The sequence below is a fragment of the Stegostoma tigrinum genome, chromosome 17 (genome assembly GCF_030684315.1).
Source record: "Stegostoma tigrinum isolate sSteTig4 chromosome 17, sSteTig4.hap1, whole genome shotgun sequence".
Lineage (NCBI taxonomy): Eukaryota > Metazoa > Chordata > Chondrichthyes > Orectolobiformes > Stegostomatidae > Stegostoma > Stegostoma tigrinum.
The window spans coordinates 45609760-45753938 of record NC_081370.1 but is presented as its reverse complement, the minus strand read 5'-3'; the positions used below and the strand labels follow the sequence as shown (position 1 = coordinate 45753938).

The 144179-nt window shown below is 40.7% G+C and overlaps 7 protein-coding genes across 16 annotated transcripts in view; 2 read left to right on the top strand and 5 right to left on the bottom strand.

Moving 5' to 3' along the window:
- iftap (intraflagellar transport associated protein) overlaps positions 1–52098 on the bottom strand; it is a 63522-nt gene extending 11424 nt beyond the window's left edge. The window contains exons 1-3 of one of the 4 annotated variants that reach the window (XM_059652136.1): positions 51993–52098; positions 12291–12440; positions 6921–7058 (exon numbers count right to left, since the gene is read on the bottom strand). In XM_059652136.1, the coding sequence (XP_059508119.1) occupies positions 6921–7058; positions 12291–12393 (241 nt within the window). In that variant the 5' untranslated portion in view covers positions 12394–12440; positions 51993–52098. Of the gene's footprint in view, positions 1–3959; positions 4005–6920; positions 7059–12290; positions 12441–28854; positions 28903–29116; positions 29184–51992 lie in introns of those variants that run through there. The other 3 variants (XM_059652137.1, XM_059652138.1, XM_059652140.1) reach the window with 3 other exon arrangements.
- Positions 11637–35314, top strand: rag2 (recombination activating gene 2). Of its 5 annotated transcripts, none has more exons than XM_048545903.1 (4): positions 11637–11743; positions 14148–14205; positions 22213–22410; positions 32085–35314. In XM_048545903.1, the coding sequence occupies exon 4, from the start codon at positions 32110–32112 to the stop codon at positions 33667–33669; it is 1560 nt and encodes a 519-aa protein (XP_048401860.1). In that variant the 5' UTR covers positions 11637–11743; positions 14148–14205; positions 22213–22410; positions 32085–32109; the 3' UTR covers positions 33670–35314. The 5 variants fall into 5 exon arrangements, with proteins under 5 accessions (XP_048401860.1, XP_048401859.1, XP_048401857.1 ...); XM_048545902.1 differs by having other exon boundaries at positions 11646–12148; XM_048545900.1 differs by having other exon boundaries at positions 11646–14205.
- A 6709-nt stretch (positions 52099–58807) lies between the features above and the next one.
- rag1 (recombination activating 1) lies at positions 58808–62136 on the bottom strand. Its single transcript, XM_048545797.2, has one exon. The coding sequence runs from the start codon at positions 62084–62086 to the stop codon at positions 59126–59128; it is 2961 nt and encodes a 986-aa protein (XP_048401754.2). The 5' UTR covers positions 62087–62136; the 3' UTR covers positions 58808–59125.
- An 8724-nt stretch (positions 62137–70860) lies between these two features.
- Positions 70861–86601, bottom strand: ndufs3 (NADH:ubiquinone oxidoreductase core subunit S3). Its single transcript, XM_048545520.2, has 7 exons — positions 86495–86601; positions 79970–80032; positions 78235–78332; positions 77534–77683; positions 73165–73290; positions 71832–71951; positions 70861–71161 (listed from the first exon to the last, which is right to left on the bottom strand). The coding sequence occupies exons 1-7, from the start codon at positions 86553–86555 to the stop codon at positions 70994–70996; spliced, it is 786 nt and encodes a 261-aa protein (XP_048401477.1). The 5' UTR covers positions 86556–86601; the 3' UTR covers positions 70861–70993.
- A 10-nt stretch (positions 86602–86611) lies between these two features.
- Positions 86612–95297, top strand: kbtbd4 (kelch repeat and BTB (POZ) domain containing 4). Its single transcript, XM_048545519.1, has 4 exons — positions 86612–86686; positions 89230–89856; positions 91121–91227; positions 93670–95297. The coding sequence occupies exons 2-4, from the start codon at positions 89253–89255 to the stop codon at positions 94525–94527; spliced, it is 1569 nt and encodes a 522-aa protein (XP_048401476.1). The 5' UTR covers positions 86612–86686; positions 89230–89252; the 3' UTR covers positions 94528–95297.
- Positions 95298–101246: 5949 nt separating this feature from the next.
- On the bottom strand, positions 101247–112235 carry ptpmt1 (protein tyrosine phosphatase mitochondrial 1). 2 transcript variants are annotated; one of them, XM_048545545.2, is made up of 4 exons: positions 112036–112235; positions 107499–107579; positions 105900–106091; positions 101247–102168 (listed from the first exon to the last, which is right to left on the bottom strand). In XM_048545545.2, exons 1-4 carry the CDS (start codon positions 112216–112218, stop codon positions 102001–102003), a joined length of 624 nt encoding a protein of 207 aa, XP_048401502.1. In that variant the 5' UTR covers positions 112219–112235; the 3' UTR covers positions 101247–102000. The 2 variants fall into 2 exon arrangements, with proteins under 2 accessions (XP_048401502.1, XP_048401503.1); XM_048545546.2 differs by having other exon boundaries at positions 101247–102165.
- An 8186-nt stretch (positions 112236–120421) lies between these two features.
- Positions 120422–143253, bottom strand: si:dkey-23n7.10 (SPRY domain-containing SOCS box protein 3). 2 transcript variants are annotated; one of them, XM_048545113.2, is made up of 6 exons: positions 142756–143253; positions 135086–135283; positions 130575–130706; positions 126047–126237; positions 121378–121617; positions 120422–121101 (listed from the first exon to the last, which is right to left on the bottom strand). In XM_048545113.2, exons 2-5 carry the CDS (start codon positions 135261–135263, stop codon positions 121417–121419), a joined length of 702 nt encoding a protein of 233 aa, XP_048401070.2. In that variant the 5' UTR covers positions 135264–135283; positions 142756–143253; the 3' UTR covers positions 120422–121101; positions 121378–121416. The 2 variants fall into 2 exon arrangements, with proteins under 2 accessions (XP_048401070.2, XP_048401069.2); XM_048545112.2 differs by having other exon boundaries at positions 121421–121617.
- Positions 143254–144179: the final 926 nt, after the last annotated feature.

Genomic DNA, 144179 nt, shown 5'->3' with positions numbered 1-144179 from the left:
ACTGAGGGGGAAGAGAGGAGTAGAGAGACTGAAAGAGAGAGAACAGGGGGCGAGCAGGGAAGGGGATGAAAGAGGGGCAGACAGGAAGGGAAACAGAGGGAGAGTTGAGGAGTACAAACAGAGAGATGTTAGGGAGGGGGAAGAGAGAGAGTGTAGAATGACAGGAAGGAAGGGCGAACGAATGAGAGGAAAATAGAGAGAGCGAGAGAAACAGAGAAGACAGAGGGAGAGATGGATGATGTATAGAGGGGGAGACAGTGAAAGTGCACTGGAGACATAGTGTGCATGTTTGTGAACTCTACAACTGAATCAAATACACTCACTCCTTCCATCTCCTCTCTCACCAAAAAACCTACACACAAAGCATGGTGGGAAAAGGAAAAAAGTCAGACTGAAGCGCAACCTTCTCCCAACTCTCATATGAATTCTGCCAACACCAGCTCAGACTGTACATAGTCAGAGATAAAAGCAAGGTTTATGTTATTTCAACCCAATTCCTTAGCTTGGCCCCAGACCTCTCCTCTTCCTTGACAACCAGAAATTAGGGCCTATTTTGTCTTTCTTTAGCTCTGCTTCATACCAAGTTGGAAAAACAATTTGTTAGCTGTGCTGTTTTCACTATTAAGGGCCATTTTTATTAATTACTCATTTAAATTATCAATTTGAATTGCACTTTTTAAAAATGAAATTCATTTTTACTGTTGCTCCCAACCGTTTCTTTCAGATGTTTGCTCACTGTCTCAAGTGACAGTTACAGTCATACAGAACAGAACGAGGGCCTTTGGTCCAATTCATCCACACTGACCAAGGTTACCCAAACTAAACTAGTTCCATTTGCTGGAATGAAAAGATTCAATAGGCCTGACTTGTAACTGAGTCTGAAGTGGTCCAATACAGGATATTACAGGAAATTTCTAACTTACTGCTAGAAGATTTAGTAATTCAACTGGGTCATTTCAAAGCGGAGTGAATGAATTATCCTACATCGCCTGATTTACCAGAGAAACCTACTTGATACAATGGTCTAAACAGCTGGCATGTAATAGACTCAGCTTGTAGGAGCATGCCTACTTTAAATGAACTTAAAGGTGAGTTTTCATCATTAAACCTGAACAAGGACCTCTGCAGCCAGTTTGGCTTGGAATAAAGAAGCTGAGAATGTTAAATAGGCAAGCAACCAACAAAACAGCCCAAGATAATAAAACGTGAGGCTGGATGAACACAGCAGGCCCAGCAGCATCTCAGGAGCACAAAAGCTAGGCTGGATGAACACAGCAGGCCCAGCAGCATCTCAAGAGCATTTCACCAGAAGATTGGAATTCTGACACCCAGCATCCTTTGCAACTTGCAGCAACAAGATACACTTCACCGCATTTTATTTTTGTTTGCTTGAAGTATACAACGTTAAATACTAGCCAAGGGATAAATCACTTGGTGAGCATTACATTTTTTCCTCGAGTCTCCATAAAATATCCAAAATGTTATTTTTCTTTAAGTATCTCATTTTAAGAGTGTTCGGATAAAGTATAGAAATATATTCTTTGTGCAAGACAAAAGAAATCAACTCTGATCACTCTACCATAAACACAATTACTGTTCTGTATGGTTCACGTAAACAGGAAACATTCGTTACAAGGAACACAATGCAGTAACCGACAGAAATCAAAGTGTTATAGGAGAAGAACCTGAGCACAGAAGTAATAGTCTTCATGCTCTTGGAGAAAACTATTTAATTAAGAATGCAATTGGTTATTAAAATCATAGGTTTTAGGAAAAAGCACATTCATTTAACTTCCATCATATTCAAAGCTGTGGCTTCACTTTAAAATTCTACAAAGCACCTGTTATTGTCATCTAAAGAAAAAGAGAGCCCTACTACAGGGCTTATTTTAAATGGAAACCAATGCTTTGCTAATGCTTCAACATTTGCAAGCGTATGTTTATACACTTCAGGCCTTGATGTTGATTCTGGAACTACTAGACACTTGAAAATATTTTAGCTGAACACAATAAATGTCGGGGAAAGTACTATTTTTTCTAGGCAGTGAAAATAAGAGCACATCTCGCTCTACCTTTTAACTAGCTCTGACAAGCAATGAACAAAATTACACAAAACATACACAGTTGAAATATAACATTTTTGTTGTTACTCACTCGAGCACCATTTGTTAAAAGTTGAATTTCACTATTAAATACCAGAGGTTATATGTTGGTATGCCAAAGTGTAGCCATATACCTGTCTAGTCAGTTTCATTTCTACACAAACCAGAACCACAGTGGTTACTTGTTGCTATAAATTCAGCAAAGAGCTTGCCAACTATCCCTTAATTAAGGAGAAGTACATTTCTGTAGATGCTGGAATCTGTACTGAAAACAAGGAATGCTAGAGATCACAGCAGGTCAGGCAGCATCCATGAAAAGAAAGCCAAGGTAACATTTTGAGTCTAGACTTGTTACGTCAGCTTGCTTTCTCTCCATGCATGCTGCCTATTCTTTAGCATAAAATCATCACCTGTTTCCCATTTGGTCTCAGGCATCTCTATCAGACCCTACTAAATTATATCGTTCACCCTACAGCAACTGCTCTATACAATGAATATCTACTCTAAATACTGTTAAGCCCTTAACCACTGTTTGAAGGTGCATTGTTATTTTACTGGTCTGAAATCCAGATTGTTTTACACAATGTCCTTACTATATTAATTGATCTAAATGCAAGACAACAGTAAATCTCAAAGAAACAAAGTCATTATATACAGAAACCTTTTAACAGAGATGGTCATTTGACCAGTTACATGCAAGAATAATCCAAACTAATCTCAAAGGGGGATTCTGCATTTTCCTCTGCTTCCGATTATGTCTATTCTTCCTTGCCTACATACAAAAGTCTCTGCCATAATTAATCACTTTTAGGAAAAAAATCCTTGTTCTAAGAATTCTCTTCATAAATACTTGTATATTCATTTTACCCCATTTCCCAGAGCCATTTTAAAATTATGATTTCCTTATTGACTCTGCAAGTTGAGAAAATATTTCCCATTCACAACCTTTCATAATCTTTAAAACTTTACTTTTGCTTGCTGGCCAGTGTTTACTGCCCATCTCTACTTGCACTGGAAAAAGTGGTCATGAGCCTCTTGGCCATCTCTGCATCAATAGACTTATGTCTGAAGTCTCTCAAAACGTTGAGGGTTTGCGTGAAAATTACTTCCTTCACATTATTTTTAGACCAATATTTTTTGTTAATAAATTATTTTTCAATTACATTGCCAGTTTCTGGTCTTTATGTCAGGCATTGCAGAGTTGCCAGGCAAACTTAAATGGCTGCAGCTATACCAAATGTTGCCCAAGGCAACAGCTTATAGAAAAAGACAAGTACAATTAATCTAGCACTAAAGGCTCTCGTGGTTCAGTGATAGAGTCCTTACCTCTGGGTCAGGAGGAATGGGTTCAAGTCCCACATGCTCCATACTTACATAAAAACAACTCTGGATAGGTTGATTAGACAATATCTACAGTTAATCCAGTTTAGTTAACCACCTTCAAAATAGCAGCTTTGACTGGGTCACAGCAAGATTTATCACTTAAAACAAACATTGGCAACTACTGTATAACAGGAAAATGAATCCGACTTACAGTCATAGAGATATACAGTGCTGGAACAAACCCTTGACCAACTCATCCATGCTGACCAGATATCCTAAATAAATTTAGTCACAATTGCCAGCATTTGGCCCAGAACCCTCTAAACCCTTGTTATTCATATACCTATCCAGATGTCTTCTAAATGTTGTAATTGTCCAGCCTCCATCAATTCCCGTGCCAACTCATTCTATATACATTCTGCGTGAAAATTTTGCTCCTTAGGTGCCATTTAAATCTTTTCCCTCTCACCTTAAAAACTTATGCCCTCTAGTTTTGGACTCTGCCATGCCAGGGAAAGAACATTGTCTACATACCTTATCCATGCCCTTCATGGTTTTATAAACCTCCAGAAGGTCATTCCACAGCCTCCAACACTCCAGGGAAAATAGCTCCAGCCTGTTCAACATCTCCTTATAGTTCAAACCCTCCAACCCAGGCAGCATCCTTGCTAATCTTTTCTGAACCCTTTCAAGTTTCGCAACATTCTTCCTATAGGACGGCAACCAGAATTGCATGCAGTGTTCGAATAGCGGCCTAACCACAGTCCAGTACAGACGCAACATTACCTCCCAAATCCTATACTCAACGCATTGACCAATAAAAGGCAGGAATGCCAAACGTATTCTTCACTGCCCCATCTACCTGAGACTCCACTTTAAAGGAAGTATGAACCTGCACTCCAAGATCTCTTTGTTCAACAATGCTCCCCAGGACCTTAACATTAAGTGTATACGTCATGCTCCGATTTGCCTTTCCAAAATGCAGCACCTCACATTTATCTAAATTGAACTTCATCTACCACTCCTTAGTCCAATCGCCCATCCGATCAAGATCCCGTTGCCCTTTGAGGTAACCTTCTTCATTGTCCACTACACGTCCAATTCTGGTATCATCTGCAAATGTATTAACCATATCTCCCATGCTCACATCTAAATTATTTATATAAATGACAGAAAGGAGTGGACTCAGAACTGATCCAAGTGGCACACTGCTGGTCACAGGCCTTCAATCTGAAAAGCAACTTTCCACCACCACCTTCAAGCCAATTCTGTGTCCAAGTAGGTATTTCTCCCTCCATTCTATGTGATCTAACTTTACTAACCAGTCTACCATGAGGAACCTTGTCAAACCCCTTAAATGAATTCTATATAGATCGAGTCCACGCTCTGCCATCATCAAGAGATACTAAGAACTGAAGAAGAATTTCTAAAGAAGGGTCCTGACTCAAAACATCAACTTTCCTGCTCCTCTAATGCTGCCTGGTCTGCTGTGTTCCTCCAGTTCCACACCGTGTTATCTCTGCCATCTTAAGTCCTCTTTTGTCACTTCTTCAAAAAACTCAATCAAGTTCATGAGACGCGACCTTTCATGCACAAAGCAATGTTGACCATCCCTAATCAGCCTCTGCCTTTCCAAATACATGCAAGTCCTGTTCCTCAGGATTTCCTCCAACAACTTGCCCACCACCGATATCAGGCTCACTAGTCTATAGTTCCCTGGTTTATCTTACCACCTTTCTTAAATAGTGGCACCACATTAGCCAACCTCCAGTCTTCCAGAACCTCATCTGTGGCTATCAATGATACAAATATCTCAGCAAGTGGCCTGGTAATCACTTCCTTAGCATTCCATAGCGTTCTAGCTTACACCTGATCAAGTCCCTGGGATTTATCCACCTTCATGCGTTTTAAGACGTCCAGCACCACCCCCTCTGTAATATGGACAATTTTCGAGATGTTATTACTTATTTCCCTAAATTCCATACTCTACTCTACAAGAAGCACTGATGCAAAATACTCGTTTAGTATTTTCCCCCCATCTCCTGCGGTTCTACACAGAGGCAGCCTTGCTGATCTTTAAGGGGTTTTATTCTCTCCCTAGCTACCCTTTTGTTCTTAATGTATTTGTAGAATCCTTTGGATTCTCCTTAACCCCATTTGCCAAATCTACATCATGTCCCTGTTTTGCCTTCCTGATTTCCCTCTTAAGTATACCCCTGCTGCATTTATACTCTTTTAGAGAATCACTCATCTCTGCTGTCTGTGCCTGCCTTTTGCTTCCTCCTTATTCTTGACCAAAACTTCAATTTCTCTAGTCATCCAGCATTTCCTACACCTACCTGCCTTGTCCTTCAGCCTATCAGGAACATACTGTCTCTGGACTCTTTGTTATCCCATTTTCGAAGCCTTCCCATTTTCCAGCCATCTCTTTACCTGCAAAAGTCCACCCCCAGTCTACTTTTGAAAGTTCTTGCCTAACACGGTCAAAATTGGCTTTCCTCCAATTTAAAGTTTTAACAGTTAGGTCCAGTCTATCCTTTTCCATCACTATTTTAAAATTAATAGATTATGGTTACTGGACCCACGGTGTTCCCCCACTGACACCTCAGTCACCTGCCCTGCCTTATTTTCCAAGAGTTAGGGGACTTTTTTGAATAGACTGGCTGACAGACACTGGTCATATATTTTACAAATGTCACATTAGCTTCAAGTGGCCATTCTGCAAATTGAAAACTTCATTAGCTCTAAAGCAGTTTAGAACATCCTGAGGTCCAGATAAATACAGATCTAACATTTTTTAAAATCTTTCCTGTTCAGGCAAGAAGGAAGTCAAACACTAACCAACCTGTTCCAACAGACTTTTAGGGAACACTTAGGACTTAACACGAAGCCACCTCGTTCAGAGATAGGTCACGACCACCGTGCCACAAACTCCGCTAATATGCTAGCTTTAAGTAATTACTGAGACAGACAATATGATGAAGCTAAATTGTCTGTGGAGATGTAATTGTTAACCCAATTTCAAAATAATTCCACGTTAAAGTGAAATCTGCTATTAGGGTGTCAGTATTCCTCTAAAATCAGTCTTTAAATGCGGTCATCAGCACTGAGTGCTTAATCAATAGTACTCAAACATCTCTTAAAACTACTCTGTCATTTGCCATTATACTGGTATAACTTTGCTAGGCAGAAAAACAAAATGTGAACAGCCCAAAATTGAGGCACTTTGTAAACTTTTCAAATTTCTTTGCATGACTGTAGTCTTGCTTATCTTAAAGTATGCTGAACAATTACGAACTGAACAACTTTTTGGCAAATGTATATCAATTATGAATATCAATATAAAACAGTAAATGCACTTTAAAAAGCCCCCACTTTCAGTTTCAATCTCCTCATGCAGTTCTTGTGTATGCCCCTCTGCATTTAAAAAAGAATTTACCAAGTTACAACTATATTGAATCCAAACATAAATTCAATCTACTTCTAATTTATAACTTGCCTTCTTGCCATCCTTGGGCAGCTCTCCTTCAATCTGGACTGAATTTTCCAACAACACCCTCTGAGTTAGTTTGTATTCATCATCTGCTATGCTGTCACCATCAGGAGATGATGTCTTTTGTTTCTTCAAGTCCTCTGAAAAAGAATGAAAGCTCACTAGATGCAACAAAGGAGCCTTTAATATTACTCATTTTCAAGCTAGTTCCATAAAACTGGGTACTAGTTTACACCTAGCACCACGTAAAGCATGAAGAGAAAAGGACCAGATGTCCCGGGTCTTAGAGGTAAGGCTGATGAACTCGGGGCATGTTTGGGAACATGGGATTAGGACGCCATAGCTATTACAGAAACCTGGCTCACAGATGATGGATAGGATTGGCAACTCAATGTTCCAGGTTTCAGATGCTATAGAAAGGATAGAAGAGAGGGAAAAGAGGAGGTGGAGTGGTGTTTTTGAGGAAGAAATACATTACTGCTGGAACTAGAGAAGATATTTCTGAAAAATTGTCCAGTGAAAATATATGGATTGAAGTTAGAAATTAAAAAAAGGAATGATCACATTGCTGGAATTGTATTATACACACACCAGCAGTCAGAAGGAAATTGAGGAACAAACATGTAGAGACAAGGATCTCAGAAATAGGTAAGAATTATGAAGTTGTGAACAGGAGGTGTTTTAATTTTCCAAACATTGACTGGAACTACCATTGTGTTAAAGGTTTGAAAGGTGAAGAATTTGTTAAATGTGTTCAAGTTAATTCTCTTTATCAGTATGTAATTGATCCCACTAAAGAAGGAGCAAAACTTGACATTCTCTTAGGTAATAAGACAGGGCAAGTGACTGAAGTGATAAGAGCGGAACGCTTTGAGTCTCATGATCATAATTCTATTTGTTTTAAAATAGTTATGGAAAAGGATAAGCCTTCCATAAAAATTAAAGATTTTAATTGGAGTAAGGCAAACTCTAACTGCATAAGACAAGAACTTTCAAAATGTGACTGAAGTCGACTGTTTGCAGGCAAAGGGACATTGGATAAGCCAGAGGATTTCAAAAGTGTGAAATCAAAAGTTCAGAGTCATTATGTCCCAGTTGGAGTGAAAGGTAAGGCTGGTTGGATTAGAGAACAATGGACAAATAAAGATATTGAGGTTCTGGTCAAGAATAAAAGAAGTATTGTATATTAGATACAGACAACTGGGTTCACTTGAATCTCGAACAGCATAAGCAGTGTGAGGACATTCTTAACAGGGAGATCAGGAAAGCGACGACAGCATACAAGATAGCCAGGACAAATAAGGCAAAGGTTAATCTAAACAGATTCTACAAGTACATTACGAGCAACTGGAGACAGAGTAGGGTCCCTTAAAGATCAAAGAGGCATTGGGCCTTAGGACATGGCAGAGAAACTAAATGAATATTTTGCACTTTTTTAAAAAGCTGTGGAGAAAGAAATGGAGGCTCGAGGACTCATGGAAATAAATATTGATGTTTTGAAAACAGTTCACTTGTAGAAGAGCGAGTCCTGGAGGTCTGAGAAATATAAACGTGGGTAAATCTCTAGGACTTGATCTAATGTATCCCAAGACATTGTGGGAAGTTAGGGAGGAAAGTACGGGGCCTCTTGCGGAAATATCTGTATCAATTATAACAATTATATGGTACCAGATGACTGGAAAGAGGCTAATGTTGTCCATTTGTTTAAGAAGGGTTGTAAGGAGAAGCCTGGGAACAACAGGCCTGTAAGTCTGACTTCAGTGGTGGGTAAGGTGTTTGAAGTGATTCTGAAAGATAGGATTTAGATGCATTTGGAGAGGCAAGAAATGATTAAGGATAGTCAGCATGGTTTTGTGAGAGGAAAATCATGTCTCAAACTTGATTTGAGTTTTTTAAGGAAGTAACCAAGAAGACTGATGAGGGTGCAGCAATAGACATTGCTTATTTGGACTTTAGTAAAACATTTGACAAGGTTCCACATGATAGACTAATTAGTAAAGCTAGATCACATGGGATTCAGGATGAGCTTGCTAACTGGTTACAAAATTGGCTTAATGACAAGAGACAGACCGTGATGGTGGAAGGTTGTTTTTCAAACTTCTGGCATATTGTGTCCAGTTCTAGTCATCCTGTTATTATAGGAAAGATATTATTAAGCCGGTGAGCATTCAGAAGAGATTTACCAGGCTGTTGCCAGGAATGAAGCGTTTGAGTTATAAGGAGAGGCTGGATAGGCTGGGACCTTATTCATTGCAGTGTAGGATGTTGAGGAGTGACTTCATAGATGTTTATAAAATCATGGGAGGTATAAATAAGGTGAATGGCAGGTGTCTCCTCCCTAGGATTGAGGATTTCAAGATCATGGGGCATATTTTTAAGGTGAGAGGAGAAAGGTTTAAAGAAAGATGTGAGGGGTGATTTATTTTTTAAAAAACACTGAGTGGTTTATGTGAGGAATGAACTTCCAGAGGTAGTGGTAGACACAGGTACAGATATAACATTTAAAAGACACTTAGATAAGTACATGAATAAGAAATATTTGAAGGGATATGGGCCTAGCGCAGGCAGGTGGGACTAATTTAGTTTGGGATTATGGTCATAGAACATAGAACATAGAACAGTACAGCACAGAACAGGCCCTTCAGCCCACAATGTTGTGCCGACCATTGATCCTCATGGATGCACCCTCAAATTTCTGTGACCATATGCATGTCCAGCAGTCTCTTAAATGACCCCAATGACCTTGCTTCCACAACTGCTGCTGGCAACGCATTCCATGCTCTCACAACTCTCTGCGTAAAGAACCTGCCTCTGACATCCCCTCTATACTTTCCACCAACCAGCTTAAAACTATGACCCCTCGTGCTAGCCATTTCTGCCCTGGGAAATAGTCAGCATAGATTGGTTAGACCTAAGAGCCATACAGCATGGAAACAGACTCTATGACTTTAAATCAAAATCTGCAACGTGAGCTAATATAAAGCAAACACATTTCAAACAGCAGGTGCATTCAAGCTTAAGCTGTAACTGTCAGAAAATACTTGAGGAATGCTGAAAATTGATGTGCAATGTAGGACAAGTACTGTAATCATTTATAAATAGATTCTAGAGGTAACCACAAATACAAAGTCCTTTTATTTTAGCATGAGGCTCTCTCTTACCAATCATAACAGTACAAGGTCACATAAATAAACCACTTGCAGAACTTTAACTTTTTTACAAATTGTCAAGTTATAAACTTCCTAATAATACGTGTGAAATGGGTCCACAGGGGTCAGCACCTTGTCACCAAGTCACCCTTTATTTACATGTGCATTGTACTTGACACTAGTCTGGCTTCCTCAGAGCAACCTGAATATCAAATATAAACAAGAGTGTCAGTCAGCCAGGCCTCCCAGTTGGACCAGGTTAACAGCCCCAATCATATTCTATGAGGTCCCCCTGGCTGACCTCACTACAATCACTAGAACATGATGTTGATGTGATCTAAACAGTTCAATTATCTTAATTTTCACATTAAAGCTCATCACTGTTAATGTAAATTTAAAATCTTACATTTCCATGCACTACCTCTGTACAAAACAATCCTTCCTGCCGTCTCATTTTTGATGCATTTTTCTGCCAACTGAATTTCAAAAATCCCATAATTGAAGGAAACTATATTTATATTTGTCACTTTAATTACATTTCACAGTTTCAATAATGAGTTTCCCAACCACTCATTTGGGTTGCAGGAAGATGCCTATACCCAAACCATTACTTTTCAAGTTGCAGCCATTCTTACTATTTACTATAACGTTACTTCAATATTTTAATAAAATAGGGAATGAATTTACAGCTTTAAACAAAAGGATTAAAGTACGTAATTGAACAAAAGTCTGCAAATTAAAATTCTGTGTTGGGAAACTGAAATAAAAGCACCTTCCTAGTGAAAGGTCATTGAGCACAACTGTATAGATCTCTTAACAGATGTTGCAGTTCCTGAGCATTTCCAGCAATTCCTGTTTTTATTTTTTCCAGTTCGATTATCGCTGCAGCTGAACTACAGTTCACCTGAAGATTATTTTGTTCATGATTCCATGTGTATAATGTCACAGGAAATAGATTTCTTTCTCAAAACAGTACCTAATGTTGCTAGTGGATGGAATTAGCTATTTTATTCAGATGCCTGATGAGCTTTGTCACCTATGAAGTCAAGTTTCCTTCACCTGCAGAAGTTTTTGTTTAATTATCCTTCGATGGGACGAGATTATTGTTGGCAAGGTTTGTTGCTCACCTTGAACTAAGTATCTTGCTGAGTCACTTCAGAGAGTAATTAAGAGTCAATCACATTACTGTGGGTCTGCAGTCATATGTCGACCAAACCAGGCAATGAGAGCAGACTTTCTTTCCCAAAAGGACATTAGCCGTTTGACATATGATAATTGATGATAGTAATGGTGATTATGAAACTTAGACCGGTTTCAATTCAAGATATTTTTCAAGAGTTCAATTTTAAATTCCAGCAGATTTGATCCCATTTCCCCAGTGTTATCCTGGATTTCTGGACTACTAATCCTGTAGTTAGACAAACTACAGAGGTTCTGCTCCATTGTGTTGATTTCTTCACCATAATTCCCCTAGTATCAGTTCAACCAGCACAAAAGATTTTAAGTGCAAAGTCCACACAGTGCAATTTGAATTCAAATAATCTTTTGCCTAGTATTCAAAACATTGTTCTTGAAACAGGTCCAGTTCACAATGTACTCCATCCTCCTGGAGCGAAAAGATCACCGTTGGGAATTTCTGCTAACTTTGCTCACTTTGAGCCCCAAGAGTTCCAAAAGTTAAGTTGAATCTTTCTTACCTTTTGAAAGACTTTGATTTTGTTTTCAGTTTGCAAAAGGATCTGTCTAGTCATCCATCCGTCTACCAGAGATGACAGATCTAACTATTGTAACCCAATTTATTTAGTAAATAACTTGGTATATATTCGACAAGTCTTTTTCAGGTTGTTTAAAATCAGGTTAGTCACAAGTAGGGAATTGATGCTGTGATTTACGTTTGTTTTGTGATGACCTATTTTAAGCAATATTTAAACTTATCAAATCTCAATTTTTGAAAAAAAATCAAAGAATAATTTTTAAAGCGTGTTATTATAAACTTACATTTTAATTTGCTACCTAATTATGCCACTTCATTGCAGAATCTATGCAAGCAATATGCAAATTGATTTGAGCAGAAACTCAGGGTGAGGGACACTTTCTTAATCATGCAAAACTTTGGACATAGTTTGCACTGGAATTGCAACTTGTGTATTGAGCGGACTTGACTCCTCTACACTTTGCTTGTTTTTATCTATTACTTATGACTCATCTTCTGACAAAGCTTACCTTTTCTGAGGTGCATAAATGATTCCAAGAATTCAGCATATGTTTGTTCATGACTGCTGCAAAATCTTTCCAAAGCATCAAAGGCTATTCCTCCTTCCTCCATAATTTGTGATCTCAACACTGCTCACATCTCTAGTGTAGATATTTCATCTAGAATACAAAACAGGCATAGGATAGCTACAATAAAACAAATGGGCCCATTTGGTCAATGGTGAGGTGCACGGGCTCACTCATTATTTACTTCAAAGGAAGTAGTCCACAAAGATCTAGCGACCTCTGTGGTGAATATTTCATGTCTTTCAAAGTTAAATTGGATCTGTCATAAATGAAGGATATCTCCAGTTCTGTCAATCAACAGGCTAAGCAGTGAACCATAATAAAGAATTTTCACTGATGGCACACCAAGAAGTTAAACATTCCAATTGCCCATCATTTGTTAATCATTTTACACGCAGGGAAACAAAGATAGTAACATATACATGGAATTTATTTTTAAAAGACTGAAATATAACAAATAAACTTTAAATCAAAATAAAATAAAAATCTATGGCTCATTATGAATTCTGTCTGCACAGACTTCAAAAGCATGCCCTATGATTGAGTGAGGAAAGAGTGACTACAAAATTGCAAATACATGGAGTTCACAAGTTTTTGTCAGGAAACTGCATATTTCAGACATTCAAGGACAGGTGAAAGAACCAAATTAACCCTTTGAAAACAACTCTCTAAGTAGTCCAGACAGGCCACCAGGTTGTCTGCTAACACTTTAGAGATCCTGGTGAAGGCAGTGAACAAAATGAGGAAGATCCTGTTCCTTGCTTGGCTCTGAAAGTTATACCTTCTCCATCAATGGAAACAGGGCATAGCTCAACCCAGTAACTTAACCTTATAGGACATGACAGTAATGCTGGAGGGGGAGGAAACAATTAAATTACTAGGATTACCAAGGGAAAAAAAAATCTAGATCTCTAACTCCCTGCTGATACCTCCAAACTCACTGATCAAAATACTCCTGTCCCCATTTCCTTTCAGTCTTCTCCAATCACTTGACCACATTTCTTTTCACTTATCTTTTTCGTGCTCTCACCGTGATTGCAATCCACGTTCAACTTTTTACCTGGTCATAGCCAGGGCTGTCTCAGCTAATACAAGTGCCTGATCATTGTCACATATTAGATGCTGAAGTACCCACTTTATGTCTGAATTACAGTGGTGCTATCAAATGTCTTGGGCATTTTCTTTAATTTGAAGTTTGGTTTTGCATTTGTTGTATCAGTTTGCGAGAATGCAACTTATAAAGCGAAGTAGCCAAAAATATTAAACAGGATTGCTGAAATTGATTCCAATTGAACTTACATTGAGAATTACTGGCTCCCAATTCTTTGTTATTTGCTGATATAATTGTGATTTATCGGTAAAGACAATGAAATTGAATTGCTTAAAAAAATCTAGCATTTCAACTGAGAAATTGGTAAAGTAGAACATAAAATACTAAACTGATGTGTTTCTGAAACTTTGAATGCTTTTTAACAACAAAACCAGGATGTTGCATCGCAAAGCATGCTGTCTAGCATTTTAAAAAATAACAGTTCAAATCTGTAACAGAGAAAAACCCCAACTTCTGCAAATCTGACCTCTAGGGAATCTCAAATGAACCAGCAGAAAATGTTTACATAGGCAATGTGAATGGTTTATGCAAAACCTGGTGGTTTTGTAACAGGAAACATTGTTGTTATCAATTGTTTTGACGTCTACCACCAACACCATACAAACTGCTGTAGAGCTTTTTAAAATCTTCCATGAAAAACCACCTCCAGTATCTTTTTCATCGACTGCATGATTTATATATTTGTTAAGGTGACAACTGGCACCCTGGAATGGCAAATAATATCCTCAACAACACATCTGTTACCAGGTAAGTGATCAAGCAACTTCTTTATAGTACCAATGTGTTGTGCAAATAATTATGAGAGAATGTGAGAGCAAATTGAACTGATTAATGATGGTAGTTAGTCCCTCCTTCTGTTGTTTATCAAGTGCCAGAGCTATTTTTCTCTAGACTGATTTTTTTAAGAATGTCCCAAAATGCACTACAAGATAAGAATTTGTAAACTCACTGATAACAATCTCATTAAACTGTTTTGGTACTGTCAGTTGTGGAAATGTGCTGCATGCTAGGAGAATTCACGAAGCATCTTCAAAAAAAAAAGTCACACGATTTCTTAGGTCTCCAACAAGCGGACAGGACCTCAGCTGCCACACAACTCTTCCTATTTCAAACATCTGCAGTAACAGCTCGTAAAAACTAAATTAAGGAAGCATTCATAATACAGTTTTCACTCAGCAAAGTCTCATAGACAAGCACACGTCATGTTTATCTACCACTAAAAGCACAGTCACACTCTCGTCAGTGGGCATGTACAAAATCATCTGCATTCAAAAGTAATACAAGAAAGAATATGCAGATTGTGAAAGGGGCAAAGCTGTGACCCTTCAGTCTTTCTGAAGAAAGGGCCATAGAGAAGCTGGGGAAGGTGGCAAAGGGACAGTTGTATAGCACAGGTAGAAGGCCATTCACAAGCACACAAGGCTGAAATCCCTTGTTTATTTTGTTCCTTATCTTGTTTATAGTTCGGTAGAATTGTCACATCATCAAATATAAAAGTACGTATAGCAGAAAGAGGGTAAAACAGTAAATATGTACCATCAAATTGTCTGATCACCAGTTACCCTCTGTGAACATACGAACACGAGATTGAAGGCTCTTTATTCTGACTTAGTATTTGGTGTTTCTTGGTCACAGTAAATAGCCCAAACAGTCAACATTACATAGCATAGAGCAACACAAATGATGGCATGAATTTAAAAAGGAATTTCATTTGTACAGTGCCTCTTAAAGCCACAAGATATGTCACAGTACTTCACATTTAATTGAGTTCTCTGAATTAGTGGTTACTACTGTAATTGATGGAAAGGTGACAAATATATTGCGCACAGTTAGATTTCACAGATAATCTCCTCTAATGATGATTCCCAAGGGATATATAAATGATAGGACACTCAGAAAACTGCTGGCCATGAAATACATGTGTTCAAATAGTAGATGGGTCTTCAGTTTAATATCTCAATCAAACATCAACTTTAACAAACCAGCATTTCCTGAGTAATACATGGTGGGTATCAGCCTTTTTTTCTGGGATGGATATTGATCCCAAGATCTGCTGATTCAGAAACACAAGTTTTACCAACAGGCAAGACCAAAACCAAGGCTTGGATTTTTGCCCTGAACACAGCACTACCTATTTTTGCAGGACTGGGAATGTAGTCCAATCAGAATCTGTACATACATGACTCATGGATGCAGTTAAGTATTTAAATCATCAATTGCCTCCATTTAATTTGGTTCTTGGCAGCTCAGAGACATGAAACCAGGGTGTGCAGATTAGACCTGGGTAAGAGAAGGTTTAAATTTTAAAGATATCTTTAATTAGCCAGTGTACCCCTTTGGAGGTTTCAAGGTATCCTTTTGTATCATGTTCCACAACACCCTCGAGAGGTAAGATGTCCTTTGGTGGGGGTCAGGTGCCCTTTGGAATGGTTAAATGTAGGCACAAATGTGTGTAAAATATTTATAAAGTAATTACTGTCGAGTTCATTAGAGCTGTCAAAAAATGTCAAAATTTACTGTTATAAGGCTTTATTTAGTTGAAGGAACACAAACGTAATTTTTTTTAAGTGAATAGTTGTTTGTTCCTTCACCCATGCCAATACACTAAGCCTTGGGCTCTTATCATATTAGATAGCCTTATGTACGCCTGGGATTTTGGTGTCAAATTTATTATTTATTCAGAAATGTTACTAAATTTGGTAAATACGATTTGTCTGTAACAAAGATTATTTATGGCTTGAGGGCACATTGTAAAATGAAACCACATATCAATGAATTTACCAAGACAACACTGCAGAGTCTAGTGAGTTTCGTCCTCACTGCTGCTAGGTTTTGGCTTCAAGTAAAATAACATTTACGTATGTTCTATCACTACCACCAATGTTAATGGTGAAATTGCTTTTTATTGCAGGATATTTCTCATCTGCAAAAATAAACCACATTTCCCTGCATTACCTCCAAATGTGGCAGTATTCAACCCTATCTGTTTCCACTTTCACCAACAAGTTATTTTAACATGACTATCGGCCTTTTAGAAACCACTTGTTTTTTTTTTAAGAACTCATCACATGATGACCTTATTGAATATGAACTAAGAGCACTAAGCATTAGTTACAATTTTATAATATAAATTACTATAACTTATAATCAGACGCCCTCAAGCTACAACTTGCAGCCAATGATCCAGCATGCCATTTTCTAGCCCACAAATATGGTACTCAAATACTTAAATATAAAAAGATAATCTCTAAACACACAAATCTAAATCTCTAAATCTTCAAGAAATGTTCAACTATGAATGAATTAAACAAGTCACAGAGCTTTTCTTTCTGTGGTTTGAACTGAAGAAATGTAGGCATCTGTTCAATTCCCTTTCTTAGAAGAGCTCTTCATATAGTCACAACCACAGACAAATGTAACACTTGGCAAAGCTCATTATAAAGAAGATTAAACAATCAGGGAGAGACATTTTGCACTTATTATAATCATAAGATTACAATAGTGAGAATTCTAGTTCTTAAACTAATTTTTGCAAGTGATCGACTCACTACATATTCCAAACTTCGAAATAATCATGTTCAAGTTATACATTTCTTCATGTTCATAAGCTTTTTTGAGATAATTCACTAAAACAAGGTGACAAAAGTGTATTTACTACAGCACAATGGGACTTTGAAAGTGCTTCACAAAGAACTGGACTGGGCACCAACAACTGGATTACAGCCATCAAATCACCCCAATTTAGCGTTAGGTTAAGAATCAAGACATGCCCCATTCTTATAAGTAAGCACAATTTTAAAAGTTTAAATCTCATCTAATCTGAATTAGTCCAAGACATCTTCAGAAGAGAAAAACAGGTAAGCAATAAAATGATAAAATGTGAGGCTGGATGAACACAGCAGGCCAAGCAGCATCTCAGGAGCACAAAAGCTGACGTTTCGGGCCTAGACCCTTCATCAGAGAGGGGGATGGGGGGAGGGAACTGGAATAAATAGGGAGAGAGGGGGAGGCGGACCGAAGATGGAGAGTAAAGAAGATAGGTGGAGAGAGTGTAGGTGGGGAGGTAGGGAGGGGATAGGTCAGTCCAGGGAAGACGGACAGGTCAAGGAGTTGGGATGAGATTAGTAGGTAGCGGGGGGTGCGGCTTGGGGTGGGAGGAAGGGATGGGTGAGAGGAAGAACCGGTTAGGGAGGCAGAGACAGGTTGGACTGGTTTTGGGATGCAGTGGGTGGGGGGGAAGAGCTGGGCTGGTTGTGTGGTGCAGTGGGGGGAGGGGACGAACTGGGCTGGTTGAGGGATGCAGTAGGGGAAGGGGAGATTTAAAACTGGTGAAGTCCACATTGATACCATATGGCTGCAGGGTTCCCAGGCGGAATATGAGTTGCTGTTCCTGCAACCTTCGGGTGGCATCATTGTGGCAGTGCAGGAGGCCCATGATGGACATGTCATCAAGAGAATGGGAGGGGGAGTGGAAATGGTTTGCGACTGGGAGGTGCAGTTGTTTTTTGCGAACTGAGCGGAGGTGTTCTGCAAAGCGGTCCCCAAGCCTCCGCTTTGGGGACCGCTTTGCAGAAGCGGAGGCTTGGGGACCGCTTTGCAGAAGCGGAGGCTTGGGGACCGCTTTGCAGAAGCGGAGGCTTGGGGACCGCTTTGCAGAACACCTCCGCTCAGTTCGCAAAAAACAACTGCACCTCCCAGTCGCAAACCATTTCCACTCCCCCTCCCATTCTCTTGATGACATGTCCATCATGGGCCTCCTGCACTGCCACAATGATGCCACCCGAAGGTTGCAGGAACAGCAACTCATATTCCGCCTGGGAGCCCTGCAGCCATATGGTATCAATGTGGACTTCACCAGTTTCAAAATCTCCCCTTCCCCTACTGCATCCCTCAACCAGCCCAGTTCGTCCCCTCCCCCCACTGCACCACACAACCAGCCCAGCTCTTCCCCCCCACCCACTGCATCCCAAAACCAGTCCAACCTGTCTCTGCCTCCCTAACCGGTTCTTCCTCTCACCCATCCCTTCCTCCCACCCCAAGCCGCACCCCCCGCTACCTACTAATCTCATCCCAACTCCTTGACCTGTCCGTCTTCCCTGGACTGACCTATCCCCTCCCTACCTCCCCACCTACACTCTCTCCACCTATCTTCTTTACTCTCCATCTTCGGTCCGCCTCCCCCTCTCTCCCTATTTATTCCAGTTCCCTCCCCCCATCCCCCTCTCTGATGAAGGGTCTAGGCCCGAAACGTCAGCTTTTGTGCTCCTGAGATGCTGCTTGGCCTGCTGTGTTCATCCAGCCTCACATTTTATCATCTTGGAATCTCCAGCATCTGCAGTTCCCATTATCTCTGAAGCAATAAAATGATTTATTTTTCCTTTAAAACAGAGTGAGACGGTTTAATCTAATTGTTTGCTGTTCTTACTGTCTCTTCACAGTTCCTTATGATTGTCTATTTCAAGTATTTATCAACTTTTTTTAAAGCAACTACTCAAGTCACAACTGTACCCTCTAGCAAAGTATTCCATGTTCTAACACTGTCATAAAACATTTTCTTCTAACCCCTCTCCAACATTCTTAACAGCTGTTTTAAACTGATGACTCCTCATGACTGACTTTCCAAACACAGTAAATGGGGACCACTGTCCTCTATGGAACTCTATGCCAGCATAACAGCCTCAAAACATCTATCATGACAAAAAGGATGAAATGTTGTGCTCTAGGTGCATTTTCAGCCCAAGCTCAACCCAACTTATGGATGATAAATCAAACTCTTAAAAAGAAAAGAATTTGAAGACCTCAGCGGTCTTTTGAGGAAAACATTTAAGGGAATTTTTTTTCACATGCTGCAGCATTTTCATATTTTTCCCAATATATCCAAGAGTCTCAAAAATCTTGCACTCCAGAAGAATTTTGAAGCAATTCCTTGTGTTGGGCTACTCCAAACACCACCCCACAGATGTGACCAATAATCATTGGAAGAAATAACTGAGCCCAAGGAAATGAAAAATTCCCAAATTCAGGAAGTATGAACTTCAGTCATAATCTACCATCAGTGACAGACAGGAAAAAGCCTTGAGAACTGAACATTACATAAACCCTTCCTCGGGGAGGTCACCAGACCCAAAACGTGAACTCTGATTTTCTTTTCCACAGATGCTGCCAAACCTACTGAGCTTTTCCTGCAACTTCTGTTTATGTTTCTCATTTACAGCATCCACCGTTCTTCCGATTTTTATCCAAATGAAAGAAAGTCATTTTTAGTCTCAAGGATCTGCCTAAGAAGAAAGATGACAAGTTCTTTATCTTCCGGATTTGTCTTTAAACAACAGCCATGGAATGTTGCCATTAGAAACCCCAAATTGTGTCTAAAGTCAATGCTATACAATTCATAACCAAGAGTGGTGTCAGCATGTTACATATCAGGCAGGGAGACTGAGCATGTGACAACATGCACTTTGTCATCTGGAGCTCTGGATAGTAAGGGTAGAGATCTTAACTTTCTTTCCGTTACATGACAGACCAGCAATTTCTCCTGTTATTACTGCATGCTGTTGGCATGTGCCAGAAGGATTTGTAGCTTGATCCTCAATTATTCAGCCACATTATGACATACAGAATTCCTTGGTTGTTAAATCCCTGGGTGGGACTCAAATCTGGAGATCTGGCTCAGAGGCAGAGACACTATCCAATGCATCTATCCACATGCCCTCCTTATAATCAAGAGTATGATATTTTCTAGAACTTACTCTGAGCACCATTTACTATCTATTTACCACCTCGCTGAGCTGTCGACCGTATGTCAATTCTGACTGGTTACTGAATAAGCATTATCATGTATTTCCATTAAAATTCAAAAAAAGCTTCATAAAGACATAACCATTGTCCTCCAAAGCATACAACAGAATTGGGCAAATATCTTCATAAAAATTTTTTTGCTAGAAATCACAATAAATTAGAAAAGAGTTTTCAATCCAGGAATAATCAAAGTGTGTGATGGCCATGTATTCAGGAATTGCCCTGGTTAGGTTACAGTTTAAGTTTCTGCCAAAATTAGTTTGCTTAATCACAAATGCAAAAATTTCAATGAACGACGACATTTTGCAGTCATAATGACCACACCCCAAATCATTAAACTCATGGATTGGGGGGGGAGGGGGGATGTTGTGTCCACTTTTTTTATTCACCCATCCTCTCGGTCACAACAGGTCAATTTTAAAATGATCCCTTTCCTTTTGGATGCATTTCCCAGGGCTCAAATGAATTTATGTTCTAAAAGGAGTCAATTTCTCCAGGCTTACATATTATCAAAAGAATGAGTTGACCAATTACCAAACAATAGAAAAATTAGTAACTCAACCCATACAGAGATTAGAAAGAAGAGGCAAGTCCAAAAAAGATACAGTTGAAAAAGAAGCTTTCAGACTCTGAATTGTTTATGACTAGTGATTAGTCGTAAATTGCGGCTGTTGCAGTGAAGGTTATCAGTAGAATTAACGTTGTGAGTTGAAAAGCCAATTTTATGGTCCTTGGTTGCAGATTAGTTGAGATTTTATCAATCTGATTCCTATTGGCTACGACTGTATTCTAGTATTCAGAGCCAGAGAAAGTCCTTTGGTGATCCTATTTCCTTTTGTCTGACTGCTAGCTATCTGACCTCCACGACAAAGAGTGACAGAATCCCTTTTGTCACAACACTGGGGTGACTGAGAGCGGGTTCTTTGACTGTGGTACGGTAATGCTCAAACCCAAGCTGGTACACACAGCAGCATTCAGTCCCATCAGCGCACTGAACTGTCATTGTGTATTCTTCAAAGGGAAGAGAACAAAACATGAATGCAGTTTGCACCATAATGTGCAGGGAATAGCTTGCTGTTGAGTAGGAGTCATCAGCCTCTTGTTATCTTTATAGTCAAATGAGATCACAGTCCAGTCTGTTTTGACATGCCTCTTCTTCACCTTGAAGGGATGTTGTGTAACATTCTCTTTGTATCCAAAGGTGACATTCCATGGGTTTATCTTTCTCCAGAATGTCACTTAATTCATATCCACAGCCATTTTTGAGTGTATTAGTCCTCTTTTAAAAAAAGACATTTTAGAGTTCCAATGTACAAAGATAAAAATGTATACTATACTGACCCACAGTTTCATTTATGTACCCAAGTCAGTTAACATTTTGCTTTTGCTTTAATAATAAACCTAAAAGTTGCCTACATCTAAGAAATTAACTGCAAATTGAAGAGCCCAGAGGCGATGAGCTCCTTCACTTAAAAGGGGCAATACAATGGCGCAGTGGTTAGCACTGCTGCCTCTCAGTGCCAGGGACCTGGGTGCAATTCCACCCTCAGGCAACTGTCTGTGTGGAATTTGTATATTCGCCCCGTGTCTCCATGGGTTTCCTCCAGGTGCTCTGGTTTCCTCCCACAATTCAAAGATGTGCAGGTCAGTTGGATCGGCCATGTTTAATTGCCTGTGGTATTCAGGGATGTGTAGCTTAGGTGAGGTTAGAGGGGAATGGGTCAGGGTGGGATGCTCCTAAGGTCGGTGTGGTCTTGTTGGGCTGAAAGGCCTGTTTCTGCACTGTAGGGATTCTATGATGCTTTCCCAAAAACTACAATCAGTATGATAACTAGCAAAGGGAATTTAATTTGAAGGGTATGATCAAGTTTTGAGAGGGTTAGAGTAATAACAAAGATAAGGTGCTGCAGATGTATTGTAGTGTAATGTTTATATATTGGTTATCTTGCACTTTAGAACATCCAATGTCATCGTTGCATCTGTTGAACTCCAACAATCAGACAGTAACACTCATCACGGTCGTGCTTAGTACCATCTGCACCCAGCTGTAAACTCTCTGAAATATCTTCTACACTGCCTGTATGCTGCATATTTGCCAAGTGTTCAGCACCTTCTAATTCTACAAGCAACTTCAGTCTCCTTTGCACTTGACAGGTAATATTGTTTGAAGAAAGTGATCAGAGGTAAGAATGCAGCAACTGATAGCAATCATTTTTAAAAGATAGTTTGTTTTAAGCTTACTTAAAGTAGTACAGTTGTTTTCAAACAAGATTCTTGTTATTGACTAATTTATCATAGGGTTTTAAACTATACAAAAGTTCTTTTGTGATGTCCCATTATTATCTTTATATCAGTGTCTGCAAAGTTTCCTTGGTCTAGAAAAATATAAATACACTTCGTCAACAAAATTTTATCTACTAACAATGTTAGGGTTAAACAAAAATATATACACTACTAATGCCATCATGTTATTTATTGAGAAGAAACAAGCTTAAAAGTTACAACACTAATGTAATTACCATAATATTTATAGCCACAGTCCAGAAAACCCAGTAGGGCAAAAACTGGCATGTCATTACAGAGGTGACCAAATCTGATTGTTATATTTGTGCTCTACTCACCTTGCTTCTACATTTACAAGGACAATGAAGGTTGCCAAACAAAACTAACATAAAAATGATGTATTAATATTAATCAAGGGCAACTTCTGCAAAGAATAGTATGGCATTAAGCAAAGTGGATCAGAGACAGAAAAAGCTATTGGCTAATGTACTCAAGTATTGTTTACAGAAAATTCAGAATAAGAAAACACAGTAAATACAAACCTACAGTTTCAAAGTTGTTATTTCATCGTGTGAAGCTAAAATAACTTGAAACACATTTTGCTCAAAAGGACTGGAATAAAAGATAAATGTAACATTAACTATAGACAATTGCAAGCAACCACTTCTTAAACCCAAATTGTCATAATCAAATTTAAACAAAGAATCAAATTTAGTTTAAGTTGAATCTTCTGGTAGATTTTTTCTAAATTGTTCACTTTATAAAACAGCATCACGTAATTTAAGTTACCCTTAAAACTGCTGGGTCACCATCTGGGTGCTAACTCTCCAAATAGATCAGTCAGCTCATTTACAATTGCAATTGTTTCAGAATTTAAATCCAAATCCCATTAAAATGGTGACTGTAGTTGTTTGAACCCTGTCAAGTTTGAAATTTGAAGACAGATGTAAGGCGAATGGAACGAAGGCTGGCCTCATGAATGAAAAATGTTCAAACGGGTGAGGCACAATAGGGCAGTTGAAACAGTCGCAATCTCGGAGAAGGAGAAAACAGTGAACAACGATGAGGATCAGGGAAGGACAAACTACAGGCTATATTCTGTTTATATTATGTGAAGGATGCAATTTTAAAAATAGAGTGCGGCAGTTAGCAGTTTTGAGGGGGGCAAATGGAATGTTGTTGTTTATTGCAAGGGAATGGGAATATTAAAAAGTTTAAAAATTTTATTGCAACTATATAAAGTAGCTGATGAAACTTGATCTGGTTTACTGTGTTCAATTTTAGTCTCTTTATATGAACAAAAAATGAAACTGTGTAAGAAACAATGTGAAAAAGGTTCACCTGGCTTATTTATTGTTTTACTTTCATTTCATTAAAAAAGGGAATGTTTTTATTAAGAGGAGGAAAAATATTCTCATTCATAGGGTTGTTAGTATGTCAAATTCTCTTTTCCAGATAGCAGTGGAGGCTGTGCCATTGAATGTATTCAATGTTGAGTAACAGATTTTTTGATAGAGGGGAGTCAAATATTATGCATGGCAGAAAGGAAGCTCTGGAGAGGAGACCACAAACAGGTCAAACATGATCTTATTGAATGGCAGAGTAGGCCCTAAGGGCCAAATGGCTGGTCAATGTCTCATGTTCCAAGATATTGGTTAGTTTTCTATTTCAGAAAAGATGCAAAATTTGAAATGATTTCCATTCTTAGAATGACCAAAGGGTACCCTACACGCAAAAACCAAACTATTGTAAATGTCGGGCAAAGACAACTATGAGCATAAATTATGCCAAAAACATTAAATTTGTGTAAAGGAAATATTACTCAATATCAGAACTGCTTTGGTGATCAGTGACCAAGGGGAAAAGGGGAGAAAAATAAAGTTATTTTTCCACACACTGTCCCTACATTGCAGTCTATTCAGTCTGAGCCAACAGTAGGTGTACTATTGGATAGTACTGTTGAAATTCAAAAGAAAAGTTTTCAGTTTTCTCGGTTTTTTTAATAACATCACTGTCAAATATCATTTAGTACAATTATATTACAGCAGTTGCATTAAATCAACTTTGCTAAAAGCCAAAATACATGAATTATACAGAACCAAGCCTTCCTGCATTAGATCTTCCAAAATGCATCCCATTGCATTTGTCTGGATTAAGCTTCATCTGCCACTTCTTTGCCCAACTCTCTGATCTATTTATATCCAGCTGTATCCTCTGACAATGCTCACTATCTGCAGCTCCCCCAAACATTGTGTCATCCAGAAATTTAATAATTAGGCCACCTAGATTCCCCTCCAAATCATTTGTGTACAACATACAAGTTTAGCAGCTAGTAGGAAGGCAAATGCAATGCTAACCTTCATTTCTAAGGGGATGGAGCATACAAATAGTGAAAAATCTTGCTAAAACTAATTAGACCACATGTAAAATACTGTGTTTCAGGAAAGATATACTGGCGATGCAGGAAGTCCAGAAAAGGTTCATCAGGCTGATTCCATTTGTGAAAAGATTTTCTCATGAGGGAAGCTTTTGTACATTAGGCCTTCACTGAAGTTTAGAAGAATGAGAGGTGACCTTATTGGGAAAATAAAAGATTTGTAGGGGACTTGACAGGGTAGACGTGGAGAGACATTTTTCTCCTTGTGGGATAGTCTAGAGTCAAACATCATAATCTCACAGTACGAAGTCAACCTTATAAGACAAAAGTGAGGAGTATTTTATTCTCTCAGTGGGCAGTGAATCTCTGAAGGACTGTAAAGGCTACGTCACAAACAATATTCAAGGCTGAGGCACAGCAAATTTTTAATCAGTAAGGGAATCAAGGATCATGGAGAAAACGCAGGAAAGTGGAGTTGACATTAGCCACGTGAGCCGAAGGGCCTGTACTGTGCTGTACTTTTCTATGTTCTATATATGTTCTATGACATCACTGAATGGCAGACAAGGTTGATGGCCTACTTCTGCTTCTACATTTTATGGTTTTGTGAGCTGTCCCTCTTCAAATGACAGCACTAATTGTTCACATTCACTTTACCCTCGAAAATATCATCCGAAAGACAGAAATTCCAACAAAAAAGTATTCCCTCTGTTCTACACTAGAGTGCCACCCTAGATTATGCACTGAAGTCTTTGGAATGAGAGCCAAACCTACAACTTTGTTTCAAAGAATTGTGAGAAAATTGGAGAGACATCACAAACAAGAGCTCTCCCTTTAAGAGGAAGAGAAGGCAAATGTCTTTTCCCTTCTCTCAGAAGGTGTGTGGAATTTTTTTCTCTAAAAAGCAGTGGAGCCTGGGTCACTGAATTTAGTTCAGGTTATGGGGTCAGACATGAAAGTAGAGATGAGACCACAGTCGCAATTTCATTAAAAGTCTGTGCAGGTTCAGATGTTTGAATGGCTTGATCCTGCTCCTACATTCCTAGGAATACAGCTTGGCTGAGCCAAGAGAGACAATCTGATGAAGGTGTGACAAATAAAAATAAGTGCCAAAGTACCTTTTTTTGCCCTGTAGGTTTGTACAAAAGCCATCCTGTAGACTACCTCATCAATTGCTTTTCATATTAATACCAAAGAACAAGTACAACAAAGGTTCAAACTAATTCTGGAAGTGGAGGCATTGTCTTATAAGGAAAAATTAAATATTCTCAGACTTTATTTTCTGGAAATTAGAGGAATCACAGGTGATCTCATTCAAACATACGTTTTATGGAGATCGATAAGATAGGTGAGGTAGGATGTTTCTCTTGCTAGCGAGTCTAGATTTGGGCATACAGCCAGGAACAGATCATTCAGGACTGAAATGAGGAAGAATTTCTTCACTCATGGAGCAATCTTTGGAATTCTCAGTACCGGAAGGCTGTGGATGGTCAGATATTAAGTATATTCAAGATGAAAATCAATTGATTTCTACATAGAAAGTATATGAAACAATGCAGGAAAGTAGTATTGGAATAGAAGATCTTATCAAATGGCCAAGCAGGCTTGAAGAGCTGAATAGCCCACTTCAGCTCCTACTTCTTGTGCGCTCTTAAGAATTGGCAATTTTTTTTTGCTACTGTTGAAAAAGGCTACTTTTGTCAAAGCTTTTGCACTGTACTCATCAGGACGTTTTGCAAAAATGCCAATTCAATGGCAAAACCAACATTTATGCTGCAGAAAACAAAATTGCTGATTGGTTGGCCAGTGTATTCTGATTGATAGAGATGTTGCCAATGATAATATACCCAATAATGCTAATTGATAGTTAACAGATAGGTTTGATTAAGTTTCAAACTATGCAAGTTGGCTATGATTGGTCAGGACACTGCTCTTAGAAATTAATCAACAAATGGCTGAAACAGATACGGTGCATATACATGTTTTTCCTAGCTACAAAGAATAGGCCTCCACGTGATAAGCTTCCAGTACACACAAGCGGGCCATGCTGAACTATCATACATTGGCTGTCAGCATAATCTGTTGCACATTCAGGATTATCCAATAAGTAATAATGGGAAATGCAGAATCCAAGATAATAAAATGTGGGGCTGGATGAACACAGCAGGCCCTGAGATGCTGCTGGGCCTGCTGTGTTCATTCAGCCTCACATTTTATTATCCAATAAGTATCCAATTTTAGAATCGCATCTAATCTTAGACACTGCTGTGGGTTTTCCAAGGACAGGCTGGCTGTGGATAGTGAGTACCTTGCTTGTTGTGAGCAGCCAAAGAGACGTGTTACTTGATTTGACCCACTAGTCTTTGGGATGCACCACCTATATACCTGGCATCACAGCTAAACCAAAATGCATGTACATTATCCAATTGTGACAGACAAATCATCTTTTTGGTTTGATGACACCATAATTTTAGTGGCAAACGGCACTCATGTTATTACTGTATTGTAGCTGCAGGGTAATCTGAAGTGAACTGGACACTGTTCAGGGCTGAGGGTGACCACCTTAACAGTGATTACAAAAGGTTAAATTCCAATTATTTAATATGCTGATTATAGTTCAGTAGAAATACTTATGTGAAATTGGAGAATTTCAATCAAAATTTCATACTAAAAAAATCAATTTTCAGATCAATTTTGGAAATGATAGCACAGTATTGTCAGATTTATTGCACAAGCTATTAACAACACGTGCCACAATGTTGGTTTCTTATAGCAAACCAGATTCTTTAACAGAATGGTTTCACAACACTAACAAAAAAGGTAAAAACTAGATTATTTAGCTGTCCAGGTGGCATAGTGGTTAACACCATTTCTTTTTGCAACAAGTACCTCTCAGGCCATGTTGCAATGAACTGCTATTCAGGAGAAAACTAACATTCACTTCACAAGCTTTTGCAAAGCATTTCTTTCCAAGACCTCCACGTGAACCAAACTGAAAAATAGCAGCATTAGAATTCAAAGAGAAAATGAAATGCTCACAACAAAACTTATTTGTAAAATGTTGTAAAAGTACAAATTGGATAAATGTAAATCCTTCTTTCCTTTTGCAATATAATTCACATTTAGATGGGGTAGATTTCTACCAGCCATGAAACCAAGTCAACTGAATATCATCATAGAGTGAGACATCTATAAAAGGCAAGTCATAGCTGACAAATTGCATCAAGTGCTTGAGGAAATAATGCAGTGTATAGTGACAGGGATTGCAGTACAAGTGGATTCTCAAAAGCAATTTGATAAACCATTACACAAAATTAAGGTACATGGCATTAAAATTATATTAATGGTCAAGAATCTTAGAGCACTTTGCACTAGTCTATATATGTATCACAGCCATATATTATTTAACAACACAATATCAACTTACAGATATTAAGATAGAAAGCCTGGTTAGCTTTGGAATGATTTGTATGACTTTAGGAGATAAAGATGGATTAGCAAACAGAATGAATTGATCCCAGATGAAATTTAACCCAGAAAAATGGACAGTCTGACAGAACAATAAAGAGGTAATGGTGCCAACGGTTAAAGGGAAATAAATCAGTAATTGAAAGAAATAAAATCTTACAGTAAACAGCCAAGAGCTGAAACTGAATGGAATACTCTTTCAAAAAGGCGCAACTGACAGAATTCTCCATATGGCATCCTTCTGTTCAGTATAAATCAAAACTCCACAGTGGTATCTAGATGAGAGCAACCACTTAAAGCTCACAAGTGGACTGATAAACTCCCACCCCAGCACTCAGCCAAATATAATGTGTGGGCACCCCAACACATACACACACAGTGTAGAGACACCACCAGCCCCCTCCAGCCATGGTATAGAACGATCACCCCCTCTCCCACAACCACAGTGTAGAAAGCCCACACCAACCTACCACCCAGAGCAGAGAGGCCATCGAAACTATCCCGCCCCCAAAACACACGGACACGTAGTGTGGACAGACCACCCCACCTCCCCCAGTGTAGAGATTCCCCGCCCCCTCAGACTCAGAACCCTCACAGTGGATGATCTTTAACTCTTCCCCACCACCATTTGTACTGTGCATTATTTATTGATGACGAGGACGCAGGCGGTTGTTAGACGCAGCTTGTTGTTATAACCTTAAAGAGTTTTGCAGCAATCTCCAAAGGCCCTACCTGCCTACTCCTGTCGCCAGGCAACGCCGACGGAGCGGTGAATGCTGGGACATGTAGTCTAGGTGGGCGCAGTCTGAGAACTACAGATCCCACAAAGCCTGCGGGCGGGTCCACCTGGAATCGAATTCCAAAAGCAATATAGCTACTGATTATTTGTTCCGGAATCAAGAGGAAGGTGTTTTGAAGAGATTATACTGAATAATGAATAATCAGATGATGCAGTCTATAATATGTTGATTATTTTACTCTTAGCAGCGCTCCCGAAAATTAGTCTATTGCTCTTTATTCTTTCTGCTGCAATAAAATATTATGATGTTAAAATTACATTGGCAATCCTGTGTGATTGTGTTCAGTGAATGGCGGCCACAAGTCAGATTTCCTTTCTGAATTGTCTAATATAACCGTCAGCTAGGATCATAACAGGTGTTAGTGTGGAAAAGGTTAGATCAATTGTATTCGGGCCACATCATTCAGAATCCTGGTTGCATTGTCATAGATTCAGACCTATAAATTGACCGATGGAGACAAGCCAGTGGAAAATGGCTGCAGGAAAGAATCACCCTGGTAGACAAGGTTGGGAGACTGGAGATCCTTTGCCAGATTTGCCCACACACTATTGAACCCTGGGGAATTCCATAGCAATATGAAAACACAGCTTTTCACTGCATCACTCTGCATTTGTAAACATGATGCTACTGCCTTGTTTGTCCCGGCTGGGGTTCAATTTTGCTACTGTGTCATCTTCTATCATACACCTTTTGGAAACCCATATACACATCGACAAACTTTTTTCATCCAGTTTGTCTCCACTACTTCATCAAGACCTCAGTCCAATTAGTCAAACAGGATTTCTACTTTATGACTCTCTGCCAGCTCTCCCTTAATTGGTCTTCACTTGTCTAAGATGCTGTTAATTTTACTCGTGGATTTTGTTTTTAAATGCTTCTCTGTTTCTGACAATACACTGACTGCCGGGTTAATGCTTCCTCTAATTTTGGAAAGAGGGTTGTGATGCTTGGAGTTCTCCATCCTTTGGTAACAGTATTTATTAAAGGAGGATCTGGTTTTCCTTAACCACATTGCTTGTATCATCCTCAAAAAAAATCATCAGGTTTTTCTCATTTTGCTGTAGTTATTCAATGCTACTTATCAAATTGTTTTCATTTCCCTTTCAGGCCATTGATTCCAAATTACCTCCCTACATAAAGAAAGATTTCTCATATTATCACCAAATTTGCTGATTACCATAAATCTGTACTTTCTGGCCCTTATGATTTTTTTGCATCAATAATGGCATGTATTCTGCAATGAATATTTAGGCTGATGCGTAGGAGCCGTATGTTCATATTAAATATATAGAATATAGTATGTATTAGAGACATGAATTACCCTGTGCTAATAGTCTACTTCTGCTCCTAAATCTTATGTAGTGGAAGCTGGGTCTTTGTTCAAGTCTGATTTGGATAGACTTTTGATAGACAAGGGACTCAAAGGTATTGGATGCAGATAAAAAGTGGACCTGAGACCACAACCAGATCAGCCATGGTATTATTGAAAGATGGAACAGGCCTGCAGGGTGAAATTACCGAAAGAAAAATCTAGTAATACTTGCAAATGGCACACACCAGTCCAACTTGTCTTGTACATTTCAGAACAACACTCCAGTAGGATTAGTATGATCATTTCCAAGTGTTAAACTGTTTCTTCCTTCTGGACTGCTACCATTTCCAATTACTACATCATATTCAAAGCTATTTTGCTGCGAATGCATTAATTCGCAGTGATATTTGTGTGATTAACAATTTTTAAAGACTTTATCACAAACGACAAAAATAAAGATTCATTCTTTTTCTCCCAGAAATATCCTTTACAGCTACTCAACATTAGTGACGCCTCGCTCCTAATTTCACTCTCTGATTTCTCATTCAACTGACAAGGTCACATACATTTCCCTTTGGCAGCATTTTGCACATTCACCAAATGTGATTCTCTTTATTTCCCTTCAAGATACACAAAAAGGTTAACACACTGACTTTAGTCAGGCTTTGACTATTCCGCGACTGCATTTCTTCTGAACAATCCTGCTTCAGGCTTTTTAGATTCGAAAACCCGAATTCAATAATCACCTCAGCAATTATCTCACCAGATATAGCTTATCTAGTTAAAAACCAAAAGAACTGAGGATGCTGTAAATAAGGAACAAAAACAAAGTTGCTGGTAAAGCTCAGCAGGTCTGGCATCATCTGTGGAGGAGAAAACATAGTTAACGTTTCGGGTCCGGTGACCCTTCCTGAGAACTCAGTTTTGAGTTCTCAGGAAGGGTCACCTGACCTGAAACATTAGCTTATGTAGGTGTTTAGCTTATGTCTTAGGAGTTATTAGAAAATCTATTTGATCCACCTCAAAAACTATGGGTTTCTAATCCTTACAGATCTAGAAATCAAAAACCTATTTACATCTACTTTAGAACCCAAGTCCCCAAATAATAATATAAATCTTAATCACACTGTTCCACTTCTGGACTCCACCCTCTTATGTTCCTAAGATAGATGAATGATAAAAAGACTTTATTATTTGAAGATTGCATGTCCTGAACTGGAATTGGAATGAAACTAAGTTTGCTGAATGAAAATTTATTGAAACTGAATTGCAGTAATACGGTTGGAAGCAATTACACTTTGTGCTTGACAAATAGTTGATTTATTTAAACAAAAAAAAATCAATGCAGTACAATATTTTCCTCATTTAATAATGTTAAAGAATTTTATACCCTACAGTAGTTGAATTTTGAACTATAAAGTGACAGTTTTTAATTGTTGATTTATCACACAGATTGCAGCCAAAACCAGCATTTCTGCACTTAATAAAAGCTGCCAAGTGGTTAGTTCTGCACCATCAGAATCCATAATAATTAATTTTGATATAAATATTAATTCTAACATCATTTTATGCTTCTTTTCTTCCACAGATACTGTCAGCTTTTCACCACTACAATGACTCTGCAAATGGTCTCAGAGAATATCAAAACTGGACTCATCTACCCAGGCTTTTCTTTATTCAATTTTAACGGTGAGGTCTTCTTTTTTGGTCAGAAAGGGTGGCCAAAAAGATCGTGCAGCACTGGAGTTTTTCTTCTTCATCTCAAAGGCCATAGTTTCAGACTGAAAGCGGTTTCATTTTCACCTGACTCCTGTTACCTTCCCCCATTGCGTTGTCCTGCAATAACACATTACTCAGATCCCTCAGAGCCTAAGAGCCCTTTATATTTAATCCATGGCGGGAGAGATCCAAATAATGACTTGTCTAATTCACTTTATTTAATGATGGTTTACAGCAGCACTGGCAACAAGAGAACATCACTTCGTTGCATTGAAAAAAATCTTGAAGGAGACGTTCCCCAAGGAAGATATGGTCACAGCATCAATGTGGTTCAGTGCAAGGGGCAAATGTTATGTGTCTTGTTTGGGGGTAGACGTTTTCGGCCCCCAGGGCAAAGAACCACGGAAAACTGGAACAGTGTAGTTGATTGTTTGCCGGAAGCTTTTCTGATTGATATAAACACCGGCCACTGCACGTCCCACATACTTCCCGAAGTAGAGGATGGGTTTTCATTTCATATCGCCATTGCAAAAATTGACAGAGTGTACATATTAGGTGGTCATTCAATTGAAACTAATCGTCGCCCTACAAGGTTGCTTTGTCTGAAGGTTGATTTATTAGGGACTTCTCCAAGTGTACAGTGCACAGTACTGCAAGGCGGCATTTCTGTGTCCAGTGCAATTGTGACCCCAGCTGGAAAAGATGAATTCATAATTGTGGGTGGCTACGAGTCCGAGATCAAGAAGCGAATGATTTGCAATACCATCACTGTGGAGAACGACAACATTCAGATTTTGGAAAAGGAGCCCCCAGCATGGACCACTGATATTAAAGCAAGCAAAACCTGGTTTGGTAGCAGCATGGAAAGTAATGCAGTGTTAATTGGCATTCCCGGAGAAAGCAAACAAGATGCAGCCGAGGCAAACTTCTTCTACATAGCAAAATTTGGGCAATTAGACGAAGAAAGTCAAATTCCTTGTAGTCAAGAATCCTTTACTGATCCAGAAGAATGCAGCACCTTTGAAGATTCAGAAGAATTTAACTTTGAAGTAGAGGGCGAGGGTTCTGATGATGCAGAGAACCGAGATAATGCTGATGAGGAAGGTTATTGGATTAAATGCAGCTCCACATGTAATGTGAACGTCAACATCTGGGAACCTTATTACTCCACAGAATTAAATAAACCTGCAATGATTTTCTGCTCGAGTGGAGGTGATGATGGACACTGGGTACATGCCCAGTGCATGAATCTTGCAGAGTCGCAGCTGATTCAGTTTTCTCAAGAAAACACACAGTATTTTTGCAATGAGCATTACATCGATAGAGGAATTCAAACGCCTCAAAAGAAGAAACAGATAAAGCGAACACCAATTAAATCTCCGCGTAAGAAATCACCAGCCACTCTGAAAAGGACACCAATGAAGAAAAGCTTTCTGAAGAGACTATTTGATTGAAACTGTATGGAAATGACTGACAATTAAATCATTTGCAATTTAACATCTGGGGTCGTAGCAATATTCGTGCTTTCTGATGTCTAGCTTACGCTAAACTTGTCTTCAGATAACAAAATCTTTTTATCATTCCTCAATCTTGGGAACATAAGTGAGTGGAGTCCAGAAGTGGAACAGTGTATGATTAAGATTTATATTATTATTTGGGGACTTGGGTTCTAAAGTAGATGTAAATGGGTTTTTAATTTTTAGATCTGTAAGGATTAGAAACCCATAGTTTTTGAGGTGGATCAAATTGATTTTCTAATAAATCCTAAGACATAAACTAAATTACTCAAAATTGAGTTCTGAGGAAGGGTCACCGGACCCAAAACGTTAACTCTGCTTTCTCCTCCACAGATGCTGCCAGACCTGCTGAGCTTCTCCAGCAACTTTGTTTTTGTTCCAAGATAAGTGTACAGACTATATATACAACACACAACAAATGATGAGCTACTAGTCAAACCCCTGTCAGCATTACATAGTCTACATGGTATGGATTCTTTCTTGTTAACTGAAACAATGTACTTTTTCTTATTTAACAAAAAGTCTAATAGACTTGTCATGTGATCCAACGATACCATCATACTATGCAATGTCGATATACTGCAGATGCTGGAATCCTGAAATAAAAAGTAAACTGGAAATGCTCAACAGGAAAGACAGTCTCTGTACAGAGAGGTCAAAGGCGTCTCATTCAGAACAAAAGTTCAAAAAGATATAAACAAAATGTTCTGACAATAAGTCATCGGCCCAGACTGTTTTCCTGTCCCAAACTGTTAGATTTTCCCAATATTAGAATCACAGGATCCCAGCAATACAGAAAAAGGCCATTTAGCCCATCGAGTCTGCACCAACCCACCAAAAAGCATCCGATCCAAACCCCTATCCAATCCCTGGAACCCTGCATTTCCCATGGCTAATCCACTTACCTGCTTATCCCTGGACACCACAGGGCAACATAGGATGGCAAATCCACTGACCTGCACATCTCTGGCCTGTGGGAGGAAACCAGAGCACTCAGCAGAAATGAGGAGAACATGCACACAAACAGTCAACCCAGGCTGGAATCAAACTCAGGCCCTGATGCTGTGCCACCATGCCACACATATTCTAAGAGTAGATGAGATAGGAAGGCAGATTCCATTCGCTCAACCTGTAGTACACCCTAGGGGATTTGGGTAGGCACGGCTGGGAGACCCCAGTGTAGTGGGGAACAGAATTGAAGCAGAGAGACTGGGGAGGCTACGGAGTGCCATCCCAAAGAAGGCGCCTCTTTCCTAGTTGATAGCAAATCTAACTGACAAATATGCAGACCTTCAACACTAGCTTGGGGCTGTAAAGCTCACCACTGCCTGTTTATATTTCTCTCCTGGGTTATAAATTACGTAAGACTCTCAGCACACAATAAGGGCCGGTGGGACACATTTAAATGCAATAAATGGTGTAAACAAGAACTAATATTCAAATGATGCTGAGATTGAACATGAGATTTGTTGCATAATCTTTTGCTATTTTGTAATGTTACCTCTAATGGTTTTTGGCTTTACTGTTCTGGATGTAACATTTGATGCAGTTTTAAAGATTGTTTTGCAAACTTACTTTTGGTGCTGTGCTTAACAATTATTATTAATTTCATTCTTGTGGTGCTAATTCTTTACAGAAATAAAAATAATAATTACAATCTGGAAGGTTTTCTTTGATTTCTGTGCAATAATTAGCATTTGATGAAAGATATCATGTCATATAAACTTTCAAGAAATGCAAAGAAACCATGATCTGTCAAAACTGAGCACTAGTAACCATTTCCAAATTCCCAAACTATTTTGGTTAGTCTTAGATAGTTCCTGAAGGTATTATTCTGAGTGAAACAGTGGATTCTTTCATAAGTTTCATATACAATTGTTGTTCCAGTTTTCTGTTCTTTGCACTAGATACAGAATCATAGAATCATGCAGCATGGAAACAGGCCAACTTTGCCATGCCTCCCAGGCATCCTAAACTGAACTGGCCGCATTTGCCTGTGTTTGGCCCATATTCGTCTAAACCTTTCCTTTTCATGTATATGTACAAATGTCTTATGTATGTTATAATTGTCTTCGGCTCTATCACTTCCTCTGGCAGCTCACTCCATACACACATCACTCTCTGTGGGATAAAGTTGCCCTTTTAAATTTTCCCCTTTCTCTTTAAATCAATGCCCTCTAGTTTTGGATTCCCCTACACTTGGAAAAATACCTTGGTTATTCATTTTATCAACTCCCCTCATTATTTTATAAACCTCTATTATGTCACCCCTCAGCCTCTGATGCTCCAGGGAGAAAAGTCCCAGCCTATCCAGCCTCTCCTTATTGCTTAACCTTCTAATCCTCTCTTTTCAGCCTATATATAATGCTGAGATTGTAAACCAACATAAGAACAAAGTATTTGGCTGTGTTGCTTTTGTCAGATAGCAGTTTAGAACATAGAACATAGAACATAACAGCACAGTACAGGCCCTTCAGCCCTCGATATTGTGCCGACCTGTCATACCGATCTGAAGCCCATCTCACCTACACTATTCCATGTACGTCCATATGCTTGTCCAATGATGACTTAAATGTACTTAAAATTGCCGAATCTACTACCATTGCAGGCAAAGCATTCCATTCCCTTACTATTCTCTGAGTAAAGAAACTGTCCGATATCTTTCACCCCTCTATTTAAAGCTATGCCCCCTCGTGCTCGCCGTCACCATCCTAGGAAAAAGGCGCTCCCTATCCACCCTATCTAACCCTCTGATGATCTTACATGTCTCAATTAAGTCACTTCTCAACCTTCTTCTCTCTAACGAAAACAGCCTCAAGTCCCTCAGCCTTTCCTCATAAGACCTTCCCTCCTTACCAGGCAACATCCTAGTAAATCTCCTCTGCACCCTTTCCAAAGCTTCCACATCCTTCTTATAATGCAGTGACCAGAACTGTACGCAATACTCCAAGTGCGGGAATTGAAGCATGGTTTCAGTATTGGAAGGATTATAATTTTCTGTTCAGCAATGCAAGTCATGGTTGCAGACAGGATTCAGATTCCCCACAGTCTAAAACCACTCAGGCATTCTAAGAGACTCCATATGTAAACAGACACCTACTTCCATTCACTATTCATCCCATGATTCCCATCCAGCTACACCTCAGTTTTAACTTTATTACCATTATCTTCAAATCCTTCCACTGCTTTCCCCCTGTCAATTTCTGCAACTTTTCACAGCCTCTATTCTATCCAAAAACCTATGTGCACTTCAAATTCTGATCTCCTAACATGCCTGAAACATCAGCTTGTGTCTGCACCCTAGCTGCATCCTGATCTGCTGAATTTCTCTGCGACTTTTTATTTTAATTTCTGGTCGTAATTACCCCGGCCCGCTGGCTCTGCTTATTTCCCCAGACCCTTGGCTCTGAAATTCTCTTCCGAAACTCTTTGGCCAAGGTTTTTGTCATGGTTTTGACTTTTCCTGAGAGGTTGTGACTATGCGCTTAGAACTCAGTCAGAACTTCCCAGTGTCCTTTGGCACAGGGGAAGTCAAGGGCATGAATGAAAGGCTCTAAAAAGCAACGGTTCCCTTAGCAAGAGAAGCAGCTCTACACTAAGAAATGATAGAGGAGGTCATCATCACCTGCATAGAAAGCCTGCCAGTCATGCCAGAACTGGGTGAAGAATGCACAGTGGGGGAGCTTAGCAAAGCTATTAATTCATTAGGTATGGGCGGAGAACTAGCAGCTGATATTATACTGCCTGAACTCATCAAGGATGGGAAACTTGTACTCCTGCAGCATTCCCTGAATGTCCCTGTCTCTGCTGGGGAGAGGGTGCAGTTTCTCAGCCTATACAATGCTGAGATTGTAACCCTACACAAGAACAAAGACAGCTGCGGTGATTGGAACAACTATTGCAAGCATCACAGGAAAAGTATTTGTCTGTGCTGCCTTTGTCAGGTTTCAGATTCTGACTGAATGCATCTCTCCTGAATGGAAGTGTGCTTTCAGAACCAGAAGGTTTATAATTGGCATGATCTTCTCAGCCTGGAACTGCAAAAGAATTGTCATGAAGGAAGAGGACCACTATGTGTTGCCTTCAGGTGTTCATTCAAGTGAAGAGAGATGGACTACTTCAACTGCTGGAGAAAATTGGCTCCCGGCTAAAGCTGCTCAACATGATCTTCATTCCTCATTGCATTAAGGTCAGCTTTGTCAGATCAAATGTCACTTTGGGAGTCAAACAGGTTTGTGTCCTGGCACTGACATATTTTGGCATATTTTGGCAAATGTTAGAAAAAAAAAGCTTGTAAAGGCAAGTCCTGCAATTATAGATTAGTAAATTTAATCTCACTGGTGAGGGAGGTTTTAGAAACAAATTCTGGATAAAATTAATAATCATCTGAGCAAATGCAAATTCAATAAGGAAAGCCGCTACGGATTTTCGTGATTGTAACAAAGTCAACCAGGCAGATCTCACAGAAAGCGAGTTCCCTAAAAGTGAGTTCCCTAATTCAGGCTGTTAACTTGGTCCAATCAGGGAGCCCTGACTGACAGATACAAACAGGAGTGCCAGGGATTTTGTTCACTCTAGATGCTGGCTCTAAATTGGCTGAGCTAATGTCATATATAATGTATTTGTAAGTAAAGGATGACTTGGTGACAGGATTTCGGCCTTCATTGAGTTATTTCAGACTTGTTTACTGCAAATAATGTTTAACTAACTGGCTGGAGGTTTTAAAGAGATAACAAGAAGAATTGGCAGTGGTAATGTTATTGATGTGATGTATAGACATTTGGTAAAGTGCTGCACCATGGACTTGTGTAAAAAATGGAGCACATGGAATAAATTCTTTGAATTAATCACTTGACGATATCAACTTTAATTTATGCAGCAATTTTAAAACCATAAAACATTCCAAGAAGGTTCATGTGAGCGTTTTACATTGTTACGTCACGTAAGGAAATAGATTGGATGACTAAGAAATGGTCAAAGAAGTCTGCTTTTAATAGAGTCCCAGATGGGAGAGGTTTAGGGAGCCCCAGAGTTCGGGGTCTAAGCATCTGATGCTACAGCATAGAAGAGATTAAAAGCAGTGATTATCAAGATATCAGAATTCGTAAGGTGTAGAAATCTTGGAGTGTTCAAAGAATGTTCTGGCGATAGCAGGAACTGCAGGTGCTGGAGAATCTTGAGATAACAAGGTGTAGAGCTGGATGAACACAGCAGGCCAAGCAGCATCAGATGAGCAGGAAGGCTAGAACGTCAGCTTTGCTGCTCCTCTGATGCTGCTTGGCCTGCTGTGTTCATCCAGCTCTACACCTTGTTATCTCAATGTTCTGGAGACCTCAGTTTGAATTCCATCATGTCAGATTTTTGAATTCATTAAGAATCTGGAACGAAGAGTCTAACAGTGACTGTGAAACTGTTGCTCATTGTTGGTGAAAAGCCAAATGGTACAGAACACCTTATAGGGAAGGTAGCTGCCATCTGTACTTGCTGGCCTGCATGTGACTTCAGACCCACATCAAAGTAGTTGACTCTTAACTGCCCTCTGGGCAGTTAGAGATAGGCAATAAACACTGGTCTATCCAGCAATGCCCATATCCAGTGAATGAACAAAAAAAGAGATGCCATCTTGTTATTCCAAATTTACTTTGGGAAGATGCACTGGAAAGGATATGTTGGAGATACCATCAAACAACAAGAATCAACAACATTGCAAAATGTTCAGAAGGAAAGTGAAAAGGCAAATAGGAGAAGTAAAGAAGGAGCATGTAAGGAGATTGGTGTTGATCTAATATGAAGGCGAATCCCAAAGTCTTTTACCTACACATAAATAGTAAGAGTAGCAGAAGGAAGAGTAAGATCATTTAGGAAGCAGAATGGAGATTTAGACATGGAGGCAGGCATCATGGCTGAGATACTGAATGAACATTTTGCATCTGCTTTTACCAATGAAACTGATTTTACACAAGCCCTGATGACAGAGGGGGAAACTGTCAGGAGAATGGTTAAAAATGATGAAGAGGGAGTCTTGGATAAGCTTTGGTACTGATTGGGGTTGGATGAAATGCATGAAAGGATAGTGAAAGAAGTGGGAATGTAAACTGCAGATGCACTGGGCATAATCTTTCAATTCTGCCAGGACAGAGGGGTGGTGCCAAGGGACTTGGAAATTGCAAACGTTATTCCTTTATTCAGAAAGATTGTAAGGAAATGCCTGGCATTAACAGAACAGTTAGTTTAATTCGGTAACGGGCTAACTCATAGAAATAATAATGCTGGGTAGAATTAATAGTCACGGGGACAAGTATAGGTGAAGCAGGGTGCACCAATGAGAATTTCTTAACAGAAAATTATGGCTTGATTAGTTTGTTGGAGTTTTTTGAAGATGTAACAGAGAGGATTGATGAGGACAATGCTGCTGATGTGGGCTACACATTGGACTTCCAAAATACATTCAATTCAGTGCTGAAAAGCAGACATAAAAGTTATAGGTCATGGAATAAAAGGGACAGTAGTAATGTGGATGCTATATTGGCTTAAAGATAAGAAACAAAAAGTAAGTTTCAGACTGAAAGAAGGTTTATTTTCCCAGCGGCCAGGATTGTGACCTTTCCTTTTCCAGTTACATATTAATGATTTGATATTGGAGTGGAAGGGACAATTTCCAAGTCTGCGGATGATATAATTTAGATACATTATAAACAGTGAGGACGTCAACAAAGAATTTCAATAGAATGTTCACATTCTATTTGTAAAGTGGACAAATAGGTGGCAGATGAAGTTCAAAACAAAGAAGTGTGAAATAATATAATTTGGTAGAAAACACATGGAGAAACAGCATTAAAAAAGGGTGTTATTGTAAAGATAACACAGTGTGGAGCTGGAAGAGCACAGTGAGCCAGGCAGCATCAGAGGCACAGGAAAGTTAACGTTTGGGGTCGGGATCTTTCTTCAGAAATTCTTCTTCAGTTCTTACTATCGCTTGATGATGACAGAGCCTATTTATCTCGCATGCTATTGAATCTTCTGTATAATTTGAGTCATTATAATAAGCTTAATAAGTAGTTTTAGCCTGAATTATATGGCTTGACCTCAGTGTTTTTGCCACTTTAGGATAATGGCAGTAAATTTGCAAATGGTTAGGTCCTACACACAGTAATGAGATAATACCCAGCTCATATGTTTTCTGAGTGATGCTTAGATATTTCCAGGATCCTGCAAAGAACTAGGTTGCTCTTTTTTCAAATCGTGCCAAGGCAGATGAACTTTCAGTTTAACATCTCATTAATAAAAAGGCACCTCTGTCAGCACCTCACTGAATAATGTGTTGACATTGTAGACTAGTGAGACAAAGCTGACATCATTAAATTAAAATACTAGTGACCTTGGCCCATGAGCAGTGTGTCAAATAGCAAAGTCAGTCACTGTATCCGATAGCGATTATGAATTGTCACAGTGAACAATAACAGTAACTAAAAGAGGGGGATACTTGCAGTAAAGTTAATTCACTAAGTCTCTGACAAAAGCAATATCATCCCACTAAATTATGTATGGTGATACTGGTCTGAAGTCCCAATTCGGAAAACTATGGAATTCCATCAGTTCTGAAGATTATTTTGAGACTAGAGGAAGAAATTTGGATTAAGGGTGCCATGTATACCAAAGAGGTCAGCTCTAAGAAAGAAAGGTTTAACGCAACTGCACAGTCTCACCGATCCCACTGCATCAGTGCCAAATTTCCATTTCCCACATGCTATTCTTGATTCTAAAGGTAAATTCTGGAGAATATTGACCAGCGTATTAGCATTCATGAAGCACTAGCTTGAAGGAAGCAGAAGGAATAGAAGAAAGCCATGCTTTTTAAATGGAGAGAGATTGCAAAAATCTGGGATACAGAAAGGTCTGATGAAGGGTCTAGGCCCGAAACATCAGCTTTTGTGCTCCTGAGATGCTGCTTGGCCAGCTGTGTTCATCCAGCTTCACACTTTGTAACTGTACATAATTCATTAAAGATGATAGGACAAGTAAAGAGAGCACTTAATGAAACATACTGTGTCCTAGGAGTTACTATTAGTGTTGCAAGAATATAGATTACAATGTCATTCTGAACTTATATAATACACTAATTGGACCTCAGCTGGAGTACTGAGTGCAGCTGTGGACACCACACTTTAAAAAGGCTGTGAATGGGTTGAAGATAATACAGAAGACGTTTACAAGAATGGTTCCTGGGATGAGAAACTTCAGTTGTAAAGACAGATTCATGAAGTTGGAATTACTTTCCTTGGAGTTGAGAAACTAAGAGGATATTTGTTTGAGGGTTTTCAAAATCAGGAGAGTTCTAGGCACAGCAGACAAGGAGAAACCAGTCCTGCTCATAAACAGTTAATAAAAGAGAGTAGAGACTTAAAGTGATTTGCAAAATGAATAAATGAAATATGAGAAAAAGCTTTTCTCTGCAGCAAGAGGTTCAGATCTGGAAAGCTCTGTCTGGAAGACTGGTAGAAGCAGGTTCAAATGAAGCATTCAAAGGAGCATCGGGATAATTATTTAAATCGGAACAGTGTGCAGGGTTACAGGGATGGGAGAATGGCACTAAGTCATAATACTCCTCTGGAAAACTGGTGCAATCAAGATGGGCTGAATGACCTACTCCACCATAATAATTCTGTGATTCAGATGATTCAACTAATCAGTTGTTATATTCAGCAAGAATAGTATCCTCTTGTGAAGGATATTTGCTAGATAAACGGTCCTCCAGTTTAAAGGGACTTTACTGACTTCACACTTCAAGAACAGAATCAGTCCGTAGCTTTCACCGAGCAACTTTCCATTTTGAAGGGAAAATCTTATAGAATAATGAAACCAGCAGATGGCCTAGATTTGTGAGGTCGGAGACTGGAGGCAGGTAAGGTACTGGTAAGTGTAATTATGTGCGTGAGTATATAAATATTAATAATGGAAAATAGGCTTTGGTAGAAGATATTTTCAAGGTGTTTGGCTTTGAAAAGGTTAGTATTGAAAATTGTATTAAGCACTTGCTGATGATGTCTTATGGCCTTATCTATGGGAGAACAACTCTGGGTCTAAAAGGCCCACTGCCCAGGTTTTCCTCATAATCTTAGCATCAATGTTCATCAAATCAATGTGAAGCAGCCTCCTAGCTGCTAAAGCACAGATAGATTGCTAACTTGGTCAAGCAGCAAGGGAAGCTGTGTACATTGGCCAAGTAAAATTTTGAAATCACAAAACTCATACACCAGGCACAGTGTAAACACAGCAGACAGGTGCTAATGACATTAGCTTAGTGTAAAAGGCAACAGTTATCTGACTCAGACATACCCTAACAACTTATCCACTAAAGAAAGGAGAGCCCAGACAAATAGGTTCAGGGTCCTGCTACATAGAAAACTAACAGTAGCATGCCATCTAAATGATTGACTCTTGTTTCAAACTATTAAGTGTATCTCCCTGATAGACCAGAACTATAGAAAACCATAAAAAACAGGGTTCATCTGCAGAACTTGCTCTTGCATTGTCTGAGGCTGCCTGAGGAAACCAGCATGAGAACAGGCAGAGATAGCTAACTATCCAGAGAGATGGGAAGAAATCTGCTTCACCGACCCAGAATCAGAGCCAGACAGAGAGCAACTGCATAAATCTACAGAAGGCTCAGGAAGTATTGTAACCTTAAGGGGCTAAATAGTGTTAAAGATTAGTTTGTATTAAAGATTATTGTAATTTCATTCCTAATAAAGTTGCGGCTGTTTTGTATTAATGCCTAGACAACAAAGATGACTTGCACTTGATTGCTATCATACAATCAACTATAATCACTTGTTTAGGACAAATGCTTCTTCTCCTTAGATACCAGGTAGTTTTATTTTTCTCTGCACAGGAGAGGAGGATAAGCGCTAGCAAATCCTTGATGTGTCTTTCACCAAAGTGACTTTCGTGAGGATCCATCATCCACACTTTGCAAATCCTGGGGGAGGAGTGTGCAGTTCATTGGAAGCCAGACAGTCAATCAATCACACACTTGCAACCATCAATTCAGTGACTGTGTTCACTGGCCCTTATCTCTCCTGCTTCTGCTCCATTTTCTTCTGACGGTGCAAATTAAAGGAGATGCGAACTGGGATTAAATGGCCTGACCAGAACCCCTGAAGCAGCTTTGCATCACTTCCTGTCAACCCCACCAAATTTAAACAACTGTAGAAGCCAGCAGCACATCTACGTACACAAAAGAAGCCAATAGAAATTAATCCCTGTGATTGATGAACCCATCAAGTAAAGTACTATAGAAGGAGGGGGGAGTGTTGATGAAAGGTCCTTCCTGCCAGTAATCACATACTTAGCTGCACATGTTTAACAATAGATGTTAGCAAGAGGGTGTTCTGTGACGATAGAAATGCAGCACAATCATTGTTGTTCACCATTCTCCCAGAGCACACTCTCAATGCTCACTCTAAAATCTTCACCAAGACAGCATTCAACTTGAGTGATGATGGAATTGTGCACAAATGGTGCAGAAGCCATTGCAATGTCAAAATGGCACTTGTTACACCAAAACTACCAGTCCTGGCAAATCCAATTTTGAGGACCAATTGTTTTTTAACCTCTTTCATGACCTTCAGATGCCCTAGAAAGCCTCCCAGCCAATGAAGTGCCCTCAAAGTGTGGGAAAGTTATTTGCAACATCACTGCCTGAATAAGCAGGCTACCCACTGGTGCCAAATCCATCTGATCCTATTTGTCAGGTCAACACCTGTGCTAAAAAGTTGAAAGTTCCCCCAATATCTTGTTCATTGTGTAGGCAAACATCATGGGCAATTTTCAGACAGCAAATACCTACAAATATCAATGAGATAACTGAGCAGTGGGTTGTATGAGGTGAACATCATGCTCCTCTCTGAATATTAACGCAGGATCCATATATCCAACTGGGAGGTCAAGCAGGGCCTCAGTTTCACATCTCATCTGAAAGACAAGGCCTCCAACATTGCTGCATTCAGTTGAAGTGTGAGATTATATAATACTCTGAAGTCTCTCGGCATGGGACTATCGGTGATAATGATAACATTATCTGGCTTGCAAGGAAGTCAAGATGGCAGACTTTCCAGTTAAAATGAGCTATAAAACTGAACAGTCCTTCCATTGTCCAAAACTTCCCTATATTTAGAGAGAAAATCAATCTCTAGCAATGAATGAAGTCTTCATCTCTGCTCTCGATGTTTGGCATTATGAGGAGTGGAAAGGCAAATGATGAGGAATTCATGCTACATTATGTTATGTGAGATGGTTCCGTTTCAGCATTTAGCCTGCTCAAACCAAGATCATTCTGAATACCAACCATATGTTCACTGGCTCTGTGGTTTGGCCATGAACTCTGGTACAGGGCAAGCCGTTGTTTCTGTTGAAAGTTATAAGAAAGGCGTGGCAGAAATTCCATTTAGTTGTGGCTGCTTGCTATCATTGTCACTCAGTCCTCAATCAGATAAAAACTCCATGTTGTAGACATCAAAAAATATATCCCAGACTAACACACAGCCCCTCCATACACAACCTCTACCCAAATACACTGAGTTTGTGGTTCTCAGCCACATAGAAGTATCATAGTAACGACAAGCTGCCAGCTGCAGCTTAGGTTAAACATTGAATGCAATCGTGTCGTTTAAGAACTATTCCCTGAACCTCTGAGAATTCAGTTACATCTGAAAAGTAAATTTTTTTTGCTCATTTCTTTATGAAACTGTCAGAGTATGCACCTTACCCTCAGTAATTGAGGAGAACGTCACTTGGATTCAAGCATTTACATTTGTCCATAAGTATATAAATTATGTATCAAATTTGCTATGGACAAATGAAAAATAACAAAATAAGTAATTGTTCTTACAGGAGTGATAAATCTGACTCGCTACAACTTGATGTTCTTTATGAAATTAGACCTTATCTCTGTCTGAACATTGTTTTCTTTTTTTGAAGCCATCTGACCATCTTCTGGATAGAGAATAAGTTGCCATTTCCAAGAATGATGCCAGGGTCATTCAGCCAGTTGGTGGGAATGAAAATTCCTCAGCTAGATACTCTGCACCATCTGTAAAAAGTGTTCCAGTTTCCTCTTGGTGTCTTGCTCTGGTGTTCTGTAGAAATCAAGAAGGAGTTGTATCCAAATCCAGTCAGAAAGGAATTCATTTTACACAGTGACACAAAATAAACATTAATGGATTGGCAGACCAGACTTACAAGCTAAACGACAAATGGTTCAAATGTAAAAGGGAAATTGGTGAAATGTGGAGCAGTCTGTTACGTCATTGTTTTGCACTTCCCTTCACCACAAATTACATACAATGAGATATAACAGTAGCATATTTTTCTAGGCAGTGTTTCACTGGTCAGGAAGTTAGAACACAGATTAATACAACACAGTAAGAAACCATACCATCCATCGAATCGGTACTAGCTCTTTTAGTCCAGGTAATCGCACACCCCCAGTCTTCCTCTATAACTCCTCAAACTTCTCTCCTTCCTGTGTTTAAACACTATTTTTGGACAATACTATTAAATCATTCCAAATCACGGCCACACATTATGGATAGTCATAACTTAATTGGAAAACACCAATATTCCACAAGTTATCATAAATATATGACTACCCATTAAACTACCAAGATGATGTATTTGTCTGACTAACTGCTATTCAGGAAAAGGTAATTCACACCATATATCGCAATTAACAGAAAAATGGCCATATATCTTGTAAACAAATTTGTTCCTTAACAATTGGCAAGCAACAATAAATTACTCATTACTACTATTCAAGTTAAGTTACATCCCTTTGAAACCCTAAACACACACATTCATTCACAAGTTAGACAAATGAAAACAGCAGGTATGACACAAATGTTACAGGTGGAAGAAGAAACAAGAGAAACAAATGCTGCAGTTCAAGAGTTTAAACTATAGGGTGGGATAAGTTGTTTCTCATAGTTCTTTTGATTTATTTTAGTGATGCTGACAATAACTGATCAAATAGACCTAGGTCTTACCTTGTAAAGCCGAATTTCCTCATTCCTGAAAGAATTCTCTTTAATGTTTTCTTAATTATATCATAATCTGTCACATCCTTTCTTAAGTGTGGCACCCAGAACTGGATGCAAAGCTCCATTTGAAGGAAACTAATGTTTTATTTAATATACAGGTTTAAGATAACCTTCTTGTTTTTTTAACTATCTGACTTAACTCCTATTGATAAAGCCTTGAATTCTGCATGAAGTCCTAGCAAAACTAGAGTTCATGGGGCTGTGGAGAAAAATTCTCTGCTGGTTTGATTCATACCCGACACATGGGAAAATGGTTGTAGTTGTTGAAAATCAGTCATATCAGCTCCAGGACATCACTGCAGGAGTTTCTCAGGTAGTGTCCTAGGCCCAACCATCTTCAGCTGCTTCATCAATGGCCTTCCCTCCAATATGTGGGGACTTTATTCTTGATCGTACAATATTCAACGCCATTCCTAGCTGCTCAGATACTGAAATGGTTGGCGCCGTTGCAACAAAATCTGGGTGACATTCAGACTAAGGCTGATAAGTGGTAAGTAACATTCATGCCACACAAGTGCCAGAGAATGGCCAATCCAATACAGAGCATCAAAACATCTCTCCTTGACATTCAACAGTGTTCAATCACTGAATTCTCCACTATTAACATCCTGTAGGTCACCATTGACCAGAAACTGAACTGGGCCATTCATTAAAATACGGTGACCATAATGATACAGCAAGTAACTCATCTCTTGACTCTCCAAAGCCTGTCCAAAATCCTCAAGACATAAATTAGGAGTATGCTGGAGTAGTTTCCCTTTGCTTCGATGGGTGTGACTCTAACAACACTCATGGAGATCAACGCCATCCAACACAAAACATTCTGCTTGAGAGGTACCCCAGCCACCACAATATGCATGTCCCCCATGGACTGCAGTGACTCAAGATGGTGATTCACCACCATTTCTCAAGGGCATGGCGGTGGGGGGGTGTTGCTGGTGTGGTGCTGGTGGGGAATGGTGGTCTGTTTGGGATGTTCTTTGAAGGATTGTTGTGGACTCAACAGACTGAATGGCCTGCTTCTACTCTGTAGGGATACTTTGATTCTATATCCCACCAATCAAGTAAGTCCAAATCTTCATTCCGCTTCAACTCTCATGTTAGCTCCACTGTCAGTACCATGTCTTGCACAAAACTTCCAACAACTAACCCTGATGCCTTCCCTCCCTTGTTTCTTGCAGATGGCAGTGGGAAGGCCATTATCTCACACAGTAACAGGCTACTCCTTGACCTCTGAGCATGAGAGTATTGAAGCACCCCGTTCAAAACCAGCAGCTCAGGTACAGACACTTCAGTGGGAGTGTCAGGTTCAGAACATCAAGTAGCACAAGTTGGTGAACACCTCACTGTAACATCTCTGGAGGTGGACAATGAATAAATCCCCCACTCGTAGCGTTGCTGGTTCCTACAGCTATGGATGGGGGGATTTACCCAAAGGCTCCTTTGAAGTCTCCTCCCTGCACACTCCAGAGATGGGTGAGCCCTACACCTGCATCCTGCCTTTCCTACTCTGGGCCTTGAAAGTTCAAGCCAAGGACGGCCCAATTGTCTCCTGCAAGGCATGGGTCGGCAAGCTAGACATAAAGGTCTCCAGGATCACCTGAGCAAACATCCAAAGTCGGGGGGGTCCACTTCAGAGCAATCTTCTCCCATCCCAGCTGCAGAGAATGGACTACACTGAGAAATAGTGGGAGGGAAAGACTGAAGGTAACATTTGAAGGCACTTTGTGGACAAAAGTGACATTGCCCTGTACACCAATGCTCACATTTCCATAAATGCTAATGGTTTGATTGAGGCTCTGTCTAGCACCAAATGAAACTGTGCCACCACTATGTTCGACCAGTATGCGGCATGGATCAACAACTATGTTGAGCGCCTGGTTCAGCATCTGGAAGCAAGAGCAAGGCTCGGTCAGTATGGGGTTCTGTTGCCTTTCTTGGTCCTTGTACTTATCCTTTCCTGGTCTCTGTGTACAAAAGTGTTGGTGCTGAATGAAGTGATCAGCAATGTCTGTAGAAGGGGGATAGGCAGCAGACAGGGAGCCAGTGCATTAGAATTGCCAGGGATAGGGGAGAACACAGGTCTAGGTCCTGTGCAGTGCATGCATAGGTGCCTAGTGTTCTAGCCTCTAAACAGCCTCACATCGAGTGGTCTTGCAATCCTGTCCCTCACAGCTCGAGATGTTTACTCCTCACACTCAGAGTGTGGTCATGAGTGTTTCATTCTCACTGCGTAGTTTTGATTTCCAGCTTAATGGAAGTCGACAGCGAAGGGGCTAGTTGGGGCTGTGGTGGCCAGCTTCCACCGGTAGGTGTTAGTCAGGCTGCTGGGTAAAACCCATCCCGTGTAACTGGGCTCTCATCCATGCTTTACCAAATCCCCACTTTATGAATACATTTCCCCTAACCCTACCCCAAAAGTAGTTTCCTGAGTCTCCCACAGCTCCCTAGAATACACCTCCTCCCACCCACCCTCCTGCAAAAATTCCATCCCCTATTCCCAATTCCTCCGCCTCCGCCGCATCTGCTCCCACGATAAGACATTCCACTCCCGCACATCCCAGATGTCCACATTCTTCAAGGACTGCAACTTTCCCCCCACAGTGATCGAGAACGCCCTTCACCGCGTCTCCCGTATTTCCCGCAACACATCCCTCACACCCCGCCCCCGCCACAACCGCCCAAAGAGGATCCCCCTCGTTCTCACACACCACCCCACCAACCTCCGGATACAATGCATCATCCTCCGACACTTCCGCCATCTACAATCTGACCCCACCACCCAAGACATTTTTCCATCCCCACCCCTGTCTGCTTTCCGGAGAGACCACTCTCTCCGTGACTCCCTTGTTTGCTCCACACTGCCCTCCAACCCCACCACACCCGACACCTTCCCCTGCAACCGCAGGAAATGCTACACTTGCCCCCACACCTCCTCCCTCACCCCTATCCCAGGCCCCAAGATGACATTCCACATTAAGCAGAGGTTCACCTGCACATCTGCCAATGTGGTATATTGCATCCACTGTACCCGGTGTGGCTTCCTCTACATTGGGGAAACCAAGCAGAGGCTTGGGGACCGCTTTGCAGAACACCTCCGCTCGGTTCACAATAAACAACTGCACCTCCCAGTTACACCCCCTCCCATTCTTTAGATGACATGTCCATCATGGGCCTCCTGCAGTGCCACAATGATGCCACCCGAAGGTTGCAGGAACAGCAACTCATGTTCAGCTTGGGAACCTTGCAGCCTAATGGTATCAATGTGGACTTCTCGAGCTTCAAAATCTCCCCTTCCCCCACCGCATCCCAAAACCAGCCCAGTTCGTCCCCTCCCCCCACTGCACCACACAACCAGCCCAGCTCTTCCCCTCCACCCACTGCATCCCAAAACCAGTCCAACCTGTCTCTGCCTCCCTAACCTGTTCTTCCTCCCACCCATCCCTTCCTCCCACCACAAGCCGCACCCCCATCTCCTACCTACTAACCTCATCCCACCTCCTTGACCTGTCCGTCTTCCCTGGACTGACCTATCCCCTCCCTACCTCCCCACCTATACTCTCTCCACCTATCTTCTTTTCTCTCCATCTTCAGTCCGCCTCCCCCTCTCTCCCTATTTATTCCAGAACCCTCACCCCATCCCCCTCTCTGATGAAGGGTCTAGGCCCGAAATGTCAGCTTTTGTGCTCCTGAGATTCTGCTTGGCCTGCTGTGTTCATCCAGCCTCACATTTTATTATCCTGAGTCTCCTGCCCACAGCAGTGTACCCCTCCCCCCAATCAGACTGACAGACTGGCTGTAGCCTATCAGTGTGAGTCGAACAGAGACTGGTGGATGAGAAGTGTCCAGATCCCAACTGATGCCGATACATCCACCCAGCTGCATGAGTCTTACCTCTCCCCCAGACTGGCCACTCAGGAACCTCAGGGCTGTCTGTGGCCCATTTGTCAGATCATGCTCAATTGCCTGAGCCAGTACCAGATTGTGCTCCACTCTGACCCATTGGCTGTGACGCCTCCTCTCCCTTATGCCGTGTAGATACCAGCAGGATGGCCACAGACCCTGTGGAAAAGAAGCTACTCTGCCAGAGGGCACCTCCTCCACCCCTAAGGGAGAGTGCTGCAAGGCCCCAGAGGAAGCATCGACAAAGCTTAGTCCTGCAAACCTCTCCCCCCTCACCAGATCAGGTACTTACACCTCAGTGGGAGTGTCAGCTCTTGATTTAGTACGACGGCATTCCCCGACTGACAAGTAGCTCCATGGACTGTGGTGATGGCTACTCCCCTAAGGCTTTGAGCCATGACCACTTATTTGCTGCACATGCTGTATGTTTTCTGTGTAAGCTTCTGGCACATGGTGTGATATATACCACCTAACCATACAGCAAGACATGTTCCCCAACCTACCCACCGCGACCACCCCCCCACACCGGCTCTTGACTAATGACTAACTGACTAACAAGGCAAGCTACCTGAACTAATAGGCAAAGCAGGGCTGCTGTAACCATCCTCTAAGAGAGTTTTTGAGAAGCCCTCAGATGCAGCCTGATCCAATCTGTGAGGGGGGTGTATGTCCCTGAGCGCATAGTGTGCTTATAGTAGCATTGCAATGAGAGTTGCCTACACAGCCTGAGGTGCAGCATTGAAGTACAGAAACATCTCACAGGTGGGTTGGCCAGATGTCAGAATGTTGGGGTGTGGCACTAATCAGATGCCAATGTCTGTGGATGAAGGGTGCCCACATTCTGCCTCATGTTTGTATTGTTTCTTCTAACTCTAGCTAACTCTATGTGTAAGTCTGATATGCAACACATTATCAAGTGCTTTTGGAAGTTTATGATATGCCCTGAACAGATTGGTGCTGGATTTCCATAAATAAACCACATTCGTCAAAGTGAAAGATTAATCTTGTCCTGAATTATTCTTTCTAAAGGTTTCCCCACCATTGAAATTAAACTGACTCGCTGCAGCTTCTGTGCTTCTCTTTTTAGAACAAGGTACAGCATTTGCAAGTCTCTAGTCCTCTACTAACCCCCAAGTCTAGGGAAAACTTGAAATTTATGGCCTGTGCCTGTGCATTTTCCACTCACATCTCCCTCAGAATATTGTTGAATACCTCTTATCTGGCCCTGATGTCTTATCAAGTTAACCACAGGCTGCTTACCTTCTGAGGAAGGGTCACCAGACCCAAAACGTTAACTCTGTTTTTTCCTTCACAGATGCTGCCAGACCTGCTGAGCTTCTCCAGCAACTTTGTTTTTGTTCCTGATTTACAGCATCTGCAGTTCTTTCGGTTTTTATTTATTATACTGTTGCTAGGACACCAGCTACAAATTCAGCAGCAAACAAGTGGATCATATTACTTTATCTTGTGCTTAAGGCAATACTACTATCAGCACAGTGTGATACCAGCCTGAAGTGTCTCAGGCTATGGGTGCCTGAGTATACACAATCATAGAGCCTACTTGGTTCTTATTTCTGAGGTTTGTCAACTCTTTATGAACCATAACACTTTTTTTATATCCATCTGTAAATAGTAGGTTAGCAATATTGCTGTCCAGTGTAATGTCTAAGACCTCTCTCCTCACATCCTCATTCTAGACTGGTATCTTTTCTCTTACTGATATCAGGATCGTGTGCTCAATTACAGCGTGATTTAAATGTATCTTATTATACCACATTTGTGCCATACATAAACCAGTTAGTTACACCAGGCCCAGTCACACCAAATACCGAACATTATACAACTCTTTAAAGAAGCTAATTTCTTGTCTCGTCAGTGTTTCTTGTTCCCATGTGAGCCATGTTAACCTGATGAAAGCCTCCAATTGCTAGTTCTTTTCTAGTTACATAGAGAAATCCTCATACTTGGCTCCAGGCAAACAACACAATATCCTGGTTGCCTGCATGTGGGAACTATTTGCAATTTTGGCTACATTCCATTTGGATGTCCTTGTTTTTTGGTTGAATGCATGACACGTAGTTAACCAAGTCTAACGAAAATTTGCATATCAAGATTCATTGACAAAGACTATTTGGTATTACTTGAAATCATATGATAAACAGAACAGATCTTTGTGTCCTGATGACCTTAAGACATTTGGAATGCTGTTGCAATCATGGGGAAAAATTCCTCATCTGACCAATGAATAATTTCACTGCATGTCTGTTTGCAAGAAGTGCCTGTTCAGACACCACGCCAATTCAAGTATTCCACTTTACTGAACTCACTGTACACACAAACTTAAACAGAACGCTGCCATTTAAGTTATTTGTATAGTTTAATTACCTACCAAGAAATGTAAATTCTTCTCTATCAGGCTGAACAATGCACCAATCCAAGGATTTACTAACGATGTTGGTAACAAAACCACTATAAGAATGAGCTATCCAGAAGGAGCACCAAAATCTCAGCGTGAATATGATCATTATATGCTGTTTGTTGCTGTAATGTATAAGGGAGTAGATTTCAGCTGGTTGAAGGCCATGATTAAAAAAGAAAGAGTGGTGAGTAGATTCTATAAAATATATTTCATATTGATGCTGTACATTTGCAAGCACACCACAACTGATTTCTGTAATGATCCATATGGAATAATGGTTGGCCCCTGTGGTAGTACAGTGGGATGTAGTAAACCTCTTTGCCACTGTAAATGGCCACCTATGCAAAATTTCAAGGATGTTGGCAAACCTTAGTCATCAGGCTATATTGCTGTACCTCAGTATGCTGAGATGCTTGACTTCTATGCAATATGCTTATTCTGCAGCTTGCACATTTTGTGTATGCCTGCATGCTTTGACTATCAGGATGCATTGACAAATCCAATTTGGTATTGATTGAGATCATATGGTATAACCTCTGTCCATGCTAATATATTACATGTAACTCCATGCAACTTTATTTCATGCAGCAGCCTTTTATGTGACACCTTGTTGAATGCCTTATGAAAATCTAGATGAACCACATACAATAGATCCCTGTTGTCTACTGTACTCCATGTCCTCAAAGAATTCCAGTAAATTAATTAAACGTGACCCACCTTTCATGAGCCCATGCAGCATTTGCCCAGAAGAACGGTTTCTATCCAGACGTCGTGCTATTTCTTCATTTATAGTAGATTCAAGCATTTTTCCCCACTACAGAAGTTAACAGGCCTATAGTTATCTGCCTTTTGTCGACCTCCTCTATTTTATAAACAATTGTGTCACATCTCCTGTTTTCCAATCTGTCGGAACTGCCTCAGAGTGCAGCCGAATTTGATAAATTGCCATGAGTGCATTTGCTTTTTCTCTGCCACCTCTTTTAGTACCCTGTGATACATTCCATCAGTGCCAGGAGACTTGTCTACCTTTAGTCACACTAGCTTCCTAACATTACCGCTTTAGTGATAATCCTTTCTTCACCAGCCTCCTGGTGAAGGCCTCCTTTGTCAACAATCATTGACATGCTATTTGTATCTTCCACTGTGACGGCCAACACAAAATACCTGTGAAACACCTCAATCATGCCCTCATTTTCCATTATTAAATCCCCTTCTCATCCTCTAAAGGACCAATATTTACCTTAGCCACTCTTCTTCTGGTTTTTGTATATCTTTAGAAACTTTTGCTACCTGTTTTTATATTCCCAGCTAGTTTACTCTCATAATCTATCTCATCTTTATAGCTTCTCTCATGACTTTCTGTTGACCTTTTAAAGGTTTCCCACTAATCGTTGCCACTTTATATATGTTGGCTTTCAATTTGATACCCTCCTTCATTTCCTTACTTATCCATGGCTGATTATTTCACTTCCTACTGTCCTTCCTTTTCACTGGTATATACTTTTGCTGAGCACTGTTAAAAGTTGATTTGAACGTACTCCACTGTTCCTCAGTTGCATTGCTGTAAGTCTTTGTTCCCCGTCTATCTTATCCAGCTCCTGCCTCATCCCATTCTTTGCTTAAGCATCAAAAACTAGCATTGGATTTTACCTTCTCGCCCTCCATCCGCATTGTAAATTCAACCATACTCTGATTGCTCCTTCTGAGAGGATCCCTACCTACGAGATCATTAATTATCCCTGTCTCATCACACAGGATCAGATCTAGGATAGTTTGCTCCCTTGTAGGTTCCATCGCAAACTATTATGGATACATTCTATGAACTCCTCCTTAAGGGTGCCTCAATTGACTTGGTTTGTCCGATCAATATGTAGATTGAAATCCCCCATGATAATTGCTGTACCATTTTCACATGTATCAGTTATTTCTATTTTATTATTGCCTGCCCCACCATGATGTAATTTGGTAGCGTATAGACTATGCCTATCAGTGACATCTCTGCCCTTACAATTTTTAATTTTCACCCAGGTTGATTCAACCTTTTTCTCCATAAAACCTATATCTCACTACTGTCCTAATGTTATCTTGAAGTGTCAGAGCTACACCACCTCTCCCTTTCCTTCCTGTCCTTCCAAATACAGGTAGATCTCCTATTACGCAGTAGTTGCTTTCCTGTGTGACATTGTGCTTTAGAAATTGCATTATAGGGAAATTGCAGTAGATAAGCATATGGATGATGACGATGGGATAGTGTAGGGGAATGGGCTTGGATTAGTTCACAGGCCGGCGCAACACTGAGGGCCGAAGGGCCTGTTCTGCGCTGTATTGTTCTATGTTCTATTATAACTCAGTTTAGAATGATAGAGAAACACTGGAACATTCAAGACCCTTCAACCCCCTCCCTTATCATTGCCTCATTTCCCAAACTCAAACTGTGTAGCATCCAGCTGGTCTCTGTCCCTCGCAGATCCAGTGATCTGCAGTGGGACACCTGGGAGGTGCCCGCAATTCACCAACATACTTAAATGAGGCCTAAACCTGAAGTTAGTCTGGGTATCGACTTGAACCAACATGCAGAATGATCACCCATAGACTTCACACCAGTTTTATGTTGAAGCCAAATTTCTCAACAAGAAAAATCAAATGCTGATCATCGCCTGACAATTTAGTCAAGGGGTTAATAAAGGTGAATGAACATAACCAGAAAACATTGTAAATTACAAATAATACACAACAAAACTCTTCAAAGCTGTAAATCTTTATTTCTTCGATTATTGCACTGAGCATCATCATCACAGTATATACTAATGAATTTGGCAGCTTAACATTTAGCCTTTAAACATACATTAAAAATAGCAATTAAGTGTGGATCTCAACAATGAATAATTCATTCTTCTGGCTCATTGAAAGAACAAAGATCTTTTAATGTCAAAATTTGCAGCATACAGATAAAAACTTTCTGGAAATGTTACAGATTACAGTAAATTTCAAAATTAGAACACAATAGGCATCCAAACCCTGTGATACATGGTAAGTGCTATTAAACAGAATTGGAAGATAAACAATTTTGCACACATGACTTGAGTTCCATGACTAATAAAAAAAAACACAACAAACCAGTTATTGAAATAAATTTAAAGAATAAATCTATTATAGAATGTAAAGCATTCGGTATCTATTAAAATAATTCAAGCATTTGACGCAAGCCTATACTAATATATATAGCTGAGTTAACCAGTTAAAATTTGCGTTGTTATAAATTTAATGCATCATTAATTATATTTCCCTTCACCTGACAACAAATATAGCAACTTTAACTTGCATCGCATTGGTTTAAAACTCTCCATCCTAGCTCAGTGTTGTCAATATCCATCTAATGGTGAACACAACATGGCAGCAGCAGTTGTAAATTTCAATTTGGAAAGCATATATGTCCTCAGTCCATTTTGCAACAAGTGATTAACAGTAGGTTTGGTAATGGATAAGGTGGTGTCCATTCACTCGGACCTTGTATATTAACATTTGGCTTTGGACAGAATACACTTAGGTACTTTAGGAAAATAAATGTACAGAAAGCAAATTATGCATTTTGGTTTGTGTTCCCAGTGTTCTGAGCCGTAATCAGATCTTTATCCAGTAACATTTTAATTTTTTTTATAGATTTTATGTTACACCTTAAAGTTGGAAAATAAACAATCGCCTGCCAAAGATTTAAAGACTGTTTACTCCTTGAACCAAGTGGTATATTTAGCAAAGCCCTTATTGTGCCTCTGCAGAAAACTATTAATAAGAAGTTAATTCAGCTTTCAATAACAAGAGATTTGCAACCAAAGCAAAAGATATCCTTTGTCATTTGTCAAAAATACAATTTGGCTCCAAGATGACTGCAAACTAACATCTCAATATAATAAAAACCAAGAGAACTGCGGATGCTGAAAATCAGGAACAAAAACAGAAGTTGCTGGAAAAGCTCAGCGGATCTGGCAGCGTCTGTGAAGAGAAATCAGAATTAATGTTTCGGGTCTGGACCTGTTCAGCTTTTCCAGCAACTTCTGTTTTTGATCTCAATATAATAGACATGTGACATATGATAAAGTGTTAAAACTAAATGCATATCCATATCCAACATCTTTTCTAACAATCAATAATACTAGCAGACCTCCTCTAAGGTTGCTTACACAGTGAATGGACTGGCAAACTGTGACTAGTATGACAAGTGACGCGTGAATGATGAAAGCAATAAAATTAATGTTTGATAAAACAGCTTATTTTGGGGTCCAAACTCAGCAATACCTAAAGCAACAAAAAAAAATTAGTCCTCAGGCCTCATCTAAATAATGACAATAAATGGTCAGTATTAGTCATATCCATTTGCAACTGACATGATGAGCGAGATCAATCGCATGACATTTGTACTAGCAGTGACCCTCAGGTAAATTCCAGGAAAACAACTGGATCAGGCTACAGGGAGGGGAATGGCCTCCTGTAGAATCAGGATGCATTCTGCTGAATTCACTAGATGTCTTTTTAAAAACAAAATTTTGACTGCGTATCTTCGGTTGGATTATACACTGCCTGTGGAAAAGTCTTGAATGAAGCAGAGACTAATCACTAATTTTGCAAACAGATCCTTTATCAGACTTTAGGTCCATATTTTACACAAGCAGGAATCCTAAAAGAATGTCCTGTGCCAAACAAAGTTAGCAATGGCACCAGTGCCTGAACAAATACACACTTTATGCCTGATTTACACCATTATAACTAGTACAATGCAGCAATTTCTGATTTTCTCCTATGTAGTTCACACTCCCTCAAAGTGTAACACTTGCTTCAATTAAAACTTTCCAAATGTGTTGTGAATGCTTGCATTATTGCAGAGCGGAATATCTAACCCATGGGAGATCTGCTAATGTTGGACATTGAGAAAATAAAATTTGAAAGGTGTGTTAGGTGTCATAAAAGTCATTGATGTAAATTCTCATGGCATTTGTAAATTCCTAATGAGAAGAAAATGTATATAAAAAGAAAACAAACTCACAATTCCCAACTTACAGAGAAAGATACTCTAGTTAAAAGCACAACTGAAGACGTTCTAATGAATAGTTGATCTGTTTAAGGACAATTAACTTCAAATTGACTAATGATGGTCCAGCAATTACACCTTAGTTTAGTAGATATTCATGGCTATTCTATTCCACCGACTATGGTGAGTTACTTGTACTTACCTTACAAAGTGCAGGATCACACTCCAGACTTATAACTGAGTCAATTTCTGGCCCAGTCTAATTAGCACCTCTCTAGTAAGCCAGACCAGATGAATTGTTGGTGTACAAGAGCAGTAACTTTTTCAAAATCTCTATTAAGGAACAAGATTGCTGTAAAGTAGCACAGTAATCATTCTCTATTTTCTAAACTAATTTTCAAAATAACTGTAAGTTTGATAACGCACACAACTAAATTATTTGCCACAACAAATCAGTAAATGGCTGGAAATGAATGTAGAAAAACACAGCAGTCATTGAACAGAGCCAATGGGAACTGACGGTCATCAACATTTCCTCTCCAAAATTAAATCTGCCATTTTTAATTTTGAAAACTGAATTCTATATTCAGCAAAAAAATACGCACTCCTTTACCTTAAAAACAGCATGTTACCTAACATCTTGCCCATTTTTCCTTCACATCTAAGCACTAGTAACCAACATTACTGCTTTCTGTGAATATCTCTTGGGTTTCAAATATAGAAGCATTCACTCACGTGTGGCTTCAGTTGTCACACAGATTTACCAGTGAGACTGTCTAACACTGCATCCACCACAACTTTTCCATAATACTGCTAGAGCTTCTCCCATCAATGCCAATATTGCGTTCAAGGCTTGGCCATGGTAAGCCTAACTGTCCACATTACATAGACTGTTCACAGTCTGCTGTGGGTTAAAGATACTGAGAACCAACATCAGCACCAATAATTCAGCTAAAAATCAAGGGAATTATTCTGAAGTACTGTATCTTCTTCATTGACCAGCTCAGGTGGTAGAGTATCACACTTTACATTCTTTAATGTGTTGTGTACATCCATGAACTTCTGTAAATATCTTGAAGTATACAGCCAGTGGTGTTTCAAAATGTCTTCCAATTCATAACTTTTGGACTGCCTGGCATTCATTTTCCTGAAACGGCGAAAAAGTTTGTTACCTGACTCATTGCCTTCACTCGCCCAAGCACCTATGGAGCCATCTCTTTCAATGATCTCAGGGACGTGAGCCAGAGTCTTGTGCAGGTAGTTGGTGATCTTCCCCTCATATCTGTGCTTAAACTCCGTACGAAGCAGTTGTGCGAATCTCTGGGAATTGTAGCTGTACTGGCAAAGAAGCTCAGGGCATTCCCTGGCTGGAAACGTGGAACGCCACACTGGTTTCATCCGAAGATAAAGGTGCATGAGCTCCCTGAGGATTTCCCGCCTTCGTTCAGATGGAATTAGCTCACACACAGCCTCAACTGTCTCTTTGGTCATCAGCTTTCTGGCAAAATTCCCGTTCAACCTCATGACAGGCTTCAGGTTCATCTTCATTCTCAGGTGCTTGTCGAGCATCGCCTGCCACCGTTTTCTCTCCTCTTTGGATGTGCTTTGATTTTTGTACAGCTCTCCGATCTCATCCTGGAAGAGTCTGTAGAATTCCGTGGCGTTCCCAATGTCACAGTGCAAGGCATCGATGGATGGCTGGGTTTCAATGAACGGCTTTGCTGAAACCCCCTTAACCCGGTCACGCAACTCATCAGTGGTTTCGTGGTATGGGTTTGAGCGCCAAATTTCATAGCGCTCCAAGTTCTCCTTGTGGCTTCTCGTTATGGAATGGAGAACCAAGTTCTGGGAAGCCTCGTTTCGCGTGGCATCACACAATGTGCAGACGTACATGGAGCCCGAAGCTTCAAGACCCTCCATTTCCCGAACGAGCTTCTCATCGTATCCCGTGCCTCGAAAGATGAACTGGAAGGATCTGTGCAAGTCCCCGATCTCAAGAATCAAATCGCTGCTCTTCATAGCTTCTCGCTCAGCGATGACTGGGCCCAGGATCGCGGTCAACGTTTCGTGGTCGGATTCGTCCGCCAACATCAGGGAAAGTGGGCGGCAGCACAACTCAGAATTGGGCTTCAGCTCTTCAAAAATGACCACTTTCTCGTCATTCTCGTTCATCACACTTATACTCATGATCGTAAAGGAAAACCTCACTGCCTTTTCTGGAACAGGTGGGCCACAACCGTGCTTCTCACTGACATCGCCCATTCCATCGCAAGACTCCTTGATCACGACAGTAAATGGTCCACTCACAAACTCGTCCACGTTATGTTGTTTCAGACCTTCTAGAATATCATCTTCGAGCTCCTTCACGGCCGAAGCAAGGGCCACATCATACCTGAACCTTCTAGAAATGGTTTCCATTGGGTAATCATCAACACATTGTGTCCAGCCGCTCAGGCCGTCTATAATTCCCACCTCAGTGTTTGTTGAGACATTTGCCAGAGGCGGCTGCCATTCAAATGGATAATAACCTGGCAACAGTATTTTTTCTGCATTTCGAAGTGCATGCAACGGCTGGAAGATCTGCTTCCCAGTTGTTGCTTTGACTGTCCTATACATTTTATGATACTGACTACAACTCAGGAATGTGTTAACTCTAATGGCAAGGCAGACTGCTGGTTTCAGTTCGGATCCTCTGCCCTGCATTACAGCTTCCAGCTCATCTGCTTGCCTGTGCTCATTTCCAGCTCTGAGTGCCAGAAGTAACAGAGTCAGACAAACAGACTTTACATCGCCATCTTCCTCTTTGTCTGCAAAAGCCTTCACCTGAAGCTTCAGATTTCGCAGACGATGCTTTTGAGCCCTTCGGGTTAGAGAAAGCAAATGTAGTCTTGGGCGGCCCCCCTTGTTGACTGGTGAGTAAGCATGCTTCATTCTCGTTTCTTTGTGGTTTTGGGCATGTTTCGAATATTCACCGAGTCTCACCTCCATTTCACAGTCTGTCACTGGACACTTTAGCATAAGTGAATTGAGAACATTTATGAACGATTTAACAGGGCTTAAGAAGTCTTTGGGACCACAAGGAAATCTACAAACTGGACAATACTTTCCCAGGACTGCAATGCATTTGAGAATACACGTTCTGCAGAAAAGATGCTTGCAAGGTGATTGCACAGGGTCAGCAAGTAAGTGCTCACAAACCTGACAGGATACAGACTGGATAAAATTATTGGGATAATCAAGCACAAGGAGTTTTGAAGTTAGATGGAACTTCTTGCAGTTGACAATCTTTTTAGCCAATAACAGACTTGTGCTATTTACATGATCTTTTCTTTTAATGACCCTTGGTCTCATTAGAGCATCAGTTGCTACTCTGGGTTTCTTTGTAACAGGTGGACTTTGTTTGAGACCTTTTCGTTTGCGGGCCCCACCCGAAAAGCTGCAAACGCTACAAAGATTGGAATGTGGTTTCCATTCAACGACTGTATTGATCGGAAAGAATGCATCTTCATTCGTTGTATTGTTAATTGCCTGAATCACAATACACCAGCATTTATAGCAGAAGTGAGTGGGATATCCGGCTTCTGTATCAGTCTTGACATCTATCCTAAATGTGTTACGGATGAGTTCTGGCCAAAAACAATCATCATATCCCATTTTCCTGAGCACCTCTTGGGTGACATCATCAACAGGACCATTAACCAGAAATTTCATATCATAACTGTTGGTGTTAAAGGAAACTCCACAAATACGACATAGATTTTGCAATTGTAATATATGCTCTTCCAAAGATTTCGCTTCCGTTTGGCTAACGTCACAGGACTTGTTTTTTGATGGGGTGAGTTCTAAATGCATTTGTTCCAGGGCCTTGTCTTCAATAGTCTTCTTGTCCAAAGGCAGTGTTTCCAATGGCATAGATCCCACTGGTTTGGTGTGTGGCAATGAGGAACGCTGAAGTAGGCCATGAGCTGGTGTAACCACCTCTGTCTCATAAAGCTTTTCCATTGAAACCATGACTTCCGTCTGGGCATTTTTGAAAGGCCTGGTTTCTGCATAAAGAAAGTCATCAGGTAACAGTTGCAGAGGCATCTTCATTTCCACAACCACCTGCACCTGACAGAAATAAAGAAAAATGAGTCTTGATTAAAATAGGATTAGAGTTCACCCTCAGAAGCAAAACAGCTTGATGTTCAATGCTAATTCAAAGCACTCACATTTTAATTATGTATCATTCATAAAGCTGCACTTTACAATGTTAGGGCGGTTTCTGATTCAGTTCAATAAAAGACCATTGTATCTAATATCAGGGGATTAATATTAATCTAAGCGAGTAGGAATTACAGAATGGAGAAAGCTGCTCATTTGAATGGATAGTGTACTCGAGCGGGTGTAAGAATGGTGATCAGCTTCTTTTCCCATTGGGTGGGTTAGCTTAAATTGCACCTGTGACGATGAAAAACATATCCTTAGCCAAGAAAAAAATAACTTAGAAAACTATTACCATGTGATTTTTATTTTATTCATTTAAGAACCCACTACAGATTGTATAGGCAGCGTGAAAATGCAACTTAGAAAAACCATTGTTCAACCAGACATGAAGGTTATCTTTAAGCTTCATCAAGCCTGAGTAAACAGGACAACAGCTGAACAATTGGCACTTTTCACTGTCATAACTCAAGGACTTTTAAAAAAATGCTAAACTGCAGCGTGCCTGACAACCTTCCTCTGCTGCCTTCTCTTCACATCTTTCTCACCTGTCTTTGTATATATCTGTTTGTTAGTGTGTTCCATCATTATTTTTCTCAGTTTTATTAGGTAATAACTCCACTCTCTTCTACTCAAGAAAACTCTGGAATTGACTCTCCTTCAATTTTAATCTGGTTAATTAAATTTATTTAAAGTGTGATTTAGGCCACGTGCTTAAAACAAGCAATAAAAATATTTACGGTAAGGGAATTCAAAGAGGGGCGTTAATCGCCCCTCCTTATCCATCCATAAAAATGCGTAGAAATACATAAAAGTGACAACAAGATAGCATATCTAACCAGTCTGCACACAACTAAATAGTTTCAATCAATGTCCTCAGCAGTCTTGCCTGAAAGTAATCACTTTATCTCTGTTGCTTTATATTTGCGATCAATGATTAATCAGCTTAGTTGGATGACACCTTTGCAGTACAGAGTGATTCCAAATATACAGGTTCAATTCCTGTCCTGGTTGAGGTTGTCATGAAGACTTTTCCTTCTCAACCACTCCCCCCACCTGAGGCATGATGACCCTCAGATTAAAACACCACTACTTTGTCTCTGTCTAATGAGACACCATTCTCTGGGGCTGTGGCTACTTTACTTTAAAGACTTCCTTCAGATGGCACCTGCAGTCAATATCAATGATCCATTACATAATAGAGGCTGCTGCTAACATGCATATTAAACAAAAAACAGAAAACCACATTTTGTCAAAATGAGCCTTAAATTTTTACAAAATTGATAACTACAACTGTCAGAGTTTTGTAAAACAATCTTTAGGTTAGTTGACTCAAGTATCTAATTCTGAAGATTCACCTTTCTTTTTCATGATAATTCATGCAAAGTATAATTTTGAGCAAGGAGAATTATACATCATTGGTTATTTGTACAGTCTTCGGGGTAATATTTTGATATCTAATCTAATGCTGTATACAAACAAGCTTTATGTTATCTGGAATATATGAATTTTTACTGTGAATTTATATCTCTTAAACTAGAGATAAGATTACACTTAAGGAAATACTTCCTAACTTTAATAACAGCCCACGGTACAACATCATAGCCTCCACAGATCCCAGCTTAGGTTTTAATCAATTTACAGAATGAGGAAGGCTATGAGGTAATACTGCTGCACCACCTAGCCCACAAAACTAGCACAGCCCAGTTTAAGTTTCTAAAACATTTTTCATCTTATTTTATATACATAACCAAATAACACATTTTGCAAAGTCATTATTGATAATGTTTGCAAGTTGTATAACATATTTTGTTATAATTTAACTCACTTCCCTGAGGTGTTTCCCACCATCTCTTCGTACTTTCCTTAGCGTTCTTTCTAATATAATGAAACTTTAATATGCTCCGATATCCAGTGAAATGTTGGGGAAAGCAGCTGTCAATTATGAAACTGAAAAACATTCTCTTTGATATATATTTGTTTTCACCACATCCTAATTTGAAATACTATTATAAGATATATCTAAATATAAAATAATAAATTGACCAAGCGATGTTTCTTGGTCCTTACTTTTTTGCCACCTAGCATAATTTATTCCACATAATAAATACAAGATAGATATGACGTGACAAGAATCTTGTGTAACATTAAGGTATACATCCTAACACAGATAAACTTGCAGAAACTTGACTTACAATGCTCAGAATCCCTTTCCAAACGGAATTAAATTAGTAATTGTACAAGTATGGACAGTAGTGACAATCTCTCCCTTACCTTTCTCTCACAGAATATGTTTTTCACAGAGGGCTCCCATCTGTTTCATACCATGAAGTAAACTCTGAAATAACAGGAACTCTCTCCACCTCTTCTACCTCTGTGACAGCTGGCGTGGTGACCTGCCTCTTCACCATTTCACTCCTAAACCAACAGTCGCACTTAAACACACTTCGAAACCATCTTTGTTTTATTGCAGGTGAGTAATTTTCATCATCATTAAATTAATTGATACTTTATGTAGCAATTTTGACTGTTACTTTATGTTATATATTATTGAGGCTGTTTAGTTTCTATTTCTACCTTGTTGTGTCATATAAATAATGTATATATATAAAATCTCAATTGTTAACTTCTCTCTATTGCTAGAATTTGATGCTTCTGTTATTTAATGCTCATAGGTATTTTTGAATTAGTTTCCATCCTATCACCATTCAACTTTAGTCTCATTTACTCAAATTCTCAATCGCTTACTGTTGCAGGTACGCAGAATGCTGCCATCTTGTGGAATAGTTCAGTTTTGCAATGTATGCAACGATTCTCAATTCAGTGCTCTATTTACAGCAAATCCCATTTAAACAAAAAATATCCTTCTCAACCAAGCAAAACAATGTGAATAATTTCAAACTTAGTGTTCTTTCTGCATTCATCATTTCTCCTGATCTAGTTATGCAATTGCCTTAAATGTGTTTTCAAATTGGTCTCTCTTTTAATTTTCATGGCAATAGCTACGCAGCACAAGATTTGATCTAGATTGGTTAAATAATGAGAAAATACAGGCAGTTGAAGATAGTTTGAACATTCCATTCATTCAAAAAAATATGGGGAGGAACTAAGTACCATCATCTTCAGTGGGGAAGTAGTATTAGACAAAGTAATGGGGCTAAAGACAGATAAGTTCCCTGGTCCTGATGGCTTGCATCAAAAGTTACCCCACTAAAAGTTTTGTCATAAGTTAAGAACCCACAGTGTTGGAACTCATATTGACATGGATAGAGAACGGCTATTGTCAATTAATAGCAAGTGGGGATAAGGGATTCTTTTTCAGGCTGGCGACATTTGGCCTGTAGGGTTCCACGGGAATCAATGCTGGAGCCATAACTGTTCACATTATTTATTAATCGTTGGGAGGGAGGAAGAGAATGTGCTGCCGCCAAACTTGCAGATGACACAAAAATCAATGGAAAAGTTGTGAAGGGGATAAAAATAGTTTACAGAGAGATAAGGATAGGTCAAGTAAGTGGGCAAGAACTTGGCAAGCGGAGTATAAACTGGGAAAATGTTAAGTTGTTCATTTTGGAAAGGAGAATTTTTTTAAAATGCTTATATTTAAATGGAGAAAAACTGCAGGAAGTAGCAACACAATGGAACTTGGAGGTACTTGTACATGAAACACAGAAAGCTAGCACACTGGTGCAGTAGGTAATCAGGAAGGCTAATGGAACGCTAGCCCTTATTTCAGGTGAATTGGAGATTAACTGTGAGGAAGTCTCACTACAACTGTACGTAGTGTCATTGAGACCACATCTGCAGTCCTGTGAGCAGTTTTAGTCCCATTATTTGGGAAAAGTTTTCATTGTGGTTGGTTTGCTAACCAAGCTGATTCGTTAGTTCACAGACTTCTCAAGCCCTGCTGGGTAACATCATCAGTGCAGCCTCCGATGAAGCCCTGCTGTGTTTTCCCAAAAGGTATTTAAACTCTGGGGTCTGTTGAAGTTGATTACCTCATTCACAGTATTTTTCACAGTATATATAGGGTCTAATTCTACGTGTTTATAGATGGCCTTCTTGGTGGAGAACCAGGCTTGTAGAAATTCTTGTGCTCATCTCTGTTTGGCCTGTCCTAGGATCCTGATGTTGTCCCAGTCAAATTAGTGGTTCTCTTTATCCATGTGAATGGAGATGAGTGAGTGTTGGTCATGTCTTTTTGTTGCTGGTTGGTGTACATATATTCTTGTGGCTAGTTTCCTTCCTGTCTGTCCAATGTAATGTTTGTCACAGTCCTTGCATGAGAAAGAATGAGATCTAAGTGACACCATCTCCTCAGACAACATGCTGAAACTACTCAGCCTGTGCCTTATAACCCACACGACCCTTAATGGCCATAACAAATGAACAAATATATAATTTGTAAACAAAGAATACTTGAACACCAACTAGCAACAAAAAGACACAACCAATACTCACTCAATACTCAATTAACAAAACGTGTTAGTGCATTTCACTTCACACTGATACTGTATTTTCTGTATAAATGCAGTGAGCTGAACCAGATTCACCTGAAACCACAGTGAAGCAGATTTTCCATCAGGCAGGTTCAATAGATTTTATTCAACCTCAATTCAGCCCTTCGTTGCTCATTTAAAATTCTGTCACACATTCATTAATGTTTTCTTTGACCACACAGTTTTTGCCAGAGATTCAGACTTTTCAACTTTGAAAATATTTTCATTTCTGTCTTTCTGTTCCAAAACATCATTGCTTTCTTCAGGAGATAGTAGAAAATCTTGAGAGATAATGACTTTGTAAACTTTAGAGAGAAAGAAAGAATAAGAATCTTGATGAACAGAATCAAAAACAAAGTTGCTGGAAAAGCTCAGCAGGTCTGGCAGCATCTGTGAAGGTAAAGACATGAGTTAACGTTTCGAGTCCGGTCACCCATCCTTAGAACAGCTCATTTTCTTCCAAACATCGTCATGCTTGTTCAGAATGTCGGTCCCAGTCCCTTTGTGAGGTTAACTGATTCCTCTATCCAGGTTGACGTTGTGGCCTCACAATACTGCAAAATTGGGGTGGGGAGTGGAGGACGGACAGACCTGAACCCAAGGCTATCCTCAACCTGCCATTGACAAAAGCACACTTTTCAGCTGGCTAAGATAACACAGTATGGAGCTGGAAGAACACAGCAGGCCAGGCAGCATCAAAGGTGCAGGGAAAACATTTCACATCAGGACTCTTATCTCTTTCCAGCAGGCTAACTGCTTGTCAGTCCAAATCAGGAAGCTAGAACAAATTAGTTTCCTGACATGCAGAAGTCTTTAAGATGGAGTTCCACCACCATCATCATCATGGTTTGATGCCAGCCAAATAGATCAACCTAATAGATCAACCTGAAGCTATTTTTCCAGTCTGTATATCATATATCACATCATTTGCACACTGAATTATTGAAACTAAGCTTTTTGCCTAATTGTCAGTTTTATATTTTTGGAACATGTGGGTGGAAGGAGCAGTGGGGACATCTGGAGGAGACAGGGAGAGGCAATGCAGGGGAGATCAGGACCTGGTAGAATTGCATCATGCCCAGAGAACTGGAGGGAGGTGGGAGGGGCAAGAGAGCCATGGGGCGAATGAAAGACTGGAGACAGAGGCGGTAAAGGGGCTCCCAGCTCCCAGGCCCAATTTGTGGCCCTCCCCATAATTCCTCTGCAAAAAGAGTTGAAAACACTCAGCAGTCAGCATTCCACAAAAAAAAACCTGATTTCGAGTACCTTCGATTACAATGCCTCTCAATTATTTTAATGTGAGACTATGTCAAATATTTGTTTTAAAAAAAACTTTGTGATTGTTAAATGTTTAAAACTTTGACTAATTGATCCCTGTTTCCCCCTAGATTCTACCTGACCAATTTCAGTTTCTGTCTTCACAGGAATAATGTGTTTCTGATGGAGTTGGGAGGAAGATGAAGTGCGGTACAAAAGGTTCAGAGATAGATTGAAAAGGTTAGACCAGTCATATATCAAGTTTTACTGACATAAATATTTAATTACAACCTAGTTCTCAATCATTTATATTTAATTTCCTGTCACTACAGATCAGAAAGGTTACATTAGATTTCTGCAGTTCTGCACATTCCTAGCTTCTCTTATTAATCCATGTAGAACAGTACAATAACAAATCACTCCAGATGCTGGAATTCTGGACTATAAATGGAAAATGTTGAAAATACTCAGCAGGGCAAGGAGCAATTGTGGAGGAAAGCTGATGCAGGTTGGTAAGTGGAAAATCCCAGCAATGTTGTTTGTAATTATCAATGCCTTCCTTGCCTACAGATGATGCAACTCTGACTCTTCACTTCTAACTGAAATTTCTATTTCTAGGGATAGGCTGTCTCCCAATTATCACCAGTTCTCATGGCTGACACGGTTACATTTCCTGCCACCAAGCTTTCTGTAAAGACTGTATTCCCATCTCTGCCGTATCCACCTGCTGATGCTGCTTCCACATCAGTACTTCTGATGTCATTAATTTTCTTCAGCCAAGGATTTCTCTCTGCCCTGGTTTACAGGTCCTTGAACCTAGCCATTCCACTTTCAAGGGGTACCCTGGTCCCTCCCAGAAATACAATTCCCCCTTTGCCTCACCAACCCCAACTATTTCTACTGCTTTCAGCATGATGCCATTACCAAATAAATAGAGTGGCCCATTTGGCACTCAATCACAAAGCCTTATTCCCTCTTTCTTCCCACAGCCCTTGATGCCCTTAAAATCTACAAATATGTATTCCTTAATATATTTAGTGACCTGACTTCCACAGCCTTATGTAGTAGAAAACCCCACTGATTCACTGCCCTGAGTAAAGAATTTCTTTCTCAATCTTATTTGGTCTACTCCATATCTTGAGATTTTCTCCAGGACTCCCCTGTCAAGGGGAAAACATCCTCTCTACACTTAGTCTGCTCAGCCTTGTCAGAATTTTAGATCCTCTCTCGTCATTCTAAACTCTACAGAATACTGGTCCAGCCAAACTAATCTCTCCGCATTGAACAGTCCTACCATCTCTGGTATCAAACTAGTGAACATCTTCTGCGATAAATATATTCTGTCAAGTAGGGAGACTATAATTGCATGTAATACTCCATGTGTGGTCTCACTAAGGCCCAGTATAACTGCAATAAGATATCACTAGTTCTGAACTCAAATCCTTTTGCAATGAAGGCCAATATACAACTTGCCTTTTGAAAATTTAAAGTCCCCCAACCAATCTGGTGGGATTTAAGCCTGGACATAAGCCTGGCATTCTGGATTAGGAGTCTAGTGATATTAGCAGTGCATCACCGTCCTTCATGTCTTCTTTCTCTCTCCCCTTTCATGAAGGAACTATTCTCCTCCTAACATCCTGGTCTACTCTTCCACCCTTGCCAACATTCACTCCCTGTCCACAGACCATTTTTCACCCAAGCATACCAGAGCCACCTTATCTTTCACCCACTTCTAACTCAGCCCAAGAATCCTCTTTAAGGTTAATATTTGTTTTTAATGACTATTCCACAGTTTTGGGTAGTGATTATTCCTAGCATTAGGTTAACATTAAGATCACATCTCAATTTTCATAGCAAATCCTCACACACCATTTTAAAAAAAACACCTTCTCAAAATCTTTAATCATTCATTCTTTCCCGTCATCTAAGGGGATGCAATGGCCTAGTGGTGTTATCAGTGGACCATTAATCCAAAAACTCAGCTAGCGCTCTGGGGACAATTTCAAATCCTACCATGGTAGATGGTAGAATTTGAATTCAATAAAAATCACCTAAAATTATAGATCTAATGATGACCACGAAATCTCTTGAGACAAGGTGACCAAAACTGCTCTTAGTACGCCAACTATGGTAAACTGGTGCATTACATAGTTCCAGCAAGACTTCCCTATTTTTATATCCATTTGCTTTCCCTATTACTTGAACCTGTATGTGAGCTTCTTACATCTACACAGGATCCCAAATCCCTCTGTGCTGTAGTTTTCTGCAGTGTTTTTCCATTTTAATAACATTCAGCTCCTCTATTATTCCCCTCTAAACAAAATGACCAAGAGCCAGAACACGTATAGGGAATAGAAACAAGGATGAGCAGGATTCACTTCACGATCAGCAAGATAAGGGACTGCTTGAATGGGCAGGAACAACGCCTGATGTATGTTTTGAGGGAAATAAGTAACAGCTGATTATCATATGGTTGGAAATTGATCAGATTAAAAATTAGAAATTGTATGCATGATAAGGTTATATAAGAGAAAAGAACATTTTACCAAAGTTCAATCTTTGACAACAATTATGACTGGCACTCCTTGAGTACACAAATAAGTAACTGGAATCGTTCAGTGGCTTGTCAAGTTGAATCCAACACCAACTCACTGTCAGACAAATGCCCAGGTTAAACATGTTCTTTCTTTGGATACAAGCAGTTATTACAGTTAAGACTGCTACAAATTATAAAGTTATACAAGTAGTTTATTTACATACGTTCCACACAAATTATTTAGGTGATACAGAAAAGTCATTCCAGGCCCACTTTAGATTTGACATCAGTTAGGATTTTCCCTAAAGATTCAGGTGTTCCTATTCATTTTGTCTCAGGTTTTTTCTCTCCAGCTTCAAGTTTGGGTAATTCAGCTGGTTCTCGGTACGCTGGGAAAGTTTCCCATGGACTGTTGAGGTCAAATTTGCGGAATTCCTGGGCAAGTTCAATAGGCTCAGCTACAATACGTTTTACCTCATCATCATATCGTACCTAAAAAGAAAAGCAACAGTTAGGCCAAGACAAAAACACAAGAACCGGGATGTAACGACAGGGCAGTATACGATATTGGTTAAACCACGGCTGAAGTATTATGCAGATTTATGATCAACACACAATACGAAGGATGTGATTGTACTCAAAGCAGACTCATCAAGATGTTGCCTGGGTTGAAGCATTTCAGAGCTATGAATAGAGACTAGACAGGATAGGGATGACATCCCTGGAGCAGAGAAGACTGAGAGGGGATCTGATGTGAGACTACAAAAGTATGAGTGCTATAGTTAGAATTAACCTTTCTCCTTACAGAGGCTAATTACCATTAAGTAAACATTTAAGCTAAGGAGCAAGAGCTTTAGAGGGGACTTAAAGGAGAGTATTTTTACCCCGAAGGTGGTAGAGACTGGAAGTAGCACAACATTTTAGGAATATGCAGATGAGCACCTGAAATGCCACAGCATATAACACTACAGACCAAGTGCTGGGAAATGGGTTTTGAGTAGATGGGTGCTAAGAGACTTTCACTCCAACTTACAAAGTTGACTCAAGTAGCTTTTAGGAGGGGTGGGGTATTGCCAAGATGTTTGCCGAGTGGGAGCGCAGAACAAGGAAGAAAAGGAAAAAGCTGCACAGATGTATAGCTTTAAAAAACATTATTTTATACCTCTATGTAGCCAGAGAGTGGGAAGTCTTTGCGAAAAGGATGGCCTTCAAATCCATAGTCTGTGAGGATTCGTCTTAGATCCGGATGGTCAGCAAAAAATACACCAAACATATCCCAAATCTGGAACAAATAGACAAGTAACAATCTAGCTTCCTGAAGAATTTGAAATTTTAAACTTTAGAACTGTCAAATTTTAAGCAAAGAGTACAATATTACTCGTATTTTGTCTATTCTAAATGTGTGTGTTAAATTTGGAACAACTTCTTAAAAAGAGCAATTAAGCCGAGACTGAAGCGTGTTAGGCAACTTATAAAATACTCAATTATATTTAAACACCCTACTTTTCATGTGATTACAGGCTATAAGCACAGTATAATAGCTTTAAATCACATTATTGATCATTGCATAATTAATTTTGTGAATTACAATACAGTACGCAATGATCAGTGTTTGCCGGCTCCACAAGAGTCCAAAGTTCTTGATTTCAGCAAAAGATCATGAAACATGAATGGAGAAATGGTGATCTAACTGATGAAACCTGCTCCCACCACAGACAACACGATTCAATCTTAAACTCCACTAGTTATCCACAAACCTCAAAACGAAATATCAAAACAAAAACAGAGGTTGCTGGAAAAGCTTAACAGGTCTGGCAACATCTGTGAAGAAAAATCAGAGTTAATGTTTCAGGTCCGGTAACCTTTCCTCAGAATAGGAAGGGTTACTGGACCCATAACGTTAACACTGATTTTTCCTCAGCTGCGACCAGACCTGCTGAGCTTTACCAGAAACTTCTGTTTTCATTTCCGATTTACAGCACCTTCAGTTCTTTCGGTTTTTAAGCAAAGAAACATTCAGCCATCTCCACAATTCAACAGTGGCCTGATCGAATATACAGATCATTATTTGCCCACCCCCACAACAATCATCCAAGTTGCTACATAAAGTTCACTGAGCATCAGAAACAGCAGGTTGACATTCTGGCTAGAATTCTGTCTACTGAGTTCCAAGTATAACGTAGCATATATCTTTGCCTTTCAAATGTTTCCTGGCAAAAGTGCAGATTTTACCTTCATCTCAAATCCTGCTCACAACCAGACAACGCCTATTCTTAAAATTGAGTTAATTTACAGAAGATAAATGTCTTCTGCTAAGAATGTGTAAGATGGTGTAATTTCTTGTTCCCTGTCCATCTCACTCTGTCTGCAATGCTGAATACACCCTTACCCCTGATTCAATTATTTTCTGTTCTCTGACTCAGTCTTGATTTGCTTAGAAACTGACTAGTGATAAAAGTCTTCTCGTAACATTTCATCCAATTTATTCAACTCACCTCTCTCTCATACCAGTTTGCAGCCTGGAACACGGGTACCAGGGAATCCAGTGGCGTCAACTCATCAGTGTAAGTCTTCACACGGATACGAGAGTTAAACTGCAGTGAAAGCAGGTTATATACAATCTGGTGGAAAGGGAACAGAAGAGATCTCAAAATTAAATCTCAACAATATCAGTACAGAAGGAACCTAAACCCACAATCAAGTTGAGGTTCCAAAGCTAAACTCCAAGTCAATGCCTACTTTATAGCAATCTTATTGTAACAAAGGCGATCTAACAAGCAATTTGGCATTGTAGGTTATTATTTTAAGGGATTCTAAAATGTTTAACCTTATACTTTTATGTTTTCATTTTAGAAAGGAGTTTTTCTGGGACCAATTGTTATGGGAAAGGACCGACTCAAAATTTAGTTCTGAGATTACCTTAATAAGAGAGTCACAGCAAGTTTTCGGTTCGACAGTGATGTACAGTCTAACATAGGGTATATACTTCTCATAAAATTCCGAACAAGAAACACTCAATGACTTCTCATTTGCAGGTTTTAGACTCCAATCTTCTCAATTTTGTCTCTTTTGTATTCTCTACACTAGATTTCTTGGCTGTACAAACCTGATTGGGAAGACTTCTTTTATCTTGATTTTATAGAATTAACCTCTTCCTCTCTCCACTCATCTTCAGCCCATAGTTGAGCATGCTTTTCTTAATCAACCAGATATCATTTGCATGAGCTTCACACCATTCCATAATGCTTTTTAAATCATTTTTTTTTATTTGACTTCCTTATCTCAAGCTTAGGGTCTTATCTCTTGAAGGGACGCAACTTTTCCAATTTTCTACTTTCTCATGTACATCAAGTTCTCAGTCTGCAAGGTCTTCCTACATGAGAACATAGGAATAGGGTTAGGTCACTTAGCCCATCAAGCCTGCTCTACCATTTAGTACGATCATGGCTGCTTAAACAATTCAATGTCTTTTACCCACACTGTCCTCATAACCCTTTATACCATTGATAATTAAAAATTCAACAACCTCTACTTTAACCATACTCAAAAATTGACCATCCTCAAAGAATAGGCGAAAAGATTTTCAAAGATTCACTAAATCTGAGTGAAACATAAATTCTCAACAGTTCTAAATGGTATTTCCCTTATTTTTAAAAATTGTATCCCCTGGTTTCAGACTGTCCAACCAGGGGAAACATCTTATCTGCGTCTACCTTGTATTCAGTATTCCGGAAGTTTCAATGAAATCATCTGTCATTCTTCAAAACTTAACAGAGAACAAGGCATATTAGCCCAATCTCTCATCATAGAACAGTCTCACCATCTCAGAAATAAGTTTGGTGAATCTTCACTTCACTCCCTATCTGGCAAAACTTCTTTCTGGATAAGAAGATCAAAAATTGCACAGTTCTTCTGGTGCAGTCTAACTAAGCTCCTGTATGACTGAAGCACAACTTGACTACTCCTTTAATCAAATCCTCGTGCAATGAAGGCTGCTGTTTCATTACCCATTCACCTGCACTTTAGCCTTCAGTGACTTAATGGGAAGGACAACCAAGTCCCTTTGCACAACTATACTTTCCAATCTCACCATTTAAGAAATATTCTGTATATCTGTTCCTCCAAAGTGGATAGCCTCATTTTTCCTTTTTATATTCCATCTGCCTTATTCTTAACCAATCACTAAACATGTCTAAATCCTCCGTTTTAAAAAAAACTCAAAGAATTGAGTGAGCTGGAAATCAAAAGTGAAATCAGAAATTGTGGAAAACCTAGGTCTGGCAGCATTTGTGAGCAGAAAGCAGAGTTGATGTTTCAGGTCTAGTGATCTTTCTGACTCACAGAAGCTTCAGTGGAGCCAAAACATTAACTCTGCTTTCTCTCCACAAATGCTTCTCAAAGTGTTGTCCAGCGTCTTCACAACACACATTTCTGCTTACCTTTCTATCGTCTGCAAACTTTAACATATTACATTTGGTCCCCACATCCAAGTCATTGAGCAGCTGGGGCCCCAAGTTCTAATTCATGCACACTTCACTAGTCACACTCCACCTACATGAGAATAATCTCTATATTACTAATCTATTTTGCCTTTATTGGTCAATCCTTAATCCATGCCAATGCATTACTCCCAATCCAATGTGGTATAATTTTGTTTGCCAAACTCCTGTGGGCAACCTTATCAAAATCCAAATATACTACATACATCAACTCCCCTTCAATTTTGTTAGTAACATCCTCAAAAACTAGACTATCAAGTCCCAGGGACTTCTCAATTTTCCAACCCACTAATTTCTCTAATATTGCCTTTTTATTAATCGTAATTTTCTACAGCTCCTCATGGTCCTTACTCGCTTGGATCTCTGATTCTGGAAGATTTCTTATATTTTCATCAGTGAAAATAGACAAAAATTATAATTTAGGTTCTCTGTCTTTTCTTTATTCCCCTTTGCAGATTCTCCTGACTTTGATTTTCATAGACCCACATTTGTCTTATTCAAACGTCTCTTTTTACAAACCTATAGAAACTTGTACAGTTTGTCTTTTATGTAGTTTGCTAGGTTGTATTCCTATTTGATTTTTCCTTATCAGTCTTCTTTGCCTGTCTTTGGTGTATTGCAAAATCTTCCCAATCCTCAGATTTATTACTATTACTCACCACATTATAAGCATTTTCATTTAATCTTACATAATCTTTAACTTTCTTTGTCACTGACCTATTTTGTGTCATGAGCATAGGAAAGATATCAAGGCATAGCCAGGATTAGATAAAGTGAAAAAGGGAGACTTATGGTAGATACTGAAGCACAAATCAGCAGAAGCCCTACAGGAGTACAGAACGTGCAAGGGGAAACTTAAAGGAAATTCAGAGAACAAGTACGGGGCGTGAAAGAATAGTGGCCAGTAAAACAAAGGCAAGTCCTAAATTTTTTTTTTTAGTACATTAAGGGTAAAAGGATAACTAGGTAAAGCCTATTAAGGACCACAGTGCTAACTTGCATGAAGCTGGAGGATGTAGGTGGCAAAATAAATCAATACTGTGTCAGTGTTCACAAGCAAGCGGGACAAAATCAGGAAGGAGAACTGTTATATACTTAAAGTAAGCAGCATTGACAGTGAGATTCAGTGTGGTCTGGCAGATTTAAAATTGGATAAATCTTTAATGCCAGATGAAACATATCCCAGGCTGTGTGAGGCAAATCAATAGCAGGAACACTAGTAATAATTTTAAATTCCTCTCTGGAGACAGGAGCGGTGCCATAGGATTGGAAGACAGCTAATGTGATACAATTAATCAAGAAAGGAGCAAGAAGTGGAACACGATTGAGGGGCATGGACAGAGTAGACAAGAGGGAACTTTTCCACTTGCTGGAGGACCAATTACAAGGACATACATACATTTAATGTAAGGGGCAGAAGATTTAGAGGAGATAAGAGGAAATTATTTTTCAGATGGTGACGGGCATCTGGAACACACCATCTTTAAGTGCAGTAAAGGCAGAAACCCACATAACATTTAAATAAGTATTTAGATGCACACTTATGATGACAAAGCATGAAAGGTTAAGGGCCAGGTGCTGGGAAATGGAATTAGAACAGTTAGGTGGGTATTTTTGACTGGCATAGACATGATGGGGCGAATGGCATTATTTTTAATGCTTTAATACTATAAACCTCCGACTCCATATTTTAACACTTCATCTTCCAGCTGCTAACATATTAATTTTACTGCTTCTGCTGGAAAACAAAACGTAAGAGATCTTGTGTGGATCAATCATCCCACCAAGTAAGATATGTATTATTAGATGTGAAGGAGCTTAAAACTTTAACAAAAGGAGTGCTGGACCCACTGTAATGTAGTTGACACTTAATTGCCTTCTGGGCGACTGGGGATGGCAGTAATTGCTGGCCTGGCCTGTGATGGCCACATCCTGAGAATGAATTAAAGAAAGCACATCAGGTCCGTCCCAATCTCTAGGGAGAAAAGAGAGTTCTGATGAAGGGTCACTGGACTTGCAATGTAAATTGTTTTCTCACTACAGGTGCTGCCAGACCTGCTGTGTTTCCCCAGAACTCTGTTTTTGCCTCAGATTTCCAGCATCAGCAGCTTTTGTATTTAGTTCAGAGCTTAAGACTAGAATATTGATGTGTTTGCCATCATCTTTTAATATGTTATTGCTGCAGTAAAGTTGTTCTCCAAATCAAGAAAGAAGTCTTCTTTGTGAGATCTAATATTTAATATCTGCAAAGCATTTAGAAATTGCGACTAAAGATACGCAAACTTTCAAAGGTGCAACAAATGTGCTATTCTGTAGCAGAATTGTAAAGTTACATTTCACCCTTCCCAACCAATTCTTCAATTACCTCAAACCTAAATGGACGAGAAGGGACATCGACTGCAGTTTCATCTACAAGAGATTTAAACTGGGCATTGGTGTGATCCCGAAGGAATGTCAACACTGGTATAATGCCCTCTGGATGGATAAAAACCTCCAACTCATTGAAACATGTCACCTGTTTAACAAAGACAAAGCAAACAGATATCATGTTTTCACATACAGGGTTGATCTAAATAATAACAGTATAACATATAACAGGATATAATAATGAACAAGTGAAACAAATTAATGGCCAAAATCATTTTTCCCTTTCAGTCCATCACCATTATTTTCACCATTGGATATATTCAGGGGTTAAGTAAGACAAATTGAAGGAATTAAGAAAGGGTGTTTTTTTTAATAGCTTTCTATACCTAACATTTACACAATAAGAGTGACAGTGAGATATCTTCAAAACATTGGTTGGGTGAGAAACCCTGCTTGTTATTTTAGGTGATGATTGCCTCCGACTTACTTCCACGATGGCACAGGACTGGATTCCAAAACAGGTTTCAGAAAACCATTTAATAGGCCAAAACACACAAGGGAAGAGATTTCCCAATGAAAAATCTAATTTCAGAGATGCCAATCCAGTATTTGGCCATACAACACAGATATTTCATTGATTTATAAAACTCAATAACCTGATTCATGTTTAGGTATCAGTCTAACTGCTGACACACTGACCTGAACTTGTTGGACGTATTTGGGAAGAATTTCAGCAACATATTCACCAAATGCAGAGAGCTGGTTGCGTTGTAGTTCATTCCTTGGTCGGACAGTAGCTGTGAATTAAAGTGCAGCACTGCTAAGTTAAATTTCACTGCTCAAATTCCTGTCATATTATCTACTATTACGAAATCTCAAACTTCTTGGTTTATTCTGCAGGATTTGCTAATATAGACAGATTATAAAGTTTTATAAAAAAACGAAGACAGCAATAAATGGTGTAGCTACTCAAACAAGTTATAGGCAGAGTATTCTGCAGAGAGTGATCCACCTCCTGACTCTCAAAAGCTTTTCCTTTAATTATAAGGCACAGATAAGGAGACTGAAGGAGTATTCTCTACGTCAGAACGGTTGCACTCTATTCAAAAGTTACCACATAATCTGGGTCAAAACACTTCCCTTGTTTGGCACCCTCTGTAGTTTTAAACATTCACTTTCTCTATCAGAGTAACCTGCCTGCAGTTCTATCTAAAGGATGCAAAGCAGCAAGTATTAATCTACAGTACAAAGTAAATTTACAAACCGACTAGAAAAACAAGAAGGGATCACCATCACCTTTAGGTTCTGCTCCACGGTACACAGCCCCCTAATGCAGTCACATAATTGTATCGTTATTGTCACTGTGTCAAAATACTGGAAACACTCTGTCTAAGAAAGTATAGCAGGAGTACCCAGAACATTGACTGCAGAATTCAAGGTAGCATCTTCTCAAAGACAACTAAGGATAAGCAACTGAGGCAGCCTTGCCAGGGATATATTCATGCTGAACAATGATGGAGGAAATTCCCAAATTAGGTACTTCAAAGGTCAAATAATTACCACCAACTCTGCACCAAGAACTATCAGTTCAAAAAGTGAATAACAGCTATCTTTGTGACTTCTCTGATCCTGAACACATGCCCACATGGTGTTTTTCTGATCTCTCGGTAGTCATCCTTCATACAAAATGACAGGTTGTATTTTGTTGAATAGTGCTGCGTACAATTATAGTGAATTAACCTCTCCTAAGCATTAGCCTGAGCAAAATTAACAAAGGTCCTCAGCTCACTGAATGTCCTTGCCCCCTTCGCCATCTCCCTGTTTGGGTTCAAAACAATCCACACCACAACTTCTGGCATTGGCTTGTTGGTCAGAGCTGCCAGGAAGTTGACAAGAATTAAGACAGTCTATCTCTGGGCTCCACTCCAAACTTTTAGTCAGGGCTTACGCTTCAACTGTCTCTCTCACAAGGTAACCATAAGGCAGTAGAGCTATCTGCCCATAGCTGGGAGATGGCTTCACAAGTGCCAGGTGTGGCCATGACAGCAGGCCTTACTGTATGTTTTTTGTTTTTTTTGGAGGGGGGGGCAGGTTTCTCTGACGTTTAGACTGGTTCTGTGAGGGACCCCGTTTGCCCACATTACCATAAGGAGGCACAGCCAAGAACAAGCTGGAGGACCAGCTGTATACACGGACAAGGAAGAACTTAAATATTTGGCTCTTGTTTTCATTCTTCTGTCCAGTGGTACAGCCCAAATATGAGAAGCGTGATAATTCTCTTCCACACACTACTAGCTGTTTTATTCTCTTTCAAATACAGAAGTATGATCCTTACCATCAATTTGAAAGTGCATATATAGGAGGAAATTTGCGTTATAAATGGGGTCGTTATTCAATCAGTGTACAACTGAAAATTAGCTTGGCATTTACTTACGCCGCGTCTCAGAAACGGATCCCTCAAACCTGATCTGAGAGGCCACAGCACCACAGCCAGGACCTATAATGAAAGCACAATGGCAAGATTTTTACATCACAAATGTACAAATAAAACAAAACATTTCAACGCAATGAGCCATTTTTTTCCTTAGCTCTAAATACAATAACTAAGTATAATAAATATTAAAAAGTTAATGGAATCTGCATTACAGGATGAAATGCCATGAAAACTTACAGAAATAACAACTTTATCAACAGAGACATAGCAAAATTTTGAGGAAGCACCCTTTTACACAAAGTGAAAAATGAAAAATTAGAACTTCCCAACAAGAGAGTTGGCATTGGTATAGTGCCAAAGTCATATATTGAAGCTACATTATAAAAATATTATGCCCATTCCAGGCTGAAACAGAAGTGCAATGCTGAGGGGAGTGCTTCATCAGAGGTTTTGCCTGTCAGATATCAAAGCAACGCCTAGTTGGGCCTGTATATTTGGATGCTCAAAAATTCAACAGCATTGGACCAAGATACAAGGAGTCATTGAGATGAATCCAGAAAAATGCAACCTAACATGGTGGGGAAAATTGAGGGGACACAGATGACAGTTTGGAGAAGTGACCAAAATGTGAAATTTCTGCCAGAAGTATGGTGCACAGTAAGAGGGCTCGTAAAACATATCTCAATTGCATTAGTTCATATGAAAGTGTCCTTTCAATTTAGTTTGATGTACAGTATTAGTACCTCCTAAGTGATGTTTCTTCTATGTTGAATTAGTTTGCTACACTAATATTCTCAAAATTTAAATCTAGTCCCTTTGTCATTTCCATTAGTTGCCAGGAAATTAATTTCTTTTAAGGAGTTAGTGGTCTATTTGGGGATCACATAGACAGATGACAACATATAGGTGACAGCCGAGGGGGCCATACAGTTGGCTGTGTCTCCACACCTCGACATCCAGTCTCAAAGTTCCAATCTATCCTTGCAGCACTGCAGTTTTCTTCTCTTTAGGTACTTATCCAATGCTCTTTTGAAAGTCATGATTGACTGGCCTCCACCATACAAGCTGTCCATTCCAGAACCTACTCAATCAGTCACCAAGTAGAAAAATTAACGCTCATGTCACCATAAGGAAATGAACCAACCAGTCACTTTAAATTGGCATCTTCTCCTTCTCAATTCTAGCATTAATGGAACAATTTCTCTATCTATTCTGTCCAGACCCTTCATAACAGTATCCAATATATTAAACCTCCACTCAACCTTCCATTCTGTAAAGAGAATATGCCCGGTTTCTCCAACCTCTAATTGAAACATCTTATACCAGAACCATCCAAGTAAATTTTTGGCATCCTCATAAAGCAATCATATCTTTCCTGAAGTGAAAATTTCCTGCACTTCCTACTTTTATTTCAGATTTCCAATCCCTGCACTATTTTGCTTTTATTAACTTGGTATCCATGTCAGCACTTTCCTTTACTCTGTGGACTTCAATTTTGCCAGCAGGTCAAACATATGGTTCTTTATCAAATCCCTTTTAAAACCCAGATAGACATCTCCATTACCTTCATGAAACCATTACCTCATCAAAAAACAATTAACCCATCCACAGTCAGCCAAGAGAAAATATGAAAATAGAATAATGAGAGGCATAGATAGAGTTGAGAGCCAGAGACTATCTCCCAGGGCAGAAATGGCTAACACGAGGGGTCATAGTTTTAAGCTGGTTGGAGGTAAGTGTAGAGGGGATGTCAGAGGCGGGTTCTTTACACAGAGTTGAGAGAGCATGGAATGTGTTGCCAGCAGCAGTTGTGGAAGCAAGATCACTGGGGACATTTAAGAGACTGCTGGACATGCATATGGTCACAGAAATTTGAGGGGGCATACATGAGGATCAATGGTCGGCACAACATTGTGGGCTGAAGGGCCTGTTCTGTGCTGTTTTGCTCTATGTTCTGTGTTCTAATAACATGAAAGGGAACAAAAATAGTTGGAGTGCAAGACTTGTGAGTCAGATTGGAAACAAAGAGGGTGATATGTGTTTATAGGCACAGGACAAGGTTAGAGTACTTGATGAAAACTTTGTATCAGTGTCTACTGAAGAAGAGGATGCTGACAAAATATAGGTAGAAGCAGTGTATGACAGAATAACGGAAAGGCTGTCTGCGCTTCAGACATTTAAGTCACTTGGTTCTTGTGGTTAGCACCCAAGATTGTTAAAGAAAATGGGGAAATAGTTGATGGGTTTGCCACAATCTTTCACTCTTCTCCAGATCAGGGAGAATGGAGGTGGCAGAAGACAAAGGGCAGATGTGACAACCTTATTCAAGGAAGGGTGAAAAGGACATTTCTAACTGATACTAACTGGTGAGACATTAGTGATGGATAAGTTTTGAAAATCAAAAAATTAGCAAGCATTGGAGATGCCTGAGTTAATTAAGAACAGCCATTTACAGGTTTATGGAAAGTGAATTGTGCATGTCTAATCTAACTGAATTATGTGATGACATAAAACAGAAGGTCCAAGGGAATGTGGTTTTTCTTGTCTACATTGATTTTAAGAATGTTTGACAAACTACTACAGAGCTGGTTAGCAAAAATCAGGCTCAGGAAGAGGAAGGCCAGTGTCATCTTAGATCAAAAGAAATAAAATTACTTACAGATAGAAAACAAACAGTGAGCCATAGTAAATAGTAGTGATTCAGACTGGAGGGTGGCTAGTAGTATTTCCTAAAGTTCTTTATTAAGGCTTTTTTACATATTTACCAATTTTGCCCATGATATATTCAGAGAAGAGGCAAACAGTGAGGTAATATAAACTGCCTCAAATACAACAAAGATCGTCTCACAGAATGGGCAGAACCTGGAATTGAATGGTCTTGTTGCCAGTTTTGCAGGGTATTTATCAATAACTTAGATCAATAGGGTATTCCAAATCTAAGTTTGATGATTATGTTAGGTGGCACAGTAAGCACTGGAGACAGAAGTGGGATATTGCAAGGAGACTTTGATAGTTTTACCCATAAAACCATGACAAATACAGTTTTACGTGGGAAAGTGACAGGTCACCCAGAGTAATTACAATGGAAGAATCACTACTTTCCAAGTGAGTAGTGGCAGAGCATGGAGATTCAAGTTCTCATGAATGAAAATCACAAACTGCTGGAGAGGGTTGAAAACTCATTTCAGAACCTAATGGAATATTAAACTTTATCTTAAGAAATACGGAATGCAAATGAATGGTGATTACGTTAATGTTACATAAAGCTCTTTACAAAGATACCATTGTAAAATGGATACATTCACAATGGAGGTGGGTGCACAATAGATTTCTCAGGATAATACCAGCGTTGAGAGGACTGAATGCTTTGCCCAGGGTTCAATTTCAATGAGTACAGAAGATCTACAGATGATTTAAATGAAACATGCAAAATGATTAAAGGCTTTAATAATGGGGAAAGTTCATCAAAACATGGAATAATTAGAGCTGAAAGGAATGGGGAAATCTAAAAACTCACTGAAATGAACATTAACACTAGGTCAAGTAAAATTACAATAATCAACAGGCATCAGATACAAAGCAGCCAAGAATCAGTTGAACAAGCAGGACAATACTTCATAATTTTTACTCAAAGTCTGACATACATCAACGAGATGGGTACCATCAGCAAATCAGATGCAGTTAAGCACTAAGACTTCATTTTACTAAGCTTCACCAGGAAAACATAGCAGGGGGCAACACATTGCCAAAAACTGCAATTACCAGCTATTCTGTAGTTCTAATATTATAGTAATAATTCATTAAATAAAATGAAGTATAACATTTAGCAACCACATGACATCCTAAATTACTTCACAATTAAACACTTAGAAAGCATTGTATTATAGGCAAATACAGAAGGCAATTTTGCAGGGTCTCACAACCAGCAATTATATTAACTCAGATCCTCCACTTTAGCAAAGTTGATTGCATGAGAAATAATTCAGCCATTTGAACTTTTCGGAACCATATTACACTGAAACTGAACCGGATCAGCTATAATCATACTTTGGTGACAATAGCAGGTTGGAGGCTGGGAATTCTGCAGCAAATAAATCACATCTCAACCACCCTAATGTCTGTTCAAAATCTACAAGGAACAACTTAAGAGTATGAGGGAATACTATCCATTGCCTGGACAAGTGCAGCTCCAACATGCTCAACAGCAAAACAGCATCCCAGTTGATCAGCACCCGATCTACCATCTTCAATTATCACGCCCTACATCATAGATGCACAGCTGGCAGAATTGTGCACTAACTGCAAGATTCACTGCTGCACCTCACCAAGCCTCTTTTATCAGTGCTTTTCAAGCCCAGAAACTTATACATAAAGTGCGGGACAGAATATATATGGGAACCTCACTACCTGCAAGTTCCTCTTCCCTCCCACCATCCTAACTTGGGAATTATATCACCATTCCTTCCCTCTGCTGGGTCATAATCTGGAAATTCCCTTCCTAACAGCATTGTGGATACACCTGTTATTTCACAACTAGAACAGCCCAAAATAGCTCACCATCATATTCTCAAGGGCAATTTTGGATTGGGCACAGGTGCTGGCCTAGCTAACGATGCCTCACATTCCATGTACAAATAAATTTTTAAAATCCCTGCTCTCACACAGTAGAAAATCCAGATATTGCAATGTAGACAAGAACATTCTGAACAGCTGAACAATGAAAATAACAAACTATTACTGCTAACATTTCTATCAGTTCAATCATGTCTGACATACACTTTCAACACCACTTTCTCACCCATGTTGCACGCTCATTATTCTGAAAGATTTAATCACTCCAAGATTCACAGCTTTTTGGGAAGATGCAGAAACAGTGACTCCCACTAGTAGATGCAATTTATTTTACAAAGTGTCAGTTTAATCTAACAAAGTATTTTGCCACATATCAATGTTCCCCTTTAGTTTTCAGAAGGTATTACAATTCTCCAGGATCAAGTCCCTGTTATTCTTGAGGCTTTGAATAGTTGAGTCAAACCCTCACCTTCAGCCCTGATGTTTCTCATTGCAGTGATTCTGAAATGTTAAGGGTTAATATCTGTTCTGCTCTCCAAGTGAAACATCTGTAAGCAACTTGATGCCTCATAAGCACCCCTGTTTCGCAGACAAATTACGGTAATCTAATTATGCTCTGTTCTCTGTAAAGATTGAACTAAGGCTAAAAAGACAAGCAAGTGTCCAGTCTCATACATTGTTTTTGGGCAGCTGACCTCTGGTTTACTGTCAGATGATTAAGTTACATACTATCGCTGTTGCTAGGCATGTAACTACGAGGGAGGAGAAAAAAACTGTATCTTGCATGCATGTCTGACTGTGCTAAAAAAGCCTGTATAAAGGGAGGAAAGTTCCCTTAATAGACAGCATCGCTTGACACGACTATGGAAGCCCTGCAAAGTTTGTTAAGAAATCCTCCAAAAGCTTGTACTTGCTTAAATAAACTGTGGCTGTGCACAGAAGTCGGCGCATTGCATTTGTATCAAGTGTGTAGGAATCTCCTAAAAGGGAACCCAACAATCCAAAGAAAACTCCAGACTCTTCATTCTCCCTACCTCACCCCCACACCCTCTGCACAGAAGCAACTCTACTCCAGCAAGAAAGTCCACAACCAGCACACTAGCAGCACCCACAAGCCTCCTAGCAATGCCATAACCCCACACACACTCAGGGATCTCACAGACCAAACTGCTACAGCAGCTCACTGCCTCCTAAACAGCTGCAGTACCCTCTTCTTCACATCCCTTTCCTCAGCTGCAGTGCACACTTTCGCCACCAGCACCCAAAACCCCCAACAGCTGCAGCACCCTCTTGTGCACCCCATCAACACCCTCTATGCTCCCCCTCTCCACCAGCTTCAACACCCTCTTCTGCTACACCCATTGCACCCTCCTCTCTGCTTGCCCCTGCCTGCATCTCCACCCTCTTACCCACACTAGTTGTATGATGCACCCACTTCTGTCTCCCCTCCCACCAGCTGCAGTATCCTGCCCTCTCTCCACCACCACCCCCACCCCGACACTGGCTGCAGCACCTGACCCAACCAGCAACACACTGCTCCCCACCAGCTGCAGCACATTCCCTATTTCGCCCCAAGCTGCATTTCCCCTACCTCCCCCCCTCAACTACTTGCAACACCCTTTGCCCTCTTTCCCCCATTCACTGGCTACAGCATCCTGTTCTCCTCGTCTCACACTTTTCCTTTACACCCCATATCCACAGTGCCCTGTCTCAACAGCCCACTTCCAGTCTCTAGGCCTGCACCCGGTTTATCGGCAGTGGCCACCTCCAGGTGCCGGCTGCGCACGAAGGTCAAACAGCGGGGACACGGATTCTCCTTCCTCCCCGAATCCTTCATCAGTCGTCGTCGTCGTCGTCGTCGTCGTCGTCGTCGCCGCCTCCTCCTCCTCCTCCTCCTCCTCTCCCGGGGACCCTACACCGCCTGCTGCGCCCTCAGTCGTCGCCGCCACTCACCCACATTCCGGAAGGTTCTCAACCATCCGGCCCGAGCCAGACCCACCAGCCTGGCCGCCATACCAACGGAACCGGAACTACCGGTCCGCCCCCCCCAATCCTTTCCTTCCTCGCCGCCGTGTTCACCTTCACTCTTCCCCCCTACCCCCATCCCCTTTCGGACGTTGTGGCCGCTGCTCCTGATAATTAAAGGTAAAAACAAAACACAAAGAGAGCTTTGGACGCGTTTGGAAATGCGATTCCGCTCGGTTAATAAATAGAGGTGAATTCGAGGGAATTTCCTATTCCTGAGGCCTGGTTGTTGATCTTCTTTCTCCCGGAGCCGCAGGGCCTGAATAATACACTTTCCTGTTGAATAATTTCACCCTTTTCAGAATAAATTTCTTCATTTAATAATTCCATCTTCCTGTTTCATAACATTCTTTTCTGCTTAATAACTTCAACTTTCTGTGTAATAGTACTATTTTCTGTCTAATTTCCACTTTAATAATTTCTCCCTTTGTTCCATTTTTTTAACTCAGTGAATCATTTCCCTTTCCTATTTAATAGTTCATTTCTGCTTAACAAGTTCACCTTTCTATTTAATAATACAACCTTCTGTTTCACAATTTCCATTTCATTTAATTGTTCACATTTCTGCTTATAATTGCACCCTTACTTTTTTTGGCAATCTTATTTTATAAAATTTGTTCATGTGACATGGACGTTACTGCCGAGGCCAGAATTTATTGCTCATCACTAATTTATTTCAAAATGCGGTGTTGGGTCACCTTCTTGAATCACTGCAGTCTGTGTGTTGTAGGCATATCCACTGTCCTATTAGGAAGGGTGTTCCAGGATTTTGATCCTGTAAGCGAAGGAAAGTTTCAAATCAGAATCGTGTACAGCTTGGAAGGGAAATTTCAACTGATTTTGCCCTCCTAGGTGGTAGAGGCCATAGCTATGGAGTTTGCTGTTGAATGAGCCTTGACGAATTACTGCAGTGCATTTTACAGATGGTACGCAGTGCTGTCACTGTACATTGATGAGGAAGTGAGTGAATGTCATTGTGGTCAATAGGGTACAGTCGGTTGGCTACTTTGCCTTGAATGGTGTTGAGCCTGGGAATACCACTTATCCATTTTACTCCTCCACACTCGTGACTTGTACCTCATTAGTTATGAACAGGCATTTGGGAATCGTGACAAGAGATATTGTGGAACTCCTAACCTCTGACCAGTTTTTGTAGCCACAGTTTATGTATCTAGGTTCAGCTTCTGATCAATTTTAACTTCCAGTATGTTGATAATGCAGTTTGCCATATTTCTGCTTAATAGAGTCATAGAGATATACATCACAGAAACAGACCCTTTGGCCCAATATATCCATACCAACCAGATATCCCAGATAAATCTTCTCCCATTTGCCAGCATTTGGCCCAGATCCATCTAAAGCCCTCCCATTCCCGTACCCATCCAGATGCCTTTTAAATGTTGTAATTGTACCAGCCTCCTCCGTTTGCACTGGCAGTGCATTCCATACACACACCACTCTCTGTGAAAAAGTTGTCCACTAGTTTTGGACTCCCCACCCTGAGGTGAAGACCTTGTCTATTTACCCTCTCTGTACCCTTCATGATTTTATAAAGCTCTATAAGGTAACCCTTCAGCCTCTGACGCTCCAGGGAAAATAGCCCCAGCTTCTTCAGCCTCTCCCTATAACTCAAACCCTCCAAATCTGGCAACATCCTTGTAAATCTTTTTTGAACCCTTTCAGGTTTCACAACGTCCTTCCTATAGCAAGGAGACCACAAGTGAATGCAGTATTCCAAAAGTGGCCTAACCAATGTCCTGTACAACAATGTCATGTTGTAGCTGTACAACATGACCTAACTCCTATAGTCATTGCACTGACCATAAAGGCAAGCATACTAAATGCCTTCTTCACTATCCTATCTACCTGCAACTCCACTTTCAAGGAACTATGAGCCTGCATTCCAAGGTCTGTTTGTTCAACAACACTCCCCAGGACCTTACCATTAGTGCATAAGTCCTGCCCTGATTTGCCTTTCCAAAATGCAACACCTCACATTTAACTAAGTTAAACTCCATTTGCCACACCTCAGCCCATTGACCCATCTGATCAAGGTCCCGTTGCACTCTGAGGAAATTCTCCACTATCCACAACACATCCAATTTTGGTGTCATCTGCAAACTTACTAACCATGTATTATCTATGTCTTGTTAAATATTGAATTTTTTTGCTGTATTTTTCCCAACGATACTGCCTCAGGAAATACGGATAATTGTTAAAAGATACTCATTGCCATCCCAGGCTTCGGGTAAGGTTCCCACATAATCAGTTAAAATCCCATTCAGTGGTTTTTCAGAAGCTTGAATCAAGTTGTTTTAAGTTCTGGTTGGGCTTTGCCCATTACCTTACACGTTGCAGTTAAAATCGGATCATCCATGATCTTACTGAAAGGTGCAGCTGCTGAAAAGACCAAGTGGCTTATTCTTGTTCCTCTATTGCATGTTCATGTATTCAAGCAAAATATTGCTGCTTTATATTATTGTTGATGTACAATATTCACATTTGTGCTTTGTTAAAGTGGAGATCAGCAAAAGGAATGACTGCCTTTAAGTTTCTATTGTTGTAATAACATAGAGAAGTTTATGGATACAAAATACTTAAAAAAAAATTTTTACATTTTGAAAATTTAAACAGTTTATTTTTTAATGTAATTATTCCTATAGGTCCTGTTTTACCACTTGCTAAAATGGAGCCAAATAGTGATGCAGGAGGTGCAGCCATCGCTGGAACAACAGATGAAAGTTATTTCATGAGCTATACCTTCACAGATAGATTCCATTCTGTGCGAGTTGCCCAGAGTATTATGGATCTGTGCCTTGAAGACCGGCTCTTTGCAGATGTCACCATCTCTGTGGAAGGCAAAGAATTCCAGCTCCACCGACTCGTGCTTTCAGCTCAGAGCTGCTTCTTCCGTTCCATGTTCACCTCTAATTTAAAAGAAGCTCATAATGATGTTATAGAACTCAAAGATGTGAATGCAAGTGTTTTCCAGCTTCTTGTGGACTATATTTACCGGGGCACTGTAAAACTGAGAGTGGAGGACCTCCAGGAGACATATGAGGTGGCAGATATGTACCAGTTAACATCACTTTTTGAAGAATGCTCTCGGTTTTTGGCTCGGACTGTTGACATCAGGAATTGTTTACAGGTCATGTGGTTAGCAGATCAGCACAGTGACCTGAAACTGTACACTGCAGCAAAACAATGTGCAAAAACACATTTGTCACAGCTCCACAAGACAGAAGATTTTGTGAAACTACCTGTGAGATTGTTTACAGATATCATTAAAGGTACGTGTTTTCGGTCTTGATTTTTATAATGAGTCTTTCTTGAGTCCAGAAGGCTGTAACTTACCTAAGCAGAAGTTCAGGTGCTGTTCTCCAAGTTTGCATGGCTTCACTGAGACACTGCAGCAGGTCGAAGATGGAACTACGAGCATGCAGACAAGGTGGTGAATTAAGTTGGAAGCATTGGATGCTCAGGATCATGCTTGTGGTCTAAGTGGAGGTGTTCTGCAAAGCGGTCACCCATCTGCAGCGTTCTGCTTTTCATTTGTAACTAATGATCTTCCCAGAAGTTCCCTTATTGGAAAAAATTGGAAACGTTTATACTCTGCTGTAGAAAAACTATCATTAAGGAGCCAGATTAAGGAGGCTACAATAGAATCTGATTGATTTGTGAATCACATTGCATTAAGTATAAATTGAAATACGCACATGTACTGGAATTGACACATCTCCATTGAAAGTTGTTGGGATGTTTTACAAAAGTAAAACACAGTGGTGTGATTGGCAGTGCCACTGCTTCTGAGCAAGAAGTTAATGTTCCGTACTGTGACTTCCAGAAACTCCAAGTTCATGTTCCATGTCATGCCTTGGTGACAATGAATGTGCACTTATAATATGGCCAAATACCTTGATTTTCAATTCTCCAACAAAGCCCAATGGGAGGCAGTAAGAAAGGAAAAACTTCCTGGTTAGCCATGTGATGAAAAGTACATTAGTGCCTCTACCATCACTATCCATGTCTCCAGGCTGAAATATGGGTGTAAAAGTGTAAGTTCCACAATAAGGTGAGGTAGAGGTGAGTAGTAATGTCACTGAGCTGGTAATCCACAATCGAGGGCTAATGTTCTGGGGACATGGGTTCAAATCCCACTGTAGCAGATGTTGAAATTTGAATTCAACAAAACTCGCCAATAACATGCTGATATAATGACAACAATTGTTGTAAGTACCCATCAGAATCACCTATGTCCTTTAGGGAAGTGAAATCTACCTCCTTATCTGGTTTTGCCTACATGCCATTCCAGATCTAAAGCAATGTGCTGACTCTTAACTGCCCTTTAGGCAATTAGGCGTGGCCAATAAATGCTGGCCTAGCCAGTGACACCCATATCCCATGAACAGATCTTAAAAACTCAGACTCTGAGTAAACTGCAGCATACCACCATCAAGCTTGGTGGTTGCCAGAAGAAAAAAATCAGCCGAGTGTAGATTATATGAAAACATGCTGGCAAACTAATAAATATGCTTCTCTTTCCTGTTACTGTAGATGGTGTTCCTAGTTCTCAGAAACCTGCCAAAGCCATAGAAACATGGATAGATCACAACAAGGAAGAGCGAGCACAGTACTCTGAGAACCTGACATCCAGTTTAAAGGTATGTTACCTCAAAACTAGGCTATCCTTCCCCAATACGAATTGAAACTAATATTTCCTGTGAGTGTGAAACGGAAGAATTCATGCAGAATAATGCTAATTGTAGAGTTTGGGGCTTGGCTTTTATCTTTTCTGGAAACACATTATTCCAAACTTTTCCAAATAGTGAGAAGTATTATCAAATAAGTGACGAATGTTGGTTTAGTGGTAGAGTTCTAGATAATGCAACACCCCTAACATGGAAAAGTCCCTTTTGAGCTTCAGGACATCATGACAGGACTCTTCAAAGAAGCATCCTCAGCTCAACCATCTGCAACTCATCCATCAGAAAGATTGGGACTGTCTACTAAAGTTTCAGTGTTCAGTCTCGATGGTATCTTCAATAGTGGAACTGTCCATGTTAGATTCCAGTAAGAACAGATAATATCCAAGTTTGAGCAGTCAAGTGACAGGTTACATGAATGCCAGATAAAAGTAGTCCACGACTATCTTGAACAAGTGTGCCCAATCATCTCCCCTTGTCTTTCAAGATCCACAACCATTGACAGATTTCCCTCTATCTTATGAGGGCAGTCGCCATTGACCAGAAGTTAACTAGTCCTGCATACCAGCACAATGGCCATAAGGGCAAATCAGAGTTTGAATACCCTCAACAACTCTCAATATGCAACCTTCCCAGAAGGACAAAGGAAATGTTCAAGGATACACTGGAAGTTTCCTTGAAGCATGGCTGAATGGCTATTAATGATGCAAAGAAGCTGGCTACCAATCGTTCAAACTAGCAACTTGTTCATCTAGCTGCAATTTGCTTTGAGACAAAAGACAACAGTAGCAGAGAAGTTAAAAGGAAGCCACTCCTCCACTCTGGATCTCACTACCTCCTGAGACACCTTAGTCCATGTGCTTAAAGATCTCTGGGTCATGAATCAGCCTGTTTAGTCATATTTAGTCAGGCAGAAATTTGGAGACCCATGGTAGAACATGACATGAATGGACATCATTTTGAATCAATGGACAGCTGACAGCTCTATAATGAGTAGCTCATCACCTTGTTTCTCAAAATCTCTCCATTGAAAGATTGAATTAGAAATATGATGGAATACTTACAGTAGCTTAGATAGGCACAACTAAGCAACGCTTAATCCAGAACACCTCTAAAAGATTGATACTCGTATTGAACTTCATGCTCTTTTTTCACCAGTAGTTTACATCATTATTGTGACAAAAATCAGCACTCCCTAATCACCTCTACAATTCAGGGCGTGAAAGCAATGTAACGAGAAAATTCTTACCTACAAATGTCCCTGCATGCAGTAGACCAGCTTGATTTTGACGTTTGTTTGCTATCCCTGTTGTTTCTGATTGGGTATCTTAGAAGTTTCCATCTTGAACCCTTTTAGGAGCTGCATCATCACAACAGTGGGACGGGTGAGAAATTCAATCTTACCAATGCTGGCTGTGTCTTGAGTACCAGTTTTAAAAATTGCAGTTTAACATTTGCAAGCAACATCATTGAATGTTATTTTTCCACTCAGAGTACATCTATTTTTATGAAGTTCACTTATCAAAAGCTAATTAAAGATCATGATCTGAGTTAAATGTGGACCAATGAAGCAGGATTTAATATATTTAAAGTAAAACCTAGGCAGGAGGCCCCTTAACCATCGATTACAGTACAAGTTCATTGAGTGGGATGTATTGTTTGGTAAATGGTGATACCAGTAGAAACTGCCAAAGTAGGAGTTTAGCTGATAGTCCTCTAAAAGTTAAGAATCAAATGTAATTTGAAACTTGACAATGATTTAACGAGAGGCCATTTTTGTTAGGGATCACTGCAATAATCACCAAATGCATTGTTCTGATTATTCCAAGTTTAATATCTAATCCTTCCTTTATTTTCCTGGCAAGACCAGAAAAGATGATCTTGCCACAGTTTGAAAATGCAGATCAATTTAGCCAGTATTCATCCTTTCTAGGATTAAGTTTAATTTTGTAATACATTTTAATTACTAACCAAAACTGGTCTTAGCAAAAATTGTAGGTAATTCATGACAGATTTTCAAATACATTATCACTTGATATTTTAAAGTGGATTGTACAACTGTTTTGCTGTAAGAGGAGACACAGCACAGCACAGGAACAAGCCCTTCCACCCATCAAATTACTGGTTTGCCAGTATGTATTCTCCACAGAAACTGATCGAAAGAAGACCTTTTTGATTTACTCTAAACTCAGAACAAAGGTATTTTGTGTGATTACAAGGAAATGATTCAACAAGTCATAGTGAGCACTTAAGTCATCCTAGCAAAAGAAGATAGTCTTTTGGAATCCTCCCATGAATTAAATATCTGTTTAGCTTGTATTAATTTTGAGATTATTATCTAAAGATTAAACTGTACCATATTGTTGTTTATCGGCTTTGGAATTTTTTTGTCTCATACAGGAAATTGGCGAAATTGTTCATATTTATCTGATTGGAAAAGAAGACACTCGGACTCACTCACTTGCAGTTTCTTTACATTGTGATGATGATGCCATCAGTGTCAGTGGACAAAATAGATTGCGTCAGCAGATTACGGCTGCGTGCAAGCATGGCAGTGACTTATATGTTGTGGGTGGCCCCATTCCACGCCGAATGTGGAAGTGTAATATGGAGACAATGGACTGGGAACAGTGTGCATCACTGCCAAGAGATCGGCTTCAGCACACACTGGTATCTGTGCCAAGTGAGGATGCCATTTATTCACTCGGTGGAAAAACTCTACAGGATACGCTATCCAGTGCTGTCATTTATTATGTGGTCCGTGATAATGTGTGGATTGAAACCAATCAGCTGGACACTGCAGTATCTTGTGCTGCTGGTGTTAACCTGAATGGAACTATTTATCTTCTGGGTGGGGAGGAGAATGACCTGGATTTCTTTACCAAACCATCGCGTCTCATCCAATGTTTTGACACGCACTCTAGAACGTGCCAATTAAAATCATACCTTCTCCCCTTTGCAGGCCGTATGCATGCTGCTATTCACAAGGACCTAATTTTTATTGTAGCTGAGGGGGATTCTTTGGTTTGTTACAATCCTTTGCTCGACAGCTTCACCAGACTGCGTTTCCCAGAGGTATGGAGTCGTGTACCTTCCCTCTGGAAGATTGCAAGTTGCAATGGATGTATCTATGTTTTCAGAGATAAGTGCAAAAAGGGTGATGCCAATACATTAAAACTGAACCCAGCCACATCTGTGGTGTCAGTAATTAGTGGAATTGAGATACTGCTGACGAATTGGCAATTTGTTTTGGCATGATTTCAAGTCAAAACTGCAATTCACCTTTGCAGGACTGTTTTGCATTGTGAATGTTTGTCAAAGTTTGGTGTTATGACTTAATTCAGTATCAATCCATAATTGTACATCTTGTTTTCCCATATCCATTAGTGATCAGATGTTTGTTACATTTAACAGGAGATTTAACTGCAGATTTTAGCTCTTTAGTATATTGGCCACAACATTTTTGTTTCTAAATACAGCAGTTGTGAACAACATTTGATTTTTTACATATACTGCTTCACAAACTATATTGATCCCATTTGAAATTAGAATAGTAGTGTAAGGATAAGAAGAGGGAAGCCTCATAATTCTACATAAGTGTTATGGCCAAAAATATTTCTCACTAAAGCAAGCAGCAATATTATTTTCAACATTACTTTTTTCTTAAAATTATGCTATCAATTCCTTTTATAACAGAAATAATGTAGTTCTGCAATACATGCTTGATGTTTCAAGTCTGATCAGGGAACATTTCCTTTATGTCCCTACATATGTGTAATAAACTTGCTCTTTATAAATAGGCTTCTGATTTTATTGCTTATTGCATACAGAGGAATCGAATGACTATACTTTGTTAAAGTGTGTTGCACTGTCGAACAGTGGGCTGCTGTAAGAGTACGTTATAGCACTGAATAATCATCTCTACTGTACATCTGCAAGACCCACGCTCGAAGTATTAAATTTAACAGGCACCATGGTCCCCAACCTTCAACTGAAAAGTCAGGAGATTGTGGTCCACCCAGCAGAAGAATAGCTAAGATAACAAAGTGTGGAGCTGGATGAACACAGCAGGCCGAGCAGCATCTGTTCATCCAGCTCCACACTTTGTTGTCTCAGATTCTCCAGCATCTGCAGTTCCCATTATCTCAGAAGAATAGCTGCCCTGAATTTTTTTTTTGTTAATATACTGGAGGCAGGATATTCAGTACTTGGGGGAACTGGAGAAGGCATGCAACATGGAATTGAAAATGATGAGTGTTTGGTGTCTCACCAGGCCTATGTTTGCAGGCCCTAGCTAAGGCAGAATGGGTACCACGGTTTGGGAGGTCAGTGTGGGTAGACAGTTTAAGGGAGTTGGTAAAATCTTGGGTGCACAGATAGACTCAGAAAACCTGATTAGGAGGAACCCACCACCAGACCAAGTAAGAAATTTTGCCTACATGCTTAGCATGGGCCTTTCCCACAAATGAAACCCTCAAATGGGTATAATTGTTAATTTGAGAGTTTATTTGACAGGCTGATTGGACCTTCCACCTGATCTAATGTGCCCTTCAAACTCTCTTGTGGGTCCAAACCCTAATTTCTCATTTCTATCAAGGACTCCTCAAGAAGGAAAAAAATTTCTGAGGACTGTATCAGGCTTCATGTGTTTAGCAAACCTAAAGGCAGGTAACCCAATCACCTTCTGACCAACAGGAGCAGATAGTAAGACAAAGAAGGCAAGTTGCTAAAACGATTTCGATGGACATAGAGAGGCTAAACTAATTACCAACTCAATACTGGCATAAGTTTGATAAGTAGGGCAGATAGCCCAATAATCAACATTGCAGAAGCAGATTATCTGGTTATTGATGTTTCTGGCAATTTCTTTACTAATTGGTTGCTGCACTCCTACAATAGTGACAACACTCCAAAACTACACGAGCCTGTAAAATGCTTTGGGATATCATGAGGTCAAAGAAAATGCTACGTTTCCTGCGCCCCCCATCGCGCTTTATTTATTAACAGGATGAAGGCATTACTGCTAGGCAGCATTTATTTGCCCAAAGACAGTTCAGAGTCAGCCACGGTGCTGTGGGTCTGGATTCACGTGAAGGCCAGACAAGGTAAGGATGACAGTTTCCTTCCCCAAAGGGCACCAGATAGGTTTTTCCCCAACTATCAGCAATGGATTCATGGCCATCATTAGATTCTTAACTCCAGATTTGGTTATTTTTGAATTCAAATTCGCCATCTGCTGTGGTGACATACAAACCCAGGTCCCCAGAATGTTATCTGGGTTTCTGGATTAACAGATCAGCGATAATACCACTAGCCCATCGCCTCCCCTTCAATTGTTTTTAAAACAAAACCCTTGTCAAGTCCAATCAATCTGTCAGAATTTTGGATTCTATGAGAAATGCGTTTATGATCAAATTATGTCTTGATACTGTTGTTTGGTAGTACTAAACTTGAATATTGCTTTAAAAAAGTATTTTGTCAAAGATAGTAGGAACTGCAGATGCTGGACAATCTGAGATAACAAGGTGTAGAGCTGGATGAACACAGCAGGCCTGAAATGTCAGCCTTCCTGCTCTTCGGATGCTGCTTCGCCTGCTGTGTTCATTCAGCTCGACAACTAGTTATCTCATTTTGTCAAAGATTTTCATTTGCACTTAATAACAATTTTCAAGAAATACCAATGTGAAGGAAAACAGTTATATGTATGAGAGGAGAGTGTTGATTGGTGGGAAAATAGTCTCTTGTTGGTAGATACATTGTCACAGAATATATTATTTACTGAGGACTGACAGTTAACTTATAAGCTTTGTTTAAATTTTAAACCAGACAGGTTGACTTTGGTTAAGGCATCAGAGGCATCAGAGAATGCCTATCATCTATTTCACTGAGTTGAAACAAGCACAGTGTATGTTCTTTCTGTATGCAGATAATATGGCCCTGTGTATTAATATATATAACTTCCAATACATAGAACTGTGCCAATCTGTGAGCTTGACTGGCAATTTGTTGTCAGTGTAATTCTTTGCACATTTGGGATTATTTAACAAATGTTGTCCAAGCACAGAAATAGAACTAAGTTTCACAAGTGCAGGCTGTTTAGGTAGTCGGTTTCTTGCTTGTTGCGAACAGCCAGAGTAATGTATTGTTTGATACAATCTGTAAGGCTTTGGCTTACATTGCACTGACATTAAGTTTCACTTGCCAACCAATTAGCAGTCTCCTCTTACACAGTAAACATGTTATTTTCCCTATACATGAATAGTTTTTGAGAATTGTCATGATGTGTGAAAGATAAAAAGCTGTGACAGCACGTATCTTTTATTCAGCAATCTTCATACTGTATGGTGTGGCATTACTGTCATACTAAATGGGGTAGATTTGAGAACAGATCTTTCATTCAAACTGGATATCCATGAGGCACACTGAGGCAGCAAAATTGTATTCAACTACTACCTGTAACCTCATGGTCCAGAATATTACACAACCTACAATTTCCATCAAGCCAGAAGATCAACCTCAGTTCATTGAAAAGTGCAGAAGAGCATGCCAAGATCAGCACCTGGCCTATACCGGCAGGACCTGTAGCAAAGCTCTTCCAGTAGAACCACAAGATTACAATCCACCTGACAATAATACAGAATTACCCAGGTTCACCCTGTTCACAAGAGTAAGCTGTATTCATTAATTATTACGCTATCAGTCTGCTCTTGATCATTAGCACGCTGTGGAAAGTGCTGTCAGTAGTTCATTAGAGCTGTCAATAGAGCAGTAACCACGTCAATAATTATTCCTCAATGTTCAAATTGGATTCAACACTGACCACACTAATGTAGCTTTTGTTCAAACAGGAAAAAAGCAGAATTCCAGAGGAAGACTGACTCTCCTTGACATAACGGAGCTGAGCAAAAGTGAAGTCAATGGGAATCAGAAGAAAAACTCTCCAATAGTTGGAGTCATACCTAACTCAGTGAAAGATGGTTGTGGTTGTTTGAGGCCAATTATCTCAATCCAAGAACATCACTGCTCTGATTTATCAGCATAGTGTCTGAAGTCCAACCATCTTCAATTCTTATTGATTTTTCTCCTATCATTAGATCATAAGTGAAATAGTTAACAGCTTTTTCATGCATTGCTGAAATTTTCAGGCTTGGGGACGTGACTGGCAATGGGAGGGAGTGGGTGTGAAGCTTGGTGATTTAGTTGGATCAGACCTTTGGCTGGATTAAACACCTTCCTGCCACCCCAGCCTTTGGAATTCAGCCCTCGTCAAATTCAACCAGCAACTCTCAGCACCACCTGCACTGACCCTGCTGAAAGACCCCCAGTATAGGAGCAGCATGGTGGCTCATTGGTTAGCACTGATGCCTCAGAGCGCCAGGGACCATTGTTTGATTCTACTCTCGGGTGACTTTCTCTGTAAAGTTTGCATATTCTCCCTGTGTCTGTGTGGGTTTCCTCTGGGTGCTCTGGTTTCCTCCCACAATCCAAAGGTGTGCAGGTTAGGTGGATTTGCCATGCTAAATTGCCATAGTGTGCGGAAACGTGTAGGTTAGATGGATTAGCCATGGGAAAAGTAGAGTTACAGGGATAAGGTAGGGGGCACGGTCTGGGTGGGATGCTGTTCGGAGGGTTGGTGTGGATTCAATGGGCTGAATGGCCTGCTTCCACACTTGTAGGGATTCTATGATTCTGTTTATATTTCCATCCAGATTTTGGCTCTATCCTTAATGGTATTAGATGCAGTCTTCCAGCGGCACTGTTGGGTCCAGAGAGCTGCCTGACAATCAGATTGACTGATTACTCTGAGGCATGTAGACTGCAGCAATTCAAAGTGCTAGCTGACAGTAATTTCAAGGTCAATTAAGAATGGGCAATAAATACAACAGTGATGCTGCATCCTTTGAGCTAATATTTAAAAAACTATTATGGAATAATAGAGTACTTCATGAAAATTATCATACCCTCAAAATAGGAAATACAGACAGTGAAATAAAAACAAACTGCTGATACTTGAGAGGCCTGGTAGTATCTATTGGAAAAGACAGTCACCATTTTAATTGGAATGACTCTTTCAGTTCTAACTGGATTTCTGAATGTGTTACAATTGTACTGGACTTTGATTTCTTCTATTTTACTTGAAGAAAACAATTAACCTTCAGAGTTTCAATGTTCAGGATTTGTTGAACTAGTTCAGCTATATTCTCATCTACATATTGCCCAATTCGTAAGTGCTCTGCCTGAAGGCAGATCCTTGATTCTTTGCCTGTTGATGCTTCATGCTGAACCATTTTCTTGGCAGTTTTTCACAGTAATGCTTTTCAATTGCATTCTTCTGTTGGATAGAGTAAAGAGGCTGGTTCCAAGTCTACCTCAGCTGGAAACTCAATTGAACCCATTTTGTCAGCACAAGTGAACCACCGATGAGCCAATTAGCCATCTAAGCTAACAAGTTCCTCTCCCCTACATGTCTAGTAAAAGCTTTGTGAAAAACAGTTCTTTTTCCCCCCAAAAGACTTCCGCTGACTGACATTTATCTCTCAACTAATTACATTCAAAAAAGATTAAGCATTAATTATAATATCCCACAGTTATCAGGTTTATTTTTTTAAATCTGGACAAGATGATTTATTTGTTCCCATGAAGTTTTCATGAATGTAGAACTAAACATAGATCAGGAAATCATTGTAAAGACATAAAATTAATCCCACTTCTGTAGCCAGTTACATCTACTTCAAATGTTTTGCGAAGCCACCTGATAATCTCTGCTTTAATTCCATACTGCTCAAAGAAACTTCTCCAATCTCCAATTACCTTGAAGATTTCAAATTGTTACCCCTCTATTCAGAAATAATTTAGTTGATGAGCCACAAGTAATACAAAATTGAGGGGCAGATCATGAGAATTGTTTCCCCATGGCAGATGTGTCTAAGACCAGTTAAAGAGGAGGAGTAAGAGATTTAAAGGAGATCTACGAGAAACAAATCACCAACAGGGTGGTAGAAATATGAAATATGCTACCTGAAAGGTGGTAGAAGCAGGTACTCTTGCAAAATTTGCAAAGTATCTGGAAGAGCACTTAAAATGCCAGGACATAATAGACCATGGACCAAGTCAGATAAATTGGATTACTGTAGTTTGGTGTTTACTTGTGAGCAGCATACATATAGTGAGCCAAAGGCCTGTTTTTATACTGTATGACTGACTATGCCTCAAAGATGCTATATGAGCCGCTTATTAACTTTACATTTCAGGTGCATCTTGCTTACATGTTTGTTAAAACATTTACAAGATATTAATAAATTTTGAAAACTGCAGGTTGGCCCAATGCACGTTTGGGATTCTCATTACGTAGTTGTTTCATTTTGCCTTCACAACATTTCATTTATATTAATAATCATCAATTAGATTCTTGACACGATTTGCATAATCTTACAAATCTTCACAGTTGCACGTGTTAAAGTAATTCATTTGACATCTTTTTAAAATTGTAACATCTACAGCTTTTAGGTACAATTACAATTCAGATTAATGTGATGAAGGACCGCCCGGTATTGTCGGCAAGGGCTCTATATAAAATGTAACTGGAACATAATCCAACACACACAATCAGCCCAACTGTGGAACTGAGGTGATATAAGATTAGTTAATTAAGTTGTCATTGGCCAGAACACACAGCTCCCATTTTTCCTAACAGGCCATGACAACTTCAACCAACTGATAGCCAAATGCAGTAGGTAGACTCTTAAAATTTAGCGTCAAAACTCTATCCAAGTTGTTTGTTCAGTGTCATTCCACGTGATCATTCACAAACTTGTATGGCTTCTCCTTGATGGAAAATAGCTGAATTATTTTGAGTAATTACATAGAAGTTAAATATTACCAATTACTCTCCCATACAGACCGTCAGATACTAAGAAAAGTCAAAATTGGTGTTTTCTAAATGTACAATATAATAAATAGCTAATTTCACAATTCAATGAAATGATTCACAAACATTAATTTTTAATTGCATCACAGTGAAATACATTTTTACATATTACAGGTCGTAACAACATGTTGCTTATGGGTACACTTTTGAAGTAATACTTCAATCCCAAACCCTTTGTAGGAGTCACATTAAAGCTCTCTGCAAGAATAAAAACTCATTGCTGACAGCATGGAATTATGGTATTAATAGAACTCAGCCAACACTTATAAATCACATAAATGACAAAAATGTTGTTTTACTGTTCTTTTCCAGGTGACAATTAGTTCATACAATAAATGATTTCAAAAACATAAAAGATACTTTACTGACACAAGCTATCTCCTTGAAAACATTGCAATACAGCATTTAATGTACAAATGACACCCAGCTCAATAAAATGATGTTACATTAAATTTCAGTGGAAATTAATAAAGGGCATTAAGTACCCAGTATTTATATTCAAAAGTATGAACTATCCTGTTCAGTCTTTAAGTTACTTTGAAACAGTCCATAAATAGCAAAGATCTCAACAAAAGCTCAAAACAGATTAATATTTACATCAGTACAACTGTTCTACATTGCATTTAATTCTACAGAAACAAAAACAAACATCAACTGGGTGACTCTGAAAGCCGCTCTTCGCAGAAGATGGATAATTTAATCATATTCTCTCCAGTTATCATTCTCCATTCTAAACCTTTTGAGTCAACCTTTTGAGTCACTTAAGGGTTTTAGCATTTATGTCCACAAAATATTGTGCCACACTACTTGAAAGCTGCAGAGCGTTTTGCATCACACAGGATGTCTGGTTCTTCTGAGAACAGATCACAATAATAGCTCTTCAAAATTTTAAACTGTCCACTACGAATAAGAATGTGAGGTCTGATCGAAGCAATATAATCACATGCCTTCTTTGGAGTCCAGTGATGCTGCTGAAGAAAGAATTCAGAGGTAAACTGTTAAAAGATATTTTCTAAATAATTATATTTAATTCAGAATAAGATTAATATGCACAAAATGAGCTGCAATATTTTATAGTTCATTTATTCAATCACACGACTATAAAACAAAAATTAATTACCAGCAAATACGAAACATAGTACAAGAAAAACAGAGCTACTTACCCTCTTGCTCCTTATGTATGAATACAAGGCTTTAGGATTTTCCTTAACCCTGTTGGCTAAAAAGATATTTCATGACCCCTTTCAGCCTCTTGATTCCTCATTTCAGATTGGTCCTACTTTCCCGAAATTCTTCCAAAGCTTCGTTTATTTTCAGTCACCTGGACCTTACGTATGCTTCCTTTTTCCTCTTTGCTCGTCTCAAAATTTCACGTCATCCATGGTTGCCCTTTCTATCTCTCGTTTTCACAGGAACTTGTCTGTCCTGCACTCTAATCAACCTCTCTTCAAAGGCCTCCCACATATCAAATATGGATTTACCCTCATAACAGCAGCTCCCAATCCACATTCCCCAGCTCCTGCTGAATTTTGCTATCATTGGCCTTCCCCCAATTTAGCACTTTCCTTGAGGACCACTCTCGTCTTTGTCCATGAGTATTCCAAAAGTTATGGAATTGTGATCACTATTCCCAAAGTAACCCCCCTACTGAAACTACAACCACCTGGCTGTGCTCATTCCCCAACACCAGATCCAGTATGACCCTTTCTCGAGTTGGACTATTTATGTACTGCTCTATGAAACCATCCTGGATGCTCCTTACAAATTCTGCTCCTTCTAAACCCCTAACACTAAGTGAATCCCAGTCAATGTTGGGAAAATTAAAATCTCCCATCACCACCACCCTGTTGCTCCTACATGTTTCCATAATCTGTCTACATATTTGTATCTCTATCTCACGCTCGCTGTTGGGCGGTCTGTAGTACAGCCCCAACACTGTTACCGCACCCTTCCTATTTCTGAGCTCAGTCCATATTGCCTCACTGCTCGAGTCCTCCATAGTGCCGTCCTTCAGCACAGCTGTGATATCCTCTTTGAACAGTAATGCAACTCCTCCACCCCGTTACCTCCATCTCTATCCCGGGATATCTAGTTGCCAATCTTGTCTTTCCCTCAGCCAAGTCTTAGTAATAGCCATAGCATCACACTCCCAGGTACTAATCCAAGCTCTAAGTTCATCTGCCTTGTCTACTACACTTCTCACATTAAAAACAAATGCACCTCAGACCACCTGTCCCTTTGCGTTCATCGTCTGCTCTCTGCCTACTCTTCCCCTTCGTCATACTGACTTCATTATCTAGTTCCTTACAGGTTTTTGTTACTACCTCCTTACTGTCTACTAACCATCTCATTTGGTTCCCATCGCCCTGCTACATTAGTTTAAACCGTCCCCAACAGCATTAGCAAAAGCACCCCCAGGACATTGGCTCCAGTCCTGCCAGGTGTATTCCGTCTGATTTAATAGCCCCACCTCCCCCAGAACTGGTCCCAATGTCCCAAAAACCTGAACCCCTCCCTCCTGCACCATCTCTCAAGCCACTCATTTATCCTGCCCACCCCTCCCTCCTGCACCATCTCTCAAGCCACTCATTTATCCTGCCCATTCTTTCATTTCTACTCTGACTCACACGTGGCACTGGTAGCAATCCTGAGATTACTACCACTGAGGTCCTACTTTTTAAACTTGGCTTCTAACTCCCTACATTTTGCTTGTAGGACTCATCCCATTTTTACCTGTATCATTGGTGCCTATATGTACCACGACAGCTGGCTATTGACCCTTCCCCCTTTAGAATGTCCTCCAGTCGATCTGAAACATCCCTGACCCGTGGAGACAACATACCATTCGGGAATGTCGTTTTCAACCACAGAGCCACCTATCTACTCCCCTTACAATCGAATCCCCAATGACTATCGCCCTTCCAATCTTTTTCCCACCTTCTGTACAGCTGAGCTAGCCACGGTGCCATGAACCTGGCTACTGCTGCCTTCCCCTGGTGAGCGATCACCCCCAACAGTGTCCAAAACAATACACCTGTTTTGGAGGGAGATGACCACAGGGGACGCTTGCGCCACCTTCCTGTTTTTTCTCTGCCTTTTGGTCACCCATTCCCTTTCTCCCTCAGCAATCCTAATCAGCGGTGTGACCAATTTGCTAAACGTACTATCCACAACTTCCTCAGCATCACGGATGCTTCAAAGTGAGTCCATCTGCAGATCCAGAGCCGTCATGCGATCTAACAAGAGCTGCAGCTAAACACACTTCCTGCACATGTAGGAGTCAGGGACATCAGCCGCAGCCCTAGCTCCCACACTGAGCAAGAGGAGCATAACACGGGTCTGGGCTCTCCTGCCATTTTTAATCTTAAGCTTAGCTTAGTCCTACCATAATATCAAATGAACAGATAAATGAAATGAAAAAAGTTTTACCAATCATTGTACTTACCAGCACATGATTAAAAAGAAAAACCTTTATCATCACACTGCAGAGTCTTTTTATTGGGTTAAAGGAGGGGAGCAGGTGAGAGGCACTACACATGTAGTGTCTCAGGTTTAGCCACTGCCCAGATAGATCAGTGATAACAAGGTGAAAGAGCTGGATGAACACAGCAGGCCAAGCAGCATCAGAGGAGCAGGAAGGCTGACGTTTCTGGCCTAGACACTTCAGAAAACTAGCCCAAATGTATCAGTTCACTCACCTTCCAAGACTGCAGTTCAATCACTTCCACTCAGCTCTGCTGCTGAAATGAAGAACTTTCCCTCCAGCAGCCCCCTGGTCCTTGCTCTCACCACTCCCACTGCTGCTGCAAAAATTTCCTCAAATCCCATCTGAACTTCCAACAACTTACTTTAAAACTGTGCTCCCTGCTTATTGACTCTTCTTTAATGGGAAATGTTTCTCCCTAACCAACCTGTCTATGCCCCTCAGATGGGTGTTCAGCCTAATCGGATACCCCCTCAGCCATCTCTGCTCTAGGGAAAATAATCGAGTCTATCTAGTCTCTCTTCAGTCTACCATAGTTGAATCATATCAGACCAGGCAACATTCCCTCCACCCTCACATACAACCACAATCCTCCTATAGTGTCAGGACCAAAATTATACATAGTACTCTAGCCACGGCCCAACACTATATACAGCTCCACCATGATCTGAAACAGTAATTCTATTTCTCCCTTCACAGATATCGTTGAACCTACTATTTCCAGCATTTTGTTTCCACTTCACATTTCCAGCATCTGTTTTTGTTCTGAACAGCAGGGCTCCATACGCAATTGAAAATAAATTTTACTGGTGTATTTCTGAATGAAGACTGGGGCCACTGCTATTGCTTTATTTTCAAGACCAGCCTCAAAATCACAATCCCTTCTTGCAAGATGCAGCAGACAGAATAATGAAGGATGTCAGAATTGAAGGTATATTTCCACTCGTCATCTTGCAATTAAAAGGAAGATTTTAGGAGGTAAACGTCCTGTGGTAAAAATTAACTTACCTTTCTATAACTTATGCAAAATATACGGATAATAAATTCAGTACTTTACATGTAAAATTACATATCAGATATATAATTTTACAACTGTGATTGTGTAATTTGAAGTTTCTTAAAGTTTCAAAAACAAAATACCTACTCAACATTTACCCAGAACAGCCTTTCGCTAATGAAATAAGTACTGCTTATTATAAAGAGGTTTAGTCAACATACGTGAATTAAATATGCTGCCACCATAGTGGCACTGCGTGATCGTCCAGCCTTACAGTGCACATAAACACTGGTTCCATTTTTACGATGCTTAGTAAGAAAATCAACGCCTTTTCTCAGGTCTTCTAATTTTGGCACTCCAAGTATATCCACTGTGCTGAGACGCAACTGCTCCACACCAAAGGACTCCCATTCCTGAAAACACAACTTCAGTTAGGAATCAACTTGAAAGCATTCTAATGAAGTGCAATACCTCAAATAATGTTGCATTTCTCAACAAAAATCAACATGTCAAATAATGCTTTTGGTCACAAGGCACAGCCAAGTAACTGCACTGCCAAAGACAGATATGAACATGTTTTGTAAAATCTGAATGATAATGCTCATAACTGGCTGACAACCTACATTTATAAAAGAACTAGTTTCCAATGGTAGCATGTGCAGAATAAATCTTGAAAGGACTGATCACTTGATAATTTCTATACATTCTTGATTTAATTAATAAGTGGCACAACTTCTGTGAAATTACAGACTGAAGAAATAAAAACTCAATGGCAAAGAAGCATTCCATACTTTTATTGGGGCTTTTCTCTCACAAAAAGACCAATATACTTTAGCAAAATAAATGTATTCACATAAGAAAATCTTCCAAGGCTACAATTGTGGGACGACATGCAAAGTGAAACTTCCACTTGCAACACATTTTCATCCAGAGTAATAATACTAATTGTGAGGTCCTTCAACAAAACACAGTCCAGTTTCAATAACAAACCCAATAACAAAAAACCTATAAGCCTTCACATTCTGCATGATCAAATACTTTTTGTGTACATTGCTTTCCATTTTGTCAGCTTGCAAATCACAAAAAGCAAAAAAGCAGCTGCTAAGGAGATTGAAATCATAATAACATGAAATCAACACATAGCAGTCAACCTAAAGAAGGCACGTAAACATCAGCATTCAGTTTGATGATGCTACAGAGTGGCTCATGACGAAAATGTGAAAGTTTGAACATCTTGTAAAGAAAGAGTTAGCTTGTATCTGATATCCATTGTACTGAAATAACCTTCAAGACACATGGTCCAAAATAACACATAGCATAACCACTGGGATAAAATACCAGACATCAGAGTTGAACTGTAGCCTGGAGGACAGAAAATAGAGACAGCAGCAACCATGGCTCTGAGTCACACAAAGAGCTCAGCTGCAAAGCTTGAAGATGTTTCTGGTAAAATCAGTAACTTGCAATTCTCCTCTCTCATTTGGTACAATATTGTTCCGTGATCAGCCATGATCATGAAGAATGGCCTCCTCTTGCTCCCAACTTCTATGTTTCTATATTTCTAAGTGCTACATGAAATGGCAGGATGTAGGGGTGAAGGATGAACAAGGTTGGTGATATTTGATGGTAATTACAAATTACAATGCTATTAAAAGACTACTGTCTCATCTCAAAACTCAAACTTATTTTCGATTATTCATCTGCTGTCAATTCTTTCTGCAAAGGGATCCCACACAAAAGGAATATGCTCCACTTAAGTCTAAGTAGTACGTTATCAATTGGGATATCTCCTCATTTATGAAGTTGATTTTTCTACTTACCTTTGTTGTATTCACAAAAAATTTGGTTTCATAGTCTTCAGTCATGGTTATCACTCCTCGAACATTCTCTTTCTTTATTAACTGTAAATCAGAATAAAAGAATCATCGGAGAAGATAGAGCAGACATAAATGTCAACCTCAGACAGACATACAAATAATGTGAACTTTTGTGCAGAAAGATCAAAATTTTTCAATAACACTAATTGACTATGAGTGAATACATGTTAGATATGGGCTAAGGGACTGTGCAGTAATGTAGCATGTATAATTGATAAAACACAAATATGAAGTACAATTAAAATCAAAATCAAAGAAATTAAAATTTGAAATGGAGTAGAGAAGCATAGATCTCCAAGAGGAGAAGTCACTTAAAGCAAGATTGGAAGTAGAAAACTCTCTCAGGCAAGTGGGAGGATGTATTTCATGTAACCATTGCTGTTCCAGCCACAATTAGAGACTGGTGAAAACTCAAGTTCACAGGTTTCTGCCATGGTTCCACCTATGACTGAACAGACTCATTTTCAACCCTCAGATACGTGGGACAATGCATCTCACATGTTATGGGAATCTAGACTGCAGGATTTGCTTCCATTTCTTTCCTTCTCTGTCACCACTCTGCCTCATTAAGGCACCTGGACTCAAAAGCATGATACAGTTTGATGGACAAGTCACAGAATGCAGAAGAGACCCTTCACCCCATTAAGTCTGCACTAATAACTCCCACTAAAGGTGTGTTAATCCCAATTTTCTGCACTTGTCTCATATCCTTGAATGTTATGATATTGCAAATGCTCATCCAAACATTTTTTAAAATGTTGTAAGGCTTCCGTCCTCCACTACCTACCCAGATTCCCACTACACCGAGTGAAAAAAATTGCTTCAAATTCCCTCTGAATCTCCTGTCCCTTACCGCAAGACCATGCCCCTCATAAGTGACCCCTTAACCAAGGGGAAGAACTGCTCCCTGCTCACCTTATCTATGCCCTTCAGTCTTGTACACCTCAATCATGTCAGCCCTCAGCCTTGTCTGTTTCAAAAAAACAATCCAAGCTTATTTAAAAAGCAAAAGAACTGCAGAAGCTGTAAGTTAGGAACAAAAAAACAGAAGTTGCTGGAAAAGCTCAGCAGGCCTGGCAGCATCTGTGAATCAAAAATCAGAGTGAACGTTTTGGGTCCAGTGACGCTTCCTCAGAACTGGCTTATCTAGTCTCTCCTTATAGCTCAATTGCTCCATCTCAGGCAACATCCCGGTGAACCTTTCTGTACACCAGAGTCAAGTCCTGTCCAGTCTGAGCGAATGAGTAGCAAGCTCCTTCCAATCACTAATGTCAATATGTCAAGGAGGATGCATTACAATAAAAATAAAAGGACATAATAAGTTGGAGTTAAAAGTTGCAGTGTTGAAGTGACAGTGACAGACTGTCTTGCCACCTTAAAATGATTTTGGAAGCAAAATCAATATTAATGTTCAAAAATAAGTAAGTGAATCACAAAGAAAAATATTAGAAAAGTACAGGGATGGTATGGCAGAATTGAGAACTCCATGGAAGCTAAAATTAGCCTACCGTTGAGAAATCCTTGCACATTTTGACAAAAATTTCACAACCAGAATTTGCTGAACCAAGCACTAAATGGCACAATTCCTGTCCGATTGTAAAAGATTGTACACAAATGAGCCCATGTAAAATAGGAGCTTCAGCACTCGTTCTGCTCGATCTTGAAGCAAATTCAGTCCAAAAAAGTTGCAGAACATAAAGCCCCAATTACATTCGGCACAACTCGAGCTTCTCTCACTTTTGCACCGGTTTAATTTTTTTTAAACGATTTCCCAATCAGCCTGGTCAGAGACAGTATCAGTCACATCGCTGAATCCAGGTTGGACTTAACTCTAGGCTCTCCCGGAAACACAGGTAGGGATGCTACCACTGCGCCACAAGAACACGGTGTGAAGCTGGATGAACACAGCAGGGCAAGCAGCATCAGAGGAGGAAGGCTGATGTTTCAGGTCTGGGTTTGTGATAATGGGAACTGTAGATGCTGGAGAATCAAAGATAACAAAGTGTGAAGCTGGATGAACACAGCAGGCCAAGCAGCATCTCAGGAGCACAAAAGCTGACGTTTCGGGCCTAGAACCTTCATCAGAGAGGGGGATGGGGAGAGGGAACTGGAATAAATAGGGAGAGAGGGGGAGGCGGACCGAAGATGGAGAGAAAAGAAGATAGGTAGAGAGGAGAGTATAGGTGAGGAGGAGGGGAGGGGATAGGTCGGTCCAGGGAAGACGGACAGGTCAAGGAGGCAGGATCAGGTGGTAGGTAGGAAATGGAGGTGCGGCTTGAGGTGGGAGGAAGGGATGGGTGAGAGGAAGAACAGTCTAGAGAAGCGGAGACAGGCTGGGCTGGTTTCGGGATGCAGTGGGGAGAGGGGAGATTTTGAAGCGGAAGTCCACATTGATACCATTGGGGGCTGCAGGGCTCCCAAGCGGAATAGGAGTTGCTGTTCCTGCAACCTTTGGGTGGCATCATTGTGGTACTGCAGGAGGCCCATGATGGGCATTCCTCATCTGAGGAATGGGAGGAGGAGTTAAAATGGTTCGCGACTGGGAGGTGCAGTTGTTTGTTGCGAACCGAGCAGAGGTGTTCTGCAAAGCAGTCCCCAAGCCTCCGCTTGGTTTCCCCAATGTAGAGGTAGCCACACCGGGTACAATGGATACAATATACCACATTGGCAGATGTGCAGGTGAACATCTGCTTAATATGGAAGGTCATCTTGGGGCCTGGGATGGGGGTGAGGGAAGAGGTGTGAGGGCAAGTGTAGCACTTCCTGCGGTTGCAGGGGAAGGTGCCGGGTGTGGTGGGGTTGGAGGGGAATGTACAGCGAACAAGGGAGTCGTGGAGAGAGCGGTCTCTCCGGAAGGCAGACAAGGGTGGGGATGGAAAAATAGCTTGGGTGGTGGGGTCAGATTGTAGATGGTGGAAGTGTCGGAGGATGATACGTTGTATCCAGAGGTTGGTGGGGTGGTATGTGAGAACAAGGGGGATCCTCTGGGGGCAGTTGTGGCGGGGGCGGGGTGTGAGGGATGTGTTGCACGAAATGTGGGAGACGCGGTCAAGGGCATTCTCGACCACTGCGGGGGGAAAGTTGCGGTCCTTGAAGAACGTTGACATCTGGGATGTGCGGGAGTGGAATGCCTCATCCTGGGAGCAGATGCGGCGGAGGCAGAGGAATTGGGAATAGAGGATGGAATTTTTGCAGGAGGGTGGGTGGGAGGATGTGTATTCTAGGTAGCTGTGGGAGTCAGTGGGCTTGAAGTGGACATCAGTTTCTAGCTGGTACCCTCAGATGGAGACTGAGAGGTCCAGGAAGGTGAGGGATGTGCTGGAGATGGCCAAGGTGAACTTGAGGTTGGGGTGGAAGGTGTTGGTGAAGTGGATGAACTGTTAGAGTTCCTCTGGGGAGCAAGAGGCGGCGCCGATACAGTCATCAATGTAACGGAGGAAGAGGTGGGGTTTGGGGGCCTGTATAGGTGTGGAAGAGGGACTGTTCCACGTAACCTACAAAGAGGCAGGCATAGCTTGGGCCCATGCGGGTACCCATGGCCACCCCCTTTGTCTGTAGGAAGTGGGAGGAATCAAAAGAGAAGTTGTTGAGGGTGAGGACAAGTTCGGCTTGGCGGATGAGGGTGTCGGTGGAGGGGGATTGGTCGGACCTGCGGGACAGGAAGAAGCTGAGGGCCTTGAGACCATCTGCATGAGGAATACAGGTGTATAGGGACTGGACGTCCATGGTGAAAATGAGGTGTTGGGGGCCAGGGATTTGGAAATCTTGGAGGTGGCGGAGGGCATGGGTGGTATCACAGACGTAGGTAGGGAGTTCCTGGACCAAAGGGGAGAAAATGGAGTCCAGATAGGCGGAGATGAGCTCAGTGGGGCAGGAGCAGGCTGAGACAATGGGTCGACCAGGGCAGGCAGGTTTGTGGATTTTGGGAAGGAGATAGAAACGGGCCGTGCGGGGTTGGGGAACAATGAGGTTGGAGGCTGTGGGTGGGAGGTCCCCTGAGGTGATGAGGTCCTGGATGGTGTTGGAGATGATGGTTTGGTGCTCGGGGGTGGGGGTCATGTTGAAGGGGGCGGTAGGAGGTGGTGTCGGAGAGTTGGCGTCTGGCCTCGGCGATGTAGAGGTCAGTGCGCCATACTACCACTGCGCCACCCTTGTCTGCGGGTTTGATGGTGAGGTTGGGGTTGGAGCGGAGGGGGTGGAGGGCTGCCCGTTCTGTGGGGGAGAGGTTGGAGCGGGTGAGAGGGGACGGTCCATTGTGGCCCCTCGGTGAACGGAGTGAACCTCCAGCACACAGTCCCACCTTGTTCCCTAAACCCCGCCCATGCACGCTAGACCCCGCCCCCCGCGATGGCGTACGAGTTCCGATGCCGGACCCCGCCCAATCGTACAGACCACACCCCCACTATAAAGCCGCGCCCTTCGCCACCTATTTACCACAACAGACCCCCTCCTGTCCCCGAACCGCCCCCCGTCCCCCTACCTCATTGGTGAGCGAGCGGAAGGGTAGCGCCCCGATGATGACGGTCTGGTCGATGCGGTCATACCAATGGCGGCCCCACACCTTCGACATGAAGATGTTGTAACCCAGACTCGGGTAGAAAACCGCCCGCGCCAATAGCGCCTCCATCATCAACGGCCACTTCCTATCCTTCACCTCCCCCATACGCGCTGGCTGCTACTTCCGGTCCGCCCCCGAGCCGCGCTCCCCCCACTCCTCCCGTCCCCTCACTGCGGTTCCCCCGGTTGCTGGGACGTCCTTTATTTATTTCTCCAGAGGCAGGGACCACCTAAAATTTGAAACAAACGGCTGGTTAATGTACAACCCACATGTCAAATGAAAATGAAACGGTTTCGAGTGCGGAAGGAAGCCGTTTGACCCATCGTACCCGCACTAGCCCTATTATTCAGTTCGACTCTCTTATCTAGTGCCATCCTCTGCCTTTTCCCCATATCCTTGCACATCATTCCGATCCAAACAATCATCAAATGCCTCAACTGAACCTCCGACCCACACATATCTGTGCGATCCGTGTCATAACTTAGTACGAATGAATCCCGACAGTGCAGAAAGAGACCATTCGATCCACCGAGTGTAGTCACTGACCCCCCCCCCCCCCCCCCAGACATCATCCCACCATATCCCCGTAACCCGGCATTTACCACAGCTAATTCACCCAGCCTGCACAACCGTAAAACGTAGGGGCAGAAATTAAGGCCATTCAGCCCATCAAGTCTGCTCTGTCATTCAATCATGGCTGATAACTGTGGGCTGTATGGGGCAATTTAGCATAGCCGACCTGCCTACCCTGCACATGTTCAGACTGTGGGAGGAAACTGGCCCCGGAGAAAAGCCATGCAGACACAGGGAGAACATGCAAACTCCGCACAGTCACCCAAGGCTGGACTTCACCCTGGGTCCTTGGTGTTATGAGTTAACAGTGCTAGCCAATGTGCCACCTAATGTGCTGTGTGAAAATGGTTTTGGGCACATAACCCTTGCATCATTTACAGATCACTCATACTTGTTTCTTTTACAAGTGGAAACAGCTTCATCCGATCAACTCTTGTCCACTTTGCTCATGATTGAAGATGTAAATCAGATCTCTTTTCAGACATCTTTCCTGAGAGAAAAGCACCAACTTCTTCATCCATCCTCATAGATGGAACCATTGTAATAAATCGCTTCTGCACGCTCTACAAGGCCTTTAAATCTTTCCTTTAATAAATCACTTCTGCACTCTCTGCAATGCCTTTAAGTCTTTCCTGTAATGTGATATGGGCTATATACAAATATATACAATACTCCAGCTGAGGTCTTAATAATCATCTTGTACGACTTCAACATCACTTCCCTACCTTTGGACTTTATTAATAAAGCTGAGAACTCCACGTGCTTCATTTATTGTCCTGTCTACCCATCCTGCCACTTTCAGTGATCTGTGTATGCTCCTGCACATCTTTTAAAATTATACCCCTTATTTATATTGTTTTTTGGTCTTCTGAACAAATTCTCTGCCTTGAATTTCACCTGCCATCTATCAGACCATTCCACCAACTTGTTCTGCAAACTTGAAAATTGCACCCTACACACCAAAATCCAGGACATTAATATTAATCATGAAAAGCAAGGGTCCCAATAATAACCCTTTGGGAACTCCACTACAAACTTCCTTCCAACCAGAAAAATATTCATTTATCATTTCCATTTCCTCTGATTCTTGTACTGGAAATGCAGCTTACTGCACTAAATGAGCTGCTGCTTATGATGAAGGTTACTGTCACCATAAGAAGTTCTGAAGAAGGGTCACTCGACCCAAAATGTTAACTTTGATTTCTCTCCACAGATGCTCCCAGAGCTGCTGAGCTTTCCCAGCAATTTCTATTTTTGTCTCCAATTTTCCAAATTGCTGGGTAGATGCCACTGTTGCAGCTGAATAGGAACAGCTTGGCTGGGGGCATGGCAAATTCTGGGGGACAAATCTTCAGTATCATTGCCAGAGCATTGTCAGGGTCTATAGCCTTTGCATGATCCAGTGTCTTCTGTTGTTTCTTGATAATACTTAAAGTGAAGTGAATTGGCTGAAGTCTGGCAAATGTGATGCTGGAGGTGATCAAGATGGATCATCCACATGACACTCTGGCTGAAGATGGATGGCTGCAAATGCTTTAACCATGCCTTTTGCACTGATGTGCCGGGCTCCCCCATCATTTAGGATGGAGGGGTTCTTGTAGAGCCTCCTCTTCTGAATTTTTAAATAACCGCCTTCATTCATGACCGGAAGTGGCAGGATTGCAGAGTTTAGATCTGATCTTTAAGCTGTGGCATCACTTATCTCTTTGCAGTCATAATATTATTTTTAAACTCTGTTGGATAGCCTGGAGAGTGTATCCTGTATCAGATGTTCTCCAGCTCTCGCTTGTTGTAGTCAAGATATTTTCTACAAGACTGCTGTTTTGAATTGAAAATTGAGACAAACTAAATTGAGATGTGAACTACTGAAGTGTGTTGCACATGGAGAGAACTGACTAGTTGCTTTGTCATGTAGGCCTATTGTAGTTTCATATTCCGTAGAGTGCTTCAGTTTCAAAATAAAGTGCAAACACAAAAACAAAATTTCTTTTGTTCAGTATTACTTTGAATACCTTTCCATAAAGATACCATTTAAATTTACAAGAGAAATAGGCTTCCATTAGGTTAAAATTATACCTTTGAAGAACAAGATGATCCAATTGTAGCCACTAGCAGGTTTAATGTTAAGTTTCAAATCATTTATACATTTGAGGAACAATTTTTTACATTAATAAACACCTGCAATTTGAAACATTATATTCCTCTGTCCAGCATTAACCCTCATAAACACTCAAATGTATTTCAGAATGTCCTCTTGAAATGCTCATTTAAAATGACCTGTTGCCTGTTTTTGCTAAGATTTTGCACATTCCACTGACTTTATCTATATTTGTATATATAAACATATCTAAATAATGGTGTATTTTAAGAAAATGAGGGAACACTGCATGTCAGCTTTCAGGTGAGACCTGTAAATTGTTTGAACCGCCTGACTGAAATGTTACGACTCAATCTGAATACTCTTCATTAAAACAGTGCAATTCCAATTCATTTAATCTTTGTCTTTTTCCATTTTGTTTAGCTTCACTGTCTTATAAAACTGCCTTCAGCCCAACTCCATTCAGATTCACTCAAGTCCTTTGTGCTTGGGGAAATTACAGCACTAAGTCTGATGGCACTCACACGGAAACCACAACAAAATAGAAATTCTTCAGCAACAAAGGCATTTTCCTTGCAAATGAGGTTATTTATAAAACAACAGGTGACAGTCATTACCATTTTTCCATGAGCAAAGATTTCCCTGTGAGGCACAGACTGCCAACAAATGTAGGTATCTAACTTTGCAAATTAAAACGCAAAAGACTGCAGATGCTGAAAATCCAAACCAAAATTTGGAAAGTCAGCACGTCTGGCAGTCTGTGTGCAGAGAAAGAGCTGATGGCTTGGCAGGGTGTAGCAGAAGCTGGAAGCTTGCACTGTGGCTGCAGTGAGAGTGACCGCGGTAGGAATGGGTGCCGGAAAAATAAAGTGAGCTAAGTAGGAGCCAGGAGGCTTTATCAACCCCCTACTCTCTGCCAGTGGGAGCAGGTTCCATATGAAAGGGGATATATGGTTCACAGATGACACCAAACAAGCCCTGCGTTACCTCACCTCCTGGGAGCTGGTGAACCATGCACATAGTGAGGGTCCTCGGCATCTCAGTGACAAGTGGAACTGGATGAGAAAATCCATCTTAATTGACTCAGAACCACAGAATGTAGTCACTGCACATAAGGGACTCATTTGGGCCACCTTGTCTGCGCACATTGCTGCTACTGACTAGACAACTGGTACTTCTGCAAGTCCACCTCTGGGAAAAGCACACAGAAGAACAAGATGGCAAGTGCATTGGGCCAATGACCCTCATTTGAAATTTGCCCAACCCTCCCCCGGCAGCAATCTCCTTGGGCTTTGATTCAAGTTTCTGTTCTACAGCCTGAATTAGATTGAGAACATACCATGAGGTGAATTTTACACATCTATTCACTACCCTTCACATCAGGCAAAGTGGATATAATTTTGAAATTACATCGGTAAAGTGACTATTTATTTAGTTTCTGTTTCCATCATATGAATGCTGCACAACTCTTACACAATACAAATACACATACATTTTCCTGAAAACTTAACTGGTATTATCTTTTGTGTATTTATACTCTTAAACATTGTGGGTAGAAAATATATATGAGAATGAAATAGGTAACACACAAAAGTGAGCATCAGAATTCATTGAGAAATAGACAACTTTGTGTAATTTCAAGTATTTCTACTTGATAAGACTAATAAGTGTTCATGTTTCATTCACATTGACAGAATTGAGCATTCCCATGTTGTTAATGACGTTAAATTATGCTATACCAAGATAAATTTAGAATTAAGAATTCCAAGACAGAATTACTTTAACTTTACTATGGATACTGTAAAAGTATATACATAAAGTGTACAATGTTACATCATAACCTTAAAAATTGATCCCAGCTAAGTTTACTCCTTCAGTTAAAATTTCTGTTGTATCTTGAATAATCTTAATAGTGCTCAAGCTAGATTGATTTCCAGTCTCCACTTAGACCCTTCCATCCCTGTGCTTAGTCACAGACTCACAAATCATGGAAACACACCCTTTGGTCCAACCAGCCCATGTTGAACGTAATCCAAAACTAAACTAGTCCCAGCTGCCTGCTCCTGTCCCATATCCCTCCAAACCCTTCCTATTCATGTATTTATCACAACCTTTATTGCACTTGCAAAAGTTTACAAAAAGTGTAGGATAAACACAGCTTATCACTCTCAGGTTGGCTTATAAATGTTGTAACTGTGTCCGCATCCTTAAGAAGCTTATTCCTTACGAGAACTGCCCTCTGTGTAAAAAAAATCGTCCCTCATGTATCATTTTAAATCTCTCTCCTCTCTATTACTTTGAACGGAGTATTTCAAAGCATCCCAGTGCCCTCTAGTGGTGATTTTTAAACATTAACCAGTTGTTACTCTGTCAATCAATGCAAATTGTAAACTTCTCAGACAATAGAATGTGAAGCTGGATGAACACAGCAGGCCAAGCAGCATCTCAGGAGCACAAAAGCTGACGTTTCGGGCCTAGACCCTTCATCAGAGAGGGGGATGGGGTGAGGGAACTGGAATAAATAGGGAGAGAGGGGGAGACGGACCGAAGATGGAGAGTAAAGAAGATAGGTGGAGAGGGTGTAGGTGGAGAGGTAGGGAGGGGATAGGTCAGTCCAGGGAAGACGGACAGGTCAAGGAGGTGGGATGAGGTTAGGAGGTAGGAGATGGAGGTGCGGCTTGGGGTGGGAGGAAGGGATGGGTGAGAGGAAGAACAGGTTAGGGAGGCAGAGACAGGCTGAACTGGTTTTGGGATGCAGTGGGTGGAGGGGAAGAGCTGGGCTGGTTGTGTGGTGCAGTGGGGGGAGGGGACGAACTGGGCTGGTTTTGGGATGCGGTGGGGGAAGGGGAGATTTTGAAGCTGGTGAAGTCCACATTGATACCATTGGGCTGCAGGGTTCCCAAGCGGAATATGAGTTGCCACCCACAGCCGACGCCGACGGAACCCCGCGCACGGCCGGCGACCTCATCGCTCCGCCCACAACCTCCACAGCCAGCAACCCCAGAGAAGACAGCCACACTGAACCCTGCCGCATCTTCACCTTCCCCCCAGACCTCCCACTAACTGAGGACGAACGGTCAGTCCTTAGTAAGGGGCTCACCTTTGTCCCCCTACAACCACACATCAACGAATACCTGTCACGATTGGACATAGAACAGTTTTTCCGCCGTCTTCACCTCCACGCCTACTTCTTCAACCGGGAACCTAACCCTCCCTCCACTGACCCCTTCACCCGCTTCCAACACAAGTCCTCCTCCTGGACACCACCCCCAGGCCTCCAAACCTCCCTCGACTTCTTCATCTCCAACTGCCGTCGAGACATTAACCGCCTCAACCTCTCCACCCCTCCAACCTCTCCCCCGCAGAACGGGCAGCCCTCCGCTCCAACCCCAACCACACCATCAAACCCGCAGACAAGGGTGGCGCAGTGGTAGTATGGCGGACTGACCTCTACATCGCCGAGGCCAGACGCCAACTCTCCGACACCACCTCCTACTGCCCCCTCGACCCCACACCCGAGCACCAAACCATCATCTCCAACACCATTCATGATCTCATCACCTCAGGGGACCTCCCACCCACGGCCTCCAACCTCATTGTTCCCCAACCGCGCACGGCCCGTTTCTATCTCCTTCCCAAAATCCACAAACCTGCCTGCCCTGGTCGACCCATCGTCTCAGCCTGCTCCTGCCCCACTGAACTCATCCCCACCTATCTGGACTCCATTTTCTCCCCTTTGGTCCAGGAACTCCCCACCTATGTCCGTGACACCGCCCACGCCCTCCACCTCCTCCAGGACTTCCAATTCCCTGGCCCACAACACCTCATTTTCACCATGGACATCCAGTCCCTATACACCTGTATTCCGCATGCAGATGGTCTCAAGGCCCTCCGCTTCTTCCTGTCCCGCAGGCCCGACCAGTCCCCCTCCACCAACACCCTCAACCGCCTAGCCGAACTCGTCCTCATCCTCAACAACTTCTCTTTCGATTCCTCCCACTTCCTACAGACTAAGGGGGTGGCCATGGGCACCCGCATGGACCCCAGCTATGCCTGCCTCTTTGTAGGTTACGTGGAACAGTCCCTCTTCCGCACCTACACAGGCCCCAAACCCCACCTCTTCCTCCGATACATTGATGACTGTATCGGCGCCGCCTCTTGCTTCCCAGAGGAGCTCAAACAGTTCATCCACTTCACCAACACCTTCCACCCCAACCTTCAGTTCACCTGGGCCATCTCCAGCACATCCCTCACCTTCCTGGATCTCTCAGTCTCCTTCTCAGGCAACCAGCTTGTAACTGATGTCCATTTCAAGCCCACCGACTCCCACAGCTACCTAGAATACACCTCCTCCCACCCACCCTCCTGCAAAAATTCCATCCCCTATTCCCAATTCCTCCGCCTCCGCCGCATCTGCTCCCACGATGAGGCATTCCACTCTCGCACATCCCAGATGTCCAAGTTCTTCAAGGACCGCAACTTTCCCCCCACAGTGGTCGAGAACGCCCTTGACCGCGTCTCCTGCATTTCCCGCAACACATCCCTCACACCCCGCCCCCGCCACAACCGCCCAAAGAGGATCCCCCTCGTTCTCACACACCACCCCACCAACCTCCGGATACAACACATCATCCTCCGACACTTCCGCCATCTACAATCCGACCCCACCACCCAAGACATTTTTCCGTCCCCACCCCTGTCTGCTTTCCGGAGAGACCACTCTCTCCGTGACTCCCTTGTTCGCTCCACACTGCCCTCCAACCCCACCACACCCAGCATCTTCCCCTGCAACCGCAGGAAATGCTACACTTGCCCCCACACCTCCTCCCTCACCCCTATCCCAGGCCCCAAGATGACATTCCACATTAAGCAGAGGTTCACCTGCACATCTGCCAATGTGGTATACTGCATCCACTGTACCCGGGGTGGCTTCCTCTATGTTGGGGAAACCAAGCGGAGGCTTGGGGACCGCTTTGCAGAACACCTCCGCTCGGTTCGCAATAAACAACTGCACCTCCCAGTCGCAAACCATTTCCACTCCCTCTCCCATTCTTTAGATGACATGTCCATCGTGGGCCTCCTGCAGTGCCACAATGATGCCACCCGAAGGTTGCAGGAACAGCAACTCATATTCCGCTTGGGAACCCTGCAGCCCAATGGTATCAATGTGGACTTCACCAGCTTCAAAATCTCCCCTTCCCCCACTGCATCCCAAAACCAGCCCAGTTCGTCCCCTCACTCCACTGCACCACACAACCAGCCCAGCTCTTCCCCTCCACCCACTGCATCCCAAAACCAGTCCAACCTGTCTCCGACTCCCTAACCTGTTCTTCCTCTCACCCATCCCTTCCTCCCACCCCAAGCCACACCTCCACCTCCTACCTACTAACCTCATCCCACCTACTTGACCTGTCCGTCTTCCCTGGACTGACCTATCCCCTCTCTACCTCCCCACCTATACTCTCCTCTCCACCTATCTTCTTTTCTCTCCATCTTCGGTCCGCCTCCCCCTCTCTCCCTATTTATTCCAGAACCCTCACCCCATCCCCCTCTCTGATGAAGGGTCTAGGCCTGAAACATCAGCTTTTGTGCTCCTGAGATGCTGCTTGGCCTGCTGTGTTCATCCAGCCTCACATTTTATTGTCTTGGATTCTCCAGCATCTGCAGTTCCCATTATCATTGTAAACTTCTTAGTTCTCTTTGTTTTGACTTGAAAACATCACCACACTCAGGTCCATTGATCATAACTATCCATTTCAGCCTGGATTTTCCAATCAGCTGAAAAGTGATAACATTCATTGACCTAGAAAAAAGTTACACACAAAGATTGAACAATCTGAAACAAAAAATGGATTTCACATTTCTCAGAGTCAATTCAAAGAGATCTCCAGGCATCTAGCAGCACTGATGTCAGCAGTCAATCACATCGAGAAATTCTCACCGCGATAGCCAACCTGAAAGTGCTGAACTCTGATTAACCTTCGCTGTTTATAAACTTTAGAGCAAGGTTGGGATATACATACTAGAAGTTGAAATGTTGAACAAAAGTTTTAAAAATATTATATCTGAAAGCAACAGAATTTTTATCATAATGAAACATTTGATACTACGCCATTCTAAAATTAATTTGCCTGGGCCATAGAGGTTGTTCAATAACAGTTATGACTTACAATGCCATTAAAAAAATAAGTTAAATTTCCTTTCTAAGGTGTAACTTATTGCCGAGTTAACAATGATATCGTGGCATAAAAGAGGAAGTTCTTATCAATTCAGTAATTTTGAATGACTTCAGTCTGGCAGGACATCAAAGGCACTTCCTGTGGAAGAGCAAGAAATCACAGTTTTTAACAGTGTGTGTGCAGAATGTGAACACCAGCACTGCTGCCGTTAATATAATAGCAACACTTGGTTTTGCATCTCCTTTTCATGCAAAGACACTCTCTAAATCTAAACTCAAGGATTAAAAAAAATTTACTTTTTTTTAAGAATGCCTGTTGATAAAATCCACAATTGTTGACGCAATACTTAATTTTGTTTCCTGATTGAAAAATATTCAGATCTAGGAAAACATTAAGCAGTCTTCATGAAGTTACCTTCAATCTTCCTAAAATAATTACATCCCATCTCAGTGATTACTTTGAAAATTCTTTAAGTTGTCCTCTGATGTAGGCAGGGAGTGGCAGTGTGTCAATGTGAACTTTGTCTATTAGGTGCTCGTCGACTGTGTACAGACACTGCTCCTGTAGTGACATGAGCCGACAGCTTCTTATCCCAAGCTGAAGTTCTGTTTCTGCAGTTGTGGAACTGACAATGGGATACAGGGGTACTCCAACCTGTAGGGCTCAAGCAAGACTAAAATCAGTGGCACAAACTGTAAAAATAAATTAAGACATGATCAAGACAGGTACAATAACTGCATTTCTACATCTCAGGACAGATTTATGAGATTATGGATTTATGAAGGGGAAATCATGCTTGACAAATTTGTTGTAATTGTATGAAGACGTAACTAGTAGAGTTGACAAGGGGAAGCCAGTCAATGTAGTGTATTTGGACTTTCAGAAAGTGTTTGACAAAGTCCCACATAACAGATTAATGTGCAAGATTAAAGTGTGTGGGTTTGGTAAGTGCATTGAGACGGATAGAAAGCTGGTTTGCAGAGAGGAAACAAAGAGCAGGAAATAATGGGTCCTTTTCAAATTGGCAGGTAGTAAGTAGTGGGATGCCACAGGAATCGATGTTGGGACCCCAGCTATTCACATTATATAATAATGATTTGGATGGGCACTGCAATGACACATCCCTGCTCCTGTACTCGAAACCTCTGGCAATGAAGGCCAACGTATAATTTGCCTTCTTTACCGCCTGCTGCACCTGCATGCTCACCTTCAGTGACTGGTGCACAAGGTCACCCAGGTCCCACTGAAAACTCCCCTCTCCCAATTTATAGCCATTCAGGTAGCAATCGTCCTTCTTGATTTTGCTTCTGAAGTGAATAACCTCACATTTATCCAAATTATACTACATCTGCCATTGATTCGCCCACACACCCGACCTGTCAAGATTGTGCTCTCTGCATCCTCGTCACAGTTCACCCTCCCACCTAACTTGGTCTCATCTGAAAACTTTGAGGTGTCACATTTTGTTTTGTATGGGGCTTTGGTGAGACCACACCTGGAATATTGTGCGCAGTTTTGGTATCCTTTTCCGAGGGACAATCAAGGGAGTGCAGCGAAGATTTACCGGTCTGATTCCAAAGGTGGTGGGACTGACATATGAGGAGAGATTGACTAGGTTAGGTTTACTGACATTTCCCCACCACCATCAGTTCTGAGGATGGGTCACCAGACCCGAAACATTAATTCTGTTTTTGCCTTCACAGATGCTGCCAGACCTGCTGAGCTTTTCCAACAACTTTTTTTTTGTTTCGACTAGGTTGGGATTGTTTTCACTAGAGTTCAGGTGAATGAGGGGCTATCTCATAGAGACTTATAAAATTCTACCAGAATCGGACAGAGTGGATACAGGGAAGATGTTCCTGATGGTCTGTGTGTCCAGAACCAGGGGTCAATGTGTGAGGATTTGGGGTAGATGATTTAGGATGGAGATGAGGAGACATTTCTTCACCCAAAGAGTGGCGAACCAGTGGAATTCATTACCACAGGAAGTAGTTGATGCCGAAATACTGAATGTTTTCAAGAGGCAACTAGACATAGCACTTTGGGTGAATGGGATCAAAGGTTATGGGGAGAAAGCAGGATTAGGCTGTTAAGTTGGACGATCAACCATGATCATGAAGAATGATGGCGCAGGCTCGAAGGGCTGAATGGCCTCCTCCTGCTCCTATTTTCTATGCTTCTTTGTAAAACATTCTAGTAATTAATGAAGTTTCAGCATTATAACATATACTTTCAAAATAAAACAAAGGAATAACATTGCACCCTTGTACTTAAACTGTAGTGAAGGTTTTAAGTTAAACAGAAATGGGGTATTTTTGCTAATCTGAAACTCGAGTGGTTTATTGTATTAGATTGTTATCTTCAGCTTGATAGATGTACTTGATGTGCATTTTACTCCAGAAAGCTATTTTTCCTCATATGGTAATGCTCATATTATCCCTCAAAATAAAGAATTGATAATGGGTAACATGGTGTTAAAATATCCAACAGAACATTTACTGCAGCTCACTGATGATGCGTAAATTATAGGGAGACAATGGTCTAATGATATTGTCGCTGAACTAATAATCCATGAGACCCAGGTAATGCTCTTGTTAATCAGTATTCAAATCCTATCAAGCCAGATGGTAGAATTTAAATTAAAAGAAAATCTGGGAATTAAAAGTTTAATGATGACCATGAAACTATTGTTGAGTGTCCAAAAAACCCATGTGTTCGCAAATGCGCTTCAGGGAAGGAAATCTGCCATCCTTACCTGATCTGGCGCACAATATGACTGTAGAATCAGACCCACAGCAATGTGGTTGACTATTAATTATCCACTGAAAATTGCCCAGACAACCACTCAGTTGTATCAACACAGTTTGGAGCTGGAGGAACACAGCAGGCCAGGCAGCATCAGAGGAGCAGGAAAGGTGACATTTCAGGTCAGGATCCTTCTTCAGATTTGTAGCTCGGGTTGTAGATGAGATTGTAGACTTGCTCGCCAAGCCAGTGTGTTTGGTTGCAGACGTTTCATCACCCTGCTCAATAACATCATAGTGCACCTCCAGTGAAGAGTTGGTGTTCTGTCCCATTTGTTACATACAAGCCTCGGTTTGCTGGGATGGTTGGCATCACTTCCGGTTCTGTTTTTCAGTGATTTGTATATCGGGTCCAGTTCAATGTGTTTGTTGACGGAGTTCCGTTTGGAATGCCAGACTTCCAAGAATTCCCGGGCATGTCCCTGTTTGTCTTGTGATATTCTGGATGTGTTGGCCCAGTTGAATTCGAATCCCTCTTTGTCCGTGTGTATTGAGACCAGTGAGAATTGGCTGTGTCAGCTGGTGGCTAGTTGCTGTTTGTGTATCCTTATTGACAGTTTTGTTCCAGTTTGGTCTATGTAATGTTGCTCACTGTCCTTGCATAGTATTTTGTATATTACGTTAGTTTTTTGGTTGTAGGAATGGAATCCTTTACGTTCATCAGTGGCTGTCGCGGGGTGGTTATTGGTTTGTGGGCTACCCTAATACCTAGGGGACTGAGTAGTCCTGTGGTCATCTCTGACATGCCTCTGATGTGTTATAGCGTAATTAGTGTGTCTGGCCGTGTTACGTCCTCTTGTTGTGGTTGAGCTATTGCCTTGTAGTTGCAACTTTCAGCCACTGGATGGTGTTCATGACAAATAAGGAATGATGAGGTCCCATAGGCTTCCCCTAACATTGAGGCCAATTTGAAGAAACATAAGACCATAAGACATAAAAAAATAGCAAAACTGCCAAACCTTTGGTCTCAAGTAAATCTTCTTAGCGTAGGCAACAGTTTTAAATGTTTTCTTCGGCTGTATTTTCTTTCAGAAGTACTTTATAGCTATACCATGAGGAGCATTTGACTGCAGTTTCTTTGAAATAAGAATTGTGTGCACATGAGTATTTTTTCCAACTTGAACAAGCTTAGAATTTAATAAATAAATTAACTCTGTCTTCTGGCTTTGCCTACTGACACATCTCAGCATGATCTGTACTTTCAAAAAGTGATGCTGATGAATATTCAAATTCTTTATTTCTATTAGGTTTCCAAATATCTGCACCTGATATCTTAGAATCCATTCTTTATAGACAGCACTGCTGGAAGAAGGGTCTTGACCCTGATGCTGCCTGGGCTGCTGTGTTCCTCAAACTCCACACTGTGTTGTTACTGCTGGAAACCATATCATGCCTCCTCTGTCTCAGGTATCTTTCCCTGACATGCCAATGCTTATGTTATCCCTCATAACCCAAGAACTAAATGTGGATAATGCTGTTTTGAATGATCCAACAGAATGTTTATTCCAGTTCAGTGTTATATATAAATATTAGATTCACAAACACATATGTGCCTGTGCTAGAATACTATCCAGTTACAGACAACAGTGTGCTTTCATCCACATGTCTTTAAGAAATCCAACTTAAGATGGCATCTGAGACTTTTATACCATCACGGCACATGTTCGAGTGATGATATCATGAGCATGTCTGTTAAAGGTATATTGACATTTTATCATTTAGTGGTGCACTGATATATTGACTTTGAGACATAAATCAAAAGTACTGTCTCATTAATCGAATGGCAATTTTTTGCACTTATGCCTGAGAAACAGAACCTCACATCCAGCCAACATTAAGTATTTACATTTAACTTTGATTGAAACTTAAGAAGCTCAACAGTGTAACTCAATGCTTTCTGAAGACATAACACATCACAAATCCATTCTGGGAATTTCAATTTCTTATTTTGTTGTTGCTCCGAGGTCTTTGTTTTATTGTCAATAATGACCACAGCACCAATTATAAACTGATTCAGTGGCTCATTATTTTTCAGTCTTACTGAGGCAGGAAGAGAAGAATTTCATATTGATCGAGACTGGAATTGACTTCCACAGATCAAAGCAGAATGTGACAGCAGTTTCCTACAAAATTCCGTTTATCATCACCTCCGTAAAGGACAATAATCTAAATGACTGCCATGTTTAAACATCATTTCATTAAAAATGATTATAAAATTTCCAATACTTTTTCTCACACGATAACAAATTTCAAACATCCTACACCTGACTATTGGTTACCTTATTGAGGCCGGTGAATGCCACACCTAAATTACGTCCATTCTTATAAAAGGTCATAGTACCATCATACAGATTTAGGTCAACTCCTATGATTGTGGCTTTCTCATAAAATGGTTCAGTATATTGCCTGCTGTGGCCACCATGCCAGGCTATACCTTTGTGGGATAAGCCCCAGCTTTCGGAATCCATCCCTGTGAGAAGGAAGTACAGTCAGGTTAGAAAACTGCTCAATCCCTCTCAAAAAGCTGTTTAATCTGATTGGATTTCCTTGATTCTTCACAATGCTGTTAAAGCGCTGTTCCACATTTAAATGTTTATTAAGAAATGCATACATGATCAAATGAAAAGTAACATTCAGAGATTGGAATGACATGATATGCAGTGACATATCATTAAGAAGGCTTTTAAATTCCTTGGGTTTATAAATTGAGGCATAGAGAATGAAAGCAAGGAGGTGAATCTACTCCTCTACAAATCATTGAGCAGACAACATTTAGAATATTTGTTCAGTTATGGGCACCTTATTTAAGGAAGGATGCTAAAGCCCTGGAACCAGTTCAAAGGAAATTTACTAGAGAGATACCAGGAATGAAGGATTTTAGATACATGCAAATATTAAGAAATTGGACTTATTGTCCTTGGAGCAGCGAAGATTAAGACATGATCTCATTGAGGTGTTCAAAATTATGCACAATTTTGACAGGGTACAGAAGGATACTCCATTTCCATTAATTGGTATGTCAGGAACTAGAGGTCACAATTTCAAGATTGTCAGCACGAGGGCTAGGAGTGAGATGAGGAGAACCTTCTTGACTCAGAGTTTTGTCAGGATTTAGAATGCACTGCCTGGGAGAGTAATAGAGGCAGATTCAATAGGAGGTTTCAAAAGAGAGCTGGATATATATTTGAAAGTGATTAATTTAGAGGGTTACAGAGATAGGAGGGTTACTGGAGAATGAGGCCAGCTGGGTAACTCTTTCAGGAGCTGATACAGACATGATAGTAAAATGATCTCCTTCTCTACAGTACAATTCTACGATTCTATATTTATACAGAATGTATTTTGTAGGTTTGGTTGCACAGAAACTCCAAATTTGTACAAACTGACCAACACAAGGAGGTACCTAAAGAGACAACATGTCACTATTGACCTAATTCCATACAGAACCATTTTGACTGGAAATGTATTTATATAATAAAATCCCAAATCAAAGAGAAACAGTTTGGCACGAAACTGATGTGAAAAATAAAGCATATTGCAATTAGAAATGAGAAAGGTGACCAAGTGTCAGAAAGAGGAGTAACACATTAGTAAAGAAAAGGAAAGATGACAAACAAGCAATAAACCTGTCAAAAAGAACCAGAAACACACATTATTTAAGTTACATTTTGCATTTTAACATGGTGGTGATTCTGAAAGGGTTTTACTTGAGCATCTGCATCTTAATACCAGTATCCGATGAAACTAAGATAGTTCCATGGACAATCCTCATGGATTTTCCTATTTGCATCCAATCCAGCAGATTTGGGAGCCAGCTAATAACAGGTGGTGTGGAAAGAAGATCCCGCATGGCAACAGCATGCACAATATTTAAAAGACAGACTGCAGCCTTTCTGCAGGCTTATTTGTTGGTATCCTGCAATTCCATATTTAAAATATCTGTCTACACATCACTCACTTCTATTTTACTGAATATCCCTGGCCATATTCTGGAGTAGGCTCAGCAGTTTGATCTCTGAGCTGTTTGTCTATGAAAGTTCCTCAGGGTAGGCCCAATCATCTTCAGCTGTTTCTTCATTGACCTTCCCTCCATCATAACGTCAGAAATGGGAATGTTCACTAATAATTACTCGATATTCAGGACTATTTGTGACTCCTTGGATATTGAAGTATTTGATGTTCAAATGCAACAAGATCTGGACAATATCCAGCTTGTGCTAACAAGCGGCAAGTAACGTTTACACCACATAAATACAAGGTAATGACCATTTCCAATAAGAGAATATCTAACCACTTTCCCTTGACATTTAATGATGTTATCATCACTAAATCCCTCACTATCAACATCTTCAGGATTAGCATTGAACAGAAACTCAACTGAACTCACCATATAAACGTAGTGGCTCCAAGAACAGGTCAGAGATTAGGAATACTAAAGCAAATAATACATTTCCTGACTCCCCAAAGCCTGTCTACCATCTACAAAGCACATGACAGGACTGTGATGGAATATCCTCCACTTGCCTAGATGGGTGCAGCTCCAACAACACTCCGGAAGCAGCAAGGACAAAGCAGCCAGCTTGATTGGCACTACAGCCACAAGTATCCACACCATCCACCACTGATGCTTACAGCCGCACTGCGCACTACTTGTAAAATGGACTGCAGAAATTCACCAAAGATCCTTTGTCATCACCTTCCAAACCCACAACCCTCACCTGCATGTTCCCGTCCAAGCCATTCACTATCGTGCCTTGGAAATGTATTGCCATTCCTTCACATTTGCGGGGTCAACATACTGGAATTCCCTCTCTCAGAGCATTGTGGGTCAGCCCCCAGCAGGTGGACTGCAGCAGTTCAAGAAAACAGCTCACCAGCACCTTCTCAATGGCATCTAGGGGTGGGCAATAATTGCTGGCCAGCCAGCGATGCCCATGTCCCTTGAGTGAGTCTGAACAAAGTAGAAACAGCTCATCAGTGTTCACAATGCTACAAATGATCAGCTCTTGTAACATGCTACTTGTGAATTTTATGTCTCCGCTTAACTTCCTGGATTCACGGGAGAGGACTTAGAAAATGTGAAGACACATGTCAATAGTGAAGAGGACGAGGGAGGTAACTCAAAAACAATAACCATCGCAAGCTAAATTATGCCAGGAAAACCATTAAACGTAACATCTGAGAAGCCTCATGGTCCTGATGGCCAGCATCTTTAAGTCTTAAAAGAAGCAGCTGCAGTGATAGTAGATGCATTGGTTGTAATCCTTTGGAAAGGTCTCAGTGGCTGCAACAACTCTATTCAAGAAAGGAAGCTGTCCAAATCAGGTAACTATTGACCAGTTAGCCTGACATCTATCATCAGGAAATCGCTTGAATCTATTATTAAAATGGTGGCTGCAGGGCACTTAGAAAAGCATAATATGACTGTGCAGAATCAATTTGCTTTTGTGAAAGGGCAAAAGCATATGATAAATTTATTGTATTTCCATGTGAATGTGATAGGTAGATAAAGTGGAATCAGCAGATGGGATGTGGTTGGATTTCCAAAAGGCATTTGATAATGTGCCACATAAAAGTTAGGAGCTTTTAGCGTTGGGAATGATATATTACCTTGGAAGAATGCCTAACAAGCAGGAAGCTTAGAGTCAGCATAAATGAGTCATTTTCATTTGGTAAACTGTAACTGGTGGAGTACTGCAGAAATCAGAGTTGGGCTCTCAACTATTTACAGTCTGTATCAATTGCTTGAGTGAAGGAACCCAGTGTGTTGTAGCCAGTGTGCAGATAATAAAACAGATATGCAGGAAAACAAGTTGTGAGGATGATACAAAGAATTTTGTGTTCGGATATAGATAGGTTAGTTGAACAGGCAATAATATGGCAAATGGGTTATAAAGTGATAAAATTTGAGGGTTTCCACTTTAGCTGAAACAATAGCAAAGCAGAAGATCAGATCAGCGAGCCTGTAGAATGCTACAGTCTGGGTGTCCTGGCACATGGGTTACAAAATGTAAGCATACAGGTACAGCAAGTAATTAGGATGGCAAAGCAAATTGTCACCCTTTAATGCAAGGGGAAATAGAGTATAAAAGCAAGGAAGTCTTGCTAGAACAATACAGGGTATTGAGAATACTACACTGAAGTACCATGTGCAGTTTTGGTCATCTTACTTAACGAGGAAAAGCCTTGCATCAGAAGCAGTTCAAAGAAGGTTTATGAGCTTTATTCCTCGTATGAAAGGGCTATCTTATGAGAAAAAGTTGAACAGGTAGGGCCGACACGTAATAGAGTTTGGAAGAATGAAGAACTGAAACAGATTAGATGCTGAGGGGCATTCCACAGCGTTGATGCTGGGAGGGTATTTCCTCTCACGGGGGAAGCTAGAATCAGGAGCTCAAAATACGGGTTTCCCATTTCGATGGAGATGATAAGGACTTTGTTCTCGCAGAGTGCTGTTGGTGTTTTGAAATCTCTTCTCGAAAGAGCAGTGGAAGCTAAGTTATGGAACATATTGAAGGTTAAGTTTGACCTATTAAAGATAAACAAGATAGTCAAGGCTTTTGCAGGGGCAGACAGAAAATTAGAGTTCAGGCCATAATCAGATCAGCCACAATCTTACAGAATCGTGAGTGGGCCTGTTAGCTGAATGGCCTACTCCGTTCCTATTCCTTATAAGCATCCCAAAGGGGCCAAAAGGAATGTCTGTAGCATAAACTGAGGCAGAAAGACTACATTCACATATGATAAATGTGACCTGGACACATAATGTACTGATAAAAGTTTTACAGAATTCTTAAGGTTACTTACCGAGCATGTTTATAAATGTGTAATTACCAAGATGAAGATGTGCATTTCTTGTTCCAGCACCCACCATCACAGAGGTACCATATGGAGGTTCAAGAAACTTAACTTCCCAATAATGTTCTCCATGGATGAAGCCTGTACAAATAGCACAACAACGAATACAATGCTGCATTTCATAAAGGTACTTACAACAGATTAATATGTCAACTATGTGACTCCAAGCAGTGTGCAGATTTGTATTACTGTAACAACAAAACTATACAAATGTTCCTTTGTACCTGAACATTTTGGGATAAAATTAGTGGCATAAACAGGGAAGAAGGTTTTCTAAGATTACAAAGGGATCTTAATCAAATGGATTAATGGACTAAAAAATGACAGATGGAGCACAATCTGGATAAATGCGACACATTGCATTTTGGTTCAACAGACAAAGGTTAGACTTGTACCATTAATAGGAGGGCCTTAGACAGTGTTGTAGAACAGACGGACTGAAGAGTGCACATACATAATTCTTTGAAGTTTGCATCACATATAGGCAGGATGGTAAAAAAAAGTTTGGCATGCTTGCTTTCATTCCTCAGCCCTTTCAGTACAGGGTTTGGGAAGTCATGTTGAGGTTGTGCAACACATTGGTGAGGTCTCATTGCAATAATGTGTCCAGTTCTGGTCACCTAATTATAGGAAGGATATTATCAGTTGGAGAGGGTTCAGAAGAAATTTACCAGGATGTTGCCAGGAATGGACGGTTTGAGTCATAAAGAAAGACTGGATTGGCTGAGACTTTTTCACTGCAGCAAAGGAGGTTGAGAGGCAACCTGAAAGAAGTTTATAAAATAATGAGAAGCTATAGATAGAGTTAATGGTAGTTGTCTTTCTCCTAGGATGGGGAATGTCAAGACTAGGAGGCACATTTTAAGGTGAGGGGAGAGAGATTTAAAAAAAGACATGACAGGCAAATTTATACACAGAGGGTGGTTTGTGTGCGGAATGAGCTTTCTGAGCAAGCGGTGGATGTAGGTACAATCACAATGTTTAAAAGACATTTGAATCATTACATGAATGGGAAAAGTTGAGATGGATATAGGCCAAGAGCAGGCAGGTGGGGCCAGTTTAGTTTGGGATTATGTTTGGCACAGATTATGTTTGGCACTGGTTGGAGCGAAGGGTCTACTTCCGTGGTGTATAACTCTATGATTCTATAACAATGCACTGTACTGATTTTTTCATTTTCCACCTCTTCACATTAGTAATTTCTAAACAAGCACAGAAGTCAAGAAATCACTGCTGACAACATCAGTGAATAATTCACAACTACTTCCATTCAATATTCTTGTGTATGTTACTTTAATATAAAGTAACAAACTGTGGAGCTGTTGACCGAAATTTTCCAGGTCTCTCTTATTACAGAATTAGTCTGGGAGGACTAGAGGATTGCAACTGTTATGCAGTTGTTTAAGAAAGGGACAAAGGATAACCCAGAAAGTTATGGACCCATCAGCTCGATATAGTACGGGATAGGATAAATACAGAGAGTAAAGTGAGTTCATACTAGATGGTCAACATGGCCTGGTTAACAGCAGGTCATGACTGACAAATTGAATTGAATCCTTTGACACGGTGACATAGGTAGTGGAAGTGGGTGATGTTGTGCATGTTGTATATTTGGATTTTCAGCAAGCATTTGGTACAGTGCCACACAACAGGTTTGTTAGCAAGTTAGAAAAGTTTAGGATTGATGGGTCCTTAGCAGCATGGATTAAAAGTTGGCTAAAAGAAACATAGGGTAGATACATGGGCATTTCTCACATTGGAGACAAGTTGAAAGTGGTGGTCGTCAGGGACTGGTGTTGGGACCCGTGCTTCCTCTGATTTATATAAACAATTTGGAGATGGGTGTTGAGGGCAAAATCTATAAATCTGCGGACGATCCTAATCTAGGGAGAATAGTGAATTGTGAGCATGTAATTTATATGAACGATCTGGATGAGAATTTAGGAGGCATGACTAGCAAGCTTGTGAATGACACCAGAACTGTGATATAGTCAACAGTGAAGAAGGATATGTAAGAGATCTTCATCAACTGGGTCAACGGGCTGAGGAGTGGCAGGTAGAGTTTAACTGGGATAAATTTGAGGTATTGCACTTTGGTAAAACAAACAAGGGTGGGACTTAAACAGTTAATGGGTCCTGGGTAGTGCTGTCAAACAGAGATCTAGGGGTTCCGGTACATAGTTCTTTGACAGTTGCATTACAGGGAGACAGGGTGGTTAAGAAGGCATTTAGCACACTTGCCTTCATTGCTCAGACCATTGAGTATAGGGGTTGGGACGTCATACTGAGGTTGTTGAGGACATTGGTGAGACCACTTTTTGAAGTACAATGTACAGTACTAATCGCCCTGCCGTAGGAAGGATATTATTAAATTGGGGAGAATTCAGAAAAGATTTACCAGGATGTTGCCAGAACTAGAGGGTTTCAGTGATAAGGATAGGCTAGACAGTCGCAGACATTTTTTCCCTGAAGCATAGCAGGTTGAGGGGTGACCTTATTGAGATTTATTAAACCATGCGGGGCATAGTTAAGGCAAACAGCAAAAGTCTTTTCCTTAGGGCGCGTGAGTACAAAACTAGAGGTCATTGTTTTAAGGTGAGAGGAGAAAGATTTAAAAGGGGCCCGAGAGGCAACTTTTTCATACAGAAGGTGGTTCGTGTGTGAAATGAATTGCTAGAGAAGTGGTATATGCAAGTAAAGTTAGAATATTTAGAAAACCTTTGGACATAAAAAACATAAGAGCCAAATGCAGGCAAGTGGGACTAGTTTAGTTTGGGAAACTTGGTCAGCATGGACGAGTTGGACCAAAGGGTCTGTTTCCGTCCGTATGACGATGACTCAATGACTTTAGACAGGCAGCGACCAGTTGGCTAAATGGGCAGACAGCTGGCAGATGAGTTTCAAAGCAAAGAAATATGAAGAAATGTGCTTAGACAGAAAAACACAGAGAAACAATGCGGGTTCAATGGTATAACTCCAGGAGCAGAGGGACCTCAGGGATCATGTGCACATCTCTGAAAGTGGTCAGTTGAATAGTTGAAACAATTGTTCAGAAGGCTTATAGGATCTTTGTTTTATAAATAGAGCTGCAGAGTATTATAGTAAGGAAGTCATTCTACATCTCTACAAACCACATTTGGAGTATTGTATTCAGTTCTGGGTATCTTATTTAAGGAAGTCTGTTAAAGGTCTGGAGAAAGTTCAAAGCAGATTTACTAGAATGATACCAATAATGAGGGATTTTAAATATAGGAAAAGATTAGAGAGATTGGGCTTCTTCTTTCGGAGCAAAGAAGGTTAAGAGATGCTCAATTGAGGTGTTCAAAATTATGAACAGTTTGGACAGGGTAAAGAAGGATATTCTGTTCCCACATGTTGTTATGTCAGTGACTAGGGGTCATAATTTCAAGATTGTCAGCAAAAGAGCTAGAAGTAAGATGAGGAGAAACCTCTTTGCCCAAAGAGTTGTCATCATTTGGATTATGCTGCCTGTGAGAATGGTGGAGGTGGATTGCACAGGAGATTTACAAAGGGAGCTGGATATATATTTGAAAGTGATTAATTTAGAGGGCTACAGAGGTAAGGCTAGATCTTTTGGGAGCGGGTGCAGACACAATGGGTCAAATAGTCTCCTTTTGTACAATAAAATTCTATGATTCAATTAATATAGGAATTGAAGAGTTTGTTATAAAAGTTTTAATATAACTTCTGCAATAGCAAATTGAAGAGTATTAAACAATTGTCAACAAATCTTGTCAGTCACTTTTGGGACTCCATAAAGTCAAAATTATATTTTTGTGCATTTTTTGTGAAATAACTGTAAAATGGGAAGTTGAAAAGGCAAAGAGAATACAACATGAAACTATCGCCGAATTGGAGGGAACTGCAAATAAATGTTCTGAAAATAATCTGATGGTGTTCAGCTTGAGCCCATATGTGCACAATGTTAACTGGCAGCAGCACGAATAACAGTGGTCAGCGAAGGGAACGTTTAGTGAGTGAACTAGACAGTGAGAAAAGTAAAACAGTTTTGTATTTGTTGCTCACATTATCTGTTAAACATTAACATTAAACAGATAATGTTAAAGACTTATTGCTCATTGTAATGTGGCTAAATAATAAAGCAATATGCAATTGCTTTGCAGCAATGCAATTTACTTCAGCATTGCTACCAATTTAGTATTAAGTTGATGCAACTGTTGCTTTTCTTTACATTGGTCTACCACAGGATGATGAGGCATAAACATAAAGCATAGGTCAATATGGCCACATATACCTACCAGAGCAATGCAATGGATATCAGTGTGCAATCATCAAGATGGCTCCAGCTAAGACTATCCATACACCAGAAGACACATTAATGTCAAGCATTTAACTATAAATTTGAATAAAAAGAAACCTCTCTTACTCTCTAATATCAAACACAAACCAGAACACAGCAAAGTCTATTATGATACCACCTTTTGTTCCTCTCACTCCAGCTGTACCTTCACTTTGCAAGACGGGATCAATGTGGAAGTAAACTGCTCTCCGACAAGGAGGAAGTTGTACTGCTGGTGATTTTGCATTAACATCCCACACCCAACATTCCACAACAAAAGCATCTGAGAAGGACTCAGGGGGACAATGATACTCCATTGTCTGTCTAAAGACATAACCTGAAACAGATTACAATAAGCATTATCAAAATCAATTTAACAGTAAATTATACCTTATCAGTATATGAGCTTTATTAGAATTGAATTAAAGAAAACAAGCACAGAAGGTATTAAATGCAAGTTATATCTTTGAATATCCTCTTTGCTGTTGTCCTGGGTAATTTCTGTTCTCCTTTTAAAGAAGCTACTGAAACTGCCAGACACTGATCTACCATTCTGCTGTCACTCTTAAACGTAGAAATGTAGCAGATAGCAGCAGTAATAGGCCTTTTGGCCCCTCAAGCTTGCTCCACCATTCCATATGATCATGGCTGATCACCCTAATTCTGCCCTCCCCATATTCCTGATCCCTTTACCCACATGAGCTATATCTACCTCCTTTCTGAAAACAGATAATATTTTGATGTCAACCACTTCCTGTGGTGGTGAATTCCACCGGCTCACCACTCTGAGAATGAAAAATGTTCAACTCATCTCAGTCCTAAAAGATTTACCCGTTATCTTTAAACTGTGACCCGTGGGTCTGGGATCCCCCCCCCCCCCACTATTAGGAACATCTTTCCTGTTTCTAACCTGTCTTGTCCTGTTACAATTTTAGAGTGTTCTATGAGAATTCCCCCTCATTCTTCTCAACTCTAATGAATAACTGGAGTTCGTCTGACTTAGTCATTCCTCAAATATCAGTCCTGCCATCCCAGGAATCAATTTGCTATACTTTCTGTGCGCTCCTTCTATAGCAAGAACACCCTTCCTTAGATAAGGAAACTATAACTGTGCACAGCATTCTAGGTATGAACTCACCAATCCCAGTATATTAGCAGCAAGATATCCTTGCTCCTGGGCTTAAATCCTTTCACTATGAAGACCAACATGTATTTGTTTTCTTTACTGCCTGCCACACCTGTACGCTTACTGGTGCACACTTCATAAAAGGGGTTTCAGATTTGTGTCACTGTGACATGAACAGTATCGTGTCCAGAGCTGATTCCCATACGCACTGAAGGTAAGACCTATGACACCATTTCCCATTGGTAGTCTTAGATTGATTGGACTTCTCTCCTCCATCAACTATTTTAAAGTCATGAGAAAAGAGTCACTGGCATCCAATTATTTGTCCCTTAAACAAAGTCTCCTACAACCATTAAAACAGTCATGCACAGCACTTCCCCCATTTTTGGTAGGTGGAGTTTTAACTCAAATCACAGTTGACAGATATACCTGTAACATAACGCTGGTATAAAGTACTTGAAAAATGCCTATAACTTTTCAGATATCCGAGTGGACCTTCACTTAGCTAGTGTGTGCAGGATAAGAAGACAGAATGTCAGTGAGGGAGTGGGGATTGAAGGAAGGGTTTAGTTGAACCGAACACATAGACGGAACTCAGTTCCAATCGTAAAGTTTTGCAGGTTTGCTCCAGTTCCGCTATCCCTGAAATTAACTGTATAGTGAGAGGAATAAGTTACATTTGGCCAGAACTCCCTATTTATTGGGAATGCAGACAGAAAGGAACTATCTGAATTTGCAGTTATTAACAAATTAAGGCTATTATTTCAAAAAAGACACAAAGCGACCAGCAACAAGAAGTTTCCGACTCTCCATTCAACACCTTTTAACAGCCACCAAACTGCTCGATTCCACCATGGTTTTACAGCTTTTTCCCCATTACAGCCTAGGCTCCCTCTTAACAGACTGATTCCTGAGATGGTAGGCTTGTCTTTTGAGGACACACTGGGTCTGTACATCCTGGAATCTCATCGAAACTTACAACAATCTGACAGACTTGTATGGACTGTATGCAGGGTCAATGTTTCATCTGGCTGAGCAATCTAGGAAGAGAGGTCATGGTCTCAGGATAGTGGGCAGGCCAAAGCTTCTTCATTCAAACAGAGAGTGGTAATTCTGTAGTATTCTCTACCACAGAAGGGTGTGGAGACCATCATTAAATGTTCAAGAAAGAGATAAATAGTGCCATTTCCCTCTAATATTCTTCTCACAAGAGTTCTGTTTATGCTGTGAATGCAACTTCAGTTACATCACTGAGTGACTTCCATTAACCTCTTGCTCTGCAATAATCATATCAATCTGCTCCAATGTCCCTCCACTAGTGTTTCTACGTTATGTCAGCACCACAGACTAATATCCACGTTTCAGCAACATTTATATAGGTCGCATGAACACAACCAGGCGTGGTTTGCTGAGCTTATTCTTATAATGAAAACTTACAAATGGAAAGAATCTAGAGTTGAGTCTTAAGGATTTCAAGTCATGGGACCGTATATGCAGTGTGGAGCTGGAGAAACAGAGCAGACCAGGCAGCAGCAGAGGAGCAGAAAAGTTGACATTTCAGTTCCTGACCTGAAACATCAACTTTCCTGCTCCTCTGATGCTGCCTGGCCTGCTGTGTTCCTCCAGCTCCACACTGCGTTAACTCTGACTCCAGCATCTGCAGTTCCTGCTATCTCTATGCAGCTGTATATATTTCCTTTTGTCAGCTTGTTCCATTGCGGGATTGTCCCTGGGGAGAAATCCTGTTAATACTGTGATAACAAGGCTGGAAGACTCACTTTCCTTCTGGTCCCACTATCGCATTAGTCACAACATAAAAGTATTTATTCTTTATTATTTATCAAGGCACATTGTTTATATAAAACTAAAGTACTGTGATTCTGGACAGCTGAAATAGAAACAGGAAGTGCTGGAGAAACTCAGCAGGTCAGGTAGCATATGTGGAGAGAGAACGAGGTAAATATTTTCAATCCAATAGGAATCTTCTTCATATACATGAAATGTTAACACTATCTGCTGAGTTTCTCCAGCACTGTCTGTTTTTATTATCTCATGTTTGTCAAAGTTTAAATAAAAAAATCTATTAACCAGATACTTAATAAACAGAATTATCAATTTATTATCAAAACAAAGCTTATTCAATAAACATGCAGTAATTGGTTAACATACATAAAATCATCAATACAGAAGTATAAATACTTAATCCTCTAAACATTCCAGACACACATGCAAAAATGCACACACAAGCTTTGGGGGAAAGAGAGAAAAATATTTTCTACAGAGATTGTCTTTCAGGGAAAAAAAAGCATTTTGGCCAACAGGTTACTGTTGAAGGCAGAAAGATAAAGCATAGGATGTTCCAGAGCCTGGTACCTTGATGTTCTAGCACATGAAGTCATGTTGTCAACCATGTATGAATGATAATATCTGAAGTCTTGCAAATACAACTTGCTCAGGAAATACAATTTTAAATTGTTCTTTCAATCACTTCCTCAAAAATGCAAATAGGTTTCACCTGCAACAGATGTAAAATTATTTCTGGAAATTTTTCTCATTTTGGAAATGGGAGAGATCAGATGGGCAGATCATTCATAGCAAGCTTTCCTCTGACTCACCTTGCCTTAACAAGCTTTCCTTCAACTGAGCCAAACAGAACAAAAATCTCATCAAAGGAGTTACCGTTTAAAGCGGTCTGACCAAGGTCTATAGCAAAATAAGCAGCTATCATCAGTCATGTGATTTCTTGAAAGTCCTAGATCATAGAATAGATCACAGAATCCCTACAGTGTGGAAACAGGCCCTTCAGCCCAACAGGTCCACACCGAACCTAGCAGCACCTATCCAAACTCATCCCTCTATAGCCCATCTAATCTACACATCCCTGAACACTATGGGCAATTTAGCACAGCCAATCCACCTCGCCAGTACATCTTTGGACTGTGGGAAGAAACAAGAGCACCTGGACGAAACCCATGCAGACACGGGGAGAATGTGCAAACTCCGCACAAACAGTCACCTGAGGGTGGATTGAACCCAGGTTGTTAAAGAAAATCTGAAATGTCCACAGTGAACTTTCACTGACCTCTTTTAGAAAAAACTATTCCACATAGGTCCACAAGGCTTGAAATAAATTTCTTTTTCAACCATCCTTCAAAACTGAAATCATCCAGCAAACGTAAGCATCAATGTAAAAATACAATGTCATTGAGTCACAGATTTTACAGCACAGAAAGAGGCCTTTAGCACATTGTGTACACATCAGTCAAGCACCTAGATATGCTGTCTTGAAAACAAATGGTCTTTCTAGTTTGTGTGGATGGCAACCTAATGTTGTCACCATCACACGGCACCAGGTACATGTATCTGCCCTTTCCCCCCAATTCATTCCATATTTGACAGAACATGGTCAGTCTATTTTTTTTACCCTCCGTTACTGTAACAATTCTCACATTTACTGATAGATATGACTCTGATGTAGTTCCCTTCCCGATTTCATGCAGTATTAAGCAGTATATATTCGGTAACTTCAACCTTACTCATATCTCTCTCCAGACATAACTTGCACACTCTAGGATTGAACGAGCAAACAAAAATTTGATATGCTATAATTCTAATATTTTTGGCACAATATCAAAGGGCATTCCTGCAAAGAACTAAGAACTTTGTTAGCTTTGGGTATTAATTGATGAATGTGGAATCCCCAATAAAGATTGTTTTTAAGGTAGTTCACCTATGGGAGATATTGACTATAGAACGTAAAGCTATCTGCTAGTGGATCCTTTACATGGTAACGCACGTGATATAGCTTTATTGAATGCCGTATACAATTCAGTATTGTCAAAGGCTTTGACAAAGCTCATATTGTCACATGAGGCATCATATATATTTACAGATCTCAGGGTAAGTCATAAAGACTATAAAAAAACTGAAAACCATGCTGATTACTAGAGATTGTGAGCCTCAAAGTGCTGCATAACATGAGAATAAACTATATGTTCAAGCAATTGCTAATGGCATTTGGTGATAGGTAAGGGATTGTAATTTTCTGGCTGACCTTTCTCTTTTTATGAATATGTCATAGATGTTATTGTCTCCATTGATGATAAGTAGCTGAAGTTAATTGACTATTGAAAAAGGATGGTCAATATCAATGCTCTCTGATGAAGGGTCTAGGCCCAAAACATCAGCTTTTGTGGTCCTGAGATGCTGCTTGGCCTGCTGTGTTCATCCAGCTTCACACTATGCTATCTTGGATTCTCCAGCATCTGCAGTTCCCATTATCACTGGTCAACATCAGAGCAAGTTCATTAGCTGGTCACTGTAAAATCCGGGAAGGTATTTCATCCGGACCTGCAACTTTATCAGGATTTATTTCTTGTAATATTGTCATCCAGCTGGGTGGGATTGCCCTTCTGATTTTATTCTTATCTATCTTATCATGGCCAAAGAATCATCTACAATGTTTATCTTCCTCCATTTCAATCTCTATGACCCTCTGAGTATCTATCCTGGGCTGCATTTGATTACTTCTCTGCACACTGCTCCACTATAGCATTACCTGAAACACAAAGTGTACCCTGATGACACACAGCTCTATCTCAACAAATCACATCTCTTAACCTCATTTCTGAAGAAGGGTCCTGACCGACATGTCGGCTTTCCCGTTCCTTTGATGTTGCCAGGCCTGCTGTGTTCCTCCAACTCCACACTTTGTTTTCTGCAGCCTTTCATTGCCTTTACTTTGTCGAGCTGCAGGCCCAACACTTACCAATGGGGCGGGGGGGGGGTAAAAATTTCCACTAATCAGATATTGGGAAAGCACAGCCACTTCTGGTGAAAGCTCTGTTCTTTACTTCATCCAATCAATCTGGCCCCATGAGTACCATCTGACATGAAACAGATCACTTTCACACTAGAAACAGCCTCTGCCATGAATGCAACAAAGCACCGTATCAGACAGTGGACTCAATGTAAGAAGAGGTTTCCTGAATTTGTTGTGGTCCAGCGAGGTGGGTCGTACAAAGCTCCAAATGATGATTTACATCTGAATGCTGCAACTAGAGTGGGAAGGTCAGCACATTCAACTCCTCCTATACAGAGGGCTATATATCTAAACTGTTCCTGGAGATCCACACTGTTATGAATATACACAGGGATGCTCATGGCAGCACAAGATAATGGTTTAATCATCACTCTTTATGTTGCATCCATGGGAGAAAGGTCCACAATGAGAGTGAGAGGTCCCAGACTGGACTTGATCCTCAAGGCTACAGGCGATCAGCTACATGGAGGAGACCGTCACACAGGTAGCAAAGATGCCTGTGTGTCTGGTTGTCAGGGATGGGGCATTACACATAGCAGGGGCCAAAGGCTGTGGTCAAGGCACTTCAGAATGGAGCATTAATGGTGGAGGTGATCTTGTTGTTTCACTAAGCAGAAAAGGACACTCTATGACAGACAATGTGAAAACTGAGTTGCATGAAGAGATCAGTATGATTATGGTTAAAGACAATGCTGTGTACCTGTATCAGGAGTTAAAGAGGGACAGTCATAAAACATAACATTCTTATAAACCTGGTCTGATTTTAAACACTCCATCAGTCATGTCTGTGTTTTCAGCTGCCAAGCCTCAAACTCTGAAATCTCTCCCTTAAATTTCTCCAACTCCCTTTTGCTTTCCCCCCCACCCTCCCTTTTAAGCTGTTATTTTGTCAAAGCGTTTTGTCAGTTGTCCTGTTGCCCACAAACTTTCATATTTATTTCATAAAATGCGAACAAGAAGCACACAGGCAAATTGTACCACAAGAAACACAATAAGTGAAAGAAGTTACAAAAACAGAAGTTGCTGCAAAACTCAGCAGGTCTGGCAGCATCAGCGAAGAAACAATCAGAACAGCTCTGAGGAAGGGTTACAGGACCTGAAACGTTAACTCTGATCTTTTTTTCTTCACAGATGCTGCCAGAGCTGCTGAGCTTTTCCAGCAACTTCCGTTTTTGTTCCTGATTTACAGCATCCACAGTTCTAACGGTTTTTATTAAGTGAAAGAAGTTGCTGTTGCCACATTTATACAGTGCCTTTATCACTAGGAAATGCCTGATATTGGCTCCAAATATTTAAAAAGACATGAATTATGAGTAAAGGCAAGGTATAAATCTGGTGACTGCAATATAACAAGGATACTGGTGTACAGCAGAAAAAGCGGCCAAACTGATACATGAAGTACTGTAATCAGAGATGATGGGAAGGATCTAGGCCCGAAACGTCAGCTTTTGTGCTCCTGAGATGCTGCTTGGCCTGCTGTGTTCATCCAGCTTTGTTAATATGAAGTACTGTATCTGTGTTGTGAGGAGGGTATATACCATGCCTGTAATACATACAGTCTCAGTGTGTCTGAGAGTTTTAAACACCGTTTAGTACAGTCACTGTGGTATAGCAATCAGTTCCCTGGAATTCTGGATAAGCTTGCTGAAAGTGTGCAGTTAGAATGGGAAATTTTTTAGATCATTTAGAGAACATAGTGAGCTCCTAGTTTCTGGCATTCACTAGGATTGTTGTCCCACACTTCCCTAACTTCATGGAATATAGTCAGTACCCTTACTGAGTCAAGTTCCAGTTCCCCACCCACATAAGTGTCAAAACAAAGCTCATTGTTGCCTGGGGTATGGGTCTGATCCGCACTTACCCCTTCAGTCTCCCCTCTCTCTCCAGCTCTGTTTATCACAAAGTAGAACTGAAGTTGTAAACATGCGGCCGCGAGCACCTCCCACAGACAGTTCCCACTGTCATTGGCTGAGAAACGAAGCTGGACCCGCCCTTTAAATCGATATTTATCCGGAATATATTTCCTGTGACGGTGTGAAACATCTCGCAGTCAGTGGGAACTCATCCTATATTGTGTGCCTGCCTGGAATCAAACCCTTTTCCATTCTGGGGTATTGGAAATAACATTCCCAACTGAGAGGAGAACGCCCGTGTATCTCACTCAGCTCTTTGTTTCCGTATGTTAAGGGCGGGTTGTTTCTTTTGATTTGAATGACTCAGTATTTCTCGCTGGCAGCGGGGTATTTGTCCTAACGTTACCGTGATGTTTCTGAAAGTTGAGGTCACACTTTCAGCTATAGGTCCGTCCAGAGTTTACCTCTGTACTTCTTCAAACCTCATCTGGATAGGCTGGGATGTGATAATGGGAACTGCAGATGCTGGAGAATCCAAGATAACAAAGTGTGAAACTGGATGTACACAGCAGGCCAAGCAGCATCTCAGGAGCACAAAAGCGGACGTTTCGGGCCTAGACCCTTCATCAGATGAAGGGTCTAGGCCCGAAACGTCAGCTTTTGTGGTCCTGAGATGCTGCTGCGCCTGCTGTGTTTATCCAGCCTCACATTTTATTATCTTGGATAGGCTGGGACTTTTTTTCCACTGGATTGCAGGAGGTTGAGAGGTGATCTTATAGAGATCTATAAAATCATGAGGGGTATAGATGTGATGAATGGTATATGTCTTTTCTCCAGGATGGGGGATTTCAAGGTTGGGGAGCATTTTTTAAGGTGAGAAGAGAGAGACTTTAAAAAGGCATGGGGGCATTTTTTTTACACAGGTTGGTTCACGTGTGAAACGACTTCCTGAGTAAGTGGTGGATGTGGACGCAGGGGTGGCACGGTGGCTCAGTGGTTAGCACTGCAGCCTCACAGCACCAGGGACCCGGGTTAGATTCTACCCTCGGGCAACTGTCTGTGGGGAGTTTGCACATTCTCCCCGTGTCTGCGTGGGCTTCTTCTGGGTGCTCCGGTTTCCTCCAAAGATGTCCTGGTTAGGTGGATTGGCCAAGCTAAATTGCCCATAGTGTTCAGGGATGTGTAATTAGGTGGGTTATGGGGGATGGGTCTGGGTGGGATGCTCTGCGGTTCGGTCGAAGTCCAGGCTGAAGGTTAGGCTGTTTCCACACTGTCAAGATTCTATGATTCTACAGTTACAATGTTTGAAAGATACTTAGATAAGTATATTTAGAGGAAAGGTTGGAGGGATATGGGCCAGGAGCAGGCAGGTGGGACTAGTTTGGGATTATGGACTGGTTGGACTAAAGAGTGTATTTCTGGACTGTATGAT

Coding starts and splice junctions, on each gene's coding strand:
- ndufs3 (XM_048545520.2), bottom strand. CDS start 86,555: ATGGCGGCCAGGCTGGTGGGTCTGGCTCGGGCCGGATGGTTGAGAACC. Junction 80,033..86,494: donor GAGAACCTTCCGGAATGTGG/GTGAGTGGCGGC, acceptor CTTTCATTATAG/GTCCTGGCTGTGGTGCTGTG. Junction 73,291..77,533: donor CTCGTCCATTTAGGTTTGAG/GTAATTGAAGAA, acceptor CCTTTCCACCAG/ATTGTATATAACCTGCTTTC.
- ptpmt1 (XM_048545545.2), bottom strand. CDS start 112,218: ATGGGGGAGGTGAAGGATAGGAAGTGGCCGTTGATGATGGAGGCGCTA. Junction 107,580..112,035: donor TCCGCTCGCTCACCAATGAG/GTAGGGGGACGG, acceptor TCTGATTTACAG/TTAATAAAGAAAGAGAATGT. Junction 106,092..107,498: donor TTTTTGTGAATACAACAAAG/GTAAGTAGAAAA, acceptor TTGTGTTTTCAG/GAATGGGAGTCCTTTGGTGT.
- rag2 (XM_048545903.1), top strand. CDS start 32,110: ATGACTCTGCAAATGGTCTCAGAGAATATCAAAACTGGACTCATCTAC.
- kbtbd4 (XM_048545519.1), top strand. CDS start 89,253: ATGGAGCCAAATAGTGATGCAGGAGGTGCAGCCATCGCTGGAACAACA. Junction 89,857..91,120: donor GTTTACAGATATCATTAAAG/GTACGTGTTTTC, acceptor CTGTTACTGTAG/ATGGTGTTCCTAGTTCTCAG. Junction 91,228..93,669: donor ACCTGACATCCAGTTTAAAG/GTATGTTACCTC, acceptor TGTCTCATACAG/GAAATTGGCGAAATTGTTCA.
- rag1 (XM_048545797.2), bottom strand. CDS start 62,086: ATGCCATTGGAAACACTGCCTTTGGACAAGAAGACTATTGAAGACAAG.
- si:dkey-23n7.10 (XM_048545112.2), bottom strand. CDS start 135,263: ATGGAGTATCATTGTCCCCCTGAGTCCTTCTCAGATGCTTTTGTTGTG. Junction 130,707..135,085: donor TGGAGTGAGAGGAACAAAAG/GTGGTATCATAA, acceptor CTATTTGTACAG/GCTTCATCCATGGAGAACAT. Junction 126,238..130,574: donor CACATTTATAAACATGCTCG/GTAAGTAACCTT, acceptor TCCTTCTCACAG/GGATGGATTCCGAAAGCTGG.